The sequence below is a fragment of the Crinia signifera genome, chromosome 6 (assembly GCF_055691185.1).
Source record: "Crinia signifera chromosome 6, ASM5569118v1, whole genome shotgun sequence".
NCBI lineage: Eukaryota > Metazoa > Chordata > Amphibia > Anura > Myobatrachidae > Crinia > Crinia signifera.
The window spans coordinates 46,110,455-46,254,633 of record NC_139222.1 but is presented as its reverse complement, the minus strand read 5'-3'; the positions used below and the strand labels follow the sequence as shown (position 1 = coordinate 46,254,633).

Below are 144,179 nucleotides of genomic sequence, written 5' to 3'. Positions count from 1 at the left end.
GGGGAGCGAATAAACCAGAATATGCCCCTTAATGTGTACCCATCTTTACTCAAATGATCTGATGTTTTATCAGATCGGAGTACTTTAGGTCTTCGGATGCAGTAGATCAGTGGTTCTCAACCTCGGTCCTCAGGACCCACCAACAGTGCACGTTTTCCAGGTCTCCACACAGAATCACAGGTGAAATAATTAGCTTTAAAATGCATCAGTGAATAATGAGTGCCCTGGAAAACGTGCACTGTTGGGGGGTCATCAGGACCGAGGTTGAGAACCACTGCAGTAGATAATCACAAAAGCAAGCAAAACAAATCTGTCAGGAAAAACTGCAGTTTTTTTGCTCCCAATGTTTTATCACAACAAATTGGCTACCCCCCTATAAGTGCTATTCTGAAAACCAATTCATAGGTGCCGATTCTGTGGGTGCTTGAGGGCCCGAGCACCCACGGAAATTGAGGAGCACCCACCCGCTCATGTCCCACTGCACTCCCCTTTATGTATTTTGCACTGTTGCCATAATTGGAATATTGGAGACAACTCTGCTGCGTAATATAAATCAGTATTATTTTGTGGCCATGCCCCTATCCCAGGAAGCCACTCCCCTATATTTTTGGCTTGAGCCCCCACCAGCAAAAACATAAAACGGCACCTATGCACCAATTGATATATTTACCTCTGATGGGGAAGTATGTCAGTTTGTAGGAAGACACTGCAAGAATAATAAATAAACAAATCAAAAATTGATAATCAGAGTAAACATTAACCACTAACAAAATGACAATGGATGCGCATCATACATTAGAATTAGCCTGACACCCTCTACATTCCCCGAACACTAATTCTGTAACGCAGGAGCTGTTAAAACCATTCAAATTACTCCGGTGGATATTTTTGGTTTGCATTAAAGCTCACTGGATACTAGTGACAAATGAAATGAAATGAATAATGCCTGCGAGAAAAGTCCATGCAGACAGAGACGTGGCAATTTAAGATATGGAGAAATACTACATAACCTTAATGAGACTCTAATTAGTAAATATAGAGAAATGATACATGATTATTGGTGTGATATGCAGAGCTGGGGAAAACAGCAAAAGTAACACTTTTACAGTCTCGGTTTTACAGTCTCAGTTTAAATAAATCATTCCAAAAGATAATACAACATCAACAAGACGAATGGAGAGCTGTTAAAACTGTGCAGAGAAAAAACTTGTATTAGGTTTCTGCCGTTAGTTAAGAAGAGAATATAAAATAAAAGAATTGATATGTCAGCTGAGTAAATGGCATACGACAACAGAAGACAAAAGATAATTCTTTGAGTAATCAATCACATGTAGTAAGGAGTCGGACTCTGTTACTTGTAGGTTGAAGAGTTGTTTCTGTGCCTGTGTCAGTGCAGAATGCAGATTGTGTTTCAATTTGTGATATATATGCAAGAACATTTCTGCTGAGTCACAGTGATGCAAGTCAGAAATCTGAGAGTCCAGCAATGGAACTTTGCAGCTGAGACTATGGCCCTTATTCTGGTTCACTCGCAAAGGCAAATTCCTATTCAAATGGACAAAACCATGTGCACTGCAGGTGGGGCAGATGTAACTTGTGCAGAGAGAATTAGATTTGGGTGGGATTTTACTGCAAAGTGAGATCTATATTGCAGTGTAAAAATAAAGCAGTCAGTATTTTCCCTGAACAGAAACAAAATAAGTCACCCAAATCTAAATCTCTCTGCACATTTTACATCTGCCCCCCCTCCCTGCAGTGCACATGGTTTTGTCCGTTTCAGAAGGAATTTGCCTTTGTGAGTGAACCAGAATAAGGGCCAATGGGTGGGTGGACACAATATAAAAAGCAGCAGACAGACAGGGAATCAGGATTTTTGCAGTTTATAGTACTGTAGGTGTTCTGTGCACTTAGGAGCAGATGTAACAAGAGGAGATAACGCAGGGTTGCCGACTTTAAAAAAATCCTCCCCGGGAGAAGCGCAGAGAGGAATCTTGCATTACGAGTTTTGGGGGCGGGGCTTAACTGTGACGTCATTAAGCCCCGTCCCCATTACAGCAAATAGCAGAAATAACTGATATCCATGGAGGAGGCGGGGCTAAAACGTCACGATTGTGCGTTTTCTTGTGCGGATTGCGGCATATAAATGCCGCGATCGGGGGGCTCAGTGGGGGTCCCCCTGATTCCGGGAGGGTTGCCCACCCTTCCGGGGGCCGGGAGGATGGACCCAATTTTCGGGAGACTCCGGCAAATTCCGGGAGGGTCGGCAACCCTCAGATAACGCCCTTTTGTTTTGGTGGTGGTGATTTTAACATTTCTCCAATTGCAACGTAGGACATTCAGGGGGCAATTCAGACCCGTTCGTTCGGATCCGAATTTGGCGCCTTCCCTGACGTTTGGTGTCTGCGGATGTGTATGCATGAATATGCGCATTCACAAACCCCGGGAGCGAATGGCTTTGGCAAATTTCATACTCGCCGAACCGTTTGCTCGAGGAGGGGTGGGTGGGGGTTGGCATCAGGGGCTTCCCCATAAAAATGCTGGACGTTCCACTGAAAACGCAGGTGTGGCAATGCCTGCTCGGGGCAGCGGCTGACGTTAGCGCCGGGAGGCAGGGGTTCGGCTGGCCGGTGTTTACCTGTTTGCTAGGCTGCTATTAGATGCAGCCCAGTGAACAGGTCTGAATCAGGCCCTCAGTGTAGAAAGCAGAGATTAGTACATTGAATTAGCCAGAAAGAAGCCTGAGTGCCAGCCTTTCTATAGGCCCCTATTCTGATTCACTCGCAAATGCAAATTCCTTCTTAAATGGACAAATCCATGTGCACTGCAGGTGGGGCAGAGAGAGTTACATTTGGGTGAGTTATTTTGTTTCGGTCAGGGTTGCCTACCCTCCCGGATTGGCCGGGAGGGTCCCGGAAATCGGGTCCGCCTCCCGGCACCCCGGAAAGGTGGGCAATCCTCCCGGATTCTGGGCTAAATATGCAAATAGCGTCATTTAGCCCCGCCCCTCCGCGAGGCCCCGCAAATCGATGGGATTTACAGTGCTGGGGCGGGGCTGATGACGTCTATATCAGGCCCCTGCCCCCACACGTGATGCTGACTGAGGGCTTCTCCCGGAGAGGAGGATTTTAAAGTAGGCAAGTATGGTTTCTGTGCAGGGAAAATACTGACAGCTTTATTTTTACACTGCAATATACTGTAGATCTCACTTTAGTAAAGTGAAGTAAAACCCCTCCCAAATCTAATTCTCTCTACACAAGTTACATCTGTCCCCCCCCCCCCCCCTGCAGTGCACATGGTTTTGTCCATTTGAGAAGGAATTTGCCTTTGCAGGTGAATCAGAATAACCCCCCATAGAGAGGATCATAGGAAATAAACACGTTGGTTGGTCTCCCATTGCAAAGATCTTCCGTGAGTCAGAGCCACTTTGCTGGTTAACTACCTTTTGCAGACACACCACTTCTGATCTGGATGGAAGACAGAGACCAGCTCCCACAAACTGCTACTCTGCAGATACTGTAAGAGGTTTTATTTTTTATTTTTATCCCATATACAGGTTTTATTGTGTTCATTTAATGTTCTCTTTGCCAGAGAGATTTCACACATGGGGTATTATGGTGTCTATACATTTTTTGAGTTTGAACCGAAACAAACACTTTAAGCTAGCTTATCTAAAGTAAATCACACTAACGCAATAAAGACTCAGACACCAAAGCATTATGCTGTCCATATATATGTGAGATATTGCATGCAATCATTCAATTTCGGCCACATCTGGCCGATAAATCAAATGATTGCATGCATTTTTAAGGTGACATTCTACGCAATGCGCAGGCACAAATATTATGAGCTGCACATAATATTTCTTGAATTGCATGAGCAGTCGCATGTGGTTTTCAACCACATGCGATTGCTCGAATGCAATCAGCAGTGGGTTGGGGAGCGGGGCAGGAATGGGGACCGGAGCGCTGGCGGGGAGCCGGTACCTGGCTGGGGAGGCATGGCGGCTGTGTAGAGGGGACCTGAGCAGTGGAGCTTTCAGGCGGCGGGACTCGGCAGCGGCAGCAGATGACTGATACCCCGGACGGCCCCCTGATTGGCTGAGCCCGCCCCGCTGATTGGCTGAGGCCGCTGAGAGAGAGCTCTCTCAGCCAATCAGAGAGCCGTCCAGTATTTCAAAATCACTGCTGCTGTTAAGTCCCGCTGATGACAAGCTCCGGTCCCGCCTACACAGCCCCACACCACCTCTCTTCTAGCACCCGATGTCCATCGCAGGATGGCATGCGACATCGGGTGCTGCACTGGGCACCACTTGATGCAATCAGATGCGATGCGACATCGCATTGCGATGTCGCATCGCTTCTGATTGCATAAGTGTATGGGCAGCATTAGATTTAAAGGTCATACAGTAGATATTTATTACTTGTATGACCCCTATTCGTAAAGGGCTGGCAGTAAGGCGCCACGTGATGTCCAGCTCTAGTCACATAAAAATGCCGGCAACTTAAACACGCCAACTATTAAATATGGCGACGACTGAGACGTCCCTTCTGATTATGGCACAATATGACGCTGGGAAGTCTCACCACCCCTTATCTGACCTGTGTGGACACTCCTGTGAAGAAGTGCCCAAATTGTCACCCCGCAAAGGCAGGACACACCTGCCATCTTTCCAGGGGCAATGCCTCCCAACACCCACATATGCCACAAGTGACCACTTTGGTGCCGTACCACCTAGATTCTGAAAAATTGTAAATGTACCAAAATTTACTATAAATTAGTATGCCTGACAGGCAAGTGAGGGTGGGTGGGGCTGAAAACTTCTGCAAGAGGAAGTACTTCCTAAAATTACCTGCCTATGAACCCCTCTCCCAAGTTCACCTCCCTTTTCCCTCCCATAGGCTACCAACAAACTCCAACCAAAATTGACTCAAATCCTTCCTGCAAACACAAAATGTAAGCCTCTTAACTACTCTCTGGCTAAGGCAGCCAGGGCTGGTGCTAGGGTATTCAGTGCCCCCCTGCAAACTATAAATTTGCACCCTTATATACTTTACAAAGAGTGCGTGCTAATTGTGCACGCTGAAAACAAAGGGTGTATAATGCCTGTAGAAGTAGTGAGTCTTATACACATGTTCCCAGTCACAGCAGTGTTGTAACTAGACACCCCCCCCACATCCTTCTAAAACAAACAGCAAAGACAGGGATAGTGCATGCCTAATTTAGAGCGTGGCTTCGTGGGGAAGGGATGTGGCCCCATGATAGTACCAATTCACATTACTGCACACAGTAGTGTCTGTTTTTTACATTAAACCACACAGTAGTGCCACTTTTACACATTGCGCCAGCTAGAGCTCTTCAGGCACACTGCGCCAGGATTACTCACATTGTACTGCACACCGAAATGACCATTACGCATTTTGACACACACTGTAATGCTCATTACACATTAAGCCACACACCATAATTCCCATTACACTTTATGACACACACCGCAATGCCTATCACATATTATGCCACATACTGTAAGTGCAGCTTACCTATATGTTGTTGCCAGGAGCTACATGCTCGTTGCCAGGGGGATTCTTGTTCAATTCCAGGTGTTTCGTGCTCCTTGCTACAGGGGGTTTCATGCTCCTTGACACAGGCGGTTACTGTACATGCTGGTTGCCACAACCAGTACATGCTGGTTGGCATGGAGAATTACATGCTTGTTACACAGGGGGAATACATGTTCTTGGCCCTATGCCCCCCACTCGCACCCATACTGCACCTCCTTTATACCCATAAAACACATCCCTCCTGTGCCAGTACCCCACAGGTGTAGGTGGTGTGGGAGTATCTGATCTGACACAGGAAGAAAAAGATGGAGTGTCAGGGCCTCCTGATGCTGAAACTGGCACCTGTCTGCCCTTACAGATGGACAGCAGCTAGCCTGGGGGCCCTGTCAGATATTCTCAGTGCTTTGTTCAGTACTCAGCTAATTCAGTCAGTGTTAGCCTTTATAATCAATCTAAAAGCTTCACGGCAATGTAAGCAGTGTTTTGCTGTGAGGATTTTAGATTGATTATAAAGGCTGCCACAAACTGGATGTGTAGAGACTCAAGAACAGAGGAGTCTGTGCTCAGGGCTGCAGTGGAGGGACCAGGTGTTGCTCGCTCTTCATGCTGCTGGCGCTGCTGCCTGTGTCAAATCAGATAGGCACAGTCTGAGGAGGCTAGCAGCAGCAGTCCACATCAGCAATATAGCAGAGCGGGGAGAGTGCCTATCCAGCTCGGAACCTCCCTTCTTTGCAGGACCTGCTGAGCGGGTAGCGTCGGTCCTGTAGGCAGCCCTCACTTAATCATGTAACAGGATCTGAGTTTGCCAGAGGTTCAGGATACTGGACAAACTACAGTAGTTTTTTTTTTTTTTTTAAAGCGGCAATCATTTACAAGGCAAAACAATGCTTTGTAAATGATTGCCACTTTACAAAAATGACTGGCATCCTGCACTGCCAGCAAACTCAGACTATATTACATATGCCCCATGTTATGTGTCTCTGTCTTGTTCTTTTAATTTACTCAGAGAACTCATGTGGTGTTTCTATTGACAGAAATAACAATTGTCTAATACTAAGGGCCTTATTTTGGTTCATTCTTTCTGACAAAATCCTTCTTAGATGGACAAAACCATGTGCACTGCAGGGGGGGGGGGGCAGATGTAACATGTGCAGAGAGAATTAGATTTGGGTAATTAATTTTGTTTCTGTGCAGGGAAAATACTGACTGCTTTATTTTTACACTGCAATATAGATCTCACTTTGAAGTAAAACCCCACCCAAATCTAATTCTCTCTGCACAAGTAACACCTGCCCCACCTGCAGTGCACATGGTTTTGCCCATCTAAGAAGGATTTTGTCAGAAAGAATGAACCAAAATAAGGCCCTAAGTTAGATGCTGCAGTTTCAATGGGGTTTATTTACTAAGATGGGAGTTTCATTGAAGATTAGATGTTGCCCATAGCAACCAATCAGAGTCTACTTATTTATTTAGCACCTTCTTGAAAATAATAGCGTAGAATCTTATTGGTTGTCTAGACAACAACCCATCTTCAATAGACTTCCCATTTTATGTGTGCATATTTTGCAAGTATTTCTTCTGTGACTACTTTATATACAAAATACTGCTATAAGTCTTTCCCTGGTGTACAGCCGTGCAATGATTGAGACGTGTATCCTCAGCCCCACAAAGTGCCAGATGCACTAAGCTTCAAAAGTGATAAAATGAGTGATAAACAGGACAAAGATGAATTAGCATCCAAGGAGTTAAATGCTTGCGGTCTCTCAGTATAAATGCACCCTTTTAAAAGGGTGCATTTATACTGAGAGACCGCAAGCATTTAACTCCTTGGTTGCTAATTCATCTTATGTGCTGCTGCATCATGAATATTATTAATAATATAATTTGGATCTCCTGGATTTACTTATAAACCAGTCTGTTGGAAGGTTAGCTGGGTGGCACTTGTGATTTGAGAAAGTGATATATTCACCACACCAGCTAATTACCCTCCGGAAAGTTACCATTATATATTACAGGGTTGCCGACTTTAAGATTCTCCTCTCCTCATGCTGGTAAAGCAGGGAATTCACGGATCTCCGTGGAGAGGGCGGGGCTAAAATGACGCGATTGTGCCATTTTAGCTCCGCCCCCTCCTCTGAGACCCGAGGATTGCGGCATTTTAATGCCGCAATCCGGGCGACAGCGGGGGTCCCCCCTGAATCCGGGAGGGTTGCCCACCCTTCCGGGGGGCCGGGAGGGGGTCCCGATTTTCGGGAGACTCACGGAAATTCCGGGAAGGTCGGCAACCCTGATATATTACCATCTAGCACACATGTAATACTGCTTCTAAACCCGGCAGACCTAGAGCTATCAGATTACTATATCTCCCCATTATAATCAACCCTTTACTACTAGTGTTGGAGTACCTAAGATATCAGAGGATTAGAACTCAATATTGTAATCAACAGGTTACTCAGATATAACACGATCACATGGGTAGAGTTTACTGATTTGTTTAGGTCTACAATATACTCCCTACACAGTAAGACGCACTTCTGTGACAATCTAAACAAAAACCACAGGATAATTCGACATTGGGGTCTCACTACGTGAGGAATCTTTTCCTCAAATTTTTAAAAATTCTTTTGTGTCATTTGTCTAATATGTATGTCTTTGGTTTTATATGTCGTTTTTTAAGTGAATAAATTAAAAAAGTTATATTTTATATAAAAAAAACTTCTTTATGGTGCACCACAAGAACGCCAAGCTTAGTCTTTCCTTCTCCTTTTTGTGCATTTAAATTTTCTTGTCAAAAGGTAACAGACCCCGTCAATACCACTAATTGCAGTGTAATTTATACTGGGGGCCTCTTCTGATATTCAATTATTAGTACTGTTAAAACAGAAATAACGCATCAATAATTCTATACTTTTGTTATACTCTGTTTTCTCAAATATTGTTATTTATTGCTGCAGGTGGTGTTAGCTTGTTGCACAAGGTACTAGCCACGGCGTACGAGGCATACCCTTTGCACTAAGCAGCAGGTGTTTGTTAGAAGCAGCAGCCATTTTGTTGAATCATGACTTGCATAATAACATTATAAAATGGCTGATCATTCAGAACAGTGCTGTAAAAGTGATTTCTTATAGAGAATTGTTTTTGGTTTTAGAAGCTTAAGAATGTGATGTTGACAGTATAATGGAGCAAGGACAGAAAGCTAGTCTCCACAAACATCAACTATATGGGAACAAGGCCACACATGCGTAGACCCCCAAGGCCACTGAAGTTGGGTATTGGGTTAATTATGACATCATGATTGAAAGCAGAGCTTTCCAATAAGACTTAATGCTTATGAGTAATTAATTAATTAATGTGATTAAGGTTTAAATATCAGAGTTAGAGAAGGAGGAGAGAGGCAGTTGAGGAAGAACAAGAAAGCACGGGGGGCTGGTGGTAATTATGAAGAAGGTTTAATCATGGCTGATCACTGTCCTTGAAAGGTGTCCATTAGCTAGTCAGTTTTATGTTTCTTGTGTTAGTCTGCATTTGCAAATACCTGTAATGAAGATATTTTTCAAGTAAAGCATTGTCATACATTTTATAACAAGGTTGTGTGGGTGTGCAATCATTTCAGCGTTGCTGGTATATTTAAAGGTAATAAAGTAAATATATACAGGTTTGGGTTATCAATCATATCTAATCGTTATCACACAAATCTCTGCGTTATCAGTACCTAGTGCGACTAGCCCAACTTTGTCTTTCTGTGAGCAGTCTGTGACATGTCAGGTAGGAGCTGATTGGCTGGCTGTTTATCACTCTCCATTTTATCACTTTTGAAGCTTAGTGCATCTGGCCCAAATATCGCTTGGTGCGCTTTTAGACCTACCCCCTCACCATGTATCAATAAATCATGGCAGTATGAACACTTACTCTTCTAGGAGTACATACTGTATATGGGGCAGGGTGTAATGATTACCTATTGAACAGTAGATGTCTACACATATAAAAAAGAGGGTTTGCATCGAATTGAAGACAGGTTCTATCGAAATAATTATTTTTATTTCAATGTAGCTGTAAAAATGTGTGCTGCTACATCAATACATACAATCTGCTGCATATCAAACCTGCCAGTTTCTCTTAGCTCTATACCTCAGGGACCCTACTGTGTACATTAGTAGATGTTTACCAAGCTACAGTGTAGCTGCCAATGTCACCCTGTAAACAGCCAGCTGGCAGACTCTGGAGGCACCTGCAATGGGACTGAGTCATGCACTGTTGTTATTGGCAGCCGCAGATTCCATAGGGCTAAAGCGGGGTTACTGTCTCAACAAGCAGCCCATTGTTTTTATGACAACTGCCACAACCATCATCATCTATTTTTGACTTGCACAGCCCCATGCTACAGTAGGTGCAAGAGATCCTTCCTTTCCCAGTGTGTGTACTATACCTAGTTTTCAAGTATTCTGTGCAATATGTGGTGGCAAGTCTAATGCAGTATTCTTGTGCATACAATGCCTTATCTTCTGCTACATATAGAAATGTACACTCCCCCACAACAGTCTTTTTGTGTTCAGATTTGCACAGGAACCATAGAGCCACCAGACAATTGGACAAATGTTAAAGTACAGATGGTGTAATAGGTAGCATTACTGCCTCACTGAGGTCATGGGATCGATTCCCACCATGGCCCTAACTGTGCAGCGTTTGTATGTTCTCCCTGTACTTGCATGGGTTTCCTCCCACAATCCCAAAAATATACTGGTAGGTTAATTGGCTCCCAACAAAATTAACCCTAGAATGTCTGTGTGCATGTACATGGTGGGGAATATAGATTGTAAGCTCATGGGGGGGGGGGGGGGGGGTCTTAGAATGCACACCCGATTGGGGCAGGGACTGATGTGAATGTTCAAATATTCTCTGTAAAGCGCTGCAGAATATGTATGCGCTATATAAGAAACTGGGTACTTATGTAATATCTGGACTCCCGTTTTTCTTATGAGACCGCGTCCCCTCGCGGGGCTCGCTGCGCTCACCACGCTTCGGGCACGGTGGCTCGCTGCGCTCGCCACACTATATAAAATCAGCTCCATGCGTAGTTGGATAGTAGGGGTATGAAAAAATGGGGTGCATTTAACATGGGAGCCCAGATAATACATAAGTACCGGAAACTGTTAATAAATAAAGTACCTGCCAATCACCACCTGACTGAAGAATGAAAGTTGAAGATGTGCTGCAAATGGTGGAAGGAGCCACCTCTTCCCATACAGTAATGGCAACCACCAACACCCTTGGACTTTCCTTGTGGATTTGTGATACCGTGTCTTTAGAAGGCAGAGTTTGATGACAGCTTAACTCTCTTAAAATTTCTAGTGGATGCTAATGCTAGGCATAATGGCTCTCCTTATCGGCTGGGGGGGGGGGGGGGTGTAAATACATCTGCCTATAACGTGTGCCCGCTTCTCCACTTTATGCTGGAGAAGCAGAACTCGTTATTTAAAAAAATGTTATAGGCAGATTGATACATCTGCCCCTAAATAACAATTTCACACCTCTTACCTCCCAACATGACCCATTCCAGGAGGGACACAATGCTCTGTTTCTGAACTGCACTCTTAAGGTCCATACACACTGGGCAACTATACCCAGCGTGTATGGACAGCGATGATCACATTCATCGCTGTCGGGAAAGCCGCTCAGTGCATACACACTGAGCGGCTTTCCCCCTGCCCGGCGCCGATGGAGGGGGGCGGAGGACGGCGTTGCATAGCGAAGTGCTATGCAAAGCCATCCTGAAAGCCAGCAGATATAACCAGCAGATGAATGGCTTTCAGCGCGCAGCAGTGCTCACCGCTCATCGCTGGGCCATACACACTGGGCGGCTTTGAGCTGAAAGCCGCTCAAACCTGCTGTTTTGAGCGACTTTCAGCTCAAAGTCGCCCAGTGTGTATGGGCCTTTCATGTATACTGTGGAAGTCTAGTTGCACACACGCCATTTTAGGATAGTATGGCCGCCATTTTGGTTCGCAGAGTTGCGCAAATAAAGTTTCCATACCCGAGTATGTGTGACAAAGTGGACCAGAAGAGTAGCCATACTATCACACATAAATTCATAATAACACACTTACACTAAATGAAATATAGTTAAAGGTTTAGAACGCCACACATAGCTTAGTTAGCCCTGCACACATCTGTCTGTATCATGTTTAGTATCGTTCCGTTCCGTTCATTGTGCGAAGTATTCCGGTCATTGCGAATATTTCGCAATATACACGGCTCGATAGTTATGGACATAATCCATATTCCAGGGACAGTTTCTGTTGAAAGAATGTAACAAAGGAATCTAGATGAAACCAGTTCTTATCACTGCTGACGCCGAAACCACCAAACAAAGGACTCTTAAAGTTCACTCCCCTGGACCTAGCCAAACCAGGTGTATCATCTTACCCCCCAATCACAGCTGACCTGACATACGACCTCTGACCAATGAGAACGGCCTTTGACCTCCCCTTTCTGACCCTATAAGATAGGCGACCCAGAGCAGCCAAAGTCTCTTCGGCACATCTACCTTTCCCTGACTGTCTACCGGACTATAGTTCAGCCCTGAACGATAGTGAGCTCTGACCGGACTGCGCTTCGCATATTTGATGAGACGGGTAACGGTTGCATTCACGGTATTTATTCTTATTGTATTGTTGGCTGGTTGTGTCTTGTATCTGTATTCTTTCCCCTTAGCAGAGCCTGTTTAGTATTCATTGTTAGCATATTGTATCACTTGTTAAACCTGTATTTTCTATTCCTGTAACCCCCCTTTTGTCCATTAGGGACTTAAATACAACCTCTTTATGGAGTTCTTATCTCCTTACTTCTATACTGTGGTTTGTGTCTGTTATTCGCATTTAGCGATAAAGGTATATTACGGACACTGTCCATAAAGGTATATTCGCAGATTAGAGACAAAGTACTGCGAAGGAATCTCTGATTAAGGTATTGGTTCTTGGTGTACATAATACAATAAAGGGTACGCTACACTGCGCTACGCTTTGTTCGCACGTAGTTAGGTATAAAGGGTACGTTGGTTGCGGACTTATTACGTAACCTGCGCTTTTCACTTATTGTCTCTCTGGTCATATTATATCGCCATTAATAATTGAGGGCTCGTCCGTCCGCTCCACATTCCAGAACTCAGTACCAGGCGTGCGACCTGACCTATACCAGCAAAAGGGTGGAAGTATTTATTGTTTCCATTGCTGGATAGGCCGGGTCCGCAGCGGTGCGGGGTTCGGGAAGTGCTAGCGCTGAACCCGGAGTACAATAAGTGAAAGCCACGTGTTTTAAAGCATATATTAAGTGTTTAGTAAACTGTACTTCTGCCTGCCACAAGTAGTTTAACGGGGTATAGTGTCTTGAGTTGCTTGTTCATTACAGTATATGTACCACGTGCGATAAGGTTCGCACACGTGGAGTCTGTGTTTATTATAGTACATAGAGGATCCCCTCTGTGCAAAACTATAACTGTTTATTGTTAGTTACTGCAAAAACAGGGACTCCGCCACGTGGCGACAAGTCCTGGGCCTTTTGCAGTAACGTAAAGCTTCTATTGTGTATTACGCAAGGTGCGCGCGCACGTGCCCATATCGGGAAATTTTCGCATCTTTGTACGTGATTTACGGATTAAGTGCGGGATTTATTTCGCATCTTGATACGTAACTTTCGGACGGAGTTAAGGGATTTATTCCACATTTAGGCGCAATTACTGCGTATAGCGAAACCCGAGTGCAACCTTGCAAATACACTATAGAACACGTGGGTGGCCGATTCATCGGCGGCCTGTGAACAACGCATGTACACACGTGGCTGTTCATTGGTACTGCACATGCAGCACACATAGGAACTCAAAGGTGAACAGTATTGAACCACTAGCTTTGTTTAAACAGTATAGCAATATACTGTGGATAAGGTGGTGATTAAATAAAGAGAAAATAAGTTTTTTTTTCTTTTTGTTCATTTTCTCATTAAGCAAGCAACTCAAGCATTATTTTAATAGATTCCTATAGCGTATTATAAGGGATTTATACCTGCATAAGTATCTAGTGAAAAGCTACCAGCCTGGGAAGATTTTCTGTACAGAAATATTTCAAATATATGCATAAGACCAAGGTGTAACCAGCGCCCAGTGTGAAAAATAACTGAGGCGAACGGGTGTGTGACGACACGACTCAAGCGCAGTGTAGCCAGTGTAGGACAGTCCAGTTAGGACCGGGTTCACGTGACGACGTGCCCATAGGAACTGCCCCTTCCGTGGAACTACCTATTTTGATCCACTGGGAGGGTACAAGAGATACATCGGAACCCAGTGATCCGATTAGCTACTTTAGAAATACCAGTTTTTGGGGGTACAGGAAAAACAAGTTGTGCTGTGCCCTGGAAAAACTGCCGCACCTTGCAAGTTGGCTAGCAGTTCGCTACTAGTTGAAAGACTTGGTGATTGAGTACATTACCTCGCATAGTGGGCTTCACGCTTGATTGCGGAATAGTGCCATTTTGTGGAGAAGGAGTGATTTGGGAGTGACTCACTGATAAACGGCCCTCCGGTTTCTGCTAGCTGTGAACGTTTATTCCTGTAATTATGGGTAATAACGGGTCACACAGGGATACCGAGTCAGTTAGGGAGGAATCTAGTCGACCCAAAGGGTCGGCGGCTTTCATTATGTGCAGGAAGCACGGTGAACTCGCAGTTGTTTATCAAAATAAATGGAGAAGAATGACACAAGGCAGCAAGTTAGAATTTCCCAGCGTTGGTAGCTTTGATCCAGAAATCTTATCGGCAGTAAAAGATGAAATATGCCTGCTCTCCAGTCGTAAGGAGAGAGTGAAGCATATAGATATTCTTAAATTGTGGCAGAAGGAAGGACAGGAACAATGGGGAATCAGAGGTCTGACAATACCAGATGCAATCAGCCACAATAAAAATGCAACCGCTGCCACAATAGAATCAGCTCCCCCACCCCCATATGTGCCGAAGGGGTTAATGACTCATAAAAAAAAACATGAGTAATAATGTATCCATTGCTAACTTGTACACTGTTTTTACCCCCTATAAGCAAGATACAGATCCAGAAGGGAGATTCCTGACATCAGCCATCCCTTGCGAAGCTAGCAGAAAGGAGAGAGAGGCTGAGACAGCCCAAGCTGCTGCTGCCTTCTGGTCGAGGAGATGGCTGATGCCAGGAACACGATTGGAGACACAGGTAAGTACACACAACACAGCACAGAGATAGTTGCTCCTGGGATGTTGTCCAATGGTGCAGGGGGGATACAGATCCACCCTCTGCACACAGTGGAACCTCCTTGTGGACGGGGAGGCGGGGATGAGGTAATGCCTGTAAAGGATAGTGACATGCACAATACATGGACACGATTGGAACGTCATTCAATCATCAAAAATTTCCCTGATCCCAGCAAAGATCTGGCAAAGTGTCAGAAATTTGTAAGGGAGCGAGGAAATTCAGATGAGCCCACCAATAAGGATTGGCGATACATGTTGAGAGCTTGCCTCCCTTCACACATAGATGTCCAGAAGTTCATTCGAGACAGTGGTGTGGAGGGCGATAAGATTTTAACTGAACAGGGCAACCAGGAAAATATACGCCTAATAAATATACAATTGGTTGTATATTTCCCAGCGACAGTTGAAAATACCCTAGGGTTCACCATCACACAGAAAGATGGTGAGTCCACCAGCGGATATTTCAACCGTGCTTTACAGGCGTTGCCAAAACACTCTGGTATCCCCAGCCCCAGGGACAACATACATCTTAAGGGAGGGATTGTCTCTGTGCTGATACAAGGTCTTAGGGAAAATCTGAGAACCAACATAGAACCCAACTGCAGACAAATGTCAATACACACTTTAAAGAAATCTGCTGTTGATCTGGACAAACGATTTAGGACAGAAAGACAAAACCAAACGGTATGTTTCAAATGTGGAAACAAAGGACACATAGCCAGACATTGCAGGGTAAGTAACCATAGGAAACATAACACATATGTAAGTAACTGGGAGACACAATGGGAGAAGACAGGTAGGTCTCAACACATAGCCATAGCCCCACCTAGTAGCCAACGCCGCCCTAAGCATGACACATATATGCAAACAGGGAGTAGGACACACACACACCCCACATCCAGGTAACATAAGACAATATCTGAGGGAGGAGCCCCAGATATGGGTAAGTGGAATAGTTTAAATATAAAGTTTTTTTTTGTATCAAACCCGTTAACAACATTCCCTCCTGATCTAGGTTGTGCCAAGCAATTAGTAGCAGCAATTGGGGTAACAGGAAAAATACAGCATTACCCACTGACGAAACCAGCAGATGTTACAAGCGGGCCTCTGCATACCAAACACTCTTTTCTGTTGGCTGCAGCGGCCCCGACTAACCTCCTGGGTAGAGATTTACTATGTAAAATGGGATGTGTCATCTATTGCACCCCTGATGGGGTATTTCTGGACACTCCTAGAAATCTTACACAAGAAGTGCAAGATATGCTGGACAGTCCTCAGAGGCTAATGTTGTATTCCACTGTCATAGAGTCAAATCCATCTAAGGTAGCTAAAAACTACAGCACAAATACCGAGTTCCCTTTGAACTAAAGATGGGAAGGACACAGGATCAATGGCAACCATAGCTTCAATAGAAACCCTGTTAAAAACAGAAAGTATAGCGCCCCAAAGTACAGCTTCACCATTTGAAATCTGAGGTTGAGCTGGAAAAATACCCAGTGAAATAACAAGGTTCCCAAAAGAGAACTTTTAACTAAATACCCCTAGACACAGCCCATAGTCACAACCACACTGGGAAACAGAAAGAAAGGGAGGGCTTACAAATCAGAACAGGAGTTGAAAAGGGTAAGAACCAAATAGTTGAGAGCCAATTCCCCCATAGTGCTAAATCCTGGTGTCATAAAAAAAAAATAATAAAAGAAAAATTTCCAGTTGAAAATAAATGTACACATTACTGTCATAAATATTTTCTACTTTTTTTTTAGTTTTTCTCTCTCTCTTTTTCCAATTTTTTCTCCTTCCCCTACTCTTCTGTTCCAGAAACCTCAGAGAGCCACCAAGCCCTCCCCCGGGTCTTGCAAGATCGCACACTGTCCTTACGGCCCACAAATGGGTAAATACCAATACAATGGGTTAATGATCTATTGTTATGTCCTTTCCTCATCCACAGCAACAGCAGTTGGCGATAGACAACTTCTGGTGTATCCTCCTGAGGCAGGACATAAGGTATCTCAGGACGGATTGCGGTTGCGCCTGAACAAGAAAGAGGGGGAGGGGGGGGGGGGAAATCTGGGACACATTAGTAACCATAAACCCACAAATCATAGAAAAATAGTTTGAAAGATCTGTCGCACTCCCAGCAGAGAAATACCCAATGTATATGCGGTACCCCATAAAGCGAGTAGTCAAAAAATATATATATTTTTCCAGTAAATCTTGAACAAAGTCCCAGTAACTTTGAGCATTGCTCCTAATGTTACCCAGGGCAACCACAGCCACCATCTTGTGAAAAGCAGTCCAAGTAATGCACAAGCATTCCCCTTCTACAAAGAATGAAAAGGGTTGTAAAACGCATTTACATATAAATAGGTGCAATCACAATACCCATGTCTTCACAGACAGATGTGGATAATAAAGAAGGAGAAACAGGCCTGATTACAGCCTTTGACATGGGTATGACTGACACAAGAGATCATGTGATTTAGAATATTAGACCTGCTGAGGGGGCGACAGATATAGTGACGTAAGAAACCTGGTGATGCCAGCCTGACCAATGTCGTACTGCAGTGTGCAATTAAACCCTATTACTTGAGCACTTCATACTTGTCTACACAGTGTAGTTGCCATAGCACTACTGGTAAACAAAACTGAGAATGTGGTGTTGGGGTGTGTTTTAACTGTTTATGCTCCTCATATAGTCTGGACACTCCTAAAATTCTGCCTAAACATGTGAAAAATATTCATCAGCCAAGTTCACTAAATGGGAACTTGCATTGATGTTACCAGTAAAATGGGTAATATTGTAAACCCAGCAACACTCTTACCAGGTGTGCCCGCCAAGGCACAAAGGGTGGATTGGTGCTGAGGTTGCTGGAATGGTAGAGTTTAGTGGGAGCCGAGACGAATATGATTGCATGACATGTTTGAATCAGACCTTTGCAGCATGCCCCCAAAGGGTGGTAACAACCCATTGGAAGAGGTAAGTCATTTTTTTTTCTCTCCCTCGCTTTTTTCCACAACACCGAGAGGGGAAAATTGTACACTGGCTATACCGTAATAGATGGAAAAGGCATAGTAGAGGCTGAACCCATTGGACGTCTCACTCAGCAACAGCAGTCTCATTAGTAGTACTGCGGGCTGAGAGAAAAAAAAAACAGCCAATATTCATGCCGACTCCAAGTACGTTTGTTGGGGTAATGCAGAAGATCTTAGGCCCAATGGCGCCTCAGATGTTTTGTTTCAGTAGCTGGCACTCCAGTGGCGCAAGCGTTGTAAGTTTAAAAGATTCCTGACAGTCACACAGCTGCCGGACAGAGTGGCTGTTATCAAGTGTAAAGCCCACATCTTCAATGAGGATTCAGTGTCACTTGATGATGAACATGCTGGCAAGGCAGCTGGGTGAGCCATGCGCTCTGCGGATAATGTTTGTGTTCCCCCTGTAAATGTCAGTATATTCACATAGAAATACAAGATTTGTGTCCCCTGCAGGAGAAGCAGTCTGGAAGGAGAAGGGATGTGGACAGGAATAGAAAGATGGACAAGGAAAACCAGTGACTCTGAGAACATGCCAAACTGTCAGGACAGAGATAGCCCATGGCCTGACTTGTCTTGACAGGGAAGGTATGTGGAAAAATTAGTCCGAAATTACTAGTGTGCCCACAGACAGGTAAGACGACAGGATCATGCCTTACTTGTCTGGGGGAAAGAAACTGCAACGGCTGTTCCCACAGAGCCATCTCCACATCCCTCCTCCAGCAGGATCCTCTGCAGGTAATACAAAATTGGCTTTGTACAGTCCACTCTAGAAGCATTTAAGTTATTTTTTTTTATATATATATATATATATATATATATATGTTGACGTTTGTGTGTATAGATATGGCAGCCCAGAAGCACCCTTGAGTATGCAAATATATATATGAAAGGTTTAAGTCATGTGTGAACCTTCAGGGACTGATGGTACACCCCATAATCTCTTTTTGTAGTAGTAGAATCACTCTCAGAACTCCACCTCATTTGTCCCCATCGAAACATTGCTTGGCGGGCAGCCACAGGTTATGGTAATCCCACAAGGAGATCCTAGACCACAAATGCAAGTGATGTATCCACACCTGGAAAACTGCAGCAAAAGGACTTTGTTGACACCTGTTGTGAACTGTCATAACCATGAACCAGGAGATGTTGTTGTTTCCCCTGCTTTGCCATATACAGGTTGCTTGATAGACCTTTGGAAAGAACCACCCCAAATCTTGTTGACCAGCACTACCTCAATAACAAAGTCGCAGAGAGAGAGATTCGGGTACGTTCGTCCTACTGCCAAAGGAACAGAAAGCCAGAAGGTCCTGACACTCGAGGGCGAAAGAAAGAAATCGCTAAGAGGCACCATTTCGGGAGGACTGGAGAGCAGCTAAGGTCAAGCAACCTGTACAAGCTACAAAAGGGACTGTGACACACCCCACTGGTAACAGGTTGGAAGGATCACTAACAAAAATCTTTTCCTTTCTCAGTTTTCTCTATTGTTGTGGGTCCTATTCTTGTCTCCCCCCCCCCACTATCCGTTCTTATCTTCAAAATCAAGGATACCGCCGCCGCACTGCTGCCAGGCATTGGACGGACGATACAGAGTTCTGAGAGTGTGTTACCCGTCCCAGTTTAGGTCAAGGTAGAATCTATAAACTTGACACATTACCCAGGACCGGATGTTTGATAGTGATAATACCATCATACTTAAAAGCATACCAAAAAGAGAAACAACAAAGAGTTCAAGGGTCTGTTGTCACAAACAATACCTACCAAAGGATGCCATATCTGAAAAACGTGTATATGTTGTAACCTCCCTTGTTTTTATTTTTATCCCAAAATTGTACATTATCCTTCGTGACCCTGAGTAGATTGTTCGATAAATGCTGCCCATCGTTTATCCGTGATCCTGGATCGGCCAAGAGCAGATGGTTTACTCCCCTTATATGTTTATTTCATGGATCCCAATTTCTTTGTTAGGATTATGAATTTCTGTATTGTCGTGTAAAATGTTTTGTATTGTAACAGTTTTATTTACTGTTAAAGGGTGGACTGTGGAAGTCTAGTTGCACACACGCCATTTTAGGATAGTATGGCCGCCATTTTGGTTCGCAGAGTTGCGCAAATAAAGTTTCCATACCCGAGTATGTGTGTCAAAGTGGACCAGAAGAGTAGCCATACTATCACACATAAATTCATAATAACACACTTACACTAAATGAAATATAGTTAAAGGTTTAGAACGCCACACATAGCTTAGTTAGCCCTGCACACATCTGTCTGTATCATGTTTAGTATCGTTCCGTTCCGTTCATTGTGCGAAGTATTCCGGTCATTGCGAATATTTCGCAATATACACGGCTCGATAGTTATGGACATAATCCATATTCCAGGGACAGTTTCTGTTGAAAGAATGTAACAAAGGAATCTAGATGAAACCAGTTCTTATCACTGCTGACGCCGAAACCACCAAACAAAGGACTCTTAAAGTTCACTCCCCTGGACCTAGCCAAACCAGGTGTATCATCTTACCCCCCAATCACAGCTGACCTGACATATGACCTCTGACCAATGAGAACGGCCTTTGACCTCCCCTTTCTGACCCTATAAGATAGGCGACCCAGAGCAGCCAAAGTCTCTTCGGCACATCTACCTTTCCCTGACTGTCTACCGGACTATAGTTCAGCCCTGAACGATAGTGAGCTCTGACCGGACTGCGCTTCGCATATTTGATGAGACGGGTAACGGTTGCATTCACGGTATTTATTCTTATTGTATTGTTGGCTGGTTGTGTCTTGTATCTGTATTCTTTCCCCTTAGCAGAGCCTGTTTAGTATTCATTGTTAGCATATTGTATCACTTGTTAAACCTGTATTTTCTATTCCTGTAACCCCCCTTTTGTCCATTAGGGACTTAAATACAACCTCTTTATGGAGTTCTTATCTCCTTACTTCTATACTGTGGTTTGTGTCTGTTATTCGCATTTAGCGATAAAGGTATATTACGGACACTGTCCATAAAGGTATATTCGCAGATTAGAGACAAAGTACTGCGAAGGAATCTCTGATTAAGGTATTGGTTCTTGGTGTACATAATACAATAAAAGGTACGCTACGCTGCGCTACGCTTTGTTCGCACGTAGTTAGGTATAAAGGGTACGTTGGTTGCGGACTTATTACGTAACCAACGCTTTTCACTTATTGTCTCTCTGGTCATATTATATCGCCATTAACAATACCTTCCAACATGACCCATGCCAGGAGGGACAAAATACTCTGCTCCTGGACTTTCCTATTAATGTATGATTGCCAGCACCTGTGTTGAACAGGTTGACTAGGTGCTTCACCACAGGTGATGGAAATCATAAATTACTGTAAAGGTGCGTACACACGGGGGCGATTTAGTGCAAAATCGCGGGAAATATGGTCGCTGAGCGACCATATTGCCCGTAATGGGAGTGTGCACCGGCGATATATCGCCGGGTGCGCGCTCCCGTTTTTGCCCCTGTGGGGATCGCTGGTCGCAGGAACATGCTCCTGCGACCAGCTGATTACCACTACCGGGCTCCCCCCGGCAGTTTCTTTTTCATCAGCGACCATCTCTTGTCGCTGATGTAAAGGAAAAACTGAGCAATATATTGCTCAGCCATATATTGCTCAGCCATAAATGGCTGAGCAATATATCTCCCCCGTGTGTACACAGCATAAGAGGAAAGTCCAGGAGCAGAGTAGTTTGTTCCTCCTGGCATGGGTCATGTTGGGAGGAATGCTTAATGTAGGATTGCTGTCTCCTGTTTTAAAAAATCTACTGGATAAGAAAGGTGTTTCCACATAGGTGATGGTAATTATAAATAGAGAGAAAAGTCCAAGAATAGAGCATTCTGTCCCTCCTGGAGAGTGTCATGTTGGGATGTATGTATGCACCTGGAAGAGACACTAACATAAAGGAAAGCATATAGAATAAACAGAACATTAATGCTTCATTTTAATGTAACAGATGACATAAAAAATAATAATAAATCCTCACCCGCCTGACAGACTGCCTGAGACCTAGCTTTTTGTTGTGCTGCAGCAAAAGCACTTTGCCTTAAACCTTCCCCCGTTTGTTAATTGGGCCGTAGAAACATGTGGAGACTGCCGTTGCCCAAGCACACTGTGATCGTCCAGGGTCTCTGCACGTGCCATCTAATTGAGACTAGAGTTTGTTGGAGGTTGCCGCCGCATAGGTAAACCATTGCGAGTGCCCACAGACAGACACTGCATGTTTGTTTCCATTGCTAACGAATTGTGACTGGCCATACTCACTCCCGTCCCCCTTCTATCCTTACAAAGGGTGCTCTCTCAAGAGTGCAAGAGACACAGGACAGAACTCAATGGGGCAGATGTAGTAAGCCTTAACAAGAGATAAATGCAAGGGTGATAAAGAGAGATAAACGTCCAGCCAATCCGCTCCTTACTGACTTTTTTCAAACACAGCCTGTAACATGGCAGTTAGCAGGTGATTGGCTGGACGTTTATCTCTCTTTATCACCCTTGCATTTATCTCTTGTTAAGGCTTAATACATCTGCCCCAATGAGAGCTATTGCTCCAGAGTTCCTAAGTGCAGCCTGTCATATATGAGATCAGAGCCGACCCTAGCCTAAATTATGCCCTAGGCAAGATTTTGACTGTTGCCCCCCTAGCACCACCACTAGTTCCGTCTCTAACCCTGCTCCCCTTTCCCAGCATCATCAACCCTCATCATTGCAGTCATCATTTTGGTGCTCCTACCCGCAATATTTTAAATAGAAACAGCGCACCCATTCGGTGCGGAGCCCAAACAGGGGTGTGTTCTTGCTGGGAAGGGGCATGGCCACACAATAGTACCCCCAATTCAAATTATGCCACACAGTAGTGCAACTTTATTCACATTATATCATGCGATGGTGTCCCTTATTCACGTTACATCACACAGTAGTACCACTTTACCTTATATACATTACTCCTCACATTATTCACATTATACCCTTCGAAAAAAATCCTGAGAAAATATTGTATTTTAAGCACCTCCATGGCCACACTGAAACCCAGCACAAAGCAGTGTGTGCTGGATAGAGAAGAGCTGCAGCTGCTGCTGTCACTTAAGGGGACGGGGCCCGGGGCCCCCACTGGGCCCTTTCATCAGACTTTGGCCTGGGTAATTTGTACCCCCTACCCCATTCTCTAGGCACCCCTGATAATACCACACAGTAATGCCCCTTACACATGACACACATTATTAATGCCCCTTACACATTATGCCAACCTTTATTAATGCCCTTCATACACATGACACAAATAATGGCCCTTACACATATGTCACACATTATTAATGCCCTTATACACATGACACACATTATGCCCCTTACACATATGTCGCACATTATTAATGCATTTATACATGACACACATAATGCCCCTTACACATATGCTGAACACTATTGCACAACCCACCCGCAGACAGGACTCGCACAGCCGCTAACAGCCTCACACACACAAAATAGGCATGCTGCATATCATTTTAATCAGCAGAAGCTGCTGATGCAGCTAGGCATTCCAAATGCCCTAGGCAATTGCCTAGTTGGCCTATGCCTAAGGCCGGCTCTGTATGAGATGTAAAATCGGAGTGTCATTTAAATCTGCTATAAAAGACTGTTCAACATTAGCCACTGTTAACTGATTGTTGAAACATTGGGGGTTATTCTAGTTCACTCGGAAAGGCACAAACACTTTCTAATGGACAACACTATATGCACTACAGGTGGTTCTTATGTAACATGTGCAGAGAGAATTAGATTTGGGTGGGGTTTGTACCTCAAACTGATATTTATATTGCAGTGCGAAAATACAGCAGCCAGTAGTTACCCTGCACAGAAACATTAAAACACCCAAATCTAACTCTCTCTGCACATGTTACATCAGCCCCACCTGCTGTTAGGTTTCGGGTGTGACCCCACCGCCGGGACTGCTGTTTAGGACAGCCACGGCCAAACCCTATACTACCTCTGTTGTACCCCCCAGGCTGGGTGACCGACTCCTGCAGGTGTTACTAGGCTTCGCCTGTAGCCGCCACGTTTGAATGGGTAGGTTAAGCCCAGCCAAGCTCCGGTGCAGCCAGGTGTTATGAGAGGACAAGGAGCCGGGGACCCCCCTAGGGTACGGTCAAGAGGAAAGCTGACTGAGAGGCCTAACTGAAATTAACAAACGGCGACTTGCCGGGCCCTGGCTAACGCAACTAAGCGCCCGCGACCTGGTCGCCACAACCCGCGACAACCGTCGCCCAGGGAACCATACAAAATATAAGACACAATACCAAAGTATACTAAGAGCAGGAGGGACTGGAAAACCCCAGAAAAACTGGGAGACAAGGGGAGAGAATGAGTGGGAAGCAATGGACCTTCCCAACATAAATGACCTGCCAATGCGGCAGACAGAGAACACAGGTAATGAGTAAGGAAATGACAATAAAGAAGGTGTGAATGAAACTACCCCAAAGGGGCAACTCACGACACAGGAGGAACCAATGGAAGAGGAGACCACGAAGGAGCCGCTGGGAACAGCAGGGAAACGGACCGGAGAGCAGCAGACAGATAGGTCCAAACAGGAGCTATCACCGGCGAGGACTGCAGGGCTGGCTTCCTAGATAAGAAGGCTAGGAGCCAATGAGAATGGAGGCCTGAGTCCCGCCTGTCATAACGAGTCCTTTCCGACACCTGCGGCCTGTTGAATTTCGCGGCTTTTCCTCTCTGCCTAGCAGCGTCTGCCGTTGCTAAGCAACGGCGCTGCCGCGTCTCAGGCGCTGAGAGACGTGAGGAGGGAGGACGGGCGTCACGCTCCGACGCTGCGTCCTCCGGCGTCCCTGGTTGCTAGGCAACCGGACGTCAGAGCCGGAAGGACAGGCGGCTAAGCGTACATGCCGCTCTGTCCTTCCAGAAGCGCTCCCACGGCGCCTAACAGTACCCCCCCCTTGAGGAGGGGTTAAAGAACCCCGAAGCCTTGTTTTCTGAGGGAAATCCCGAAAGAAACTTGCTTTGAGGCGTGGGGCGTGCAGATCCCTATCGGGAACCCATGACCTCTCTTCCGGGCCGTATCCTTTCCAATGGACAAGGAAACATAAAGAACCTCGAGAGACCTTGCAATCCAAGATTTTTTCTACAAGAAATTCTGACTGTCCATGGACATTAACAGGTGGTTTACCCAGGTCTGCCTTTCGAGGAAATTTCCTAGACGTGAAAACGGGCTTGAGCAGAGAGGCATGAAAAGTATTGGCTATCTTTAAAGCCCTAGGAATTTGTAACCGAAAGGCTACAGGATTAACTCTCTTAACAATGGCAAATGGACCAATAAATTTTGGACCAAATTTAGAAGTTCCTTGTCGCAATCTGATGTTCCGAGTAGACAACCAGACTTTATCGCCTACTTTAAAGTTGCATGGTCGTCTTGACCGGTCAGAAAAAACTTTTTCCTGAAGAGCAGCCCTCTTAAGAGCGTCGTGTACCTCCTTCCAAATGACCTTTAAACGAGCAGTAGTGGAAGAGCGAACTACTGATCCCTCTGGAGCCAGAGCAGTGGCTTTAGGGTGAAAGCCATAATTGGCTACAAAAGGTGAAGTCCGGGTAGCCGAGTGATAGGAGTTGTTATATGCGAACTCGGCAACGGGGAGGAACTCCGACCAGTCATTCTGAGCTTTGGACACAAAAAGGCGCAGATATTGCTTCAAGGATTGATTAAGGCGTTCCGTCTGCCCATTGGATTGGGGATGATAAGCGGAAGTTAAACTCAACTTGATCTTTAATGCATTGCAAAAAAGTTTCCAAAACCGGGCAATAAACTGCAGACCTCGATCAGAAACTATATCGGTTGGAAGACCATGAAGTTTGAAAACATGAGCTAAAAACAATTTGGCCAACTTATTGGCTGATGGCAACTGGGGCAAAGGAACAAAGTGGGCCATCTTACTGAACCTGTCAATAATCACCCATACTACTCGAAAACCTGATGATAGGGGTAGGTCGACCACAAAATCCATGGCAATATGTGACCATGGTCTGGAGGGAATTGCCAAGGGAATAAGTTGTCCTGTGGGCGACACTCTGGGAATCTTGTGTCTAGCACAATCGGGACAAGACTGGATGTACTCCTTGGTATCTGGAACCATGCTCGGCCACCAGACGCATCGGGAGAGAAGATCAAGTGTCTTCTTGATGCCGAAATGCCCTGCAATCTGGCTGTCATGGAACTCCTCTAAGACCCGTTTTCTCAAGGACTGCGGCACAAATAAATGGCCGAGAGGCATCTGTCTAGGTGCCTGACCCTGGACCTGCAGAAGTAGATCCTTGAGAGTCTGAGTAATGCCAAAATGGATAATTGATGCCGGAAGAATGGGCCGAGGAGATTCCCGCAACCCTTGTTTGGGTTAGAAACTCCGAGACAATGTGTCTGCTCTTACATTTTTTGACCCGGGACGGTAAGAGATAATAAAGTTAAAACGTGTAAAGAATAATGCCCACCGGGCTTGTCGGGCATTCAGACGCTTTGCTGATTCCAGGTATTGTAAATTTTTGTGGTCTGTGATAACCAGAATCTGATGGTTGGCCCCTTCCAACCAATGCCTCCATTCTTCGAATGCCCATTTTATGGCCAACAATTCCCGGTTCCCGACGTCATAGTTCATCTCTGCAGTAGAGAATTTTCGAGACATGTAGGCGCAAGGAAAAAAAAATAAGGACTCAGGATCCTGTTGAGACAGGACTGCCCCTGCCCCTACCTCAGAAGCGTCGACTTCAACGACAAACGGTAGTTGGGGATCGGGATGTCTTAAAATGGGAGCGGACACAAAAGCTTGTTTTAAGGCCCGGAATGCCTCTTCTGCCTGGGGAGGCCACTGGGATGGATCTGCTTCCTTTTTTGTGAGCGCCACGATGGGAGCTACCACATCAGAAAAAGAGCGGATAAACCGCCTATAGTAATTTGCAAACCCTAAAAATCTTTGGACAGCTTTAAGGGTCGTGGGCTTGACCCAATCTAAAACTGCTTGCAGTTTTTTGGGTTCCATATAAAAGCCTTCCGAGGAAATCACGTATCCTAAAAAGGATACCTTAGTAACTTCGAATTCGCACTTCTCAGGCTTAGCAAAGAGACGATGTTCTCTAAGCCTTTGAAGAATTAACCTGACCTGATGGCGATGTTCTTCCAACGAGCTGGAGTAGATCAAAATGTCGTCTAAATAGACCACAGCGAAGACTCCCAAGAAATCTCTAAGGATGTCATTGATGAAATCTTGGAAGACCGCTGGTGCGTTGGACAAGCCGAATGGCATTACGAGATATTCGTAGTGCCCTGTTTGGGTACTAAAGGCAGTCTTCCATTCGTCTCCCGCTTTTATGCGGACAAGGTTGTAGGCACCGCGCAGGTCGATCTTAGAAAAGATCTTAGCGGTGCGAAGCTGGTCAAACAACACAGATATTAATGGTAATGGATACGTGTTTTTTACCGTTATCTTGTTGAGTGCCCTGTAATCTATACAGGGTCTTAAGGAGCCATCCTTTTTGGAAACAAAAAAGAACCCTGCACTTAAGGGAGACTTTGAGGGCCGAATAAAGCCTTTAGCCAAATTTTCTTGAATATAGGTATTCATGGACTGCGTCTCAGGTCCAGACAAGGAATAAAGTCTGGCTTTGGGAAATTGTGCCTTGGGAATTAGCTCAATGGCGCAATCGTATGTGCGATGAGGGGGTAAGACCTCAGCTTCGCCTTTAGAAAAGACATCCTGGAAGTCAGCGTAGGCCGCTGGAATCCCCTCCACGGAAACCATTGCCCCGAGTATAGGCTGCCCTAGGCAATGACTGGAGCAATGACTACTCCAACGAGTTATTTCCCCTGCCTGCCAGTCAATCTGTGGGTTATGAACCCGGAGCCAGGGGTGACCCAGAACGATCGGCACAGTGGCGCATGAGATAAGAAAGAAAGAAATCTTTTCTGTATGAAAAATGCCCACACGTAGGGAAACTGGCGGGGTCTGATGGCGGACCACTCCGTTGACCAACGGGCTGCCGTCCAGGCCTCGCATTATTACAGGTTTTTTCAGAGGGAGCAGGGGGATGGCCAGTCTTTCAGCCAGCTGAATATCTAGAAAATTCCCAGCTGCCCCGCTATCAATAAATGCAGTAACTGACATCTTCACCTCTATACCCTGAATCTCAGTAGGGACTAATAATGCATTGTGAGGGGAAATAAGAAGAGAACCAAAGTGAATCCCCTCTGCATTCACTTGGTTTTGGCGTTTCCCGACTTGTTGGGACAAGCGCGGAGGAAATGCCCTTTGCTCCCGCAATAAATGCATAAACCGGCATTCATCCGGCGAGCTCTCTCATCTGAGGTGATGCGGTAAGCACCAATTTGCATTGGTTCTTCTTCGTCCTCTGAGGGTACAAAGCCGAGGAAAGTAGGCCTCAAACTAGGTCCTCTCTCAGACCTACGTTCCCTAAGACGCCGATCAATTTTAATCGATAACTCCATGAGTTTATCAAGGGATCCCGGGACGGGATACTGGATAAGGCTATCTTTAATGGCTTCAGAAAGCCCTAGCCTGAATTGGCTACGTAATGCCGGGTCATTCCAGCCACAGTCATTCGACCACCGTCGGAATTCTGTGCAATATGCTTCTGCAGGGTTCCGGCCCTGCCTGAGAGAGCGCAGATGACTCTCGGCAGACGCCTCTCTATCAGGGTCATCATATAGAAGTCCTAATGATTTAAAGAAAGCATCCACCGACGCTAAGGCGGGATTATCGGATTTTAACCCAAAAGCCCAAGTCTGGGGATCCCCCTGAAGCAAAGACATAATTAAACCAACTTGCTGTAATTCAGAGCCGGATGACCGGGGTCGCAGCTTGAAATAAAGCTTACAACTTTCTCTAAAATTAAAGAAATCCTTCCGGTTACCCGAAAACCGGTCTGGAAGATTAATTTTGGGTTCTACCAGAACCGGCGGATTTCCTCGTACACCCTCCTCCTGGGTTTTCATCCTAAGGGATAAATTTTGAACCATCTGCGTTAAACCTTGTAATTGACTGGCAAATGCCTGAGCCTGACCCTCAGGAGTGGGATTCATCTTAATAACAGATCCACACCAGAGACAACAAAGATATACACACCCAAAATGCTATCTTTCCAGAAAAACGGGAGAATAAGAAAGGGGAAGGGAGAGAGGGAGAAAAAAAAAAAATCATTTTTTTTTTTTTTTTTTGTATGGCCGGTGATAATGTTAGGTTTCGGGTGTGACCCCACCGCCGGGACTGCTGTTTAGGACAGCCACGGCCAATACTACCTCTGTTGTACCCCCCAGGCTGGGTGACCGACTCCTGCAGGTGTTACTAGGCTTCGCCTGTAGCCGCCACGTTTGAATGGGTAGGTTAAGCCCACCCAAGCTCCGGTGCAGCCAGGTGTTATGAGAGGACAAGGAGCCGGGGACCCCCCTAGGGTACGGTCAAGAGGAAAGCTGACTGAGAGGCCTAACTGAAATTAACAAACGGCGACTTGCCGGGCCCTGGCTAACGCAACTAAGCGCCCGCGACCTGGTCGCCACAACCCGCGACAACCGTCGCCCAGGGAACCATACAAAATATAAGACACAATACCAAAGTATACTAAGAGCAGGAGGGACTGGAAAACCCCAGAAAAACTGGGAGACAAGGGGAGAGAATGAGTGGGAAGCAATGGACCGTCCCAACATAAATGACCTGCCAATGCGGCAGACAGAGAACACAGGTAATGAGTAAGGAAATGACAATAAAGAAGGTGTGAATGAAACTACCCCAAAGGGGCAACTCACGACACAGGAGGAACCAATGGAAGAGGAGACCACGAAGGAGCCGCTGGGAACAGCAGGGAAACGGACCGGAGAGCAGCAGACAGATAGGTCCAAACAGGAGCTATCACCGGCGAGGACTGCAGGGCTGGCTTCCTAGATAAGAAGGCTAGGAGCCAATGAGAATGGAGGCCTGAGTCCCGCCTGTCATAACGAGTCCTTTCCGACACCTGCGGCCTGTTGAATTTCGCGGCTTTTCCTCTCTGCCTAGCAGCGTCTGCCGTTGCTAAGCAACGGCGCTGCCGCGTCTCAGGCGCTGAGAGACGTGAGGAGGGAGGACGGGCGTCACGCCCTGACGCTGCGTCCTCCGGCGTCCCTGGTTGCTAGGCAACCGGACGTCAGAGCCGGAAGGACAGGCGGCTAAGCGTACATGCCGCTCTGTCCTTCCAGAAGCGCTCCCACGGCGCCTAACCCCTGCATTGCATGTGGTTTTGTCCATTAGAGAGTGATTGTGCCTTTGTGAGTGAACTAGAATAACCCCCCTTTAAAGTAAAATCTCAGGAATGCCAATTGAATGGAGAGAATTTTCTTGTTTAAATTAATTTCTACAAAAGAGATTTCAAGCTGCTAAGGAAATCCCACTAATTGGAATACTAATTATCCATGAGCTTGGTACTATCCTCTCTGGGTCATTACTGTACATCTGACTGAGGAAAATTTAATTGAGTCTAATGTCCCACTTTATTATGTGTTATTATCTAATGCCCCCCATACACCGTCCATTTTTTCGGTCCGTTCTGTACTTTTAAAGTACACATTGGATCGCATCCCTAGTGCATGCACTGCGATCCGTTCCGATGTGTACCTAGTACAAAAAGTATGTGCAGCACATACTTTTTGTACCGTACTATGTGATGCGCGGGAGCGCGCATCGCATAGTACAGAACGGAGCCCTACACAACGGACCGTGTATGGGCTCCTTAAGACTGACTTAGGCTTAAGCCTTTTTTTTTCATAAAGTACTGTTTTAATACAGTAAGGTACCAATAAATTGTTATATTTTTAAATGTGGCAATGTTTTTGATTCATTATTATTTGTTGCATTATGCTGCTTGAAGCTATTGGATGATAGTTGATTACATAGTGGATTGTGGCAATAATGAACAGCAACATTACTACTGTGACATTTAAACAATGCTGACTGTTATTGTACCTAAAAAATGGTCCCCACACCCTTGCACCACCATTGGCACAAGGCAGGAGCGATCCATTTTCACCTGTGACCCCACTACTGTATCTGTATATTGCTCAGGGTTGCCTACCTGACCCTCTCCTTCGGGGAGAGAATGCTCTGTTTCTGGACTTTCCTGGTAATGTAGGATTGCCATCACCTGTAGTGAGCTAGGTAATTGATAAGTAAGGTGTTTCACCACAGGTTATGGCAATCATACATTACCAGGGAAGCACAGGAACAGAGCATTTTCTCCCTGAAGGAGAGGGTCAGGTAGGCAACCCTGATATTGCTGCTCAAATTGAGAAATAATCTGCCCAATTTCAGTAAACCAGTTCACTATTGCCTTCATTTCTAGTTTTTAGTAGAACCCATGTTCAGATGCTGTGCATCCACCTCGAGGATAAAAGTTCAGAAGACATCTGGCTGAAGGAGAATCGGAGCAGAAGTGAAGGCTTGATTTAATTGCTGGAAGGCGGACAAGGCTTCAGGAGACCATTTAGCTGGATTCTCCCCCTTGTGAGGTGAGGGCGGTGAATGGACTGACTATGGTTGAAAAGTTCTCGATATATTTCCTATAATAATTTGAGAAGCCTAAGAAACGTTGGATAGATCTCAGAGTGGTAGGTTGAGTTCAGTTGACCATGGCTTGCAATTTCCCTGGTTCCTTTTGTAGACCAGAACCTGAAATAATGTATCCTAATAAAGGGACAGACTTCTTGCCGAATTCACATTTTTAGAGTGTGCAGTAAAGTTGGAAATGACGTAGGCATTGTAGCACTTCCTTTATTTGGGACGAATGTTCAGAAATATGTTGTGAAAAGATTAATATATAATCCAGTATACTAATACTTTTTAAATATCTTGTGATGGAAGATCTCGTTCAAAAACTCTTGGAAGACTGCGGAGACATTACTTAGACTAAAAGGCATCACTAGATATTCGTAGTGGCCATCCTTGGTGTTAAACGCAGTCTTCCATTTGTCTCCGGCTTGGATTATAATTAATTTGTAGGCTCCTCTAAATTCAAGTTTTGTAAAAATAGTAGCTCCCTTGATATGATCAAAAAAGTTCAGTGGTAGAAGGTGTCGGCTTTTTTGTTTAAACGTTTTTATTGATTTTCCATAGTAAAATACAATATACTTTCCATTCACTTTGTCAAGATTTTACATCACATGTTTGAACAAATAAACTGTGTTATAATTAATAAAACACTATTATATAATCAATCTCAGTTTGTGTGTCATTTTACTCTATATAATATTTACCAGCTAATTCTTTTCCAAAAATTCTCTGTCGTAATGACCTATGAATACTGTTTAGAATAACCGTGGTATATTATTATGTCTTCAATTACAACATTATATCTTAACATAAAATTAACATATACTAAACTTCCCTTTAGCCCTTCCCCCCCCTCCCTTTAAGCCAAAACTGAACGAATCCCCCCACCTCCCTCCTTTCCCCCCCCCCTCCCCCCTCCCTTTTAGAGACTCGGTGCATCTTGATTAATAGATAATGATTTAAGCAGGTACCAGGATGTGCCCTCAAATAGTTTCATAACTTTTTTCTGCGCCTCCACCTCTAGTGAATTAATATACGTTCCCCATTTAGCATAAAATTTTTTGACCCCTTCCTCCACCATTGGGAGAGTGGCTCTCCTATCAAAGTAAAGCATTTGTAACAGGGCTATTTTAACGTCTTGTAAAAAGGGAGGCGTGGCTACAGTCCAATTCCTCAAAATAGCTTTTTTTGCCACTGTCACCGTTACAGTCAGGAATGGGATCAGTTCTTTCTTTCGACCACATATATCCCAGTTGGAGAAGTTCGCACAAAGCATTGCTAGTGGGTCTTTTGTAAGCTTTAAACCACATATTGTATTTATATAAGCCGTAACTTTGTCCCAGAATTTTCTAATTTTTCCACACTCCCACACATGGTGGAAGAATGTGGCGTTGGACCCCTTACATTTGAGACAGCTTCCCATCTCTCCAGGGACAAAGTGTTTTCTCTGGGCTTGGGAGATGTATGCCCTGTGTATAGTTTTTATGTGAACCTCTTGCAGCATGGCCGAATGTAATACCTTCAATGTTTTTTCCATGTGTTTACATAATATATCTGCCGAGGTTATCCCCGGGATGTCGGCCTGCCACTTGGGTACCATAGCCTTCCAAACCACCTCTGGAGTGGCTGGAAGTAAATCTCCATAGATGTATCTAATTCTAAAAGGGCCAGTGGCACTCAACACAAAAACCTGTTTCATCACATCTTGTTGTTCCACATTCCACATAGGTCCTCCCTTTGCCTGAATAAAATGTCTGACCTGCAGGAACATAAAGAAGTCCCTGCTGGGCAGCGAGTATTTAGTCGACAGCTCACTGAATGAGAGAAGGTGTCCCCCGGGGTCGAATACATCCTTGACTGCCATTATTCCATTTTTCCGCCACCTATCATAGCCTATTTCTGTCAAGCCCGGTGTGAAGCCTGGGTTTCCCCAGAGTGTGTCATATTTAGTATTCTGGTGGTTTCGGCCTAGTTGTTTGTTAATGTATAACCATGCGGAGTATGTGTCTTTGAATAATATGTTATTTCGGGCCATTTGGGGTATTTTGGCCCGTGGGACATGTAGTAGTCCTGCCAGGGCGAACGGCGCTACCATATTTTCTTCCAACCCTTTGTGGGTATATGAATTTGTCCCCATCATCCAGTCTAAGATATACCTCATAAATATCGCTTGATTAAAGGCTAAGACATTTGGGATCCCCAATCCTCCATCTGTTTTTTTAAGATAAACTTTGTGCCTGGCAATCCTCGCCTTTTTACCTTGCCATAAGAATTCAAAAAAAGCCTTATTTTTTTTTTTTATACTATTTCTAGATAATTTTAGTGGCAGCATCTGCATACAGTAAGATAGCTTTGGGAATGCTATTGCCTGTAATACTGTTGCCCTTCCTAGTAACGAAAGTGGTAAAGGTTTCCATATTTTCAGTAGCCTCTCTACTTCTGCAATGATGGGGGAATAATTTATGTGATATAGATCGCTTGTCTTACTTGGGATGTTGATGCCTAGGTATTTGATGGCTTTAGTGTTCAACTTGAATGGGGATATAGTGTGAGCAGGGGCCTCAGCAACCCGGGGTCCTAGTACTTGTAGGATTTCTGATTTGTGGAAATTAATTCTATATCCCGCAAATGACCCAAATTTAGTAATAATCTCTCTAATAGTTGGCAAAGACTCAGTTAGATTTGTCACAAATAATAACATGTCGTCTGCAAAGAGACTGACCTTTAATTCCACTGATCCCACTCTGATACACGTATATTTCTGACTTGTTCTCAATGCTACCGCCAGTGGCTCCAAAGCCAATGCGAACAGCAATGGGGACAGCGGGCACCCCTGCCTTGTCCCCTTTTGAATAAGGAAGGGTGAAGATATGTAACCGTTGCACGCCACTTGAGTGTAGGGCAGAGTATAAAGGGACTTTATGATGTTAATAAAGGCAAGCGGGAACCCGAATCTCCCTAATGTTTCATAAAGATGATCCCAGGTGACCAGGTCAAACGCCTTTTCAGCGTCCATAGAAATTATGACCTGATCACCTGAGCCGCCTGCCTCTTCTAATTTCTGCACCACCGCCAACAGTTTGCGTACATTCACTACCGAATGTCGGCCATGTATAAAACCGGTCTGGTCCTCAGAGATGACTGTAGGTAAAATATGTTTAATTCTTTCTGATATTATTTTAGTTAATAGCTTATAGTCTGTGTTGAGGAGCGAGATAGGTCTGTAGGAGCCGGGGTCTTCCAGATCTCTTCCCGGTTTCGGGAGAACCTTAACCACCGCAGAATTAAAATATAGTGGTAATTGTTGCCCCTTGAGTATCATGTTAAAGACTGTGACTAGTGTTTCGCTCAGTTTGGGTTTTAGGATTTTATAAAATTCTCCTGAATAGCCATCTGGTCCTGGAGCTTTGAGGGGTTTTAGCTTGGCTATGGCCTGCTCCACCTCTTCCTTTGAAATAGGAGCCAGAATGCGATCGGCTGCCTCGCTGGATATTTGAGGCAGCTCTATATCCCTCCAGAATTTTTCCTTTTCCTCTTGCTTAATCTCTCCCTGTGAGTACAGTTTAGAATAAAACTTTCTCAGTGTCTCTAGGATGTCTGTCCCCTTATGTATCCTGTCCCCGTCTATCGTTTTTAGGGATTTTATAAGTGTTGGGGGTCTAGCTCCTCTCATTAAGTTAGATAGCAAACGCCCATTTTTATTCCCATGTCTATAGAACTGAAAATTAGTATTGTTCACATGTTTTAGCGTTTGAGCTTCTAGTAATGCATCGAACTGAGTCTTCGCCTGAGAATATTCCTTTTTGTGTTCCAAAGTTGGGGAAGAGCTATATGTAGCATATGTATTCGTTAAATGTTCCTGGGCCTTGACTATATCCGCCGATCTCTCTTTGCGGTGTTTATTTACAAAGGATATGATCTCTCCCCTCAACACCGCTTTGGCTGCCTGCCACTTAAGTAATGGGTCAGAATCATGTTCCTCATTATTAAATTGATACTCCATCCACTTGGCCTCCAGGGCATCTCTAAATGTTTTTGAGGACGCCAGGTATGAGGGGAACCTCCACTGGCGATGACTCCCAACATCTAAGGCCGTCTCTATAATTATCCATATCATGGAGTGGTCCGAAACGCATATCGGCTCCATTCCTGCCTCGAGCAGTCTGCCACAAAGGCCAGTGGACAGGAGTATATAGTCGATACGAGACAGAGTCCCATGTGCCGCCGAGAGACATGAATATTCCCTATCTGTGGGGTGTAGCAGTCTCCAGCTGTCTACCAACTGGAGCTGTGCTGAAAGTTCTCCTATACCCAGTGGTGGCTTTGCTGGCTTGCTTTTGGGCTGGGAGGATTTATCTAGTGTTGGTTGGGCCACCATGTTGAAGTCTCCCCCTAGTATTAACCTTGAGTCAGCATAGGGATACAATTTTGAAAGTAAACTGGTAAAAAATTTCCTAGAATAAGTATTGGGCGCGTAGATATTACATATGATATATTGTTCTCCCTGTATCAGCATTTCTGTTATTACAAAACGTCCCTCTGGGTCTTTAACTATTTTAGAGACTATCGCTCCCAATGTTTTCCTTGATAATATGGCCACCCCCCTAGCTTTTGAATTGTATGAGGCATATGCCTCTACCTTAAAACCCATGGTCCCTAGTTTATCGTGTTCACTATCTGTAAGATGGGTCTCCTGAAGTAGTATTATATCTGCCTTCTGCTTTCTGAGATATAACAGGAGTTTTTTCCGCTTTATCGGGGAGTTTATGCCCCCCACATTCCACGAGCACAGCTTAATATTAGACATTTAACATTACTAGTAAGATAATATCAAACCTTAGGTGCATCAAGTCTCCAGTCCCTCCCTTCCCCTTCCCCGCCCCAGTTCCCCCCCTTCCCAACAATGATGTGCGATGCATTCCCTCCCCCTTCCCCCCCCCCCTTTACCAGGAAGAATTCCCTCAAGAGTGCATTCACTCCCATATCACGTAATGTATAAAATGCAACTTCTAGCAGCGAAGGATCAGGCCCCAAACAACTAGCCCTCTCCCTGCTAACACAATTCTATTGGCAGTCTGCCAAACTTCCGTCTACCTCTACGCACCTGGTTTTGCGAGATCCAATCAATCTCCCAGACTGCGTAGTTGGGTCGGCACCCCTAATAGTAACAATTAACTTATAACAATTTGAACCACGTTCCCCTTATCCTTCCATGAGTATCTTTTTAGGATATACAAATCATAACTAGTCATACACAAACGTGTGTATGAGAGGCTAATTTATGTGGATATTCAATTGCGTTAACCGTTTTCGTGTATATTCTCCATCATAAGTATACTTATCAATCATTCTGCATAGCGTCCATGTGGCAATAATCAGTCGCCTCCCAACGGGCCTGGGGGGCCACGTGTCGGGGCTGTATCTGTGTTTTCCATTCTAAGGTATGCTCTTGCATCTGCCGCTGTGGAAAAGTCTCTAAATGAGTCTCCTTCAAACACCCTAAGGCGAGCAGGGTAGAGCAGAGAAAACTTCCTCTTGTCTGAAATCAATCTGGAACAAATACTAGTGAATTCCTTACGCGCTCTGGTAACTTCAGCTGAATAGTCTTAGTGATTTCTGCTTGCGCGACGCTGTCCACATAGTCTCCTTGTGCAAATAATTCAAACATTTGAATATGGTTACTCTTGGTCTGACATTCACCCCTTCTTTTTCTGGTCCCAGTCTGTGGGCTCTCTCAATTACCATATCTGTGCAATCCTGCTCCACCCCTAGTAAGGCCGGTAAGGTATTGCGGATAAAGTGATGTAGTGCTGGTCCCCTGACCGTCTCTGGGAGACCCACCAGATTTGATCTCCTTGACCTGTTTTCAAGGTCATCGACCTTATTGGTTAGTGTGTACACAGACTTCTGTAAAGCATTATTATGAGCTTTCAGCTCCTGGACATCATGGAACGTTGCTCCTATCTGTGCTTCGTTATGTGAGACTCTCTGTGTGAGCTGCGACATGTGTCCCTTTAAGTCAGCAAAACTTTGGTTAAATGCCTCTGCCTGTTCCCTGAACATAGGGGTAATGGTGGCTTTAATTGCCCGCACCATGCTTTGGTATGCCTCATTCCCTGTGTCTTCCTCATCCCCTCTGCTGATGTCTCTTATAAAGCATTCTGGGGTGCCTTTGAGGGATGCTGTGGGGGAATTTGGGGATCCCCTTGTTACCTGCTGCTGCTGGCTGGGCTGAGGCTGTACCTGCTGCGGTGGGGAGCGTCTTGGCTGGTTCTGCGGTGGCTCTGTGTCAGCGTGTGCTGGGGCGGTCGCCATCTTGGGCTGCTGCGGCGTCTGTGCTGACACTGTGGCTCGGCTGCTCTGGCGCTTCGGCATGGGAGAGAGACCCCTCTCTCTGCACCGCGCCTGCCGCTCTGTTATGTCCTCCACTCGGCTGAGCTGCTGGGGACCGTGGTCCGGCAAGTTAGGGGTGCCGCCCGCCTCGCCGTCCACGGAGCTCCTTCTCACGCGGCCGTCTTGCTCGGGGCCGGAAGCGGAAGTCAGGTGTCGGCTTTTAACTGTAATAGCATTCAAGCCCCTATAATCAATACAGGGCCAAAGCCCCCCCATTATTTTATTTTTTTACCCAAAAAAATCCAGCTCATGCTCAAGGTGGAGGGCCAGATAAACCCTTTCTGCAAGTTTTCTTGGATACATTCGGCCATGGCCTTGGTTTCTGGGAGCGAGAGAGCATAGGTTCTTCCATGGGGGAGGGGGTGTTTTCCCTGGCACCAAGATCAACAGTGCAGTCCCAAGGGTGGAGGCAAGGTATTAACGGATTTCTTGCAAAACACTGCATCTGCGAAGGATGCATAGGCAGGGGGAACCTTTTCTGGATTACTGGAGTCTGTAGAATGGATAGGTACTACTTTTTGAAGGCAGGAGGAGAAGCAGGTGGTACCCCAAGATGTAATTTGCATAGTTCTCCAGTCTATTTGAGGACAGTGCTATTGTAACCAAGGACCAGAGATGAAGTCGCCTTCAGAATAACTAAGAAAGAAAGTTCTTCATGATGTAGAGCCCCTACTTGTAGGCTCAAAGAAGTTTGGTGAGTAATAGACCCTTGAGAAATAAAACTTCCATCCACAGCTGAGAGCTGGAGGGCTTGAGACAGGGAAGAAATCTTAATATGATGAATGGAGACAAAATCTGGTGTAACAAACTTTCCAGTGGCTCCTGAATCCTGCAAGGCATATGTACAGTAGTTATAGGTCCAGAGGGAAGATTAATTTGTACTTGTATAATTATATCTGATTGGAATGGAGAATACTGGGCACATCCTAAACTGGCTTCTCCTGGACAATTTAGGACCGAAAGTTTGATGACCTGCGGGCACAGGTGGCAATGAGATGACCGGACTCCCCGCAAGGTAGATCTTGTGTAGCCAGATTTTCCTTAATGGGAGTGGAGAGACTGGCCAAGAAGTTAGAAGTCAGAGCCACCTTATTCCATTGTAGCTCGGACAACAGAATCTGGAAATGTATTACGTATTGAGCCACTGAGCATGACCCGTATCCATAAAATCTCTACTGCGGCAGAGGAGACACAGCAAGGTTCATCAAAAAAATCTTCCAAACAGTGGAACTAAATCTTCATGATTGGAGAGGATAGGGTCAGACCTCTCCCAGAGTGGGGACACCCAGTCCAATGCAGTAACGGACAACAAGGAAACAATTTAGGCCACACAAGTTTTATCGGCAGAGAATATAGCTTGTTGAAGAGAAAAGTGCACCTCGCACTAATTTAACAATGCGGAGGTCCAGCTGAGGAGAGAGTGACCCACAATGAGTCTTGACGATGAGAGATGTCCTGTAGACATTGAGCTACCTGTGGCTGTGTAGCTTCTAATGCTTCTAGTTGGCTGGCTATATTCTGCAGTAACATAGTAACATAGTAATTAAGGCTGAAAAAAGACATTAGTCCATTGAGTTCAACCTATCTAACTTGTAACTACTGACTTGAGTAAGTCATATCTATAGGATTCGCTGCATCAAGTTTTGATTTAAATTCATTAACAGTAGTTGCTGTAATCACACCCACCGGCAATGAGTTTCAGAATTCTACTGCTCTAATGGTCAAGAATCCTCTTCTTAATTCAGTACGGAATTTATTTTCCTCGAGCCTCAGTACATGCCCACGTGTCCTAAGTATAGCCCTGTTAGTGAACAAATAATCTCCCAATTCTGTATTTGAACATACATATCCTGTATTTGAATCATATCCCCTCTCAACCTCTGTTTCTCCAGTGAAAACATGTTCAGGCTGGTTAACCTATCTTTGTTTTCTAATGATTCAAGACCTTTCACTAGCTTAGTCGCCCTTCTCTGTACCTGTTCCAATTCATTTATGTCCTTTTTAAGGTGCAGTGACCAGAACTGAACACAATATTCCAAGTGTGGTCTCACCAATGCCTTGTAAAGAGGCATTATCACATTGGCATCCCTTGAATCCATACCCCTTTTAATGCATGCCAATGTCCAGTTTGCATTTGCTGCTGCACTTGAGCAGTGTTCACTATTACCCAGTTTTTCATCTATGATGACCCCCAAGTCCTTCTCTACAGTAGAATTCCCTATAATACATAGTTACATAGTAGGTGAGTAGTAATAAGGACTTGCGTCCATCTAGTTCAACCTATGTCCCTTGTTGTATATTATGTTCTGATACTTTAAAGACAGATTATGTTACTTATTCGTACCCATGGATGTTTTTAACCAATAAATGTTTATCCAACCTTATTTTAAATGTATTTATAGTGTCTGCCGACACCACTTCACCAGGAAGAGAGTTCCAAAGTTTGACTGCTCTGACTGTAAAGAATTTTTATCTTCTAGATCCGGGGTGGGGAACCTTTTTTGTGCCAAGGGCCATTTGCATGGGGAAAAAATCCTTTGGGGGCCATATGTAAAAATGTCTCTGCTCTGCTGCAGCTATCCCACACTCCGGTGGCTGCCGCTGAATAGGACTGACAGGTTGGTAGTTCTTGCGAGATTCCTCTTAATCAACAGCAGCCAGAGACTCTTTCGAGAATTCCCCTGTACTTGACTCCCGGCAAAGCCGTGGGGCGGGTGGGCGGGCCACTCAGACTGGCTACGGGGGCCGCATACGGCCCCCAGGCCTGAGGTTCCCCACCCCTATTCTAGATGAACAAAATCTATTTTCTTCTAAATCTAAACTCGTGCCCTCGTGTCCTAGATTCCTTTCTAGCAGAAAAAAAGGTGTTTGACAGTTCCTTATATTGGCCCCTAATATATTTATACATGTTGAGCATATCCCCCCTTAAAGGTCTCTTCTCTAGTGTAAATAGTCTCAAATTGCTTAATCTTTCCTCGTAGCTTAAATTCTCCATTTCCCTAATAAGCTTTGTTGCTCTTCTTTGGATTTTTTCTATTTCTATGATGTCCTTTTTATAATGTGGGGCCCAGAATTGTACTCCGTATTCGAGGTGCGGTCTAACCAATGATTTGTACAGAGGCATATTTACTTTTGAATCCCTATTTTCCATGCCCCTTTTAATATATGCTAGAATTTTGTTGCCCTTTTTTGTTGCTATATTACATTGAGCACTACACCCCAGTTTGTTGTCTATTTGGATTCCTAGATCCTTTTCGAGTACTGAATTACCCAATTCATCCCAGCTTAGGTTAGAACTAGCACACTGGTTATGTCTCCCAAGGTGCATGACCTTGCATTTGTCCACATTGAACCTCATCTTCCACTTTTTTGCACACTCACCTAGATTGTCAAGATCATTTTGAAGCGTGATGACATCCTCTGATGATTTGATATTTAATTGCTCAGTTTTGTATCGTCTGCAAAGATGGATTATAATAACTCCATTTAGGCTATAAGTAGCTTGTTCATTTTGTTCCCATAATGAATTACTTTACATTTTTTAAGGTTAAACTGCATTTTCCACCTCTCTGCCCACCTTTCCAGTTTATTTAAGTCACTTTGTAGTGTTTCCACATCCTCTCCTGAGTTAATTTCCTTACTCAATTTGGTTTCCTCTGCAAATATTTCAATTCTACTCACTATGTCAATTTCAATACCATTAATGAATATATTAAACAAGGTGGGTCCCAATATTGAACCTTGTGGTCCACTTTGAACCTTATCCCAGCTGGAATGTATAACATAACCACCACTCTCTGTCCCTGATTGTGCAACCAGTTTTTAATCCAATTACACATTTTATCTTCTAACCCTAAATGACCTAGTTTCATTAATAACCTTTTATGAGGCACATGTCAAAAGTTTTAGCGAAATCAAGCAGTATTACAGTAGGAGCAAGTTTCATCTTTGCTCCTTTGGCCATGGCTAGCCATGGCTAGCCATGGCTATTCTATTGTTCTTAGCTGCAATACGTATTGTATTGCAGCTGAGAACAATAGAATAGCCATGGCTAGCCATGACCAAAGGAGCAAAGATGAAACTTGCTCCTACTGTACATCAACAGATTTCCCTAAGTCCAGCCCCCTACTGACTTCCTCATAGAAGCTAATTAAATTAGACTGACATGATCTATTTTTGACAAACCAATGCTGAGCCTTATCACTTTCTCCTGTTCTAAGAAATTTTGGATACTATATCTTATTATTCCCTCTAAATCGGGTCCTGAAGCTGGATCCATTTGGCCAGAACAAAATTTCACCAGCTGTGTTTTTTTGTGAATCTGGCTCAGTAATTGGGCTTGCTGGCTAGTCCGTGGAAGGAGGTCTGAATGTAGGTTGAATATACTTTCTGCTCGTGCAGCATCATCAAGGCGGTGACCTTGAACTCTGTAGACCGACCTCAACTAGAAAGGTCAACGAGGACGTTAGTAAAGAAAGTTTGTAGCTAAAGTTCAGTCTGATAGTGGGCTGGAACTAAACGGGGATGGGGAGTTGCTGTGTGGGAGCTGAGTTGAATCCAAGAATAGAACTGGAAGTGATGGGATTGCTGCAGGTGACCAGAAAGTCTGGACCAGAACTAGCAGGGTTAATGCAATATGTACTGGAGGAGTAACCAGGAGTCTGGACCGGAACTGGTGGGGTTAATGCAGACTGTACCGGAGAAGTAACCAGGAGTCTGGACCGGAACTGGCAGGGTTAATGCGGAGTGTTTTGGAGGAATTACTCAACAGTCTGGACCGGAACTTGGCAGGATTAATAGACAATACAATATATTGGGAACAAGTTGACGAATAAGGGAAGGTTCAGTAGTAAATATGGATGCTAACCAGGGAGCTCAAGATGCTGATCCTCACAAAAAGATCAGCAGCGTTGTTCTGGCGTCTGTGTGATAATTTTGGCCCATTTTGTAAGTCCCTTGCTGCTCTGAATGGCTGGAGGACTGGGCAGAGAATGAGAGGCTTCAAGAAAATGGTGCCCGTAGTGCAGACCTGTAGCTGCACTGTACTGCACTCTGGTGTGCCTCAGCCAAATCCAGCAGGGAAGTGCTGCGGCCACCAGCAGTGCAACACTCGGGCCACCGGACCGCTAAGAGGAAGAACTGGAGACCTCACTGGACAGTCCAGACCGGTACGATCTGGCTGCTAGCAGTCAGGATTCCGGCATCTCCATCAATGTCTGGATATCGACACTGGTCTTCTGGCCACAAGTCGGGATGTCATTGTTGCTTTTTGACTGCCGTCATACCTTCAGCCAGGATCTTTACCACCTTCCTGTCACCTTAAACCATTTTGCTTATTTTCCCTTTACCTTTCACATTAACATGCCATTTTTACCCACAAGAACAACTCAGTAAAATGTTTTTTTCTTTTTCTTTTTTTTTGTTTGTGCATCTTAAGGCCCCCATACATTATGCGATTTGGGCCCGATTTCACCCGATTCGGATGAATTGGGCAGTGAAATCGTCCCAAATCGCATGTTTTGACACCCTGTCCGACCCGATGCGCGGTCCCGTACGCATCGGATCTGAGTCGGGCAGTCGCACCGGCTGCACATAAGATTTCCTAAATCTTATGTGCAGTCTGGTCCGGGCAGGGTCAGTGGGCAGGGGACGCCGGGGAACTGCATGGTGAGCTGACAAATAGTCAGCAGGCGGTGGACGCCAGTGAGCCGGGCATGGGGAGGGGCTGGGACTCGGAGTGGACACATAGTCAGCGGGCGGGGGGACGCCGGTGAACCGGCGAGGGGAAAAGCTCACATGCTGGGCAGGAGGACAAGGCAGGCAGCGGCAGCTTCATGGAAGAAAACCCCCAGTAAAAACGAATGGGCAGCCAGTGATTGGCTGAGAGCTCTCTCAGCCAATCAGCAATTGGCTGAGAGAGCTCTCAGCCAATCACTGGCTGCCCATTCGTTTGTATTGGGGCTTTCTTCCATGAAGCTGCGGCTGCCTGCCTGGTCCTCCTGCCCAGCACGGACGTGACCTGTTCCCCTCGCCGGTTCACCGGCGTCTCCCCGCCCGCTGACTGTGTCCACTCCCAGCCTCTCCCCATGCCCGGCTCACTGGCGTCCCCCGCCTGCTGACTATTTGTCAGCTCACCCTGCCCGGCACTTCCCTGCAGCTCCCCAGCGTCCTCCACCCGGCTCTCCCCCTGCAGCTCCCCGGTAGTTGCATATGATAAATCGCATGCGATTTATCATATGCATAACTTGGCACATCAAGTGCCTAATCGTGTGTTCCCCTCCCGGGGAGCTGCCGGGGAAATCAAGTCCGACTTGTCCCTAGGACAAGTCGGACTAATGTATGGGGGCCATTACTCTTAAAGCTCTATAGACTCTAATGCAAGAAAATCTTATTAGATTAGCAGTTACTAAATTACATACTGAAACTATCCAATCTGGGGCAACAATCTATAATCAAAGATTTGGACCTTACAGATTTCTTCCTTGTTTTTAATGTTTGGGCTGTGACTGTATGTTCATATTTCCAGACATTTCCATAATTGAGCAGGTATACGTAATAAATTGGCCTCTAAAGACCCCCATACATTAGTCGGATCAGTTTGCACTTGACCGGGAGGCTCGCTTGCGATTTGGCACTCGATGTGCCCACATAGGTCAATTGTATAGGCACCTTAAGTGTGTACTGCAGCATGTGTAATATGTGTACAATATGTATATATACATAGGACGGGACGTACTTAAGAAAAATGCGGTAAAAAACACTTTTCTGGTTGTTACAAAATTTTGGAATGTACTAAAGCCCCTTCCGGCAGGGCTTCGCTGCAGACGGTAACCCCAGCTCTAGCTGGTGCAACCCCATAGAAGGCTATGGATTCCTATACAGAGTACTGCTATGTGGGATATCTCCCAGAATGCTCCGTGGCCTCCAGCATCTATGGGCATGCTTAGAAGGACTTCCAAGTAAGAAATCGGAGGTCGAGGCAGCAGCTGGAGAGCTGCCCTTTGAGTTGCTTATCACATATGTCAGTATATATGCAATGAGTGGTCTGATGTACTGCCAATGCTTGGTACACCCTGCCCATAATCTTAATATTTTTCTATAAAACAAAACTGGAATCCTGCATTTAAAATGCCCCATAAATCCCAAATTTCCCATTTTACTAGGTTGTTTGCAGAAGAATTTTATCAATTTAAAAGGTTATCACCTTTTAACCCACAAGAGAGGACGTACATGCCAATAGGCATAAGTTCAATTTAGTAAATAATCACAACATCATGTAAATCATGTATATTTGCCATGAGCTTCCTTATTCTAGAAATGCACCCTAAGAAACTTTCTACAGACTACAGGTGACCAGGGCTGCCACTAGGAATTTTGTGGCCCAGGACTGATTTCCAGTCCGGCCAACCCCCATCCCCCCCCCCCCGTCCTTTACTGCCCGACTCCTGCTGCAGGTCCCAAAGCACAGGCTTCTTCAATGCAGGCCAATTAAAATGCAGCACCAGCTGGTGAGCTCATGTACCAGCAGCCGTTAGCCAATCAAAAGATTGGCTAACGGAATACAAGCTCTGATTAGCTCAAAAGCCAGTGCAGCATTTTAATTGGCCGCCGGTGTCCTGCATTGAAGAAGCCGACAGCACAGCAGAGGCAGTCAGGGGGGAAGGGGGGTTGCGGTGGGCAAAATGAGCTGCCAGGGCCCTTTCATTGTAAACATTAAAGTGAAAACAATTCATTATAAGATTCAAGAAAGTTTATTCATTTTCTTTGCATAAAGAAAGTAAAAATGTACACGAAAAACAAATTTTACATACAGGAGGAGACCCTGGGGAACTTTCCATTCACTAATGCTTAGTGGTGATAGGACGTCGCTTACGTCCATCAGATTTCAAATATGTGCTGAGTTTAGGGTGACTGATCACACGTTCAAGGTAAGCTGACAAAAGTGGGTACTTAGACAGACATGTTGGGGAAAGGTCTAGATTGCATTGTAGGATGTCCACAAAATTGTAGTCAGCATATGAGATCTGCGGGAAAATGAAGAGTTAAAACTATTCTCCCATGGCAAAACCTTCAAATCTATGGGTATTTTGATTAGAATTATTACCTTATCTCCCACAAGGTACTTGGATCCATTGGAATTCTCAGAGAGGATCTTTTCAAAATATCCCAAAAAGGTATTTAGTGCCTGCAGATAATTGTCCTTGTTTTCCCCCTGCAAGAAATGAATATGGTTAATCCAGCTCGTAGTCTGTACTGACAATTGTACATAAGGACACCACTTACTGGTGCTGGAGTTTTATTCCAGTTTTTTAAGGTCAATCCTAAAATGTTGGTATATTTTTAAAAAGCCATAAGGAAGCCTCAGTAAACAGTCCTATTTTGGAATGGCTACAGTTGGAAGGTATGTATTTACTTTGAGACAGTCCCTCTAAATGGACACTTTCCCGCCGTCTCACCCATGGGTCACATTTTACCACGGGTGGGGGTACATATGGGGAAACTGATGATCACTGGCAGTGCCGGTGCAAGGTGCCGGAGCGCCCCAGGCGAGGGGGGCGCCCCGGCGCTCACCCGCTCCACGGGTGGGGGGGTAGGGAGGAATACGGCCGGCATGCTGATCTGGGGGGGGAGGGGGAGGGATACGGCCGCCGTGCTGTTCCCTCCAGTGCATATATAATTACTCACCCGGGTCTAGCTCATCGGGCGGGAGGGAGGGAGAGCTGGAGGTCTGGCTTAGCGGGCAGGAGGGAGGCCCCGCAGTTCAGTCCCGGCGCAGTGTGACTGACATCTTCCTCCACCCGCACCGTGTACAGCCGCTCAGCCGGGCAGTGCTGAGCACTTGGCTCACCCTCAGACGCTGCCCGGCTGAGCGGCTGTATGCGGTGCAGGTGGAGGAAGATGTCAGTTAACATGCACCGGGACTGAACTACAGCGCAGCGAGTCCTCCCTCCTGCCCGCTAAGCCAGACCTCCAGCTCTCCCTCCTGCCCTGCTCCCAACTACTACCCCCCAGCAGCCGGTGAGCACTGAATACATGTTGGTGATCACTGCCGGGAGCTACCCAGATACTCACGGAGCACTAGACACACCCCCAATGGGTGTCAGAGCGCATGGTCATGCCCCCTCTACCCAAGACCATGCCCACCCCTCCTATTGCCCTGCAGGACTGCTGCATCGATGAAGGCGAAAGTCAAGCGGTATGGTAAATATGTGTACATATAATAACTAAAACTAAAAAGCCATGAGCTATGACATTAAATTATTAATAATAATAATAACAGATGTGCGCCAGACTATTTATTCTGGATTTGGATTTGTCAGACAGCTTTGGATTTGGATTTGGCAAACAACCGTGGCTGGCTTTGTTTTTTTTTTTTAAATTGACAAAAAAGCTAAAATCACATAATTTGGCCTTTGCTATTATTTACCGAAATAACATTAATTTCCCGTCATTTGCAGACAGTTTTTTACCACATTGCAGCTCACAATGTTGTTTTCACCCACTTTTATTAACAGTGGCGGTGCAGACAGAAATTTTTTTTTTTTCAATAATATTAATAACAAATCATGGGTTACAGAGTCAGGGTATGGATCATTAGGCCATCACAATTTTGGTCGACAGTCATTAGGTCTACACCATTAGGTCGACATGCATTTAGGTCGACATGAGTCTAGGTGGACATGGATAGGTTGACAGGTTCATTAGGTTGACAGTCCAAAGGTCAACATGGGTTTTTTCACATTTTTTGTCCCGAATATCGACACTGACACTGAAATGTAGCACCTCATCCCCTCGCATGGCTCACTGGCTATGCTTCGGGCACGGTTCCTCACTCCGCTTGGCACACTATTTTATTCTCCCGCCCAGTGGCGTAGCTACGTTTTGGGCGCCCCCCCGCCGTTAGGGGGGGGGGCGCCCATACCCACCCCCGCCGCCGCCCCGTCAAGCACCCCCCCCGGCCGCCCCGTTGCCCATGCTAACCCCCTCCCCCGCAGTCTTACCTATCGCGCTGCGCTGGTCCCGGCGGCTCCGTTCTTCTGCTGAGGACCACCACAAAATGGCCGCCCCCATACAGCAGACAGTTTCAGAGAACAGTGTGCTATATGGGGGCGGCCATTTTGTGGTGGTCCTCATCAGAAGAACGGAGCCGCCGGGACCAGCGAGATACGTAAGTCTGCGGGGGATTGGGGGGGTAACTATAGCACCACAGCCCCCGGCGCCCCCACATGCACAGCGCCCCCTCCCCCCGCGGTGGCGGGGGCTGCGGTGCTATAGTTACGCCCCTGCTCCCGCCCTAGTCTAAGGTAGGGCATGAAATACCGCCTGTCAGCTCAAAGAAAAGCGAACCCACATGTCGACCTTTTGACTGTCGACAGGGGCGGATTGGGGACTAAAAGTGGCCCTGGAAAATTTCTGGCAGTGGCCTCATGTGGGCGGCTACAAATCAATAATGGCGGCTCTCATACATACATGCACCAGGTCCCTGCCGCTCTCATACATACATACATACACCCTGCCGATCTCATACATACATACACCTGGTCCCTGCCACTCTCATACATACATACATACACCTGGTCCATGCCACTCTCATACATACAACCTGCCGCTCTCATCCATACATACATACATACACCCTGCCGCTCTCATACATACATACATACACCCTGCCGCTCTCATACATACATACACCCTGCCGCTCTCATACATACATACACCCTGCCGCTCTCATACATACACCTTGCTGCTCCCATACATACATACACCCTGCCGCTCTCATACATACAACCTGCCGCACTCATACATACACCCTGCTGCTCTCATACATACATACATACATACACCTGGTACCTGCCGCTCTCATACATACATACATACATACATACACCTGGTACCTGCCGCTCTCATACATACATACATACATACATACATACACCTGGTTCCTGCCGCTCTCATACATACATACACCCTGCCACTCTCATACATACACCCTGCCGCTCTCATACATACATACACCTAGTCCATGCCGCTCTCATACATACATACACCCTGCCGCTCTCATCCATCCATACATACATACATACATACACCCTGCCGCTCTCATACATACACTTAGTCCATGCCGCTCTCATACATACATACACCCTGCCGCTCTCATACATACATACACCCTGCCGCTCTCATACATACATACACCCTGCCGCTCTCATACATACATACCCCCTGCCGCTCTCATACATACATACACCCTGCCGCTCTCATACATACATACACCCTGCCGCTCTCATACATACATACACCCTGCCGCTCTCATACATACACCCTGCCGCTCTCATACATACACCCGGTCCCTGCCGCTCTCATACATACATACACCCTGCCGCTCTCATACATACATACATACATACACCCTGCCGCTCTAATACATACATACATACATACATACATACATACACCCTGCCTAGGGTGACCAACTCATCCCTTTAATCCGGGACACACATTAATTACACAGGTTCTGTGGCTGGCTTTCACTTGTTTTAAAACTGCCACACCTCAAGACTCCAGAAATGGTTTTAAACTGCCACAGAACCTGTGTAATTAATGTGTGTCCCGGATTAAAGGGATGAGTTGGTCACCCTAACCCTGCCGCTCTCATACATACACCCTGCCGCTCTCATACATACATACATACATACATACACCTGGTACCTGCCGCTCTCATACATACATACACCCTGCCGCTCTCATACATACACCCTGCCGCTCTCATACATACATACATACATACATACACCTGGTTCCTGCCGCTCTCATACATACATACACCCTGCTGCTCTCATACATACATACATGGTCCCTGCCACTCTCCTACATACATGCATATATACACCCTGTCCCTGCCACTCTCATACATACATACACCCTGCCACTCTTATACATACACCCGGTCCCTGGCGCTCTCATACATACATACACCCTGCCACTCTTTTACATACACCCGGTCCCTGATGGTTTCATACATACATATATACACCCGGTCCCTGCCACTCTCATACATACATACACCCGGTCCCTGCCGCTCTCATACATACATACACCCGGTCCCTGCCACTCTCATACATACATGGTCCCTGACGCCCTTATACATACACCATGCCGCTCTCATACATACATCCTGCCGCTCTCATACATACATACATGGTCCCTGCTGCTCTCATACATACATACATACATACATACATACACCCTGCCGGTCTCATACATAATGTACATACATACACCCTGCCGCTCTCATACATACATACACCCTGCCGCTCTCATACATACATACACCCTGCCGCTCTCATACATACATACACCCTGCCGCTCTCATACATACATACACCCTGCCGCTCTCATACATACACCCTGCCGCTCTTATACATACATACATACACCCGGTCCCTGCCACTCTCATACATACATGGTCCCTGACGCCCTTATACATACACCATGCCGCTCTCATACATACATCCTGCCGCTCTCATACATACACCCTGCTGCTCTCATACATACATACATACATACATACACTCTGCCGCTCTCATACATACATGGTCCCTGCCGCTCTCATACATACATACATCCTGCCACTCTCATACATACATACACCCTGCCGTCCTCATACATACATACACCCTGCCGCCCTCATACATACACCCTGCTGCTCTCATACATACATACACCTGGTACCTGCCGCTCTCATACATACATACATACATACATACATACACCTGGTTCCTGCCGCTCTCATACATACATACACCCTGCCACTCTCATACATACACCCTGCCACTCTCATACATACATACACCTAGTCCATGCCGCTCTCATACATACATACACCCTGGCGCTCTCATACATACACCCTGCTGCTCTCATACATACATACATACATACATACACCTGGTACCTGCCGCTCTCATACATACATACATACATACATACATACACCTGGTTCCTGCCGCTCTCATACATACATACACCCTGCCACTCTCATACATACACCCTGCCACTCTCATACATACATACACCTAGTCCATGCCGCTCTCATACATACATACACCCTGCCGCTCTCATCCATCCATACATACATACATACACCCTGCCGCTCTCATACATACACTTGGTCCATGCCGCTCTCATACATACATACACCCTGCCGCTCTCATACATACATACACCCTGCCGCTCTCATACATACATACACCCTGCCGCTCTCATACATACATATACCCTGCCGCTCTCATACATACATACACCCTGCCGCTCTCATACATACATACACCCTGCCGCTCTCATACATACATACACCCTGCCGCTCTCATACATACACCCTGCCGCTCTCATACATACACCCGGTCCCTGCCGCTCTCATACATACATACACCCTGCCGCTCTCATACATACATACATACATACACCCTGCCGCTCTCATACATACATACATACATACATACATACATACACCCTGCCTAGGGTGACCAACTCATCCCTTTAATCCGGGACACACATTAATTACACAGGTTCTGTGGCTGGCTTTCACTTGTTTTAAAACTGCCACAGAACCTGTGTAATTAATATGTGTCCTGGATTAAAGGGATGAGTTGGTCACCCTAACCCTGCCGCTCTCATACATACACCCTGCCGCTCTCATACATACATACATACATACATACACCTGGTACCTGCCGCTCTCATACATACATACACCCTGCCGCTCTCATACATACACCCTGCCGCTCTCATACATACATACATACATACATACACCTGGTTCCTGCCGCTCTCATACATACATACACCCTGCTGCTCTCATACATACATACATGGTCCCTGCCACTCTCCTACATACATGCATACATACACCCTGTCCCTGCCACTCTCATACATACATACACCCTGCCACTCTTATACATACACCCGGTCCCTGGTGCTCTCATACATACATACACCCTGCCACTCTTTTACATACACCCGGTCCCTGATGGTTTCATACATACATATATACACCCGGTCCCTGCCACTCTCATACATACATACACCCGGTCCCTGCCGCTCTCATACATACATACACCCGGTCCCTGCCACTCTCATACATACATGGTCCCTGACGCCCTTATACATACACCATGCCGCTCTCATACATACATCCTGCCGCTCTCATACATACATACATGGTCCCTGCTGCTCTCATTCATACATACATACATACACCCTGCCGGTCTCATACATAATGTACATACATACACCCTGCCGCTCTCATACATACATACACCCTGCCGCTCTCATACATACATACACCCTGCCGCTCTCATACATACATACACCCTGCCGCTCTCATACATACATACACCCTGCCGCTCTCATACATACACCCTGCCGCTCTTATACATACATACATACACCCGGTCCCTGCCACTCTCATACATACATGGTCCCTGACGCCCTTATACATACACCATGCCGCTCTCATACATACATCCTGCCGCTCTCATACATACACCCTGCTGCTCTCATACATACATACATACATACACTCTGCCGCTCTCATACATACATACATCCTGCCACTCTCATACATACATACACCCTGCCACTCTCATACATACATACACCCTGCCGTCCTCATACATACATACACCCTGCCGCCCTCATACATACATACACCCTGCCGCTCTCATACATACATACATACATACACCCTGCCGCTCTCATACATACATACATGGTCCCTGCCACTCTCATACATACATACACCCTGCCGCTCTCATACATACACCCGGTCCCTGATGCTCTCATACATACATACACCCGGTCCCTGCCACTCTCATACATACATACACCCTGCCGCTCTCATACATACATACATACACCCTGCCGCTCTCATGCATACATACACCCGGTCTCTGCCGCTCTCATACATACATACGTACACTCTGCCGCTCTCATAGATACATCCTGCCGCTCTCATACATACATACACCCTGCCGTTCTCATACATACATACATACATACATACATACATACATACATCCTGCCGCTCTCATACATACATACATACATACATGGTCCCTGCCACTCTCATACATACATGCATACATACACCCGGTCCCTGACGCTCTCATACATACACCCGGTCCCTGACGATCTCATACATACATATATACACCCGGTCCCTGCCACTCTCATACATACATACACCCGGTCCCTGCCGCTCTCATACATACATACACCCGGTCCCTGCCGCTCTCATACATACATGGTCCCTGACGCCCTTATACATACACCATGCCGCTCTCATACATACATGGTCCCTGCTGCTCTCATACATACATACATATGTGATAAATTCATATATATGTGCATGTAGTGATTTATAGGCATACGATGCCATACTAGTTATTCTTAATATAAGATATATTGTGCTATAAACATATGCTATCCCCACAGTGGACATTGTCTGAGTGATGAACAATTCCCAGCAGTCTCTGCAACTGTTTAAGAGGTCAGGAGTTGGTCACATGACCAGGGGTCAGGAGATGACAGTTGAGAGGGAGCAACTGTTGTGCAGTGCAGTCTGTGAGGGGAAGATGGAGAATCTCTGTGGAGAGGGGCAGTGAGTGGTGAGTGTGAACCTGGCCCCAAAAAGGCAGCCAAATCCAACATCAGGCCAAACCTCTGCTTCATACTCAGAAGGGAGAAGCTAATATAGATTGACAGCCCACATCCATGTCTCGCCTATATAAAAGCTCCGCCACCATCAGCATAGCAGCAACTGACTGACAGCTGGAGGGACATTCGTAGTGATGGCGCTGTGAGGAAGGAACTTCCATATCTGGGCTAAATATTTATACAACTACTACCCAGTCTATATCCCTGTTGCCTAGTATAAAGAGACTAATGATAAACAGCTCACGTTGTCAGAAAGGAGTAGTTACTGCAGACATAGTGCTTAGAAAATTGGATACTGACAGGTTGTAATAGACACAGAGCAGCTAAAACAGTACAGACTGACAGCCTATACCCACTCCCCGGCTGCAGCACCTTAGGAGATGTTAATACAGTACAAGCAGTGAAGGTTAACACAGATTTAATAAAGTAAAAGTGCATATGAAAGGCTTCAGAAACAGTTACTACAGCTCACCTCAGAAGGAAACATGGTGATACAGTTAATCAAAAGTCAGGGCGAGGAACAGATTATACATGAGGAGTTCTTGTCTAAAGCATTAAGGAAGAGACACTACTAGTTACCCTGCACCTCGCTAATGTTAATCCCAGTGCCTGATGACAGTAACCAGTTTTGACTAAACTCACAGTTACCCTAGCTGAATAGAGAGGTTATACAGAAAAGCTAATTACAGTGGAAACCATTCAGTTTTCTTCACTAGAGTTCACCAATAAGAGTCTGTGCACAGTGAACAGATAATAGTCATTGGCAATTGAAACAGCGTAGGAGAATTGCAGTCACCACCAATTGCAGTTGAATACATCTAAGAACATTTATTCTAGCGTACATGTCATCTAGCTAAGTTAACTCAATGAGGATACAAAGGAACTTTTGGTACCTTAGCCTTAAATGCAAAGTCAGCCAGCACAATTCTACTCAACATTTCCACCATTTGGAAAACATTTCTTCTGATAACTAAAGACCATTGAAGTGAATTACCTCCCCAGGATAATAGAGAGCAGGGTAAAAGACAGATATAATTAGAGGAGACTTTGCCATAACTCTTATAGAGCCTTTATTGGGCCTTCTTCAGTATTTATTTACCTTTCAACTTAGTTTGGAGATATTAACTGAACTTCTTCAAGGACTTGTCTAGGCGAGTTCATTCAAGAAAGAAAAAAGCAAAGAGTTAACTCTTAGGGAACTTATAGGCTGCAGCCAAATCATAAACTTAAAGCATTAAGTAACCTTTAGAAAGGTGGTTGTTTAGATAAACATAGAGGGATAACCATTTGTATCGTTGTATTGTGATATTTATTGTGACCTGGAAAAGTGCTGTTTGTTCAGTGAATATTTTTACATCTGATTATAGCTACAAGGAAGCCGTGTTCCAGTCTAATAAAACTTCCTTTATTATACCTTTGTAATTTATTTTTGTGAAAATTATATGTTTATGATACTTAAACCCCTGTAAGGAAAGAAAGAAGATACTCACCTGTGATAGATTTCACATTTGGCGTCTGACGAACAGGATACGTACATCAAAAGCGAGGAAAACCTAACCCAGCGTCACTCAAAATGTCTCAAAACAATAGTCAAGAAGAGATGCTTGGCAACGAGGACCAAGGAAATCCAACGGATAGAATGAGTTCAACGACACATAAACCGGCAGTGATAACTATGCCCTATTACTTGGGGGCGCCATGGCTTCCCACTTATACCGGAGATAGTGGAATGACTGAAACAAATGCGTTCCGCGACTTTAGGGAACAAATTGAAACCATGTTCCAGGTATATAGATTAGATGAAAATCAACAAGTAAAAATACTGTTGGCTCAACTGAGAGGATTTGCGAAAAGGGAAGTGAAATCGTGGCCAGAAAGCCAAAAGAAATCGGCAACAGACATACTGAAAAAATTAGCAGAAGTGTTCGATGCGAAGACTTTATCAGAACTCAAAACACAGTTTTATTCTAGAAAGCAACAACCGCATGAAACGCTACGAGAATATGCCGTAGAATTACATGAGGCATTGCAGGATATAAAGTTGTGTGCCCCAAGAGAACCGATTGAAGAAGATGAAACTTTAACCAATCAATTTCTTGACGGAATCTACGATGCCAATACCAAAGGACAGTTAAAGATGTTACATCGTCAAGAATCACCTATAAGCTTTGCGGCCTTCAAGGAGTTGATGGTAAAGGTTTTAGGCGATAAACCCAAAAAGGGAACCGTGAACGCACCTGTTGAAACCGTTTTTCAGCAAGTTCAATCTGCTGCCTTTAAAGACCCCATTGAAGAAATGAAAGGGCAAATTGCTGAATTGACACAAGGAATGACAGATCTTTGTCGAGAATTGAGAACCTTAAAAGAGACGCAGACATTACAGAGACCCTGGCAGATGGAGAGAGAACCCTGCTACGGAAATGATGGGAGAAACGGTTCATGGAGCTCCCGCCGAATTCCTACAGATAAATTAGATGAACAAGGAAGACCCATCTGCAGGCATTGCCAAAGGAGCGGGCCTATTGAGCAAAATTGCCGCAGTACGGAACATAGAAACAGGACTCCCGAGGTCCGGGACCAACCGTCGGGAGAATCTTCAGTAGAAGGTCCCACATCGCAAGAATGGATACCAAAATTCATTGGGTGTTGCCCTACTCTTGACATCAAAGTGAATGGAGTCAGCATACCAGCATTGTTGGATACCGGGTCACAAGTGACTACGATTCGTTGGGATGAGTTTATTAAGCATTGGAGGAAAGAAAGTATCATAGCCACACCACCGGCCGGGTTGAATTTGTTAGCCAGTAATGGACAACATATCGAGTGTTGCGGATACTTTGAAGCTGAGATCGAGATAGGACAAGCTCATCTCCTCAATCAAGGATGTTTAATTACGGCTGTTAAAGAACAATGGTTACCGCCCATAATTATTGGAATGAATGTCCTAAGAAATTGCCCGGAAGAACTAATCTCGACACTGACACAAAAATCGTACAGCCAACCTCAGACTCTGAACCGAATTATGCAGCACACTATCTATGGCCGGAGAAGCCAGGTAGAGAAGAGAGTGCTGGCTACACAAGTACAAGGAACTGTCAAGTGGTTTAATGTCCGGAAGAGGTATGGCTTCATCAACAGGAATGACACAAGAGATGATGTCTTTGTCCATCAGACGGCCATAAAGAGAAACAACCCCCAGAAATTTCTGCGCAGTGTTGGAGAGGGTGAGACGGTTGAATTTGATGTGGTAGAAGGGGAGAAGGGTGCTGAGGCAGCCAACGTGACGGGCCCTGGTGGTGTACCAGTAAAAGGAAGCCGGTTTGCTCCCAACAGACGTCAATTCCGCAGATGGTCTTACCAGCCAAAAGTAGAGGATGCTGCCGAATCTGGTGGAGAAGGCATAAGTACAGACCAAGCAAGTGAAGGGGAGAGAGTGGAAGAAGTGTTCCCTCCGCAGAGACCCCTCCAGTGCAGAAGTCCACCACCATTCTCCCACAGGCAACCTTTTGGTAGGGGAAACAGCGCAGCGGATCAGGAGCTTGACACCCTCCCCGAGGGGACGGAAGTGATACAGTCCGATGGGGTGAACGAACACGAGCATCGGCATGAACAGGCAGAGAAAGTAGTGGAAGAAAGGATGGAGACAGCCCACCATCCACAAGGGACAAGTTATGGCCAGAATGCGAATGTCGCATCGTTCCAAGTGGGAGACCGAGTTTGGAAGATGGATGACCAACGGAGTAATGACTTAGATCCCTTCTGGGAATTTGAACCCTACGTAATTGTTCACCTTTCAGCTACAGACACTGGGGTGTATGGAATAAGAAGAGATGGAGATGACCACCAAGTTCTTAAGATGGTACACAGAAACCAACTCGAGCCATACCAGGACTGTACAGAAGAAGTTGCAATACCACAAGTCCCCTACCATCCTATGCAAGACCCAGTATATCTTCAGCGCCTTAGGGAAATACTCCTCGCAGAGAAAAGAAGAGAGGCCGAGGAACGTGGCCTATTCCTCCACAAAGATGGTGCAGAGGAGATGTCCAGCAGACTCATTAGAAGTACCCGAGGAGTGAAACCCCTCCGCTTCAGAGACTAATCAAAATTGTTTAAAGTCAAGAATGGTTTATGGTAAAAATGTAAACTTTCTTGACTTAAAAAGCATGTAATGATTTGCAATGTTTGAAATATATATATATATATATGTAGTATATTGATGTTTAAAAATGTATAAAATCCATTGCCTGAGGACATGCAATGTTTTACCGGGGAAAAATGTGATAAATTCATATATATGTGCATGTAGTGATTTATAGGCATACGATGCCATACTAGTTATTCTTAATATAAGATATATTGTGCTATAAACATATGCTATCCCCACAGTGGACATTGTCTGAGTGATGAACAATTCCCAGCAGTCTCTGCAACTGTTTAAGAGGTCAGGAGTTGGTCACATGACCAGGGGTCAGGAGATGACAGTTGAGAGGGAGCAACTGTTGTGCAGTGCAGTCTGTGAGGGGAAGATGGAGAATCTCTGTGGAGAGGGGCAGTGAGTGGTGAGTGTGAACCTGGCCCCAAAAAGGCAGCCAAATCCAACATCAGGCCAAACCTCTGCTTCATACTCAGAAGGGAGAAGCTAATATAGATTGACAGCCCACATCCATGTCTCGCCTATATAAAAGCTCCGCCACCATCAGCATAGCAGCAACTGACTGACAGCTGGAGGGACATTCGTAGTGATGGCGCTGTGAGGAAGGAACTTCCATATCTGGGCTAAATATTTATACAACTACTACCCAGTCTATATCCCTGTTGCCTAGTATAAAGAGACTAATGATAAACAGCTCACGTTGTCAGAAAGGAGTAGTTACTGCAGACATAGTGCTTAGAAAATTGGATACTGACAGGTTGTAATAGACACAGAGCAGCTAAAACAGTACAGACTGACAGCCTATACCCACTCCCCGGCTGCAGCACCTTAGGAGATGTTAATACAGTACAAGCAGTGAAGGTTAACACAGATTTAATAAAGTAAAAGTGCATATGAAAGGCTTCAGAAACAGTTACTACAGCTCACCTCAGAAGGAAACATGGTGATACAGTTAATCAAAAGTCAGGGCGAGGAACAGATTATACATGAGGAGTTCTTGTCTAAAGCATTAAGGAAGAGACACTACTAGTTACCCTGCACCTCGCTAATGTTAATCCCAGTGCCTGATGACAGTAACCAGTTTTGACTAAACTCACAGTTACCCTAGCTGAATAGAGAGGTTATACAGAAAAGCTAATTACAGTGGAAACCATTCAGTTTTCTTCACTAGAGTTCACCAATAAGAGTCTGTGCACAGTGAACAGATAATAGTCATTGGCAATTGAAACAGCGTAGGAGAATTGCAGTCACCACCAATTGCAGTTGAATACATCTAAGAACATTTATTCTAGCGTACATGTCATCTAGCTAAGTTAACTCAATGAGGATACAAAGGAACTTTTGGTACCTTAGCCTTAAATGCAAAGTCAGCCAGCACAATTCTACTCAACATTTCCACCATTTGGAAAACATTTCTTCTGATAACTAAAGACCATTGAAGTGAATTACCTCCCCAGGATAATAGAGAGCAGGGTAAAAGACAGATATAATTAGAGGAGACTTTGCCATAACTCTTATAGAGCCTTTATTGGGCCTTCTTCAGTATTTATTTACCTTTCAACTTAGTTTGGAGATATTAACTGAACTTCTTCAAGGACTTGTCTAGGCGAGTTCATTCAAGAAAGAAAAAAGCAAAGAGTTAACTCTTAGGGAACTTATAGGCTGCAGCCAAATCATAAACTTAAAGCATTAAGTAACCTTTAGAAAGGTGGTTGTTTAGATAAACATAGAGGGATAACCATTTGTATCGTTGTATTGTGATATTTATTGTGACCTGGAAAAGTGCTGTTTGTTCAGTGAATATTTTTACATCTGATTATAGCTACAAGGAAGCCGTGTTCCAGTCTAATAAAACTTCCTTTATTATACCTTTGTAATTTATTTTTGTGAAAATTATATGTTTATGATACTTAAACCCCTGTAAGGAAAGAAAGAAGATACTCACCTGTGATAGATTTCACACATACATACACCCTGCCGGTCTCATACATAATGTACATACATACACCCTGCCGCTCTCATACATACATACACCCTGCCGCTCTCATACATACATACACCCTGCCGCTCTCATACATACATACATACATACACCCTGCCACTCATACCACCACTTTTATACATACATACACTGCTGCTCTCATACATACACTGATGGTCTCATATATACATACATACACCCGGTCCCTGCCGCTCTCATACATACATACACCCGGTCCCTGCCGCTCTCATACATACATGGTCCCTGACGCCCTTATACATACACCATGCCGCTCTCATACATACATCCTGCCGCTCTCATACATACATGGTCCCTGCTGCTCTCATACATACATACATACATACACCCTGCCGGTCTCATACATAATGTACATACATACACCCTGCCGCTCTCATACATAATGTACATACATACACCCTGCCGCTCTCATACATACATACACCCTGCCGCTCTCATACATACATACACCCTGCCGCTCTCATACATACATACATACACCCTGCCACTCATACCACCACTTTTATACATACATACACTGCTGCTCTCATACATACACTGATGGTCTCATATATACATACATGCACCTACCTCCACCCTCATCCATTTATATGCAAATATATACTTCGACCCAGTAAACGCCCCCCCCCCCCTCCCCCATATATTAATCCCCCATCCAACATTCACAGTCACACAGAGACCGCCTTACCAGGGATGGTGACTTCAAACAGCCACTACTCCGGGGCGGGCCTCAGTTTGCCGCTTCTTCCGATGGGGCACTGGCACTGCTCCCAATCCTGCTCCCGGCTCCATAGTCCTGCTGGAGCGTTGGTGGTCTCGCTGCAGGGGGCGGGGCGGCATTGGCACCTGCACACAGGAACCTGCGACCCTGCGTCCAGTCCCGGCCAAGCACACCTTCTCCCGCCCGCTGTTCTCCTCCAAGCCCTGCCTCCTCGAGTCCTCTTGAGTCGCCGTCCCAGTGCCCCCTGCGGCCCCGCCTCCTCCCGCCCGCTGTTCTCCGAGTCCCGCATACAGTAGCAGGGCGCCGATTAATGTGGTTGATGGAACAACCATAGAGGACTCGAGGAGGAGGTGGGGCAGTGGACAGCAGCGCCGCACGGAGAGAGCCTGAGAGAAGAACAGTGGGCGGGAGGAGGCGGGACCACTCTGGGAAGAATCTCCACTCCGACTGCAGCCACCAGTGACAGCCGGAGGAGGCGGGGCCACACGGGGACTGGGCTGAGGCTGAGCCTGCAAGTGAGGCCGCCTACCGCTGAGCAGTCAGCCCAGCCGGAGGTGAGCTGAGCTCGCTGTACATTTGTCTTGTTTATTTGTTTGCGCTGCATGCACATCTTTCGGCCTCACTACCGTCGGCCTCCCGGGAAAGTTCCCGGTAGATTTAATGGCCAATCCGCCCCTGACTGTCGACCTAACCAATGTCAACCTAATGACCATGTCGACATAATGACCCTGTCGACCCAACCCATGTCGACATAGACTCATGTCGACCTTCCTGCATGTTGATCTAGGCTCATGTCGAACATCATGCTGGTGACCCAATGACCTTTTCCCGAGAGTCGCCAGCAGTCCCACTTGGTCCATTGTTAATCTAGCCCTGGTTTTCTTTGTATGTGATTTTTGTTATTCATTTTGTCTTTCTGGTTACATACAGTGTATCTAAATTATAATCAATTTACAATGGTTCGAGCACAACATAACGATATCTAGCTATAGAAAATTTATATTGCTATAAATGCCGAAAACATTACAATGGATAACAGTTTACCAATGCTCACATCTCTCCCTTCAGTAAATAGTCTATAAGCAATCAGTGCGTGGTGCTCCCAGGAAGTTACAGGAAGTTATTATAAATTACCATACATACATTATCCACGAAGAGGAATTTGTAGTACTTTTGCCTTAAATCCTCAACACCATCATTTATCATGTCAATTCTTGTACGTTCTTTCTCATTACTACCATTGAGACCTGCACAAGGAATAGGTGTTATTACATTGTACAACTATAACAAATGAACTATCTATTTTTATCATTATTATTAACAGTTTCTTATATAGTGCACACATATTCCGCGGCGCTTTACAGAGAATATTTGAACATTCACATCAGTCCCTGCCCCAGTGGAGCTTACGATCTATATTCCATTCCACATGTACATGCACACACACAGACATTCTAAGAGTAGAATTAGCCTACCAGTATATTTTTGGATTGTGGGAGGAAACTGGAGTATCCGTAGGAAACCCACGCAAGTACGGGGAGAATATACAAACTCCACACAGTTAGAGACATGGCAGGAATCAAACCCATGACCTCAGTGCGGTGAGGTAGTAATGCTAACCATTACACCATCCGTACATCCATTCTTATCATCATTTATTTAAATATTTGTCCAGTATTTTTGGCTTTCAGACATGGGATTTTGGTGTCTGTCTGAGCAATGACTTCTGTTTTATATTTCCCAAAGTATCAAATAGAAAAATATTTTTCAAAAGATGGCCCTTCTCGATTTCCAGAGCCCTCGGGCAGGCTGCTCTGTGCAGCCATTTTTGCAGGCTCCTGACCTCACCATCAACCGAACCCTGCCCCTCTGGTTAGGGGCAGGGCTTGATTAAGGGGGGTCAGTACCCCTGGTCGGCATGTATATTTAAAAAATATATATTTTTTTTTTTATAAAGGTTTTGTGCATGCGAGTGGGGTAGTGTTGCAGCTTCACCTATCTGCCAATGTGACAATGATTAATGCATCGGGAGCCAAGGTACACCAACTGCAAAAATGATTAATGCATCGGGAGCCAAGCTACACCAACTGCAAAAGTGTGCAGTGCATTGCTGGGAGATGACTAAGTCCCATGAGACTGCACAAGAGGTCCGAGGCTGAGAGGCTTGTACTGAGCTCCGATTGGTGGAGCTCATCACATGCTTCTCAGGCCCATGTAGGACAGCAGCAGCAGCCTTGTTATGGGAGGCAGTTACCCATTGACCAAGTTTATACTGCTTGACAGTCTAATATTATCCCATGCAGTTTGTGGCCAGTAATGACAAGTGGGAGGGGGCCCCCTGTCTAAAGTGACCCAGGCCCCCCAAAGGTTTAATCCAGCCCTGGTTAGGGGTGAGTGAAAGGCCTGGAGCAAGCTGTGATCATGGAAGCCATTTAGGAATTATTTTACTACAGGTGTTGAATATTTTATAGGTAACAGTGTGGCTTTAAAACATTATATCAGAAGCAACTTTTAGTGATCTAGAAATAGGGGTCAGATTTGACAATGTTGACAATATTCTTAATATTGGGCCTAATTCGACATGGATCACTAATTAGAGAAAAAGCAGTTGCCTACGATTAAGAAAAAATAGTCACCACCCAAACACAGAAAAACTCTACTGCAAATAGTGATGCATTGGTAGATCCATTTCCAAAATATGATCCACACTGTAGAACAGATTTTTCCATCAGCACCAGTCTAGGACTTCCACGTATCTGCTACAGAAACAGACTGGAACTGGAAATCGTTTAGAACATGGGTCTTAAAGTGCATCTATGTGGAACGGTATTTTTGTATACAGCAACATATAAAGCAATGTGGGTGATTCAGACCTGGTCAGCCAGGTCCGAATTCGGTCCCCTGGATGATGGGTCTGGGCATGCACATGGGCGAATATACGCACGTGCAGACCACCTGTACGAATGCTTTCGGGGAGAATCACACTCGCTGAGGCATTCACATTGTGATGGGAGGGAAGAGGTTGGCCAGGGGGCAGGGGTAGGGCCAGCCTTGTTATAGGCTTCCCCTGGGAATGAAGGCATGTTAATGCCTGCGTGGAGCAGGCAGATGACGTCACATGATGTCAGCACCTGCCCTGAATTCAGCCATCTCCGTCAGAAATAAAAGTCAGTCTAGATTTACTTTATTTGCGAATGGAAAAAAAATCATTTGATGGTCATGCGGCCACATGCAATGTGTAAATGTACACATCCCTTTGCATGCAAATGTCGGGATTCGTGTGGCGGGGGGCAGGAGTTTGGCCAGCGGCGCTTGAATGTTAGGTTGGGAACATACACAGCCTAGCATTTGAATCAGGCCCAATGTTCTAAACATGAAGAGACAGAAAAGGTACTTCCTCATCTTTGCGTCCACTGCTATGCCAGTTACATTAGCCGCTATGTAAGGATTTTCAGCGAGGAAGTACCCCACCCTCCTGTGTCCACGCCACCATCTATTACCTTTAGTAAAGCAAAGCGAGCCACTGAGCCCTATGTGTGGCGAGTGAAGCAAGCCCGCAAAGGGACAATGGTGCTATGCAGGCATGGTATGGTATACGCCTTTGTAAGCTTTTTACTCTGTATAACTTGCATTATCGAGTTATCCCATCTGGTGAGGGCACTTAATTGCCTTCCTTAGACAGGATAACTTGATATTGCATGGTATACAGGAGTGGCGTCCTGGGGTGCACACCAATTCAGAGGTGTGACCATGCGGAGACCTTTCAGTAGTACTGAATACAAAGACAAGGTTGCAGGTGCACAATTCAAACTCCCAATTTATTAATTATACCCCTTTTACAACAAAAATCCCAGATCTGACCCAGCATTTGGAAGACTGATCCAAGCCAGGTCGAATGTGGTATTTGCACTGTCTACACTGGCTTGCCCCCAGTCCCAGTGCACCCCCCAGCCCCCATCCATGAGGTGAATGGATGGTGCGCACAGGCATCCATTCACTTCCTCCCTGCCTCTGTTGCTGTCTGCACAATACAGCAATGTGTGCGCCCCCCGCCCAAACTCCATGTTGACCGCAGGACATTGCGGTCCAGAGGTTGGGCTTCCCCAATTGATGTAAACGCGAGCCAGGTCGGATACTGTCATCTACCCAGGTCCTAGCCATGTTCAACCCAGGTCAGGACCTGGGTAGAAGTCCTGTGTAAAGGGACACGGGTTGACCCATTTACACCACCGCTAACCCATGTTTTTGCGGCGGTGTAAAAGGGGTATAATAAACAATGCAATAAAATTTTGCATTTTTGGCGAGGTTCTTTGCCATAAGTAACGGCTTGTCCACCGCGTCCAGGTGACCTCATTATTCGGGCAAGTCCCTAACATTTTGGGGGGTGCAAATCTAGGGCACCCCAAAGCAAAGCAACTAAGTGTCCCCAGGACAACACAAGAGTGAAAAAATATATAGTGAAAAAAGTGAGGATAGGTTAGTGAGAGAGGGTTAGTGGTGTTTTCAGATATCACAAATCCCCAGTGCGATGAGTTTCTGAACTAGTAGGTTCTCAGTGATGTGACTGAGATGCTGCTACTGGTGTCACTGCTGTTTTTGCTGTGTAAGGCAATACATGTACCCAGTGGGCTGTCACAGTCATATAGGGCCAGATTCTCTAAGCTTCAAAAGTGATAAAATGGAGAGAGAGATAACCAACCAATCAATCAGCTCCTACCTAACATTTTTCAAACACAGCCTGTGACATGGCAGGTAGGAGCTGATTGGCTGGCTGTTTATCACTCTCCAATGTATCACTTTTGAAGCTTAGAGAATCTGGCCCATAGTCCTTAGTTTGCCTTGTTTCATATGTCCACTTGTCCATGGTTTAGGGGACAGTGGGTACAATGGCATTTTTGAGGACAGTAAGGACACTTTTCTTAGTGTCCTTGTACAGTCTTGGAACGCTTGCCTAGAATTAGTAGTAGTAGTAGTAGTAGTACGTTTATTTATAAGGCGCCGCAAAGTGTCCGCAGCGCCGTACATAGCAAACAAAAAAAATTAATTACAAGGTAACGTACAGGGTGTGTTGAAAGATACAGTATAAATAGGGGTATAGCTGGTAGAACTAAAATCAGCATCAGTTCAGAAGTAGGTGTCAAAATTGTCAAGGAGACTGAAGATGAAGTAGAGGAAGGGAAGAACAGGACAGGAGCACAGGTGAGGTAATGAGGTAGGGTGAGTACGTGAGGAAGGAGGGCCCTGCTCATAAGAGTTAACATACTAAAAATAGGTGGGTGGACGAACGAAATACAATAGGATAAGTAGGAACGGAGGGGAACGAAGGCAGGATAGGAGGATCAAAAGAGGTTAGGAGGAGGGATAGGCTAGTCGAAAAAAGTGGGTTTTGAGGGAGCGCTTGAAGGAGGTAAGGGAATCAGATAGCCTGATGGGTGGCGGGAGGTTGTTCCAGTGCAGGGGGGCAGCGCGAGAGAAATCTTGGACACGGGAGTGGGAGGAGGTGATTAGGTGAGAGGTCAGTCGGCGGTCAGCGATGGAGCGAAGAGGATGGGAGGGAGTGTGGATAGAGATCAGTGAAGAGAGGTAGGGAGCTGTGGAGAAGGAGAGAGCCTTGTAGGTGGTGGTGAGGAGTTTAAAGAGAACTCGGAAAGGAATGGGGAGCCAGTGAAGAGCTAAACAGAGGGGGGAGGCGGAGGTAGAGCGGCGGGAGAGGAAGATGAGCCTAGCAGCAGCGTTAAGAATGGATTGGAGAGGTGCGAGGTGGGTGAGAGGTAGCCCAGAGAGGAGGATGTTGCAGTAGTCAAGGCGGGAGATGACAAGAGAGTGAATGAGAATTTTGGTCGCGTCAGTGGAGAGGAATGGTCTGATGCGTTGAGATGTTGCGTAGGTGAAAGCGGCAAGACTGTGAGAGAGCACGAATGTGGGGGGTGAAAGAGAGGGAGGAGTCAATGATGACACCGAGGCAGCGCGTTTGGTCGGTGGACGTGATCTCGGTTTCACCAATGCTGATGGAGATAGTGGGAGAAGAGGGGATGTTCGGGGGATGGAAGATTAGAAGTTCAGTTTTAGCCATGTTTAGTTTCAGGAAGCGTTGGGTCATCCAGGCTGAGATGGCCGTGAGGCATTCGGAGACCTTGGACAGGAGTGATGGGGATAAGTCGGGGGAGGAGAGATAGATTAGGGTATCATCAGCATAAAGGTGGTAATGAAAACCATAGGAGCTGATGAGGGTTCCCAGAGAGGTGGTGTAAAGGGAGAAGAGGAGAGGGCCAAGGACTGACCCTTGGGGAACACCGACTGGCTGGGGGGTAGTAGGAGAGGAGGAGCTCGGAGTGGAGACGGAGAAGGAGCGATCGGAGAGGTATGAGGTGAACCAAGAGAAGACCGTGCCAGTGATGCCAAAGGAGCGGAGGGTGTTGAGCAGGAGAGGGTGGTCAACAGTGTCAAAGGCAGCCGACAGATCAAGCTGGATGAGGATAGAGAAGAGGCCTTTGGATTTAGCCGATAGTAGATCGTTAGTGACTTTGGTCAGGGCAGTTTCAGTGGAATGTAAAGGGTGGAACCCGGATTGGAGGGGGTCTAGAATGGAGTTAGCAGTAAGGTGGCTTAGGAGACGATTATAGGTCAGACGTTCTAGGAGTTTGGAGGCAAAAGGGAGGAGGGAGATGGGCCTGTAGTTGGATGGAGAGTTGGGGTCCAGATTTGTTTTTTTGAGAATTGGGGAGACAAGAGCGTGTTTGAAGGAGGAAGGGAAGATCCCAGAGGATATGGAAAGAATAAAGAGGTGAGCCAGGTGAGAGCAGACTGATGGACTGAGACGGCGGATAATATTGGAGGGGATAGGATCGAGCGGGCAGGTGGAGGGAGAAGCGGATTGAAGGATAGAGTGGACTTCAGCAGCAGTGGTGGGGTAAAATGAGGACAGGGGTTGGAAGGAGGGGAGTGGAGATGTAGGAGGGGAGGAGGGAGAGGGTGAGGTCATGGCAGCAGTGATGGCAGTCCTGAGAGAGGAGATTTTGGTTGAAAAGTAGGTAGCAAAATCAGCGGCTACGATGGAGGACGGAAGAGCTGGAGGAGGGGGGGAGAGCAAGGAGTTGAAGGTGGCGAAGAGCCTGCGGGGATTGGATGATTGGGAAAGGATGAGGGACTTAAAGTAGGATTCCTTGGCCAGAGCAATTGCAGAGCTGAAGGAGGAAAGAATGAATTTGAAATGGAGATAATCCGCAAGGGAGCGTGATTTCTTCCAGAAGCGCTCAGAAGTGCGAGAGCACTTTTTAAGGAATCGGGTGATAGGTGAGTGCCACGGTTGGGGGTTGGAGCATCGAAGGGGGATAGAGGAGGGAGGGCAGGCAGAGTCCAATGCCGAAGATAGGGTGTCGTTATAGAGGGAGGCAGCGAGGTTCGGGCAGGACATGAGGGTGATTGGGGCGAGAAGAGGACACAGCGTGTTTGAGAAGGCAGCAAGATCAAGTGTGTTGACGTTATGCCGTGAGACAATGCGCTTGGGAGGGGGGGTGGGAGAGGGGGAAGCAGAATCTAGATGTGATTTGGTTCCAGGGACACAGTACATCCATCAGCTGTCTATATCCCACTGCACTAATGGCAGATACTGGATGCACGTCTAACACCAACATAGTTGTTATGGCCTCAGTTATCCGCTTTTCAGCAGGTGACTGCTGTCATACTTCATCTACCTCACAAAGGACTATTGTATAGTCAATTGCTTAGTTAAAGTAGTAGAAGTGATCCTTCGGCAGCAGTAGGTGCATCACCTAAGGTTCCTCAGGGAGAAACCCAGATAGGAGAGGAGTTTGTCATGCCAGGGACATGGCCTGCAGTACTACTTCCGATCCTGATTGAGAAGGATTTTGTATGGGATTCCGACAGTCGGGATCCTGACTGCCCAGACTCAGACAGCATGGTGAGCACAAAAAAGCCCCCTGCGGGCTCGCTGTGCTCACCACGCTGCGGGCACGGTGGCTCTCTACGTGAGCCACCTATTCTATTCTCCCTCTATGGGGGAAAATAGCGGGTGGCCGTCGGGTATGCTCACACTAGATGGATCACACTAGAGATGGTGGGCCTGATTCTGGTTCATTTGTAAAAGCAAATTCTCTCTTTAATTAACAAAACCTGCACAAAAATATGCACTGCAGGTGGGGCAGATGTAACAGGTGCAGAGAGAGTTAGATTTGGGTGGGGTTTGTACTTCAACTGATATCTATATTGCAGTGTAAAAATAAAGCAGCCAGTATTTACTATGCACAGAAACAAAATAACTCACCCAAATTTAATGGTGTGTACACACGGGCCCTTATTCTGGTTGGTGCGGTAATGTCCGCGTGCATTCGTGCCGCCGATGTTTTGTGTCTGCGCATGTGCAGAGGCGTCTCTGCGCATGTGCAAACGGAACGCACGGCCAAATTCCGCATGAAATGTGTACACTACAAACAGGGGGTGGAGAGGGGCGTGAAGGGCTGTTTGGGCTCATTACCATATGTTTACACCCCGCGTTTCATGGGCGTTCCCATGAAAACGCTGGGCGTACATATGGTAATGCGGCCGTGACGCACGTGTAGGGGGCGGACATATGACATTGCCGGATGTCAGCTGCCCGCCCAGATCCCTGCTTTTGCACGGAAAAATGCCCGTGTGGTCTGAGGTTGCGGGAGCTAGCGGACCACTCGGTCCTGCATTCGATGGTCTGCGACCATCGAATGATGGGGGAGGTTCCAAGAGATGGAGGAGGTGTATCCGTGAGAAATCCACTCGTGCTCCGTGCGGTCAGCGGCTTACCGCATTCGGACGAAGTGAGCGATCCGTACGAAAGGCGGGGTTTAGGACGCACGGTCCTGCCCGCATATTCGGCTCCGTCCGCACCGACCAGAATAAGGCCCACGGTGAGATTCCTTTGCTATTCGACTTAAGATTTTATTGCATGTGATTTTGACTATATAGTCAAAATCTAATGTCAAATCTCACTGTGTGTACACAGCATAACAATCTCTGCACGTGTTACATCTGCCGTGTTGCACGTGTTACATCTGCCCCCGACCCCCCCATCAGTGCACAATGGTTTAGTCCATTAGAAAGAGAATTTGCTATTTTGAATCTGGCCCAATAAGTAGTGGAGTAACCAGCTAAGCAAGCAGTTAAAAGCAGGACACAGATAACCGGATCTCTAGTGATGAGATGGGGCCCTGTTCCGATGGTGTGGGGTCTGCACATGTGTATTTGTGACGTTCGCATGCCGCAATGTCGTTAATCCACTCGCTAAGTAAATGACCGCTGCTTAACGAGCATTACTGAATTAGGCCCTACACTATGTAGTACATATTCATGTATTTCGTATTGTAATCTACTGTAGGTCTTTTTTGTTCATACTGTTTCTGTACTTTGTATGGTGCTGCAGAACTCTTGTGGCACCAAATAAATAAATAATATTAATAACTACTTTTGGTAATATTTATATTTAGAACAATCGTCAATTTGTATTTTTGGACACCACAATAGAGAGGAATTATAAAACCAATGAAGATTTTCAAACTCATGAGTCATCCATCATGGGAACAAGTCCAGAACAAATAGCACACTAAAGGCTTGTCACTGTTGGAGAGGAAAGAGAGAAGTCTCACCATGTTTGCGCCCCAAGTATCGCAAGATGGTGTTGCTCTGGTAAATAACGAAGTCTCCATCTTCAAACTTCGGAAACTGGCCAAAGATCTATGAACAACGCCAAGAGAAGAAAAACAAGTCATTAACAGCATGGCTTTACTCCTTCATATAACTATGTGACATGGGCCCTTATTCTGGTTGGTGCGGTAATATCCGCGTGCATTCGGGCCGCCGATGTTTTGTGTCTGCGCATGTGCAGAGGCGTCTCTGCGCATGTGCGAGCGGGGCGTACGGCCAAATCCCGCATGAAATGTGAACACTCCGAACAGGGGGTGGAGAGGGGCGTGAAGGGCTATTTGGGCTCATTACCATATGCATACGCCCCGCGTTTCATGGGCGTTCCCATGCAAACGCTGGGCGTTTGTATGGTAATACGGCCGTGACGCACGTGTAGGGGGCGGACATATGACATCGCCGGATGTCAGCTGCCCGCCCAGATCCCTGCTTTTGCACGGAAAAATGTCCGTGTGGCCTGAGGTTGCGGGAGCTGGTGGACCATTCGGTCCTGCAGTCGATGAACTGCGACCATCGAAAGATGGGGGAGGTTCCCTGAGATGGAGGAGGCGTATTCCGTGAAAAATACACGTGCGGTCCGTTCGGCCAGCTTCTTACCGCATTCGGACGGAGTGAGCGATCCGTACGGAAGGCGGGGTTTCGCACGCACGGTCCTGGCCGCATATTCGGATCCGGCCGCACCGATCAGAATAAGGGCCATGGTTCAGTGACATCCTATAAACTGTAGCTGTCACTGTTGTGTATGTTGTAATCCACGACCAGCCCAATGAGTTCTCCCTAGAGAGACTTATCAACAAGTACACCGGATTTGGTATGAAATCCCGACGGTCAAAATCCCTACAGTGTCAAAATCCCGAATGGGTCATAATACCGACAAGGACAAAATCCCGACGTTTAAAATCCTGACAAGGTCAAAATACCGACATTTAGAATGTACAGGTGAAACAGTCAACATGACTTTGGGCGGGATGTATTAAAATACATCGCCGCCCTTCGTCGCCCCCCTGCCGCGATGCTGCCGCATATGTACTAACATATGCGGCATGCATCGCGGTGCGGTGACGGAGGCCCCCCGCGATCACTGTACACTGGTGTGCGGGGGGTCTCCGTCACCTTCACTAGGGGGAGGCAGGGCTTACCTTCCGGGGTCCAAGAGGACCCTTCAGGAAGGTAAGCCAGAGGGGGGGGTCGGCGAGGTGGCGGGTTTGCGTCGGCGAAAAGAAGCCCATAGGCTTCTATAGGGTATCGCCTTCAGTGCGGTATCATTTTTGATACATTGGAAAATGCGGTAAAACCGGGGTTTTACCGCATTTTCCATTTGATACATCTCGCCCTTAGTGTTGTCAGGTCGCGGGGTGGACATGGGTTTTTTCACTGTTTTTTCATGTTGACTGTTTCACCTGTACATTCTATATGTTGGTATTTTGACCTTGTAGGGATTTTAAATGTCGGGATTTTGTCCTTGTCGGGATTTTATATGTTGGATTTTGTCCTTGTCGATATTATGACCCATTCGGGATTTTGACCCTGTCGGGATTTTGCCCGTCGGGATTTTGACTGCATCCCAGTACACCAGCACAAAGAGGACAACTTTACGAGTGTATTAATTTATCAGTATATAATCTCATTGCAGAATTAACCCCTTCCCGACATTTGACGTACATTTACGTCATGGTCGGGAAGCACTTCCCGACACATGGCGTAAATGTACGTCATGGATTTAAACTGTCACCGCGTCTATAGACGCGGTGACAGTTTCAACATGTCTGCTGTCCCTGACAGCAGACATGTCCGTGCATGCCCAGGGGGGGCTGCGATGCCGCCCCCCCGTCGGCGATCGCTGTGATTGGCTGTTCAGTGTGAACAGCCAATTACAGCGTTTTCCTGTGTCACCGGCGAATAACGTTCGCCGGTGACACGGGATCGGAGGTGATTGGTGCTGTAAAGTACAGCACCAATCACCGCGGGGTGTAAGGGTGACACTGGTGTCACCCCACCTCACCCCGCCCGCCCCCAAAGGCCGTGATTGGTTCGTCGGACCGACGGACCAATCACAGCCAAGGAGGGGGATTTAAACTAACGGTGACTGCACTGCAGACGCCATTCCGGTCTGGAATAGCGTGCAGTGCGGTCACCGTACCCCCCTGCCGCCATACTGACCAGAACCTTGCTCCATACTTGCTCCATACTTACCTGATCGCTGCTTCATCACTGCTTCCTGGATCCTGTTGCTACTTGTGCCTTCCTGTGAAATTGTGCTGCTGCAGTGTACTAGCTAGATAGATAGAGAGATAGAGAGATAGAGAGATAGATAGAGAGATAGAGAGATAGAGAGATAGAGAGAGATAGAGAGAGAGATAGTGTCAGAGAGTGCTGATCGCTGCTTCATCACTGCTTCCTGGATCCTGTTGCTACTTGTGCCTTCCTGTGAAATTGTGCTGCTGCAGTGTACTAGCTAGATAGAGAGATAGATAGAGAGATAGAGAGAGATAGAGAGAGATAGAGAGAGATAGAGAGAGAGATAGTGTCAGAGAGTGCTATATTTTGTGCTGCTGCAGTGTGATATAGTTATAGATAGAGAGAGAGAGATAGAGAGAGAGAGATAGATAGAGAGGCCTAGTGACAGAGTGCTATATTTTGTGCTGCTGCAGTGTGATAGTTATAGAGAGATAGAGAGAGATAGAGAGAGAGAGATAGAGAGAGATAGTGACAAATTGTGCTATATATTTTTTATATAACTGACTGCTGCCCCCTCCTTTTGTGCTGATCAGTATAAATTAACTGATCAGCAACTTTTTGGGGGCGCAGGTTTTTTTTATATATAGATATACCTGTCAGTGCTGCTGCTGCAGTGTCATAGAGTGATAGATAGTGAGAGATAGAGAGATAGAGAGAGATAGTGACAGAGAGTGATAGAGAGTGCTAAATTTTGTGTCTGCTGCCCCCGCCTTTTGTGCTGATCACTATATCTGAGGTGATCAGCAACTTTTTTGGGGGTACAGAGGTTTTTTTTTTTTTATATATACCTGTCAGTTGCACCAAAGGTTGTGCACCTGCTGCACCTCACTGGTAATCAGTGTCGCATCACTGATCACCTTTTTTTTTTGTGTGTGTGCTGTGGGGTCTTTTTTTAATTTTTTTTTTACACACACTGTGATTTTGTGGGTGTCCTGTGGTCGCTGTGCGCTGATCAGTGACGTACATCACTGATCATCTTTTTCGGCACAGGGTTGATCTATTTTTTTTTTTTTTGATCAAATTCCTGTTGCCTTTGAGCGCTGTTCAGTGACAGACGTTACTGACCAACATCTGTGCTCAATTTTTGGCGCAGGACCTTTTTTTTTTTTTTTTTTTAACCCCTTCAATTTTTTATTTTTAACCCCTTCATTTTTTTTTTTTTTTTATTGGTATAAAGTATTTTTTTTTCTGCACCACATACACACTACACACTACATACCCCCCGGATTGAAATAAAGTTTGTACCCCCCCCTACACTATACACGTGTTGAAACATTTCACTACCAGTAACACAAAAATAAAAATGGCATCCCAAATGTCCTCCCAAATGTCCTCCCAAATGTCCTCCCAGTCATCCAGGAGAATGTATTCAGTGGAGGAGGCATATGCCATGCTTGCTTCTGACTCTGACACAGCCAGTGATGCAAGCGGGGAATTTGAAGGATTCGCCTTAAGCTCCTCTTCCTCCTCTGCTGATGAGGGACCCCCTCAAAGACGCCCCCGTAGAGCAGCTGAGACCCCCCCCCCAATAATTGATCTCGTATGGACCCCACCACCAGACAATTTTGAGCCCCAGGTTCCTGAGTTTTTGGCCATGCCAGGAATCCAATTTGATTCCACAGGTCTCAGAGAAATTGACTTTTTCAAATTATTTTTCTCTGATGATTTTATAAATTTAATGGTGGACCAAACTAATTTATATGCCCAGCAGTTTATTGCTCAAAACCCCACGTCATCATTTGCTAGGTGGACCCCTGTAGATGCAGTAGAGATGATGACGTTTTGGGGTCTGGTGTTTCATATGGGCATAGTAAAAAAGCCAGAAATTAGGCAATATTGGAGTACAGATGTTCTGTACAGTACTCCATTTTACCGTATGGCCATGACCCGGACTCGATTTGAGACAATTCTTAAATTTATACATTACACCGATAATGCACAGTGCCCACCCAGAGATGATCCCACCTTTGACCGGCTATTCAAAGTCAGGCCGGTCATTGATCATTTCAGTGCCAAATTTGAAGAGGTGTACATCCCTGAAAAATTTATTTGTATCGACGAGTCCCTTATACATTTTAAAGGAAGGGTTAAATTCCGCCAGTACCTTCCCAGTAAGAGGGCAAGGTATGGCATAAAAATGTATAAACTGTGTGAAAGCACCTCAGGGTACACCCACAGGTTTAGGGTTTATGAAGGGAAGGATTCAAGAATTGAACCGCCAGAATGCCCCCCCTCCCTCGTAGGTGTTAGTGGGAAAATTGTCTGGGATTTAGTGCACCCCTTCCTGGATAAAGGTTATCACCTCTATGTGGATAACTTTTACACCAGCATCCCCCTGTTTAAGGCCCTTGGTTCAAGAGGTACAGCAGCTTGCGGTACTGTGCGCAAGAACCAAAGAGGCCTCCCAAAAACGCACATTGCCCAAGTAATGAGAAGGGGTGAAAGCAGGGGAATATGCAACGAAAATATGTTGTTGGTCAAATATAAGGACAAGAGGGATGTCCTTATACTGACAACAATTCACGGAGACAGTACCACCTCCGTCCCTGTACGAGGTACCAGTACCCACACCTCAAAACCTAATTGTATCCTGGATTACAATAGGTACATGGGCGGAGTGGATCTTTCAGATCAGGTACTGAAGCCGTACAGTGCCCTGCGGAAAACAAAAATCTGGTACAAGAAGGTGGCCGTGTATATCATCCAGATGGCACTGTATAACGCTTACGTGCTATTCCGTTCTACCGGCCAGAGGGGGACATTTATGCACTTTCAAGAGGAAGTCATAAAGGGCCTAATATTTGGGAACCAGCAGGCAGAGGGCCCCAGTACTTCTAGTACTGGCCCCCGTATTGTACCAGGGCAGCATTTTCCTGATGAAATCCCCTCCACTGGAAAAAAGGGCAGGACACAAAAAAGGTGCAAAGTTTGCTATAAAAAGGGAATAAGAAAGCAAACTATTTTCCAGTGTGACACTTGCCCCGACAAACCCGGCCTATGTATAAAGGAGTGTTTTAAATTATACCACACATCTATGGAATATTAGGTTCATAATTTCACCGTGCTTCGGGGGTCTTGCTAATGCCACATAGCACCCACCATTCATTCCACCAGAATCTGAGCCGCAAAATCCAAAAATCACTCCTTCCCTTCTGAGTCCTGCCATGCACCCAACTGGTATTTTTTGGTCACATGTGAGGCATTGCCGTACTCGGGAGAAATTGGGGCACAGATTTTGGGGTGCTTTGTCTCCTTCATTCCTTGTGAAAATGAAAAATTTTGAGCCAGAACTGCATTTTTGTGTAAAAAAATGTAATTTTTCATGTTCACTGCCCACTTGTATCAAAATTGGTGAAACCCCTGGGGGTTTGAAATGTACACTATACCCCTAGATGAATTCCCTGAGGGGTGTAGTTTGCAAAATGGGGTCACTTGTGGGGGGGTTCCACTGTATTGGTGCTTTGGGGGTCTTGCTAATGCGACATAGCACCCACCATCATTCCACCAGAATTTGTGCTGCAAAATCCAAATATCACTCCTTCCCTTCTGAGTCCTGCCACTTTTTGGTCACACATGAGGCATTGCCGTACTCGGGAGAAATTGGGGCACAGATTTTGGGGTGCTTTGTCTCCTTCATTCCTTCTGAAAATGAAAAATTTTGAGCCAGAACTGCATTTTTGTGTAAAAAAATGTAATTTTTCATTTTCACTGCCCACTTGTATCAAAATTGGTGAAACCCCTGGGGGTTTGAAATGTACACTATACCCCTAGATGAATTCCCTGAGGGGTGTACTTTGCAAAATGGGGTGACTTGTGGGGGGGTTCCACTGTATTGGTGCTTGGGGGGTCTTGCTAATGCGACATAGCACCCACCAAAATTCCACCAGAATCTGAGCTGCAAAATCCAAAAATCACTCCTTCCGTTCTGAGTCCTGCCATGCACCCAACTGGTATTTTTTGGTCACATGTGAGGCATTGCCGTACTCGGGAGAAATTGGGGCACAGATTTTGGGGTGCTTTTTCTCCTTCATACCTTCTGAAAATGAAAAATTTCGAGCCAGAACTGCATTTTTGTGTAAAAAATGTAATTTTTCATTTTCACTGCCCACTTGTATCAAAATTGGTGAAACCCCTGGGGGTTTGAAATGTACACTATACCCCTAGATGAATTCCCTGAGGGGTGTAGTTTTCAAAATGGGGTGACTTGTGGGGGGGGTTCCACTGTATTGGTGCTTGGGGGGTCTTGCTAATGCGACATAGCACCCACCAAAATTCCACCAGAATCTGAGCCGCAAAATCCAAAAATCACTCCTTCCGTTCTGAGTCCTGCCATGCACCCAACTGGTATTTTTTGGTCACATGTGAGGCATTTCCGTACTCGGGAGAAATTGGGGCACATATTTTGGGGTGCTTTTTCTCCTTCATACCTTCTGAAAATGAAAAATTTTGAGCCAGAACTGCATTTTTGTGTAAAAAAATGTAATTTTTCATTTTCACTGCCCACTTGTATCAAAATTGGTGAAACCCCTGGGGGTTTGAAATGTACACTATACCCCTAGATGAATTCCCTGAGGGGTGTAGTTTTCAAAATGGGGTGACTTGTGGGGGGGTTCCACTGTATTGGTGCTTGGGGGGTCTTGCTAATGCGACATAGCACCCACCAAAATTCCACCAGAATCTGAGCCGCAAAATCCAAAAATCACTCCTTCCGTTCTGAGTCCTGCCATGCACCCAACTGGTATTTTTTGGTCACATGTGAGGCATTTCCGTACTCGGGAGAAATTGGGGCACATATTTTGGGGTGCTTTTTCTCCTTCATACCTTCTGAAAATGAAAAATTTTGAGCCAGAACTGCATTTTTGTGTAAAAAAATGTAATTTTTCATTTTCACTGCCCACTTGTATCAAAATTGGTGAAACCCCTGGGGGTTTGAAATGTACACTATACCCCTAGATGAATTCCCTGAGGGGTGTACTTTGCAAAATGGGGTGACTTGTGGGGGGGTTCCACTGTATTGGTGCAACATAGCACCCACCATTCATTCCACCAGAATCTGTGCTGCAAAATCCCAAAATCACTCCTTCCCTTCTGAGTCCTGCCATGCACCCAACTGGTATTTTTTGGTCACATGTGAGGCATTGCCGTACTCGGGAGAAATTGGGGCACAGATTTTGGGGTGCTTTTTCTCCTTCATACCTTCTGAAAATGAAAAATTTTGAGCCAGAACTGCATTTTTGTGTAAAAAAATGTAATTTTTCATTTTCACTGCCCACTTGTATCAAAATTGGTGAAACCCCTGGGGGTTTGAAATGTACACTATACCCCTAGATGAATTCCCTGAGGGGTGTAGTTTGCAAAATGGGGTGACTTGTGGGGGGGTTCCACTGTATTGGTGCTTGGGGGGTCTTGCTAATGCGACATAGCACCCACCAAAATTCCACCAGAATCTGAGCTGCAAAATCCAAAAATCACTCCTTCCCTTCTGAGTCCTGCCATGCACCCAACTGGTATTTTTTGGTCACATGTGAGGCATTGCCGTACTCGGGAGAAATTGGGGCACAGATTTTGGGGTGCTTTGTCTCCTTCATACCTTCTGAAAATGACAAATTTGGAGCCAGAACTGCATTTTTGTGTAAAAAAAATATTTTTTCATTTTCACTGCCCAGTTGTACCACAATTGGTGAAACCCCTGGGGGTTTGAAATGTACACTATACCCCTAGATGAATTCCCTGAGGGGTGTAGTTTGCAAAATGGGGTCACTTGTGGGGGGGTTCCTAACTTTTAGCATCTTATGGTGCCTTGAAACCTACATGGTGCCTAAAAAATAATCTCATAAAAAGGAGGCTCCAAAATCAAGTAGGTGCTCCTTCTATTATGAAGCCTGTGGTTTGGTCACCGTGCACACTAGGGCCACATATAGGATATTTATGAAAACAAAAGAATTGGGGGAATCAATTTTTAGTCACATTTCTCTAGTAAAATGTACTGTGTTCCTTATAAAAATGTATTAAAATTGCAAATCTGCAAAAAAAAAGAAATTTTGAAATTTCACCTACACTTTGTTTTAATTCCTGTGAAACACCTAAAGGGTTAACAAACTTCCAAAATGCTGTTTTGAATACTGTGAGGGGTGCAGTTTTTGAAATGGCATCATTTATGGGGGTGTCTCACATACAAGTCCCTCAAAGTCACATCAGAACTGAACTGGTCCCTAAAAAAATCAGTGTTTGAAATTTTCTTGAAAATTTGAGAATTTGCTATTCATATTGTAAGCCTCCTAGTGTCCCAAAAAATTAAAATGAAGTTGAAATAATGATGTCAACATAAAGTAGACATATGGTCTATGTTAGTTATTCACTATTTTGAGTGGTAAGATTATTTGTCTCACAAGCAGAAAATTTAACATTTTGCAAATCGCTAAATTTTCCATTTTTTCACGATATTTTGGTATTTTTCACAAAAAAACACAGACTGTATCGACCCAAATTTACCACTAATTTGAAGTACAATGTGTCACGAAAAAACAATCTCAAAACCACTGGGATAAGTAAAAGCAAAAAAAAGTTATCCCCACTTAAGTGAGACATGTCAGATTTGAAAAAAAAGGGCTCTGTCAGGAACGCAAAAACTGGCTCTGTCAGGAAGGGGTTAAAGATGAAATGTTGCTATAAGTAAATGGAACAACTGTAGTGATTAAACTCACCATCTGGTATCTTTTTTTTTTCCAAAATATGTTTATTCCAAATCTCGACAAGCATATGCATTAAGATTAGTACAAAAGCATTGAGTGAGGAACAACTCACCATTTTCCAAATTTTCATAACAAACATAGATAATGAGAAGGAACATGTCATGGTAACCTTGGCATTACTACAATATTAAGCCTAATGTTGGTTTAGAATTAGTAATGATTTGCATGAGGTTAGATAGTATCACCAATCATTGAAATGGGGTTAGCAACAGTAACAGAAGTAACTATACGAAACTAAAGGAAGGACAAATCCAAGGAAAGAAAAAGAGGATAAAGAAAAATAAAAAATAAAAGTAAAATTGTATATATGTTTAAAGAATAAAACCTTAACAGTCCGCTTCCAACTTCAACCCAAGGACCCATCTATGGACTGATCCAGCCTTTGGCAGAAAAGAGGAGGAGAGGGAAAGGAGAACACAAGGGAAAAAGAGTAGATGAGTGAATGAGGGTGGTAGCTTGGGCCTAATAGTTAGATAACTATGGGGGGTCTATTCTGAAGGAGTTGAAGACTATACCACGAGGTGGACTGGAAGCAGGTCTGGATGGCCTCTTTTGTTCTCTGGAGCAGAGTCTGAATGTATTTGTTCCATACCCTAAACAGGGCCGGGGTCATAGATTCTTTGTGCAGAGATGCCTCCAGCCAGTCCATGGTAAATAGGAAGAGTAGTCTAGAGGTTGCCATCTCTAGGGAGGGCGCCGTGTCCTGTATCCACTGTCGTAGGACAGCCTTTCTGCCTACCGCCGACAATAGACCATCGGGTATCTTTATGCATACACTTTAACAAACTTAACCTTTTATCTACTTAAACCTTTTAATTTTTAACACTAAAATAAGACATGTTCACAAGTGCTGGTATTTCAAAATGAATGTCAAATTTATTGATTGACAACTCAACTATGATCTGACTATAGATGGTGGCAGCACTAAAGAATGGTCAGGGAAACGGTTATCACCACACACAATTCAGACACCAGTGGTGATGAACTCTCCCTTCACAACCCTACCCATGTAGGTGGTGGAAGCCATCTCCAGTCCAGAAGCATAGGCTAATGACATATCAATGTCGGGAGAGCACACCCACTATCTACATACTACTACATAAAAACAAGGACCGTTCTGTACTACCAAAGCCAGACCCTATGCCGCAGCACCGCCACCAACCTACCACGCTCAACACCTCAAACCTAACCAATGAAACAAATCACTGAGAAAAATGGCCACGCCCTTAGGGCTCAGATGCACACCATCGTTCCTATAAAGGGTGTCCCACTGAAACTGAATGCCATCAAGGTGGATGATGCCCCCCCCCCCATTTGCAAACAAATAGAGCTCCACTGCCACATTCACCTTCCTATGGGCGCCATCCAAGCAAGGATCAGACCTTGCATTCCTCCACAACCGACTGGGTATCATCGGGGACCAATCTAATTGACAAACAGGCAATGACTGTGCAATAATGTGCAAGTCCCGAATAATAATGGACCGCAACTCTAAAGCCGTACCCCGGCCCAGGTCATTGCCACCAAGGTGTATTATCAGCACCTCCGGGACTCCATAGTCGACGTCAGTAGTAGCTCCTGCAATGAGTTCAAACACATCCCTCTCACACCAAACCATCTAATCCCAGACTGTGGGAACATATTGGAATCCGAGGCCAACCTCGATCGCAAGGCCCAATAGACAAATGAATGTCCCATCACCCACACAGTCTTGGTATCATGTCGACCTGTAAGATGGTACAGAACTATGTTGACTTCATTACCACACACCACACACATCCATACAAGGCAGGCGGGAAAAAGAAGACCATGGGCGACCAGACCTCTTGAGGCACAAACACAAAACCCCCAGAGTAAACTTACAGGTATGCCATTAAATTGTAATTATAGGCTGAATTGTGCTCCCAGGGAAAAGGGAAACACCACAGTGATCCCAACAATGGAGGCAACAATGAGAAATCAATTGGACGCCTGTTGTCTGATGTCACAGGAAAAGCTTGGCACCAATCCTGAAAAGCTCTAGACACCAGAAATTAGTGAGAAAGGTCCACTCTCCCATATAAGAAAGAAAAGAATGATACCCCAGCCAACAAGTGCCATACAGCCACTACTGAATGTCCACTGGAGTACAAACTCCATACAAAAGCCAACATAACCATACTTGGGGTCTCACCTACCTGCAGAGCGGACAGCCTGAACTGTTCCCACTCACGCCATCCTGCCTGATAACACAGCAAAGTCCTGGGAGCGATGGCCCGCATGGTTCCTCCATGCCAACCTGATCACCTGCCAAACATAAGGGGGACTGGGCTCACCAAATTTGCCACAGGGGCCAAGGTCCAAAACCTTGCCCAATCACCTCTGGATAGGGCATCTGCAGTGGAATTTTCCACTCCAGGCACATGCCTAGCAACAAACATTGGACATTAAGGAGCAGGCAACGCCATACTAAACGGGATAACAGGCAAATGACTGGCAGCGAAGAAGAGCTCTGCCAATTGATGGCCTGCACCACCCAGGTTATCACACCAAAACACAATGGTTGAGTCACACAATTTTTCACCCCACCCCTCCCGCGGCATCAGTAAACAATTGCAACTCGCAATTGCTGCAGGAAGGGGAAGGCTAAATCAAACCCTCATTAAATAAAAAGTAAAAAAACACAGCAAGTCTCACTTTAACTCTGCACACAAATGCACAAAAAAATGCGGCTGAATGATACCTCTCCAGCTTTCTACAGAAAACCTGACCCATAGGTCAAAATGTAACAGACTTATCAGCGGCTGCAGCTGACGCTCCTTAAGCTTGCCAGAAGCCAACATGAGTGTGATTGCCCCATGCAAGTTTGTTAAGGGGCAAGTGGCAGCAGCCGGCCACAGTACCTACAGTATCTTGATGCCCAAGAAGGAAAGGCACATGACTAGCCCCTCCGACTTGTCCACCGCTACTGGAACCCCAAAGAATCTACACAACGCTTGCATAGAATAAAGCAGAGAATCGGTAGGGCCCATGCACAGAAAGTCATCCATATAGTGCTCTACCCCTGATTCACCAAATCCCGCCATGATGCACCAGTGCAAGAAACTGCTAAAGTGCTAAAAATACGCGCAAGAAATCAAGCAGGCCATGGGCGCTCATCTATCCACATAGAAGCCTGTGGGTAAATGGAAGCCCATGAACCTTAACAATTCTGTGTGCAGCGGTAGCAAAAGGAAGGTCAACTGTACGGCAATCTTAGCCAACAAGGCCCCAGCACCAAATCCCCGCACTATCACCAGCGCCTGCTGAAAAGAATGGTACCGCACATGACACAATTCCATAGGAAACGCATCATTAACTGAAGATCCTGGAGGGTGAGACAAATGTTGTATACGCTGAAACTTGCCCGCCTCCTTTTTAGGGACAACCCCCACTGGTGAAAGGACGAGGTCCTGGATGGGAGTTGCCAGGAAGCCCACCATCCTACCCAACTCCACCTCCTTGGACACCTTTTCCAAAACTACCTGGAGCATCTCAACCGCAGACTTGAGGTTTCTAGGCACCGTGGATGTCACCTCCCTGTGTACATGGAGGTGAAAGCCGAACTGAAAACCCTCACCAAGAAACTCAGAATCCCATTTATTCGGGTACCTACCTAGCCAGCTAGCCATGCGGTCAACCCGAACTGGCAGGCTGCCGAGGAGGAGTGCCCCCCCTGCTTGTTCCGTGGGCACTCTCGGGATGGGGTCCCCAGCATCGCATACAGGCATGCCAGAACCGACAATGTGCCCCGGCCGAGAAACATCTCCCAGCGGGTGATCCCATTGCACCCCCCCCCCCTGAAAGGCTGAAGAGGCCCGGCGGGGCGTGCCAGCTGGCGGCTTCAAAACCACCCAAATCTCCACGTCCTTACTCACAAAGTCCATGACAGCAGAACCCAACTGCTTGTGTCAGACTTCCTCATCATATGACTTCCAGGAAGTGCCACCATCGGAAAGGAACATTACATGAATCATGTGCATGGATCTCAGCGTTATGCACCATGTTCATGTGCTCCTGAGGTCTTGTCTCTAGGTAACAAGCTGCAAACATAAACAGCCCTGTTTGCCATCTGTGGTAAGTGCAGTACGCCTCCTCACCAACACCGCTTTGCAGCGTGATAATACTTCTCAGACTGGGCAATCATAGTAAAGAAGGTAACATATTTACCCTCTTTAATCCTTTCCTGCACACTCCACTGCAACCCCCTCAACACAGTCGTGTTCTCGCAATGCACCACCTCCCCTTTAGGGAAAAGCGGGGAGCTGGAGCTACCACTAGTCTAGAATGCCTAAGTCGAAGCCGAGACTTGTGCCCCCCTCCTCCTCAGAGGTCACCGAGTCAGACCCAGAGTAGGACGAGGTGTGAGCCGCTCTACACTTGCGCTACTTAGCTATAGGAAGAGACCCACCTGAAGCATCAGACACTGGAGCCACACCCATCTCACCGGACAGCCCAGCAATGTTCCCAGACACAAAAATCAGAACAGGTTCTGAGGAAATAGGCAGAGGCAAGACAGCGGGCACCACAGACGGTGCAGACAGAGGTGTCGACAGGCCCCCAACAGGCTGCAGGCCCAAAGCTGACAATACCTGGGACATCACTACCCCTAGGGAAGGTTGCACTGCCGGTGATGACATAGAGGGTTTTGGCACCATGGAACCCTCACCAGCCACTGCAGGGGAACCTGACCAAGCAAAGTAGCCAGTATTGCCACCAGTTGCCGAGGTCCCAGCAGGTGCCACCATGGCGGGAGCCATGGAACCCCCAACCCTCTGAGTGCGCTGTGGAAGCAGTCTGGCACAGCTCAACCACCGCCTCCTAGCCCTGCACACAGGGGACATGGCCAGCATATCAGGTTTGCAGGAAGGTGAAACAGGTAATCCCCCCTGCAGCCACTCCAGCAACCGGCAGAGCAGGCGATGGGGCAGCCATCCCAGAGGGGCTGGCCACCATGGCAGTCCCCCCTCCTATGTGAGACCACACCACTATACAGCCTCCCTTGCCCAGCAGGAGCCATGTCACCCAGGGTCTGTGCAGCGTCCACCACTACAGACCCCGGCGGCCATCTTGGGGGTTATGTGCGGGTGTCACCAAGGCACCCTGCCTGGCCCCAGCCAATCCGTGCCTATTCCCAGCAGCACCCTTGGCGGCAGCAGCACCACTGACTCGGCCGTCCCGCATTTCCCCCTAGCACAGTGCGCATCAAGAGACGCCATGTGGCCCGGAGACAGCCCCATCCGTGTGCTCCGAGCTGCCCCCAGACACCGACTGCCCCACCTGCATGTAGCAGAGCCAGGCAGCGGCACATCAGCGGGACCAGAGGCCCCAGATGCCAGGCGCATCTCCCAGGTAGCAGGCGGGAGGGTGGGACAGGCAGCACGGGCGCGGCATGGGTTAGGCTGAGCAGCAACAAGGAAAAGATAAAGAAGGAGAGCAAGGAAAAGAGCGGAGCAGAGGGAGAGATAAACAACTTAAGGAGTAAACAATTTGTGTGTCTTCACAAAGAGGCCGATCACATCACTTCCTGTCCTCTCCTAGCCTGCCTACTCCTCCCCTTTTACCCCCATTGGCTATTCCCTACCTCATCAGATATCATGACTAACAAAATGCTACTTAGCGACAGCATCACAGAACCCTTCAGTGGTTTATGTCACCTCCATGCTTAATTAGCTATCGGTTTTCTTTCATGAAAAAATAACCACACTGATGGTTATTTATTTATTTTATTTACAGTTTCTTATATAGCACAGCATATTCCGTTGAGCTTTACAATTGGTTATTATTTCCAATTCCTACAGAAACCGAATGATGTACCAAGGTGTCATGCAAGCATAAGCTGAGTACAGTAATAGTGTGGGCACAACTTCTGAAGGGTGTTGCCAGTGGCGGCACCAGAGGAGGGGCTGCAGCACAGTCCAAAACACATTAGGGGATCCATACCAACTGCCATTTTGAATTGACTCACTGGCAGTTGATGTGGTTCCCCGATTTGAATTTTGGACTGTGCTGCAGCCCCACCTCTGGAGCTGCCACAGGGTGTTACTATTTTTGAGGATGAAGAGTAATACGGCACTTTCAGAGCTCGTACACCCATGCTGATTGGGTACACAGGGTCTTATAGAACTACAAGTGCCAGCATACCCATGGCTGCAAAAGAATGTACTTCTAAATAAATACAAATAAACATTCCTCTTTGACCAATTTATTATTCACCTGAATAAAAAATAAAAAAAAGAACACCATTGAAAAGCTGGTCACAAACTAGTACAGATTAGCTTTGCTCTGATTTTTCAAGGTGTCAGAAAACTGCGGTTAGACTGGTTCTGGGCGATAGATCTACAGTGTCTTGATAGGCTATCAATAAGTCGGAGCTAATAGGTCGACACAGACAAAATGTCAACATGCAATAAGTTGACACAGACAAAAGATCAAAAATGTATTTGGTCGACAGTGGCAAAATAGATTAACATGGTCAAAAGGTTAACACAAGCAAACTGTCGACATGAATCTTTCTGGGGGGGGGCTTTTTTCCTACGTGGACTACAATTGCGAATGGTAAAGACATTAGTGTAATGTAATTTGGAGTCCATGTCAACAGATGTCGACATTGACACCAATGAATGTAAAAACTCAAACTTTTTCACGTGTTGACTTTTTACATGTCGACATTTTGACCATTGGCGACCCACTGAATGTTGACCTTTTTCATGTGCCAACCTTTTGACTATCAACCAATAGTGGTTGACCTATGGACTGTCTAGACACAGTCTATCTAATAATCCACACCCATGTTAGACTCCCTTCATCAAATGGCAATGAACTGTATTGAACTTCATTCAGCTAATAATTATTAACCCAAAACCCAGCACAAAGCTGCTTTTTCAAGGCAGAAAGAATTTTTCTTTCAAACCCGATTCTCGCAGGGATCTCAGTCCTATACCAAACAAGCTGGTACTGGGTTACATTATAACGGGATCTGATCAGTTTTCCTTTCTGATGGAGTCTGGGCTTCCACTCACTTTATCACCCCACTTGAACAATTAGTCTAGTCCAGGGGTCCTCAAACTATTTTACTCTGGGACCCCATCAGACAATAAAAATAATTACAGGATCCCAGCAAGTTACTGCAGAAGGTCATCACATCACATGTGTAGTCAGCAGACGGCACATGCATGGCAGCATTGTGGAGGCATAGAGTGATGGGAGGAGTCTAAACTAACAGACAATTTAACAGATTTTTCAGACTCATTGAATCACTGAGTATGATTAGAAAGGTTATCAGCCTGATGGTCAGCAACATGGAGTTGCGACCCCATGTTGAGATGGTGGGGACCCGCTTTGGGGTCAGGACCTACAGTTTGAGAACCTAGGGTTACCACCTAGTCCCTTTAATTCCGGACACATATTAATTACACAGGTTCTGTGGCTGGCTGACTTCAAGACTCCACTTCACCTGATTTTAAACTGCCACAGAACCTGTGTAATTAACATGTGTCCGGAATTAAAGGGACTAGGTGGTAACCCTATGAGAACCGCTGGTCTAGTCTAAGAGTGCTAGTAATAGTTCATCTATAACCAGTGCCCATAGTCTAGACCAGTGGTAGCCAACCCTAGCCCTCGAGAGCTACCAACAGTGCACATTTTCCAGACAACCTAGCTGCTGCACAGCTGCAATCAATAATCACTGACACATTTTAAAAGATACACAGATGGAGCTAATTAGCTCACTTGTGATTCTGTGAGGAGACCTGCAAAACATGCACTGTTGGTAGCTCTCGAGGACTAGGGTTGGCTACCCCAGGTCTAGACTAAAGGTGCCCATACACTTATCCAATTTGGGCGGCTGATTTCACATGATTCCCGATGGATCAGGCCAAATCGGAAGAGTTTGAAATCCCATCAAACCCGATGCGCGGTCCCATGCGAACCAGGTCGGTCCCTACAGATTGAACCTGATGCATGTTGAATCTATCAGATCGGATCCATCAGCAGCACATCGCGGGTGCTTTTTAGCACCCAAAATGTGTTGGTCTGATCCGTAGGTGTGCGCTATGTGCAGAGGCAGGCAGAGGCAGGGTCTGGGCTGTGTTGAGCACCTGGGTGGGGTGAGGTAACCGAGCTTTGTGGTGTGTGTGTGTGGGGGGGTGTGGTGGTGTCTGGGAAGCACTGAGCGAACCTGTCCTGCGAGAGACCTCTCAGCCAAACAACGGCCGGCCTGTCTTGAATTTTTTTTTTATTCTGCTACCACTACCTGCAGGACAGGTCCACTCAGCACTCCTATATATCATTAATGAATATATTAAACAAGGTGGGTCCCAATATTGAACCTTGCGGTGCTCCACTTTGGACCTTACCCAGCTGGAATGTATGCCATTTACCACCACTCTCTGTCCCCAATTGTGCAACCAGTTTTTAATCCAATTACAAATTTTATCTCATAACCCTAAATTACCTAGTTTCATTAATAACCTTTTATGAGGCACCGTGTAAAAAGCTTTAGCGAAATCAAGCAGTATTACATCAACAGATTTCCCCAAGTCCAGCCCAATACTGACTTCCTCATAGAAGCTAATTAAATTAATCTGACATGATCTATTTTTGACAAACCCATGCTGAGCCTTACATATCACTTTCTCCTGTTCTAAGAAATTTAGCATTCTATCTCTTATTATTCCTTCCAATATTTTCCCCACAATGGATGTAAGGCTGACCGGTCTATAATTTTCAGGGTTAGTTTTGCTACCTTTCTTCCATATTGGTACTACGTTAGCTATGCACCAGTCCATTGGTACCATTCCCGAGTTTATTGATTCCTCAAATATCAGATATAATGTTAGTGCTATGACTGAACTCAATTATTTTAGAATCCTAGAGTGTATTTCATCTGGGCCAGGAGATTTGTTACTATTTAGGTTCTGTAATCTATTTTTGACAATTTCCTCACTCAAACATACAATTTGGGAGCAATCAAATGGCGAGCATTTAATCTGTGGGTAGATCTTCTGAAGATTCTTCCCTTGTAAATACTGTCTCCTCCAAGGCGGCGGCCATTTTTGAAGAGGCCGTCGCTTTACATTGGAGCCGCTAGGAAGCCTGCTTTTTGCAGCTGGACCCGGAGGCGGCGTCTGCGGCGGTGGGGGTCAGCCAAGCCCAGTACATACCTTGGGCCGGTATTTACTGGGCTTGGCTGACCCCCACCGCCGCAGACGCCGCCTCCGGGTCCAGCTGCAAAAAGCAGGCTTCCTAGCGGCTCCAATGTAAAGCGACGGCCTCTTCAAAAATGGCCGCCGCCTTGGAGGAGACAGACACTAGAGGTACTGCAATACCTCTAGTGTCCATCAGAGGATAACAGCGCGGCCAGGAAGTGCGGATTCGGGTAGCGCTGGCGCGCTAAATGGATCAATTCAGGCATAGAGCATGTACCTCAATAAAAGGCAAAGCAATATGGTGGGGTGTAGCCCTGCAACGATGTGACTGTTGGGTGCAGTGGTTCTCTGATGCCCGGATGACTCAGAGGACCTCCCGTCCTCCTCAAAGATATGTTCTGCAGCGGCAGCCGTAGTGAGTACACCACACACAGGGTTGGGGAGGAGACATCGATGGGAAGAGGCTGGGGATGTTTGAGCAGGGCAGCAGCAGGGGCAAAGTCTATATAACCCCAGCACACAGTGCATGGCCTATTCCTCTCCTCAATATTGTCTCCTTGTCAAAGTGCAGACAAAGTGTGCAGTGGGTCCCGCTTCTCTTTTATGGCCTTCCAGCTCCTGATGCCTGTCTCTATGCCACCTCCACCTATTACCATGCCCTCATCAACCTGTCTCCATGCCCCCCATGCCTGTCCCCATGACAACCCTGCCTCTGTTTCCATGCTCTCTATGTCCCATCTGCCTGTCTCCATGACCCCTCTGTCTCCATGACCCCTCTGCCTTTCTCCATGCCACCCAGGGGTGGATTGGCTTGCTGGGACACCATGCCAAATTACGGTCAGCTGGTACTATTGCCATCTCAGAGGCCTCCCATCACTCAATTGTCAGGCCGTTGCTGTCATCGGTAGTGTTAATCGAGAGCTTCTGCGCGTATCAGTCAAGGAAATATGGCCGCTTTTGGACCAAATGCACATGCGCACATTACGGTGTGGGGCATTATGTGTAATTGGCATTACGGTGTGTGGCATTATGTGTAATGGGCATTACTGTGTGTGGCATTATGTTTAGTTGTCATTGCAGTGTTGGCATTATGTGTAATGGGCATTACGGTGTGTGGCATTATGTGTAATGGGCATTACTGTGTGTGGCATTATGTTTAGTTGTCATTGCAGTGTTGGCATTATGTGTAATGGGCATTACGGTGTGTGGCATTATGTGTAATGGGCATTACAGTGTAAATTTTTGCAACGCGCCTTCGGTGCGCACTGTCCCCATTGCGGATGTATGTGTGTGGGGAAATAATTGTTTAGTCCTTGCTGCATACTGGAGGGGAGAGGGTAGAGGGGCGAAACAATGGCAGTGGTTGTGGGCCACTTGCTTGTGTTGCCCCCCAGGCTGAATGTTGCCAGCCAGCCCCTGGTTGGTGCATTTGTGCGCATGTCCAAACCCAACTGCGAGCGGCTACTGTGATTTACAATGTTGCCAAGGCGTTCACAGAGGGGAGGGATGGGGGTGGACGTGGGTGATGCTGGCGATGGGAGCACACAGCGTTTCATAGGTGTCCCCATGATAATGCTGAGCGTTCACATGACATCTTGTCTTCGTCCAACGCCTGCAAATACACTGACTTATATTTGCAAGTCCAGGGACCGACCATCGAATGATTACTCCTGCTACGGGCCCATGCGAGGGGATGTGTGTTCATAACACATCCCCTTGCATGGTTGCTAGTGTATATAGCGGTGTGTGGGGGAGGGGTGGACTTGGTAAGCTGCAATCATTGCAGCTTACTGAGAAAACCAGGAGCAGGCCCCTTAGGAATTCCATGCATACTGACCCTATCAGTCAGAACTATTCATCTTGTATTTTGTCTAGAGAATGGGACTAGCAGGGAAAGTGGCCTCCGTGAGTGTCTGAGGAAAAAGTGTAATGGATAATATCGCAGGGAAGATTAGTAATTAGCAATAAAGTTTTACTTAGGGAAGATATTAAACCACTTGTATCAAGCTTCAAATAGTGATAAGTGGTGACAAAAGTGACAAGCAGCCAATCAGCTCCTACTTGTCATTTTTCAAACCCAGCCTGTAACATGGCAGTTAGGAGCAGATTGGCTGGTTGTTTATCACTCTCCACCCTATCACATTTTGAAGCTTGATTCATCCGGCCGTAAAATCTATCGTTTTTCTTACCGCGTTTTTCTTCAGGTCTCCTTTGCCTGCAGCCCAATCATCCATTGGCACTTCAACGTCTGTCCATGAGAAACCATTGTCTGCCAGCAGCAGCCTTATTGGTTCACCTCTCCCTGACAAGAAAACAAAACAAAAAAAAACCCCGTAAAACTGTTAGGCCTGTTACCTCAACCAAAGCAAAATAAGAAAAAAAAGAAAAAGCAGTAGCAAACAGCAGTATTATAGAAAGACTATGCGGAATCTGTCCCCTGCTGCCAATTCAGAGATGCATGGTCTCCTAAACATTTGTTCAACTGGACATATACGCAAGACAAATATTGCACATGTGCAGATCTGGTCCTTTGTCATTGGACGCAGTTGGCTGCAGACATCAGATAAGTGGGCATCACTTTACAAAATGTGGGTAAGTGATAGTCTAGAACTGTTTGGGGGTGATAAGTGGGCATCATCTTACAAAATGTGGGTATACTGAGGCAAGGGTCTGCTTATTCCAATGTAGCTTCATTAGCTCCGGCATCATGAAAACCCCAGCCAGCCTGAGTAACCAGAGGTTTAAGCTGGGTACACATTAGATGATATTTTTGACTACGTGCCCAATTCTGACAGATTACAACTTTAAAATTGTTCACATCTCCAATGTGTACACTAATTGCACTATTGCATGCTCCCATGAGTCATCCGTCTCATCTTCAGGTTGTTGTGCATGTAGCTCAATCTGATCTTATTGCCAACGATTTTCAGCACATCATGCAGTGTGTATGGGTTACCTACATATAAACCTAATATACAGCTAACACCAGAAAGATGCACAATAAATCGTTAGGTAATTTGTAAGGTTGCACAGTGTGTACAGATGGAGCGCCTTTCAGCCAGCGCCGGGGCTCGCCAGAATGCCCCCACTGGGACGCCCGTGCGTCCCAGTTTTCGGGCGGTGGTGGATGGGAACTCTGCACATCTCCGCTTCAGGGAGAAGGGCAGGGTTAGGTAGGGTGTAGGGAGGTGGCGGGACCAACGGGGAGCTCCGTTGGAAGGGGACACACGAGCGTCTCATGCATGGGCGTCCCCTTCCGGCAGCAGGTGGGGGCTGTCGGTTGGCGATCCAACTGCCAGACCCCTGCTGAATGACAGTGGCTCCATCGGTATACATACCTCTCAACTGTCCCGATTTTCATGGGCAGTCCCTTTTTTTAAGACTGTTCCACGTCCCACCACCCGGGGCTGGCAAGGTCCCATGCTTGGGGGCAGTTGGGAGTCCTGCTAAGCTGAGCAGTTTGGAATAGATGATCTTCTCCTGGAGAAGAGGTATTGGGGGCATGGCCAGCAGTTCAAAGGCCGCCACCCATTCGCAAGGGCGATTCCCTCGCAGGGCCTGCAAATGGATGTTACACATCCAAATGGGTGCTTTTTAAATATATATGATCCTTTGCAGCAGCCTAACCTAACCCTCCACCCCTGTTGTTTACCATAACACTCCCCGTTAGTGCCTCAACCTAACCCCTGTACCCGCCTCCTTCACCTAACCCACTCCCCCCTGGAGCCTAGTCCTTATTCCCCCCACTAGTACCTAAACTCTTCCTCCCTTCCCCAGCTGCACACTAACGCTCTCCATATACTCAGCAATATCGGCTGTCAGTGTTGTGGTATCGGCATCCAGAAACTTTTTGAAGTTCTAGATGCAGGTATACTGATCACCGGCATCCTGATATATATAGAGGTGTAGGGGGAAATTTACTAAAGGAAATTTGTAAAAAATAGGAGTATTTGTATCCAGAAATACACTTATTTTTGACATTTACTATCCCGAAAATACGGCAATTCGTATTCGTATTGATAGCACATCAATACGAATACGAATTGCCGTATTTTCGGAATAGTAAATGTCAAAAATAAGTGTATTTCTGGATACAAATATACCTACTTTTTTACAAATTTCCTTTAGTAAATTTCCCCCGTAGTGTGGACTCATGGCTCCTGGAGCAAGTTCTAGATCTAGAGATGCCCAAACCAGTTTACAGCCACTACCAGTTTTACTGTTACTGGTCTCTTCTTTTCATGTAAAGGGCCAATGTATTTTATTTTTGTTACCTGTGGGGACCAGTTAGATTGTTCCACTAGGGGGGTGACAGAGTTAGGCTACGGTGGGGGAGGGGGGTTTAGGGTTATGCTACGGGAAGTGAGGGTTAAGTTTAGGCACATAGAAGGGAGTTAGGGATAAGGGAGTTATGCTGTGGGCCTGGGAGGGGATAGGTTTAGGCACTAGGGTTAAGGTCAGGCTGTAGAGGGAGGGGGAGGTAAGACTTCTACAAGGGAGGATTAGGGCTCAGGGGCAGGGGGAGGGTAAGTATACTTACCTGACCCTTGTCGGAATTCCCTCGTTCAGGATGTCTGTGTCATTATTCTGATAGCCAGCATCCGTATCTATTTCATACTATGGGGGTTATGGAGGGGCCCAGGGTGCTGGGCTGAGCCATTTGAATATGGGAACGCCCAGCGGGGGTTATTCTGGTTCTCTCCTTCTGGCAAATTTTTTCTTAAATGGACAAAAACCATGTGCACTGCAGGGGGGCAGATAATTAGATTTAGGTGAGTAATTTTGTTTCTGTGCAGGGAAAATACTGACTGCTTTATTTTTACACTGCAATATAGATCTCACTTTGAAGTAAAACCCCACCGAAATTGAATTCTCTCTGCACAAGTTACATCTGCCCCACCCGCAGTGCACATGGTTTTGTCCAATTGAGAAGGAATTTGCCAGAAGGCTTGAACCAGAATAACCCCCTATATACACATACTGTATATAGTTTCATTCATTATTTAATTTCTAACAAAAAGTAGCTTACTTTTATTGAGCTCCCCTGGCTGCACTCAGCCCTTACTATACTGCACTCAGCCTGCTGGTCAGCTCCTCCAGTCACAGCAGCTCTCTTCTAGTTCTGGGAGACAGACAGTTTGCTGGTGCAGGGAGACTTGCAGTTACACAATTACACCTGCCCCAGCGTTGATCCGTGGTCGGTCGCAGGGCCCATTCATAGAGGAGAGCCCGCGGTTACTTATCCCCTGTGACCCCCCCCACTTCCCCTGCAACCACTCATGGACCCGCCTCTGCCCGCTGCATCTACACAGCAAGGGCTGCAGGCACAGTCTCCCCTTCAATGAATTCCGTCCACCCGACACTTCTTCCAGGTCCTGATCGCTGAGTCCCGGCAGCAAGGGTCCCGGAGGCAGACAGACAGCGTAAGCTCCAATGCAGGGCACAGCTAAAAGAACAGGGGAGGGTAGACTGCTGCGCTGGGCACTTCACATGTACAGATGTTTCAATTACTTTAGGCCAGTGGTTCCCAAACTGTGCGCCTAGGCTCCCTGGGGTGCCTTGGAGCACTTGCAGGGGTGCCTCAAGTTGGTGATCCAGAATCAATGCAAGATATGGTGAATGAAATAGGAAAAATCAGTGCTTTTGGCTTCCAGTTAAGAATATGTGGGGTAAACAGAAGTGAATCATGTTTCTCACCACATAAGTGGACCTAAGGAAAACATTTAAATCACAACTAATTTAATATTTTTCCTGAAATTAGTAACCAATTTTTGGCCATGGGGTGCCGTAAAAAATATTCTGATACTTTAGGGTGCCTCGATTCAAAAAGTTTGGGAACCCCTGCTTTAGGCTGTTTCCTGAACTTGCAGTGATTGGTGTTTCAGTAAGGGACAGCAAAGAATAGACACAGGGGGGGTTTCTGGGTACTTGGAAACCCCTCTGCATGTGCTACTGGAACGCCCATGAAACGCTGTGTGTCCACCACCCTGCGCCTCTCCATGGGGTTTCCCTGCCCACACACTTGGGTGCATGCGCCCAGTGAACACTCTGTACGCCATGTCCGCATGCGTCCTGCATCTGAACATGCGTAGATTCAAAACATTGCTCCATCATGTGAACGCACGGGGGGAGCGAATGGACCAGAATGACCCCCTTAATATGTACCTAGCATTACTCAAATGATCTCATGTATTATCAGATCTGAGTACAGCCGGGTACTTCAGATGCAGTGAGTAGATGATCACAAAAGCAAGCAAAACAAATCCATCAGGAAAAACTACAGTTTTTTGCTCCCGATGTTTCATCACAACAAATTGGATGGGATACGGTCACTAGGTTGACAAGCATTAGGTCGACACCACTAGGTCGACATGACTGAAGGTTGACATGACTGAAGGTTGACATGACTGAAGGTCAATATGCAGGAAGGTTGACAAGGTCATTAGGTCGACACAAGCATTAGGTTGACATGGGGAAAGTCGACGTGGCTTTTTTCACATTTGTTTTGGAACAGACATGTGCCGACAGGCGGTATTTCATGCCTTGCCATCCACTAGGGTGTGGTAGGAGAATAAAATAGTAGCGAGGCACCGAGCCAGAAGCAAGGTGAGCGGACGCGGTGCTATGTTTCAGTGTCCATTGGGTCAAAAAAACTGAAAACCCCATGTCGACCTTTTTGACTGTCGACCTTCCCCATGTCAGCCTAATGCTTGTATTGACCTAACCCATGATGACCTTTAGTCATGTTGACCTAATTGCTGTCTATACAATGATCCATATCCCCCTATAAGTGCTATTCTGAACACCAATTGATATAGTCCAAGACTTGTCTCGCGCTGCCCCCCTGCACTGGAACAACCTCCCGCCACCCATCAGGCTATCTGATTCCCTTACCTCCTCCAAGCGCTCCCTCAAAACCCACTTTTTTTGACTAGCCTATCCCTCCTCCTAACCTCCGTTCCTACTTATCCTGTTGTTTTTCGTTCGTCCACCCACCTATTTTTAGTATGTTAACGCTTATGAGTAGGGTCCTCCTTCCTCACGTACTCACCCTACCTCTTTACCTCACCTGTGCTCCTGTCCTGTTCTTCCCTTCCTCTACTTCATCTTCAGTCTCCTCGACAATTTTGACACCTACTTCTGAACTGATGCTGATTTTAGTTCTACCAGCTATACCCCTATTTATGCTGCATTTTTCAACACACCCTGTACGTTACCTTGTCATTTGTTTTTTTGTTTGCTATGTACGGCGCTGCGGACACTTTGCGGCGCCTTATAAATAAACGTACTACTACTACTACTATTTACCTCTTACGGGGAAGTATGTCAGTTTGTAGGAAGACACTGCAGGAATAATATATAAACAAGTCAAAAATGATAATCAGAGTAAACATTAACCTCTAACAAATGACAATGGATGCGCATCATACATTAGAATTAGCCTGACACCCTCTACATTCCCCGAACACTAATTCTATACCGCAGGAGCTGTTAAAACCATTCAAATTACTCCGGTGGATATTTTTGGTTTGCATTAAAGCTCATTGGATACTAGTGACACAGGAAATGAATAATGCCTGCGAGACCCAGAAACTTGTGTTTTTAAGAAAAGTCCATGTAGACCATGGATGGGGAACCTTCAGCCCTCCAGTTGTTGTTGAACTATACATCCCAGCATGCCCTGCAACAGTTGTAGCATGGCCACATAGCAAAACTGTAACAAGGCATGCTGGAATGTGTAGTTTCACAACAGCTGGAGGGCCGAAGGTTCCCCATCCCTGATGTAGACAGAGACGTGGCAATTTAAGATATGGAGAAACAATACTAGGCAGCCTTAATAAGAATCTAATTCGTAAATATGGAGAAATGTTACATGATTATTGGTGTGATATGCAGAGCTGGGGAAAACAGCAAATGTAACACTTTAATAGGATACAGCAAGGTTGCCGACTTTTACAGTCTCCTCTCCGTGAGAACCCTGCAGAGGAGACGGTCAGCAGCACTTCTGGGGGCGGGGCCTGATGGAGACATCGTCAGGCCCTGCCCCCAGTAATGCAAATCCCACAATATGCAGGTCTCTGATGAGGGGGGGGGGGGCTGAATACACACAATTTGCCTATTTAGCCACGCCCCTTCAGCAGGAAACCGCGAATAGCATCAATTTAATGCTTCTGCCACCAGGGGGATGCTGGTGGGAAGGGGGTTCGCCGGAACCCAGGAGGGTTGCCCACCTTTCCGGAGGGCCGGGAGGGGGACCTGATTTTCGGGAGCCTCCCAGCCATTCGGGGAGGGTTGGCAAGCCTGGGATACAGCCTCTGTTTTAAATAAATCATGCCAAAAGAAAATACATCAACAATAACAATGATAACAAGAAGAAGAATATAGGGGTTTATTCTGGTTCAGGTGGCTGGGGCGTAAGCGTACGTTCCTGTTTTTTTTTTTATCTGCGCATGCGCATACGCAGACGCGACGACTCCACAACGCTCACGGACGGGTCTTTCCGTGTGAAAAAACCTGTCCGCAAGAGTACGGTCATTGTGGGCAGCATAGGGGCGTGTTGAGGGGAGCGGCCGAAATAATGAGGGAAACTGGGCGTAAACATGGGCGTACACGGGGGTGTGTACAATAAATGTACGGTGCTACTACCGCTCCATCGGGTAAAGCACCGTTCATTTCGGACACAAAACAGGCCGCCGCCAACCGCCACCTCAGACCACCCCTACAGATACCGCATGAGAGCGGACGGCTGGGTCTGCTAATTAACTCTGATTACTACTCAAACACATACACCTGAATGTAATAACCAATGCTGCAGCCTATTAAGTCCAAACCATTATTTCACTACCTGCAAGCCACACACAGCACTCAAACACATTGGAAGCTTATCTTTCTACACTTCTCTACATGTAAAGGTTTGTTTAATTTAAGGTAAGAATCATTTTAAGACCTGCTTATATATGCTAAGGTAGGTATTTTTTAAACATTTATACACATTCAATAAGTGTTTTCATATACTTTAAACAGTAGCACACTCAATCTACACAAGTCGACATGTGTCAACGTTTTCACTCTAATACAAACATTTTAATTTTTAAATTTAGCTAAACTTATATAAACCACATCTAAGAGCTACAAGGATGTGCCAGCGATGTTCTAAGGCCATGGCCACTATTTAGCACACAATCTTTGTATAGTACCCAAAATACATAACTGTAACACTTTCTGATCTGCTATGAATTGGATTTTACTACACTCTGGATGTAAAATGCCACCAATCACATTATTGCAATCACATCTCTATAGCAAAGGATTCCTACATCTGCTTATGACACAGAAAAATCATATATATTAACCCCTTCCCGACATTTGACGTACATTTACGTCATGGCCGGGATGTACTTCCCAACACATGACGTAAATGTACGTCATGGCTTTAAACTGTCACCGCGTCTATAGACGCGGTGACAGTTTAAACATGTCTGCTGTCCCTGACAGCAGACATGTCCCTGCATGCCCAGGGGGGGCTGCGATGCCGCCCCCCCGTCGGCGATCGCTGTGATTGGCTGTTCAGTGTGAACAGCCAATTACAGCGTTTTCTGTGTCACCGGCGAATAACGTTCGCCGGTGACACAGGGATCGGTGGTGATTGGTGCTGTAAAGTACAGCACCAATCACCACGGGGTGTAAGGGTGACACTGGTGTCACCCCACCTCACCCCACCCGCCCCCAAAGGCCGTGATTGGTTCGTCGGACCGATGGACCAATCACAGCCATGGAGGGGGATTTAAACTAACGGTGACTGCACTGCAGACGCCATTCCGGTCTGGAATTGCGCGCAGTGCGGTCACCGTGCCAATCTGCCGTTTTACTGACCTGATCCTTGCAAATACTTACCTGATCACAGCTTGTAGCGTTCCTGGAGCTTGTGACTTCCTGTGTTGTGCTGTGCTGTGTTGTGCTGCTGTGCTGCTGCAGTGTGTTCCAGTTATAGATAGAGAGAGATAGAGAGAGAGAGATAGAGAGAGATAGAGAGGGCTAGTGACAGAGAGTGCTATATTTTGTGCTGCTGCAGTGTGATAGAGTTATAGATAGAGAGATAGAGAGAGATAGAGAGAGATAGAGAGATAGTGACAGATTGTGCTATATATTTTTTATATATATACAGCTGTGCTGCGTGTGCAACTGACTGCTGCCCCCCCCTTTTGTGCTGATCAGTATAAATTAACTGATCAGCAACTTTTTGGGGGCACAGGTTTTTTTTATATATATACCTGTCAGTGCTGCTGCTGCAGTGTCATAGAGTGGTAGATAGTGAGAGATAGAGAGATAGAGAGAGATAGTGATAGAAAGTGCTATATTTTGTGTCTGCTGCCCCCCTTTTGTGCACCCCCAACAACTTTTTGGGGGTGCAGGGGTTATTTTTTATATATATAACTGTCAGTGCTGCTGCTGCAGTGTCATAGAGTGATAGATAGTGAGAGATAGAGAGAGATAGAGAGAGATAGAGAGATAGTGACAGAGAGTGATAGAGAGTGCTATATTTTGTGTCTGCTGCCCCCCCCTTTTGTGCTGATCACTATATCTGAGGTGAACTTTTTGGGGGTGCAGAGGTTTTTTTTTTAATATATACCTGCCAGTTGCACTGTCAGTTGCACCAAAGGTTGTGCACCTGCTGCCCCTCACTGGTAATCAGTGTCGCATCACTGATCACCTTTTTTTTTTTTTTTGAGGGTGCTGTGGGGTCTTTTTTTAATTTTTTTTGATCAAATTTTTTTGATCAAATTCCTGTTGCCTTTGAGCGCTGTTCAGTGACGGACGTTACTGACCAACATCTGAGCTCAATTTTTGGCGCAGGACCTTTTTTTTTTTTTTTTTTTTGCACTACATACACACTACACACTACATTGAAATAAAGTTTGTAACCCCCCTACACTATACACGTGTTGAAACATTTCACTACCAGAAACACAAAAATAAAAATGGCATCCCAAATGTCATCCCAAATGTCATCCCAAATGTCATCCCAGTCATCCAGAAGAATGTATTCAGCGGAGGAGGCATATGCCATGCTTGCCTCTGACTCTGACACAGCCAGTGAGGCAAGCGGGGAATTTGAAGGATTCATCTTAAGCTCCTCTTCCTCCTCTAGTGATGAGGGACCCCCTCAAAGACGCCCCCGTAGAGCAGCTGAGACCCCCCCCCAATAATTGATCTCGTATGGACCCCACCACCAGACAATTTTGAGCCCCAGGTTCCTGAGTTTTTGGCCATCCCAGGAATCCAATTTGATTCCACAGGTCTCAGAGAAATTGACTTTTTCAAATTATTTTTCTCTGATGATTTTATAAATTTAATGGTGGACCAAACTAATTTATATGCCCAGCAGTTTATTGCTCAAAACCCCACGTCATCATTTGCTAGGTGGACCCCTGTAGATGCAGTAGAGATGATGACGTTTTGGGGTCTGGTGTTTCATATGGGCATAGTAAAAAAGCCAGAAATTAGGCAATATTGGAGTACAGATGTTCTGTACAGCACCCCACTTTACCGTATGGCCATGACCCGGAATCGTTTTGAGTTAATCCTTAAATTTTTGCATTACAACGATAATGCACAGTGCCCACCCAGAGATGATCCCACCTTTGACCGGCTATTCAAAGTCAGGCCGGTCATTGATCACTTCAGTGCCAAATTTGAAGAGATGTACATCCCAGATAAATTCATTTGCATAGACGAGTCCCTTATACATTTTAAAGGAAGGGTTAAATTCCGCCAGTACCTTCCCAGTAAGAGGGCAAGGTATGGCATAAAAATGTATAAGCTGTGTGAAAGCACCTCAGGGTACACCCACCGGTTTAGGGTATATGAAGGGAAGGATTCAAGAATTGAACCGCCAGAATGCCCCCCCTCCCTCGTAGGTGTTAGTGGAAAAATTGTCTGGGATTTAGTGCACCCCTTCCTGGATAAAGGTTATCACCTCTATGTGGATAACTTTTACACCAGCATCCCCCTGTTTAAGGCCCTTGGTTCAAGAGGTACAGCAGCTTGCGGTACTGTGCGCAAGAACCAAAGTGGCCTCCCAAAAACGCACATTGCCCAAGTAATGAGAAGGGGTGAAAGCAGGGGAATATGCACCGAAAATATGTTGTTGGTCAAATATAAGGACAAGAGGGATGTCCTTATACTGACAACAATTCACGGAGACAGTACCACCTCCGTCCCTGTACGAGGTACCAGTACCCACACCTCCAAACCTAATTGTATCCTGGATTACAATAGGTACATGGGCGGAGTGGATCTTTCAGATCAGGTACTGAAGCCGTACAGTGCCCTGCGGAAAACAAAAATCTGGTACAAGAAGCTGGCCGTGTATATCATCCAGATGGCACTGTATAACGCTTACGTGCTATTCCGTTCTACCAGCCAGAGGGGGACATTTATGCACTTTCAAGAGGAAGTCATAAAGGCCCTTATTCTGATTCGGTCGGTACGGCCCGCGTGCGGCCGTACCGCCGATGTTTTTGTTCTGCACATGCGCAGAGGTCATTCTGCGCATGTGCAGCCCCCTTCGCCGCAGACGGATTTCGTCCGCCGCAAAGGGGGCGTATAGGGGCGTGAGGGGCTTCAGCCCCTCATTTCCCTATGTGTACGCCCCGCGTTTCATGGGCGTTCCCATGCAAACGCGGGGCGTGTGCATGGTAATGAGGGCATGACGCCCTCATTACCATGACATGGGGGCGGAAAGCTGACGTCGCCGGATGTCAGCTTTCAGCCCCCTTTCAAGCTCCCACACGGACGATTGTCCGTGTGGTCTGAGCTTGCGGGAGCTGCCGCGGCGTGCGGGCCTGCCTTCGATGGTCGTCGACCATCGAAGGCAGGGGGCAGCTCCCACCATGGTGGAGGCGTAGCCTCCACCATTTTTGTACGGATCGCCAGCCGTCCGTGTACGGACGGCCGTGGCGATCCGTCGGGTGGGCGGGGACTGGTTTGTGCGGTCAGAGCCCCGTGTGCGGCTCTGACCGCACCAACCAGAATAAGGGCCAAAGGGCCTAATATTTGGGAACCAGCAGGCAGAGGGCCCCAGTACTTCTAGTACTGGCCCCCGTATTGTACCAGGGCAGCATTTTCCTGATGAAATCCCCTCCACTGGAAAAAAGGGCAGGACACAAAAAGGTGCAAAGTTTGCTATAAAAAGGGAATAAGAAAGCAAACTATTTTCAAGTGTGACACTTGCCCCGACAAACCCGGCCTATGTATAAAGGAGTGTTTTAAAATATACCACACATCTATGGATTATTAGGTTCATCATTTCACCGTGCTTCGGGGGTCTTGCTAATGCCACATAGCACCCACCATTCATTCCACCAGAATCTGAGCTGCAAAATCCAAAAATCACTCCTTCCCTTCTGAGTCCTGTCATGCACCCAACTGGTATTTTTTGGTCACATGTGAGGCATTGCCGCACTCGGGAGAAATTGGGGCACAGATTTTGGGGTGCTTTTTCTCCTTCATACCTTCTGAAAATGAAAAATTTTGAGCCAGAACTGCATTTTTGTGTAAAAAAATGTAATTTTTCATTTTCACTGCCCAGTTGTATCAAAATTGGTGAAACCCCTGGGGGTTTGAAATGTACACTATACCCCTAGATGAATTCCCTGAGGGGTGTAGTTTGCAAAATGGGGTCACTTGTGGGGGGGTTCCACTGTATTGGTTCTTCGGGGGTCTTGCTAATGCGACATAGCACCCACCAAAATTCCACCAGAATCTGAGCTGCAAAATCCAAATATCACTCCTTCCCTTCTGAGTCCTGCCATTTTTTGGTCACACATGAAGCATTGCCGTACTCGGGAGAAATTGGGGCACAGATTTTGGGGTGCTTTTTCTCCTTCATACCTTCTGAAAATGAAAAATTTTGAGCCAGAACTGCATTTTTGTGTAAAAAAATGTAATTTTTCATTTTCACTGCCCAGTTGTATCAAAATTGGTGAAACCCCTGGGGGTTTGAAATGTACACTATACCCCTAGATGAATTCCCTGAGGGGTGTAGTTTGCAAAATGGGGTCACTTGTGGGGGGGTTCCACTGTATTGGTGCTTCGGGGGTCTTGCTAATGCGACATAGCACCCACCAAAATTCCACCAGAATCTGAGCTGCAAAATCCAAATATCACTCCTTCCCTTCTGAGTCCTGCCATTTTTTGGTCACACATGAAGCATTGCCGTACTCGGGAGAAATTGGGGCACAGATTTTGGGGTGCTTTTTCTCCTTCATACCTTCTGAAAATGAAAAATTTTGAGCCAGAACTGCATTTTTGTGTAAAAAATTTAATTTTGCATTTTCACTGCCCAGTTGTACCACAATTGGTGAAACCCCTGGGGGTTTGAAATGTACACTATACCCCTAGATGAATTCCCTGAGGGGTGTAGTTTGCAAAATGGGGTCACTTGTGGGGGGGTTCCACTGTATTGGTGCTTCGGGGGTCTTGCTAATGCCACATAGCACCCACCATTCATTCCACCAGAATCTGAGCTGCAAAATCCAAAAATCACTCCTTCCCTTCTGAGTCCTGCCATGCACCCAACTGGTATTTTTTTGTCACATGTGAGGCATTGCCGTACTCGGGAGAAATTGGGGCACAGATTTTGGGGTGCTTTGTCTCCTTCATTCCTTGTGAAAATGACAAATTTGGAGCCAGAACTGCATTTTTGTGTAAAACAATTTAATTTTTCATTTTCACTGCCCAGTTGTATCAAAATTGGTGAAACCCCTGGGGGTTTGAAATGTACACTATACCCCTAGATGAATTCCCTGAGGGGTGTAGTTTGCAAAATGGGGTCACTTGTGGGGGGGTTCCACTGTATTGGTGCTTCGGGGGTCTTGCTACTGCGACATAGCACCCACCAAAATTCCACCAGAATCTGAGCTGCAAAATCCAAATATCACTCCTTCCCTTCTGAGTCCTGCCATTTTTTGGTCACACATGAAGCATTGCCGTACTCGGGAGAAATTGGGGCACAGATTTTGGGGTGCTTTTTCTCCTTCATACCTTCTGAAAATGAAAAATTTTGAGCCAGAACTGCATTTTTGTGTAAAAAAATGTAATTTTTCATTTTCACTGCCCAGTTGTATCAAAATTGGTGAAACCCCTGGGGGTTTGAAATGTACACTATACCCCTAGATGAATTCCCTGAGGGGTGTAGTTTGCAAAATGGGGTCACTTGTGGGGGGGTTCCACTGTATTGGTGCTTCGGGGGTCTTGCTAATGCGACATAGCACCCACCAAAATTCCACCAGAATCTGAGCTGCAAAATCCAAATATCACTCCTTCCCTTCTGAGTCCTGCCATTTTTTGGTCACACATGAAGCATTGCCGTACTCGGGAGAAATTGGGGCACAGATTTTGGGGTGCTTTTTCTCCTTCATACCTTCTGAAAATGAAAAATTTTGAGCCAGAACTGCATTTTTGTGTAAAAAATTTAATTTTTCATTTTCACTGCCCAGTTGTACCACAATTGGTAAAACCCCTGGGGGTTTGAAATGTACACTATACCCCTAGATGAATTCCCTGAGGGGTGTAGTTTGCAAAATGGGGTCACTTGTGGGGGGGTTCCACTGTATTGGTGCTTCGGGGGTCTTGCTAATGCGACATAGCACCCACCAACATTCCACCAGAATCTGAGCTGCAAAATCCAAAAATCACTCCTTCCCTTCTGAGTCCTGCCATGCACCCAACTGGTATTTTTTGGTCACATGTGAGGCATTGCCGTACTCGGGAGAAATTGGGGCACAGATTTTGGGGTGCTTTGTCTCCTTCATTCCTTGTGAAAATGACAAATTTGGAGCCAGAACTGCATTTTTGTGTAAAAAAATGTAATTTTTCATTTTCACTGCCCAGTTGTATCAAAATTGGTGAAACCCCTGGGGGTTTGAAATGTACACTATACCCCTAGATGAATTCCCTGAGGGGTGTAGTTTGCAAAATGGGGTCACTTGTGGGGGGGTTCCACTGTATTGGTGCTTCGGGGGTCTTGCTAATGCCACATAGCACCCACCATTCATTCCACCAGAATCTGAGCTGCAAAATCCAAAAATCACTCCTTCCCTTCTGAGTCCTGCCATGCACCCAACTGGTATTTTTTGGTCACATGTGAGGCATTGCCGTACTCGGGAGAAATTGGGGCACAGATTTTGGGGTGCTTTTTCTCCTTCATACCTTCTGAAAATGAAAAATTTTGAGCCAGAACTGCATTTTTGTGTAAAAAAATGTAATTTTTCATTTTCACTGCCCAGTTGTATCAAAATTGGTGAAACCCCTGGGGGTTTGAAATGTACACTATACCCCTAGATGAATTCCCTGAGGGGTGTAGTTTGCAAAATGGGGTCACTTGTGGGGGGGTTCCACTGTATTGGTTCTTCGGGGGTCTTGCTAATGCGACATAGCACCCACCAAAATTCGACCAGAATCTGAGCTGCAAAATCCAAATATCACTCCTTCCCTTCTGAGTCCTGCCATTTTTTGGTCACACATGAAGCATTGCCGTACTTGGGAGAAATTGGGGCACAGATTTTGGGGTGCTTTTTCTCCTTCATACCTTCTGAAAATGACAAATTTTGAGCCAGAACTGCATTTTTGTGTAAAAAAATGTAATTTTTCATTTTCACTGCCCAGTTGTATCAAAATTGGTGAAACCCCTGGGGGTTTGAAATGTACACTATACCCTTAGATGAATTCCCTGAGGGGTGTAGTTTGCAAAATGGGGTCACTTGTGGGGGGGTTCCACTGTATTGGTGCTTCGGGGGTCTTGCTAATGCCACATAGCACCCACCATTCATTCCACCAGAATCTGAGCTGCAAAATCCAAAAATCACTCCTTCCCTTCTGAGTCCTGCCATGCACCCAACTGGTATTTTTTGGTCACATGTGAGGCATTGCCGTACTCGGGAGAAATTGGGGCACAGATTTTGGGGTGCTTTGTCTCCTTCATTCCTTGTGAAAATGACAAATTTGGAGCCAGAACTGCATTTTTGTGTAAAAAAATTTAATTTTTCATTTTCACTGCCCAGTTGTATCAAAATTGGTGAAACCCCTGGGGGTTTTAAATGTACACTATACCCCTAGATGAATTCCCTGAGGGGTGTAGTTTGCAAAATGGGGTCACTTGTGGGGGGGTTCCACTGTATTGGTGCTTCGGGGGTCTTGCTAATGCGACATAGCACCCACCAAAATTCCACCAGAATCTGAGCTGCAAAATCCAAATATCACTCCTTCCCTTCTGAGTCCTGCCATTTTTTGGTCACACATGAAGCATTGCCGTACTCGGGAGAAATTGGGGCACAGATTTTGGGGTGCTTTTTCTCCTTCATACCTTCTGAAAATGAAAAATTTTGAGCCAGAACTGCATTTTTGTGTAAAAAAATGTAATTTTTCATTTTCACTGCCCAGTTGTATCAAAATTGGTGAAACCCCTGGGGGTTTGAAATGTACACTATGCCCCTAGATGAATTCCCTGAGGGGTGTAGTTTGCAAAATGGGGTCACTTGTGGGGGGGTTCCACTGTATTGGTGCTTCGGGGGTCTTGCTAATGCGACATAGCACCCACCAAAATTCCACCAGAATCTGAGCTGCAAAATCCAAATATCCCTCCTTCCCTTCTGAGTCCTGCCATTTTTTGGTCACACATGAAGCATTGCCGTACTCGGGAGAAATTGGGGCACAGATTTTGGGGTGCTTTTTCTCCTTCATACCTTCTGAAAATGAAAAATTTTGAGCCAGAACTGCATTTTTGTGTAAAAAATTTAATTTTTCATTTTCACTGCCCAGTTGTACCACAATTGGTAAAACCCCTGGGGGTTTGAAATGTACACCATACCCCTAGATGAATTCCCTGAGGGGTGTAGTTTGCAAAATGGGGTCACTTGTGGGGGGTTCCACTGTATTGGTGCTTCGGGGGTCTTGCTAATGCGACATAGCACCCACCAACATTCCACCAGAATCTGAGCTGCAAAATCCAAAAATCACTCCTTCCCTTCAGAGTCCTGCCATGCACCCAACTGGTATTTTTTGGTCACAAGTGAGGCATTGCCGTACTCGGGAGAAATTGGGGCACAGATTTTGGGGTGCTTTGTCTCCTTCATTCCTTGTGAAAATGACAAATTTGGAGCCAGAACTGCATTTTTGTGTAAAAAAATGTAATTTTTCATTTTCACTGCCCAGTTGTATCAAAATTGGTGAAACCCCTGGGGGTTTGAAATGTACACTATACCCCTAGATGAATTCCCTGAGGGGTGTAGTTTGCAAAATGGGGTCACTTGTGGGGGGGTTCCACTGTATTGGTGCTTTGGGGGTCTTGCTAATGCGACATAGCACCCACCAAAATTCCACCAGAATCTGTGCTGCAAAATCCAAATATCACTCCTTCCCTTCTGAGTCCTGCCATGCACCCAACTGGTATTTTTTGGTCACATGTGAGGCATTGCCATACTCGGGAGAAATTGGGGCAAAGATTTTGGGGTGCTTTGTCTCCTTCATTCCTTGTGAAAATGAAAAATTTTGAGCCAGAACTGCATTTTTGTGTAAAAAAATGTAATTTTTCATTTTCACTGCCCAGTTGTATCAAAATTGGTGAAACCCCTGGGGGTTTGAAATGTACACTATACCCCTAGATGAATTCCCTGAGGGGTGTAGTTTGCAAAATGGGGTCACTTGTGGGGGGGTTCCACTGTATTGGTGCTTCGGGGGTCTTGCTAATGCGACATAGCACCCACCAACATTCCACCAGAATCTGAGCTGCAAAATCCAAAAATCACTCCTTCCCTTCTGAGTCCTGCCATACACCCAACTGGTATTTTTTGGTCACATATGAGGCATTGCCGTACTCGGGAGAAATTGGGGCACAGATTTTGGGGTGCTTTGTCTCCTTCATTCCTTGTGAAAATGACAAATTTGGAGCCAGAACTGCATTTTTGTGTAAAAAAATGTAATTTTTCATTTTCACTGCCCAGTTGTATCAAAATTGGTGAAACCCCTGGGGGTTTGAAATGTACACTATACCACTAGATGAATTCCCTGAGGGGTGTAGTTTGCAAAATGGGGTCACTTGTGGGGGGGTTCCACTGTATTGGTGCTTTGGGGGTCTTGCTAATGCGACATAGCACCCACCAAAATTCCACCAGAATCTGTGCTGCAAAATCCAAATATCACTCCTTCCCTTCTGAGTCCTGCCATGCACCCAACTGGTATTTTTTGGTCACATGTGAGGCATTGCCATACTCGGGAGCAATTGGGGCACAGATTTTGGGGTGCTTTGTCTCCTTCATTCCTTGTGAAAATGAAAAATTTTGAGCCAGAACTGCATTTTTGTGTAAAAAATGTAATTTTTCATTTGCACAGCCCAGTTGTATCAAAATTGGTGAAACCCCTGGGGGTTTGAAATGTACACTATACCCCTAGATGAATTCCCTGAGGGGTGTAGTTTGCAAAATGGGGTCACTTGTGGGGGGGTTCCACTGTATTGGTGCTTCGGGGGTCTTGCTAATGCGACATAGCACCCACCAAAATTCCACCAGAATCTGAGCTGCAAAATCTAAATATCACTCCTTCCCTTCTGAGTCCTGCCATTTTTTGGTCACACATGAAGCATTGCCGTACTCAGGAGAAATTGGGGCACAGATTTTGGGGTGCTTTTTCTCCTTCATACCTTCTGAAAATGAAAAATTTTGAGCCAGAACTGCATTTTTGTGTAAAAAAATGTAATTTTTCATTTTCACTGCCCAGTTGTATCAAAATTGGTGAAACCCCTGGGGGTTTGAAATGTACACTATACCCCTAGATGAATTCCCTGAGGGGTGTAGTTTGCAAAATGGGGTCACTTGTGGGGGGGTTCCACTGTATTGGTGCTTCGGGGGTCTTGCTAATGCGACATAGCACCCACCAAAATTCCACCAGAATCTGAGCTGCAAAATCCAAATATCACTCCTTCCCTTCTGAGTCCTGCCATTTTTTGGTCACACATGAAGCATTGCCGTACTCGGGAGAAATTGGGGCACAGATTTTGGGGTGCTTTTTCTCCTTCATACCTTCTGAAAATGAAAAATTTTGAGCCAGAACTGCATTTTTGTGTAAAAAATTTAATTTTTCATTTTCACTGCCCAGTTGTACCACAATTGGTGAAACCCCTGGGGGTTTGAAATGTACACTATACCCCTAGATGAATTCCCTGAGGGGTGTAGTTTGCAAAATGGGGTCACTTGTGGGGGGGTTCCACTGTATTGGTGCTTCGGGGGTCTTGCTAATGCCACATAGCACCCACCATTCATTCCACCAGAATCTGAGCTGCAAAATCCAAAAATCACTCCTTCCCTTCTGAGTCCTGCCATGCACACAACTGGTATTTTTTGGTCACATGTGAGGCATTGCCATACTCGGGTGAAATTGGGGCACAGATTTTGGGGTGCTTTGTCTCCTTCATTCCTTGTGAAAATGACAAATTTGGAGCCAGAACTGCATTTTTGTGTAAAAAAATGTAATTTTTCATTTTCACTGCCCAGTTGTATCAAAATTGGTGAAACCCCTGGGGGTTTGAAATGTACACTATACCCCTAGATGAATTCCCTGAGGGGTGTAGTTTGCAAAATGGGGTCACTTGTGGGGGGGTTCCACTGTATTGGTGCTTCGGGGGTCTTGCTAATGCGACATAGCACCCACCAAAATTCCACCAGAATCTGAGCTGCAAAATCCAAATATCACTCCTTCCCTTCTGAGTCCTGCCATTTTTTGGTCACACATGAAGCATTGCCGTACTCGGGAGAAATTGGGGCACAGATTTTTGGGGTGCTTTTTCTCCTTCATACCTTCTGAAAATGAAAAATTTTGAGCCAGAACTGCATTTTTGTGTAAAAAAATGTAATTTTTCATTTTCACTGCCCAGTTGTATCAAAATTGGTGAAACCCCTGGGGGTTTTAAATGTACACTATACCCCTAGATGAATTCCCTGAGGGGTGTAGTTTGCAAAATGGGGTCACTTGTGGGGGGGTTCCACTGTATTGGTGCTTCGGGGGTCTTGCGAATGCGACATAGCACCCACCAAAATTCCACCAGAATCTGAGCTGCAAAATCCAAATATCACTCCTTCCCTTTTGTGTCCTGCCATTTTTTGGTCACACATGAAGCATTGCCGTACTCGGGAGAAATTGGGGCACAGATTTTGGGGTGCTTTTTCTCCTTCATACCTTCTGAAAATGAAAAATTTTGAGCCAGAACTGCATTTTTGTGTAAAAAATTTAATTTTTCATTTTCACTGCCCAGTTGTACCACAATTGGTGAAACCCCTGGGGGTTTGAAATGTACACTATACCCCTAGATGAATTCCCTGAGGGGTGTAGTTTGCAAAATGGGGTCACTTGTGGGGGGGTTCCACTGTATTGGTGCTTCGGGGGTCTTGCTAATGCCACATAGCACCCACCATTCATTCCACCAGAATCTGAGCTGCAAAATCCAAAAATCACTCCTTCCCTTCTGAGTCCTGCCATGCACACAACTGGTATTTTTTGGTCACATGTGAGGCATTGCCGTACTCGGGTGAAATTGGGGCACAGATTTTGGGGTGCTTTGTCTCCTTCATTCCTTGTGAAAATGACAAATTTGGAGCCAGAACTGCATTTTTGTGTAAAAAAATGTAATTTTTCATTTTCACTGCCCAGTTGTATCAAAATTGGTGAAACCCCTGGGGGTTTGAAATGTACACTATACCCCTAGATGAATTCCCTGAGGGGTGTAGTTTGCAAAATGGGGTCACTTGTGGGGGGGTTCCACTGTATTGGTGCTTCGGGGGTCTTGCTAATGCGACATAGCACCCACCAAAATTCCACCAGAATCTGAGCTGCAAAATCCAAATATCACTCCTTCCCTTCTGAGTCCTGCCATTTTTTGGTCACACATGAAGCATTGCCGTACTCGGGAGAAATTGGGGCACAGATTTTGGGGTGCTTTTTCTCCTTCATACCTTCTGAAAATGAAAAATTTTGAGCCAGAACTGCATTTTTGTGTAAAAAAATTTAATTTTTCATTTTCACTGCCCAGTTGTATCAAAATTGGTGAAACCCCTGGGGGTTTTAAATGTACACTATACCCCTAGATGAATTCCCTGAGGGGTGTAGTTTGCAAAATGGGGTCACTTGTGGGGGGGTTCCACTGTATTGGTGCTTCGGGGGTCTTGCGAATGCGACATAGCACCCACCAAAATTCCACCAGAATCTGAGCTGCAAAATCCAAATATCACTCCTTCCCTTTTGTGTCCTGCCATTTTTTGGTCACACATGAAGCATTGCCGTACTCGGGAGAAATTGGGGCACAGATTTTCGGGTGCTTTGTCTCCTTCATTCCTTGTGAAAATGACAAATTTGGAGCCAGAACTGCATTTTTGTGTAAAAAAATGTAATTTTTCATTTTCACTGCCCAGTTGTATCAAAATTGGTGAAACCCCTGGGGGTTTGAAATGTACACTATACCCCTAGATGAATTCCCTGAGGGGTGTAGTTTGCAAAATGGGGTCACTTGTGGGGGGGTTCCACTGTATTGGTGCTTCGGGGGTCTTGCTAATGCGACATAGCACCCACCAAAATTCCACCAGAATCTGAGCTGCAAAATCCAAATATCACTCCTTCCCTTCTGAGTCCTGCCATTTTTTGGTCACACATGAAGCATTGCCGTACTCGGGAGAAATTGGGGCACAGATTTTGGGGTGCTTTTTCTCCTTCATACCTTCTGAAAATGAAAAATTTTGAGCCAGAACTGCATTTTTGTGTAAAAAAATGTAATTTTTCATTTTCACTGCCCAGTTGTATCAAAATTGGTGAAACCCCTGGGGGTTTTAAATGTACACTATACCCCTAGATGAATTCCCTGAGGGGTGTAGTTTGCAAAATGGGGTCACTTGTGGGGGGGTTCCACTGTATTGGTGCTTCGGGGGTCTTGCGAATGCGACATAGCACCCACCAAAATTCCACCAGAATCTGAGCTGCAAAATCCAAATATCACTCCTTCCCTTTTGTGTCCTGCCATTTTTTGGTCACACATGAAGCATTGCCGTACTCGGGAGAAATTGGGGCACAGATTTTCGGGTGCTTTGTCTCCTTCATTCCTTGTGAAAATGACAAATTTGGAGCCAGAACTGCATTTTTGTGTAAAAAAATGTAATTTTTCATTTTCACTGCCCAGTTGTATCAAAATTGGTGAAACCCCTGGGGGTTTGAAATGTACACTATACCCCTAGATGAATTCCCTGAGGGGTGTAGTTTGCAAAATGGGGTCACTTGTGGGGGGGTTCCACTGTATTGGTGCTTTGGGGGTCTTGCTAATGCGACATAGCACCCACCAAAATTCCACCAGAATCTGTGCTGCAAAATCCAAATATCACTCCTTCCCTTCTGAGTCCTGCCATGCACCCAACTGGTATTTTTTGGTCACATGTGAGGCATTGCCATACTCGGGAGAAATTGGGGCACAGATTTTGGGGTGCTTTGTCTCCTTCATTCCTTGTGAAAATGAAAAATTTTGAGCCAGAACTGCATTTTTGTGTAAAAAATGTATTTTTTCATTTGCACAGCCCAGTTGTATCAAAATTGGTGAAACCCCTGGGGGTTTGAAATGTACACTATACCCCTAGATGAATTCCCTGAGGGGTGTAGTTTGCAAAATGGGGTCACTTGTGGGGGGGTTCCACTGTATTGGTGCTTCGGGGGTCTTGCTAATGCGACATAGCACCCACCAACATTCCACCAGAATCTGAGCTGCAAAATCCAAAAATCACTCCTTCCCTTCTGAGTCCTGCCATGCACCCAACTGGTATTTTTTGGTCACATATGAGGCATTGCCGTACTCGGGAGAAATTGGGGCACAGATTTTGGGGTGCTTTGTCTCCTTCATTCCTTGTGAAAATGACAAATTTGGAGCCAGAACTGCATTTTTGTGTAAAAAAATGTAATTTTTCATTTTCACTGCCCAGTTGTATCAAAATTGGTGAAACCCCTGGGGGTTTGAAATGTACACTATACCCCTAGATGAATTCCCTGAGGGGTGTAGTTTGCAAAATGGGGTCACTTGTTGGGGGGGTTCCTAACTTTTAGCATCTTATGGTGCCTAGAAACCTACATGGTGCCTAAAATATAATCTCATAAAAAGGAGGCTCCAAAATCAAGTAGGTGCTCCTTCTATTATGAAGCCTGTGGTTTGGTCAACGTGCACACTAGGGCCACATACAGGATATTTATGAAAACAAAAGAATTGGGGGAATCAATTTTTAGTCACATTTCTCTAGTAAAATGTACTGTGTTCCTTAGAAAAATGTATTACTATTGAAAATCTGCAAAAAAAATGAAATTTTGAAATTTCACCTACACTTTGTTTTAATTCCTGTTAAACACCTAAAGGGTTAACAAACTTCCAAAATGCTGTTTTGAATACTGTGAGGGGTGCAGTTTTTGAAATGGCATCATTTATGGGGGTGTCTCACATACAAGTCCCTCAAAGTCACATCAGAACTGAACTGGTCCCTAAAAAAATCAGTGTTTGAAATTTTCTTGAAAATTTGAAAATTTGCTATTCATATTGTAAGCCTCCTAGTGTCCAAAAAAATTAAAAGGAAGTTGAAATAATGATGGAAACATAAAGTAGACATATGGTCTATGTTAGTTATTAACTATTTTGAGTGGTATGATTATTTGTCTCACAAGCAGAAAATTTAACATTTTGCAAATTGCTAAATTTTCCATTTTTTTCCGACATTTTGGTATTTTTCACAAAAAAACACAGACTGTATCGACGAAAATTTACCACTAACTTGAAGTACAATGTGTCACGAAAAAACAATCTCAAAATCACTGGGATAAGTAAAAGCAAAAAAAAGTTATCCCCACTTAAGTGATACATGTCAGATTTGAAAAAAAGGGCTCTGTCAGGAAGGCAAAAACATGCTGTGTCAGGAAGGGGTTAAAATATTTAAACATGTTTGTTCACAAGCAATTTTATCATGTTTGGTCGACTCACACATCTGTAACATACCTGTACCAAGACATGACTTGTTTTTTAGGAAGGACACATATGCATTCCTACACAAATGCCCCTTTTGACCCTTGTTTGTCTACCTCACCCACTCCATGAGGAAATCATTGTTCTGGACCTGCTTTTACCTACTAATGTAGGAGTTACCTCACCTGCACACAAACTGCTTTCTCACCTATTAAGTTGCTCATGCACAAACTAATTAGCTGGGAAAAGTTGGATATGAACATGTGAATGGCCATGGAGAGGGTTACACATAAATGCACATAAATACATAAATACCCTGGTCAGTAACTACACATAAATGTATTATTTGTTTGACACAAGAAATTACACATACAACAATTGTGTGTTAATTGTGAAAATAAATTTATTTGCTGTTCAGCATCACAGCTTAGTAGACAATTTAATATCATAAATTACAAAAAAATATAAAATATTGACAAAAATAACAAACAGCAATAACAAGAGGTTGCATATCTCCAAACATGTGTTACCCTGCAAATGCAATGGTGAAAGAAATGTGGACACCAGAATACGACCTGCAACAACCAGGGAGAATACTAAAGGAGCCCATACATGGTCCGTTGTGTATGGCTCCGTTTTGTACTATGCGATGCGCGCTCCCACGCATCACATAGTACGGTACAAAAAGTATGTGCTGCACATACTTTTTGTACTAGCTATACATCGGATCGGATTGCAGTGCATGCACAAGGGATGCGATCCGATCCGATGTGTGCTGTTTAAGCACAAAACGGATCCGGTTTAGCATGATACACACCACCAAAAATAAAACCTGCATTTCTAGAAGTCAAAATAAGCACTTTAGTTCCCTTTGCACGAAAATGGATATGGCCAACTCAGGAAGTGGATGTCCAGTGCAATTTAAAAATTTGGGGTCCAAACACAAAGGAAGTGACCCTGGTGACATTATTTTGGCCTTTTTTTTCCCTTTTTGGATGGGGGCTTGGGGACATGGGGACAGGGGCCTTTGGCACTGAAGGCTTGTGCCATCTTGGCCCAGTGGACAGAGGAGGGTCAGCAGAGGTGGTAGCTTGTGGAGCAGCTTGGGGTGGGGCAGCAGATGGGGGATTGTCCCTTAGGGACCTGGCGGTGGTGAGCAGCTCCGCCAGAATGTCATTCTGGCGGCTGAGTTGTTGGGCAATGCTTTGCATGCCAGCCGCCAGAATGTCATTCTGGCGTTGCAAGGCCTCAAACTGCTGGGTGTTGCTCTCCTTCCGAATCCCCATGAAATAAAAAAAACTGATTCTGACGTTCTCTAGCCTCCATCCCATGCTGCTCTATCTTCTCCAGCATCTCCAACAACCTCACATCATGTGAGGCCAGTGAATGGGTTGGCCGTATTGGTGGAGGCTGGACCACTTGCTCCACCTGTGGCTCTGAAGAGGAAGATGCTGCCGGTTCATCCTGTGCTTCTGCTTCTTCTAGGATTATAATTGAAAACAATGTCACCATCACATACACAAAAAATCTCTCTTACCAAATACAATGCATTACTGTGACTTACCATCAAAAGCACCAGCAAATACCTCCACCAGGAGCTCACTATCCATATTGGATATCCCCCTGACCTCGGCCACATCAATGACATCCAAGGCCTCCTGCTCCAGGGGGGTATATTCCAAGCTCTCTGGCATAGGCCCCCTCCCGGTGGACATGCTGTGGTTGTACCGGTCAGTCATCTTCCTCTTCAGTACAGTTTTGAAGTCTGACCACCTACAAAATCAAAAATTCAAATATCAACATGAGATATGTGTACCACTGTGCTAGTGAACATCATGACTACGTTACATTTCCTAGTGTGGGTGATCTTATGTTTTTGATGCATATGTTTCCCACACACACATTAATGTCTCCATTATGAGGCATTTCAGTGTCTCATCTCATTCATTAGGCCACTAAATGCACATACATATATCACTATGCAGAAATGACATCATCCATGGCCAAATTATGCACCTCCACCTGCTGTGAAACTATACATCCCACCATAGCTTGACAGTGTTGATAATATGGAGTTAGTTAACTATGGGAAGGCATGCTGGGATGTGTAGTTTCACACCAGCTACATGTGCACAGTTTTTACATCCTTGTTTCAGTAGCATCATCTGGAACTTGTTACTACAACTCTTTTTCAATTACACACTTTCTGTTGTCCCATCACATACTTCACATGAGCAGAACTGTGCACATAACCTCACATCACACCAATGGTGCATGTTGCAGATATAAATGTGGGTTATTAGACATGGTTATGTTCACATGTGTCATTGAAGTGTAGCACTATCTACAAACACACCTTTCTATTATTCTCCAAACATACATGTAACATATGTACACACATATGACATTATCAGGGGGAGAAACACACTTGCCTTTTCTTCACTGATGTCAAATCTCTGACCACTGTTGATACCTGGTTCACTTCCTCTGTGATCTTCTCCCAAAGGTTTCTCCTTGCACTGGCACCCGGCTTCCTGGTAGGTAATTCTATCCATTCTCGTGCCCTGGGAACTAAAATACGCAATTCTGCCTCTAGAAATGCAGGGTATCTTTTTGGTGGTGGTATCCTGCTCAGTACTCGGCCTAGATGGTGCAGGTCGATTTCATGTTTGGAAAGATGCAACCTCTTGTTCTGGCTGGTTGCTTGGCCCTTGTGGAGCTGCTGGCTTTGTTAGTGAGGGGCCCCCTTGCTCTTGGGCCCTCCTTCTCCGCTCCTTCTCCCTCTGCCTCAAACTTTCAAGCAGGGATTCTGCTTGTGCTCTTTGTAGGGCGTCCTCAGCTGCGGAATCATCGGAGCTAGACATGTTTGCAGCAATTATGGTCAGCATCTGACTGGATATTTATATGGTAATCTCCCGCCTTGAACAAGGGGGCGTATATTTTTTACCGCAATGTAGTAGCTAATTTTCGCCGATATTTCCCGCCGATAATTTCCGCCGTTAATTACCGCGGAAATTACGCAGGTCTCAACGCACCTGAGCATTCACCTGTACATGCACATATACAGGTTGTTGACCATTGTGTGCTACATGGTGAAATGTGTGCACATGTTATTCCAATAATGAGTGTTTTTAGGTGGTCTCTGTTGGCAGTACATGTATGCTTACCAACATTACAATGCTTTCCTTACATTTGTTATGAGGCTAAATTTGTCATACACCAACATGTTGTATGTGCCTTGTTATCAGCGTATGTATTAGTAGATGGTTGCGTGTATAATTTTTCGCACACTGTATATACTGTACAGTACGTCTCCCTCTACATTGAAAGTATACTGTATGTTATGGTGTGTATATCGGAACGGTCCGCGAAAGTTTATATTCGCATACATATTGGTAATGTAAGATGGATTAATAAAGTTAATAATAAAAAAACTAGATTTTAGACCAATCAGCAACAACCAAAAGTTATATATGTACCTGCAATTAATAACTGCGCCATTGCCAATATGTCTTCAACAAGGGATAACCCCTTTTCAAATGAAGAGCTGGTGGCCTTGGTAGAAATCATGGACCGGCGCCTGGGGCCCAGGGGCCCATATGTAACAAATAGGGAGAAGTGGCGGGCGTATAATGCTGCCCGCCGCTTAATCTACGCCCTGACCGGCGTCCGCAGAAGCCTGGGGCAGGTGGAGCGGCGCTGGTCTGACCTGCGGTAGAGGCACCCACACCTGCTATGCTCCATACGGCGCCATTTTGCCCAATGTAGGTATATAATTTACAAATATTTATGCGTTTTGTAGCAATGAGTTCTGTAGTTTTAAAACATGTGCATGAGTATGTGGGTGTATATGGGGTGTATATGGGGGGTATATGGGGGTATATGGGGGTTATATGTATACCCTCTGATTTTGTGTGTAGCATATCAATTTGTTAGCATGATAAATGTATTAAATATAACTGAAATGATCAATTGTAATGTTATGAGCATGACTACTGTGACTTTTTCTTTCCCCCATTTTCATGAAACCTAACCTTCGATTTCTATACCATCAACATGAACATTTCAGTACGCGCCAGGGCACGCATGGAAGTCCGGGAGGAGGCAGCCCGGGAGGAGGCAGCCCGGGAGGAGGAAGAGGAGGAGGAGGCCGCCCAGGAGGAGGAAGAGGAGGCTGCCCAGGAGAAGAAAGAGGAGGAGGAGGCCGCCCAGGAGGAGCTAGAGGAGGAGGAGGCAGCCCAGGAGGAGGAAGAGGAGGAGGCGGCAGCCCAGGAGGAGGAAGAGGAGGAGGAGGCCGCACAGGAGGAGGAAGAGGAGGAGGAGGAGACATTGGGGCCTGCTGGTGCCCACCCCATATCAACGTCCCCTTCCACCAACCACTCCCCTACCCCCACCCACACCCCTACCCCCACCCACACCCCACCCCATTTCCAACCCCCCCTACAACTCCCCACCACCCACCCCCAACCCTTTACAATCCCCAATCCAACCCACTACCTCTATCCCAACTCCAATCCCATCCCCCTTGCTCCTGACCCCCCCAACCACCAACACAGGACACCCAACCAGCGGCGAGCAGGATGTCTCCACTAGCCGTAAGTAAATAATGTGACTAATGTTTACCTACACATTTCTACACATAAACAATCACAACAACCACATATGTGTATCCAACATCATCATTAGTTGCAACATATCACTGCAGGTCGACCCTGAGGTGTGGCCTGTCCTTCTCCAGGAACAAGGGTCCCCTTGGTGGATTTTTTGAGTGTGGCCATGCCTCACCCCTTGAATAATTGACATAACAGTACATCCAATGACATATCCTACATTAGTGGTGTTAAAGTTATGTGGGTCCAGGTGTTGTGTAACTACACTTCCCAGCATGATGTGCAACATTAATTTATAGATTGGTTTGATAATAGTATGTGAGGCCATGCGGATGCATGCTTTACAAACATAGCTGTAGGCCTATAATTTGTACAACAATGTCCTACATTTTAAATAGTAAGGAGTGCTTAAGCCGCAACAATGTCATTACCCTTAAATAGCACAGCCTAATTGTGAGGTTAGAGGTGAGTCCCCCAAACCTACCAATTGGGATACAGCATACATTCATCCAAGAAGGAGGAATTTATTTAATGTTATGTAATATGTACAGTATGTGTGTGTACACATATTAGTTTTTAGTACTGTGTTTACAGCAGACCCATCTTCAATGTAGTTTAAAAATGTATGTGGCCTTCACACTTAACTCACAACTTGGTATTATGTAAAAATACAACAAACATTTGTGTATATTTTATATATATATATATATATATATATATATATATATATATATATATATTTTTTTTTTTTCCCTTCACTACAGACACTGAACAGCACCAGGAGGAGGTGGCACGGATCATGAGGGAGATATTCCTGACCCTCCTGTATTTAAATATACTTTATGCCCAACTTGAGGCCCTCATTTAATTTTTTTTGTTAAAGTTTTAACGTTTGTAAAAAAAAAAAAAATTCGGTACAGTTAGAAGTTGCCTGTGTTGTTAATATGTCCAAAATATGTTTGAGGCTTTGTAAGGGCAGGTACATACAGATGTGTAATGTCAGTTATATTTGTATTTTGAGGTGAGGGGTAAGGATTGATGTGTGAATGTGTGTGTTTTTGAGTAAAAAAACACATAGTGAAAATGCATGAATGTTTAATGTTGTTCGATGAAATCATCACACATAACATCAGGGTAGGTATACATGTAAAAAAATCAGAACAAACTAATTATGGACATAATTCAGTACATACACACAAACAACACCATGATTTTATTTAAAAGTATAAGCAATGTGGGGACAGATAGATAGTGACTAAAATGCAACATTAGAACATAATAAATATACATGTAAGGAGGGGTAAAATGTATTTTTATTAGGGTGTTCATTAAGGTAGACAATTGAGGTAATATAAAACAATAATTGAATAACAATTAGAATAATTCATTTAATTGTCTTAATCTTAGTTGAAAGGCTAGATTAGCAGGTCCATATATGTGAAGGGTATGCCAGCGTGCACGGACGTACGCTCACTCTCACGATCGGTGACAGACGCTGAGTTTTCCATTGTAAACAATAGAGAGCCGTCCGTGCACGGTGGTGTACGCTCAGATAGCCGCAAGATGTTGGTGCTAAAACGGACGAGAGACGTCCGTAAACGGTGGCGTACGCTCTGTTGTACGCCAGTTGTCGGAGTCTAAGCGGTGATCCGTCCGTGTACGGCGGCATACGCTCAACTGTACGCCACTCCCCTTTGTCGGTGTTTGTGAGCGTCCGTATGTTTTGTGGGTGGACTTTCGCTCACCGGCTGCGAATGGGAAATGTGCGCTGATACGGAACGTACGTACGTTTGGCCGCCGCAACCAGAATAAGGTCTATAGAGAGCTGCTAAAAGCTGGGCAGAGAAAAAACTTGTAATAGGTTTCTGCCGTTATTTAAGAAGAGAATAAAAAATATCACAATTAAAAGATATGAGTCAGCTGAATAAATGCCATAAGACAACAGAAGACAAGATAATTCGTTGAGTAATCAATCACATGTAGTAAGGAGTCGGACTCTTACTTGTAGGTTGAAGAGTTGTTTCTGTGCCTGTGTCAGTGCAGAATGCAGACTGTGTGTTTCAATTTGTGTTATATATGCAAGAACATTTCTACTGAGTCATAGTGCCAGTACTATTTTTTTAAAACAGAGGGGTTTGTATGTCTCAAGCGCACCAGTGATTTCAGCCTAGGTTGACACAAGAATAAACCCTCACCAGGTGGATTCGTAGAATACAGATAACAAAACAATAAAATTGTGCAACCCTGGCGAAAAACACAATAAACTTAAACAATAAAGGTTCTGTAAACAATTCACACTGTCAAGTCGCCCTAGAATCTTAGAAACAGAGAACAGACCATAGTGCAAATATTGCCATTCACAAGAACCAATTTGTTGGTATTAAGTTACACTCACATGGAGCTCTATTTTTGATAGCATGTAATAGGGGTCTTTTTTTTTTTTTGTGGTATCCAAGCCAGTTTCAGAAGACTCCTGAAAGGACTTTAAAATAAACAAGATCTAGTGCAACATTGTATAAAAAAGTAAACATACAATTTATTGGTAAAACTCACAAAGGATGTAGTTAAAATCGCATATAGCCCATGCAAGGGCAAACAGGACTCCTCAAGGGACCATCAAATATGGCAGAAGGAGCGTGAATTCCCCGTTCTAGTTCCCAGGAGTCCGGTCGGCATCAGTGGTTAGGCTTTAGCGCGCTTTCGGGCTCAGGTGGCCCTTCATCAGAAGCATACTCACTGAGGTCGAGCGGGCTTCTTTTAAGCCCAGCACATCAAACAAAATCACAAGCAGCTGTGAGTTCCGGGACTCAGTGACCCGGAAGTGTGTCGAGATCATATCCGGGAGCTTCAAGTGTCCGTCTCAGATGTTCCACCATGAGGATGTGAAGCGTGCTACCGTTATATAGTTCCCGCACAGAAAGGTTCCCGGTTTTTTAGGTTCCATGATGTCAATATACCATTCGGTATGTATGGAACGCAAACTTCCGCTCCTTATGGAACGCACGTCCATTTTGTGGCCGTATCGCAGCCGCAATGTCCATATAAAATGAATTAAAAAAATATACAATGAATTAGGCACTAGAAATCTATACATAAAATATATATACATATAAAACATATACATATTTAAAAATAAATAGAAGAGACAAATATGAAAGAAAGGAGAAATATGGAGGGTCACAGGTCAAATTACAAGAACCATTTAAGCTCAAATTCGCCATTCATGCCATGGGGAACTAAAGTTTTAAGTTTATGTATCCAAGTCATTTCTGCCTTGGCCAGGCGAACATCAACATTATTGCACTTCCAGTTGGGGTTAATTTGTTGGATTCCCCAAAATGCCCTTATATGGCATGGATTGGAATTATGTACTTTAGTGAAATGTGTCGACACTGTGTGTCCCTCCAAATTTTTCCTTATATTGTATATATGTTCTGCGGTCCTGGTCTTAAGGCATCTGGTTGTCTTGCCTATATAGACCAGGCAGCAGTCACACTCAAGTGCATAAATAATATTTTTAGAGTTACAGGTTATGAACTCTTTTATGGGATATTTGATTCCTTTTAATTCAAATTCTTTTATTTTGCTGGGTCCTTTTGTTGTTCTGCACATGAGGCAGAGGCCACAGCGATGGAATCCCTGACTTCTTATACTGTTTCTTTTAGGAGCCTCAAGGGCACTTTTCACTCAGGAATCTTTGATTGTTCGAGATCTTCTATAAATGAATTTAGGTCTTGAGGGAAGGTGTGTTCCCAAAACTGGGTCACTTTTCAATATTCTCCAATTCTTCCTAAAAATATTTTCTATTTCTCTATGCTGATGGTTAAATTGGCTAATAAATGACCATTGGTGGTCATTGTTTTCATTTTTCTCCTTCCTGTTGTTCTTTAACAATTCTGTTCTATCTATAGACAGGACTCTTGATTTGGCATTGTTTAATTGGTCCTCAGTGTAACCTTTTTCCAAGAAACGGTTGGTCATGTCATCCATGGCTTGTGGCTTGGTAGATATAGTGGGAGGGGTCCTGGATTTAAAAATTTTAAAAATTGAAAGACATTTTGTGAGAGACATTGGGCCAGATTCTCTAAGCTTCAAAAGTGATAAAATGGAGAGTGATAAACAGCCAGCCAATCAGCTCCTGTCTGACATTTTTCAAACACAGCCTGTGACATGGCAGGTGGGAGATGATTGGCTGGCTGTTTATCACTCTACAGTTTATCACTTTTGAAGTTTAGAGAATCTAGCCCATTGTGAGGAATGCATATAGCACACCTATATTCTTCTATAGGTTTATACATAATACAGGATATATATATATATATATATATATATGCAAAAACGAGTATCCTTAAAGCGCTGATTGTCTGTAGATCACAAATATCATCCAGGAGATATTTATTACAGGCTTGTGCTGCGCTCCTTACACAGGGCTCTTCCAACTAGCCCAAGCTGTATGCATAGAAAAGTAGAAAGAAAGGAGGCGCACCATAGTGTAGTATTTTAGATTTTAAAACAACAATCCTTTACTGATGGGTAAAAAACACTCACAAGAGTAGATGTGCTATATCGCTATAACACAATTTTCGCATAAAACATAGTATGACAGGGTATATCACCGCATTGGCAGAAAACACGTTTTTCCTCTCTCCAGCCTGGCTCCTGGACCTCGCTGCGTCACAGCGTCACCGCGTCACAGCAAGCGTCCTCTCAGCTCCGCCCAAACGCGTTTCGTCCTATAGGGACTTCGTCGGTGGGTGTTTTCTGAGAGGAAAAACGTGCTTTCTGCCAATGCGGTGATATACCCTGTAATACTATGTTTTATGCGAAAATTGTGTTATAGCGATATAGCACATCTACTCTTGTGAGTGTTTTTTTACCCATCAGTAAAGGATTGTTGTTTTAAAATCTAAAATACTACACTATGGTGCGCCTCCTTTCTTTCTACTTTTCTATATATATATATATATATATATATATATATATATATATATATATATATACCCTCCAAATTCAGAGGCACTCGGATATCAGCAAAAAAAGAGGCTTAAAGGCGGATAGTTAGAACATGGCTGTATTGTATAGCCAAGCGCTTTCCAGGTAACACCTCGTCATCAGGGCACAGCAAACAACAAATATACATACAACTTACCCCACCTAAATACCCCAGACAGTGTGGTCCGCTCCATTCCCCGCCGGGCACCGGCCGCTGTCCCACCGGATGTCGTCATCTCCCGGCTTCCGGGTGCCGCATCATTCCTGCATCAGGGAGCTTCCTGTGTTCCACTGACACCATAGCTTTCGATTCACCTGTTGCCTTCGAGACCGATTCCTAACGGGCTAGCGCACCGGCACCCTAGTGGAAGTGAACAAAGACACTTCACTGTAAAAAACACATAAATACACTACTAAAAACATAGCACACTTACACTATAATTAAACATACAAAAACATATACAAATGCTGATTTTTCACAGGCTGAAAGTTGTGCATAACAAACACTAACTAGAGAGATATCAAAAATGCAAAGGATTAACTACATCAGGCTATTCCAGTTGATTTTTTCGTTTAGGCCACCCGGATTGGTGGTACCCAAACGAATAATCCACTGGGATTCTTTGATCAACAATCTTTTGGCCCTGTCACCTCCACGTATTGATGGAGGGACATGGTCGATCATGAAATATCTAAGTGATTCAAGGGGGTGATTCATACATTTAAAATATGTGTAGGTGTATGAGCAGCATACTGGGAGAAATGGAGACAAAAACCTGCATAGCTTCAATTTAACAATATATATGTATATATAATCTCAATCCACAGCATTTAGCCAACCTAGATATGGGGGTGTACCTGTCCGGTGCCTCTCTTGAGGAATAAGCCTCTGTATATCCACACCAAGGTGTTAAGATGGCACCCTAGAGACTTTACAGTGATGAAAATGAAAACGGTGTTTATTCACATAGTCTATGTTTTGGGGAACGTCCAGAGTTTGTTCTATCCCGAGGAAGGATAGTCTGTCCCCGAAACGTAGACTACATGTGAATAAACACAGTTTTCATTTTCATTGAAATTCTCTAGGGTGCCATCTTAACACCTTGGTTTGGATAGATTTGATATATATGTATAGTTTATATATGCAGCAGGCACTGCAAGCGCAGTTTTTGCTTTTCTCATTTCTCGCTTTCACCAGTATGGCGGTGGTGCCCTTTACTGTATACCGCTCTCCCGCAGGCAGTGTCCATATGCCCCACTCCTTTCTGCTGCAATGTCTTCCGCCGCTCTCCCACTGCTCAACGACTATTTCTCCTCCAAGCTCTTGCCCCCCTACCATCTGGTGACAGTGCAACAGTGTCTCGTATCACACTTCCTCAGAAGCCGCCGATTATTCAGCAAGGCGGGGAAACGCGTCATCCAGCTACGTAATCACGCACAAGCACTTCCGGCCGGAAACCCAGAGACCGGAGCAGAGGACTCCCAGAGAAGGCTGTATTATTGGGGAAGCGCCAGCAGCCGGGGACCCGCTCCAGGTAGCGCAAAGGGACTGTGCCATTTGGCTGTACAAATCGAGCAAAGAGCAAGTATACTTCAAATTGTTTTCGCTCTACTACACCTACCCCCCGCATAGGGGAACTGTTAACCTATGCATAAGGGAACTACTAATCTACTAACAGCTGCTTTTGCCTAATACGGCTGCCCAATTGCTGCACCTACAACTACAAAAATCCTATCACTAGGAACTATATAGGCTCTGAGGAGCTGCAAGCTGCTGTTCATGCTGAGCTTTAACAAAGTTACTCACTAACCCAGCTTAATTACGTAACGGAGCTGTGAAATGTGGCTTTTAATCCAGTGTGTGTATCCTTGTGCAAATTTACCTTGATCCCTGAAAATCTATTAATCATTGTGTGTCAAAAATCTTTTATGTGCGCTGAACACCGGCCGGTGATATTTTGTCGTAAAAAAAAAAAAAAAAATATTTTTTATATTGTGATTGTTATTAATTAATAAATATTTTATATGTTTTCAGTATAGTCCTATAGCGCTGTCTATATATTTTTTTCTATTTGGTTTTTCCACTCACCAAGGGTTGAGTATCCCTTGGAGATAGCAGCTTGGACTATATTTAAGGTTGTTGCGCTCAGTGCAATTCTATTTGTTCTCGTCTCCAAGTCCTCAGTGTGCACAGTATTCTTCAGTGTTGTCTTCAAGTCCTCAGTATGCACAGTATTCTTCAGTGTCGTCTCCAAGTCCTCAGTATGCACAGTATTCTTCAGTGTCATCTTCAAGTACTCTGTGTGCACATTATTCTTCAGTGTCGTGTCCAAGTACTCTGTGTGCACATTATTCTTCAGTGTCGTGTCCAAGTACTCAGTGTGCACAGTATTCTTCATTGTCCTCTCCAAGTCTTCAGTGTGCACATTATTCTTCAGTGTCGTCTCCAAGTCCTCAGTGTGCACAGTATTCTTCAGTGTCATCTCCAAGTCTTCAGTGTACACAATATTCTTCAGTGTCATCTTCAAGTCCTCAGTATGCACAGTATTCTTCAGTGTCATCTTCAAGTACTCTGTGTGCACATTATTCTTCAGTGTCGTGTCCAAGTACTCTGTGTGCACATTATTCTTCAGTGTCGTCTCCAAGTCCTCAGTGTGCACAGTATTCTTCAGTGTCCTCTCCAAGTCTTCAGTGTGCACATTATTCTTCAGTGTCGTCTCCAAGTCTTCAGTGTGCACAGTATTCTTCAGTGTCATCTCCAAGTCTTCAGTGTGCACAATATTCTTCAGTGTCATCTTCAAGTCCTCAGTGTGCACAGAATTCTTCAGTGTCATCTCCAAGTCTTCAGTGTGCACAATATTCTTCAGTGTCATCTTCAAGTACTCTGTGTGCACATTATTCTTCAGTGTCGTCTCCAAGTACTCAGTGTGCACAATATTCTTCAGTGTCGTCTTCAAGTCCTCTGTGTGCACATTATTCTTCAGTGTCCTCTTCAAGTCTTTAGTGTGCACATTATTCTTCAGTGTCGTCTCCAAGTCCTCAGTGTGCACAATATTCTTCAGTGTCATCTCCAAGTCTTCAGTGTGCACAATATTCTTCAGTGTCATCTCCAAGTCTTCAGTGTGCACAATATTCTTCAGTGTTGTCTCCAAGTACTCTGTGTGCACATTATTCTTCAGTGTCGTGTCCAAGTACTCAGTGTGCACAATATTCTTCAGTGTCGTGTCCAAGTACTCAGTGTGCACAGTATTCTTCATTGTCCTCTCCAAGTCTTCAGTGTGCACATTATTCTTCAGTGTCGTCTCCAAGTCCTCAGTGTGCACAGTATTCTTCAGTGTCATCTCCAAGTCTTCAGTGTACACAATATTCTTCAGTGTCATCTTCAAGTCCTCAGTATGCACAGTATTCTTCAGTGTCATCTTCAAGTACTCTGTGTGCACATTATTCTTCAGTGTCGTGTCCAAGTACTCTGTGTGCACATTATTCTTCAGTGTCGTCTCCAAGTCCTCAGTGTGCACAGTATTCTTCAGTGTCGTCTCCAAGTCTTCAGTGTGCACAGTATTCTTCAGTGTCATCTCCAAGTCTTCAGTGTGCACAATATTCTTCAGTGTCATCTTCAAGTCCTCAGTGTGCACAGTATTCTTCAGTGTCATCTCCAAGTCTTCAGTGTGCACAATATTCTTCAGTGTCATCTTCAAGTACTCTGTGTGCACATTATTCTTCAGTGTCGTCTCCAAGTACTCAGTGTGCACAATATTCTTCAGTGTCGTCTTCAAGTCCTCTGTGTGCACATTATTCTTCAGTGTCCTCTTCAAGTCTTTAGTGTGCACATTATTCTTCAGTGTCGTCTCCAAGTCCTCAGTGTGCACAATATTCTTCAGTGTCATCTCCAAGTCTTCAGTGTGCACAATATTCTTCAGTGTCATCTCCAAGTCTTCAGTGTGCACAATATTCTTCAGTGTTGTCTCCAAGTACTCTGTGTGCACATTATTCTTCAGTGTCGTGTCCAAGTACTCAGTGTGCACAGTATTCTTCAGTGTTGTCTCCAAGTCTTCAGTGTGCACAATATTCTTCAGTGTCCTCTCCAAGTACTCAGTGTGCACAATATTCTTCAGTGTCCTCTCCAAGTACTCAGTGTGCACAATATTCTTCAGTGTCATCTCCAAGTACTCAGTGTGCACAATATTCTTCAGTGTCGTCTTCAAGTCCTCAGTTTGCACAGTATTCTTCAGTGTCGTCTTCAAGTACTCAGTGTGCACAATATTCTTCAGTGTCATCTTCAAGTACTCTGTGTGCACATTATTCTTCAGTGTCATCTCCAAGTACTCAGTGTGCACAATATTCTTCAGTGTCGTCTTCAAGTACTCAGTGTGCACAATATTCTTCAGTGTCGTCTTCAAGTCTTCAGTGTGCACAGTATTCTTCAGTGTTGTCTCCAAGTCCTCAGTGTGCACAGTATTCTTCAGTGTCCTCTCCAAGTCTTCAGTGTGCACAATATTCTTCAGTGTCATCTTCAAGTCCTCAGTGTGCACAGTATTCTTCAGTGTCATCTCCAAGTCCTCAGTGTGCACAATATTCTTCAGTGTCGTCTCTAGGTCCTCAGTGGATGCACTGTGTTCTTCAACATCATCCATCAATCATATCCAGACTCTGCAGTGTTCTTTAATCCCAGTCTCTAATAATATCATCCTGCAAATCATCATCGCAAGTCTTTACAGTATTTCTTCAGCTTTATCTTCTAAGTCCCAACCATCCGGTATTCTTATCATTGTATTCCTACCACAGTCTTCAAGTCTTCAAGTTATTCTATACAGGACTTTATCCTCAATCTTACTGTACATTAATCCAGCTCCAGTTCATCTCCAGTACCCTCCACCATTATCTGGTATTTGTATATGCATGCCTGTTTATCACATCATTGCCAACGTGATTATTGAACTGTACTGCAAGAGTCTTTCATTAAACCTTCTAAACATTATCCAACGCTCCTCCGTTTCATGCAGTATTCTTGTACATCAGAATACAAAAGAAAAAGGAAGTGGCGCTGATATTGATGAAATAATCAAAAAATATTTAATGTTATTTAAAACAACATAGCATGTAGCAATTGTATACAAAATTATCATAAAACATGTGCAATGAAAAAATACATATAACAATAAAATAATATAAAACAATCTAACTGGACCAGAAGCTGAATACGTGTAGACCCAATAAGTACAGTTCGGAAAGGAATTTTGATTAATTGGAGGTTCAAATAACCCTGTGGGCTGATAGTTACCACTGGTGGCCATTGTCATCAATTTCAAGAATTTTGTAATGGTCCTCAAATTGGTGCGACTGTGGGACCTCTGCGGGTCCAAAACCCCTTGGGTGTGGTGGGGTGGGTAGCTGATGGATGGCTGTAGATGTCTCCCACATCGCTAGAGGCTCCAAATGGAATGGAATGACCATAGGCAGGTGTCCTCAGGGTTGGTGGCTTAAGACCGGCTGGTCAATGATCTCAATGGTGTAAAGCCAACCTTGATTTCTGCTGGAAATTCTGGTTTGCGTTGTGCCAGAAATGGTGCCCTGCTGCTGCGATGTGCAAGAGTGGAAGGGCTCTTGGAGTAGAGATGAGCGGCCCAGGGTATAAAGAGTCTGAGTGAAGGGTCACAAATAGGGATCAGCTTGTCCTGGTCCAGGTGAAACCTGACGCATTTCGCTGCTTGTAGAGGTGCAGCTTTTTCTGTACATCAGAAAGCACTACATACAGCCACCAAGCTTCCATCACAAACCCACCATCACTTCCTCAGCTCATCCTCTCCTGCCAACCCCACAAAACCCCCTAAATGTGACACATAGCTGATTAATTCCAAAGTGCAAGTGTAGTTACAGGCAGTAGCATACAGGTAATCCCAGCATACAGATGTAGCCCCTGTCATCTTGGCAGGGGCTGGTGATTCTGTCAGCCGGCCGCTCCTGCCAGGGGGCGCGCTTGCCCTGTGGCAACAGAATTCCCTGCCGACGTCCTCTGCCTCCCCCGCCAAGAGTTCCCCTCGCTGCCCCCCGATCCCCCCTAACCCTGCCCGTCTCCCTGAAGTGGAGATGGGCAGGGTGCCACTGCTCAGCCGCCGAGAGACTGGGACGTGCGTATGTGTGAGACACATGCGCATCCCAGTTTAATGGAGTCCCTGTCTGCCGGTGTTCACCACAGGGGACGTTCTGGCGGGCGCCGGGAAAGGACAAGACCGGCTCCATCTGTATACAGACTCTTGAAAAGGTTCCAATGGTCCCTACCATATGCTTATCGCTTGGCAAGCTAATCCACCTTCAGGATCAAGAGCACTCTGCCCTGGAAACACTTACAGTATATCATGAGATCACAGGTGCTGCTGATTACACACCTGGCTTCTGCTACTGCTCCAAAACCTGGTCTGGAACCTCCAGTTTACTCTCATGTGGAGAGATGCTGTCTCTGCCACAGCCGTTCATGAAATTGCAGCACTTCTGGATATTCTACAGTTAACTGTAAGTGATATTATTAGAAAGAGAAAGCACTAGGCACAACAGCAAGTCAGTCACAAAGTGAAGAAGTGAAGAAAATGTAAAATTACAGGGCTGGGTCAACAACTGCTAAGGCGCATGATGTGTAAAAGTCGTCAATGCTCCGCTGATTCCATACCTGAAGAGTTCTGAAATTCCACTGGCATTCAATTAAGCACACAACCTGTGTGTGTGTGTGGTGGGGGTGGGGGGGGGCTTCGGTGGAATAGGTTTCCATAGCAGAGCAGCTGCATACAATCCTCACATCACCAAGTGGTGGATGAAGTGGTGTAAAGCCCACTGACACTGGACTGTGGAGCAATGGAAACATATTCTGGGGAGTGATGAACTACGCTTCTGTGTTTGGAAACCAGATAGGCGGGTCTGGGTTTAACAGGTTCCAGGAGAACGTTACCAGTCTGACTGCATTATGCCAACTGTTTTGTGGAGGGGATAATGGTATGGGGCTGTTTATCAGGGTTTGGACTGGGCCCCTTTTCTCCAATGCAGGGTTATCTTAATACGCTGCAGCCCCTCCTAAATGGCCGAGAAATGACCTTGGCTTTGCAATGCTGTGCAGTGCTACTCTGATTAGCCCCATAACACGTGTGTGTGTGTATATATATATATATATATATATATATATATATACAGTGCTCGAAGTGGAAATTTTAAAGTGGGGGTATGGAAAAACCAAAGGATTTTTTTATGCACGTGCGCGCTCCAGAAAAGGGGGCGTGGTCACTGGAAAAGGGGCATGGTCGCCTATAAAGGGGCGTGGTTACATTGTCAGATACACATGCCCCCACAGTGCCGGTTATGCCCCCACAGTGCCAATAAGTATGCCCCTACAGTGCCAACAATGCCCCCACAGTGCTAACAAGTATGCCCCCCACAGTGCCAACAATGCCCCTACAGTACCGATAAGTATGCCCCCACAGTGCCAGCAAGAAAGCCCCCACAGTGCCAATAAGTATGCCTCCACAGTGCCAATAAGTATGCCCCCACAGTGCCAACAATGCCCCCACAGTGCCAACAATGCCCCCACAGTGCCAGCAAGTATGCCCCCACAGTGCCAGCAAGTATGCCCCCACAGTGCCAATAAGTATGCCCCACAGTGCCAATAAGAATGCCCCCACAGTGCCAACAATGCCCCCACAGTGCCAATAATGCCCCCACAGTGCCTATAAGTATGCCCCAACAGTGCCAATAAGTATGCCCCACAATGCCAATAAGTATGCCCCACAGTGCCAATAAGTATGCCCCCACAGTGCCAACAATGCCCCCACAGTGCCAACAATGCCCCCACAGTGCCAGCAAGTATGCCCCCACAGTGCCAATGCCCCCACAGTGCCAACAATACAAGTGCCGACTTAACCCTCAGAGGTGGGGGCTGGGGATCTCTGGGTGTGCTGGGAAGAGCACATGTAGGTGCGTTTGCTGTCTGCCTGGGGTGGTGCGCAGAGCAAGTACCTGTAGTCTGGAACTAGTTGCAGGCTCCTGCTTGTCACTATTCGGTCCCCTGATGTCTGCACTGCTGGCTGTCAGGTTCCCTCTTCTGCCGGGGGTGCACTCAGTCACCCCTGCAGTCTGCTGCACACCACACTGGACTCCTCCCGCTGGAACGCCCTGTCCCACTCTCTTGGCTCCCGACGCTGGCTGCTGCTGTACAGCTGCTCCTCTTCTCTGCCCCCTTGGCCGGCTGCTGCTCTCTCTCATCCCCGGTGCACGCCGTCCCTCCTCACGCCTCCGGGTCACCCGCTCTCCTCCTTCCTCAGACCTCCCCTCTTCCTCCTTCCTCGTGCGCGCTCTCCCCATCCAACAGGAAAACGGGGTCAGATGTCAGGCGCTGCTGTACGTCGCGGCGCCAATCCTGCGCCTCCTGCATGCGGGGTCCTCCTATTAGGCTCCCCGCTGGGTGCCTTGTAAGGAACGGGGCACTCCAGGCTGGGGTGTCACATAGATAGCCCTGGCCTGAAAACTGTTTAGTGTAAAAAAAAAGGCATTTCCGGGTCAAGGGAGGAAAGGTGACGGTATGACATACCGTCCCATACCGCCCCACTTCGACCACTGTATATATATATATACACACACCAGGTGCAACCCTTTTACTAACTCCATTTTCATTGCTTTTATCATTTTAACAGCTTATACCCCTTTTCCACGAGCAGAAATAACCCGGTAATCTCCATCTCTGCTAGTGGAAATGCTCCCTGTCAAATAACCCGGTTTGGATTCCCCGGCAATCCTACCCAGGTAATGATAAGGGTAGCACTCGGTTTGTAGGATAAGGGTTCAGGGTTAGTAGAAACTCTCCAAACCCGGTATATTTGAAAAACAGAGATGACTGCAACTTCTGGGATATGTTTATGTGCATTTTGTACATGTCTAGGTGCACCAATGGCTTAGGCATACCGCAAACAACAGTTTTCACAATAGTTTTACGTGTCGTGTGAGAAGACATTTTTTGAAAAGGTTTCATATTGAATATTTGGGACTAAAATAAAGGCAAATCTTTTTCAAATAAATATTTCTGGCCTATTCTTTAATCAGATAAAGGAGGCCAAAAGCTTGCTTTGAATCTTGTGCCAAATGCAATAAAACAAAGTTAATATTTTACCTCATAATACAAATGAAGGAACTATGCTAATAAATATATACAAACTGATCTAGAAATGAATACGAATGTATTATTTAATACAAAATAAATGCACATAATGAATTACAATATCTATTTAATAAATATCATAATAGCTATATATAGATTGCACTAATGTAGCAAAATTATATTTGTCATTGTGAAACAGATCAATGTCCACAGCATGGCTTTAACCTCTGTCGTGTTTTGCCCTCAATCACACTATGAAAGAGAGGGTGGGGCCTGTGCATTGCTACAGACATAAAAGCAAACAACTGTCTCAAACTTGAGGTTCCACAAATAGTGGCAATACCTGCATGTGTTTTGAACGGGATGCAGTTAAAATCCCAGCGGTCGGGATCCCGGCGTTCAGAATCCCGACGCCGGAATCCCGACCGCCGAAATGCCGACACATTCTCCCTCCTGGGGTGTCCACGACACCCCTGGAGGGAGAATAAATTAGTGTGCCGAGCGTAGCGAGGCACCGGGCCCGCTGCGTGGCGAGCGCAGCGAGCCCGCAAGGGGGGGCGATCCACGTCCCCCCCTTGTCGGCATTGCGGCTGTCGGGATTCCGGCGTCGGGATTCTGAACGCCGGGATCCCGACCGCCGGGATTCAATACTGAATCCGTTTTGAACCTGTGAACATCTATTTTCCAATTATTTTTTTTCAGATTTTTATTATGTGGTCACTGTATGAACTAAATATTGAATTCTTATTTACCAATTCTTGATGAATCCTTTCTGCAAGATTTTTATATGAGCACAGTTTATTGGTTTTTATTATTAGAATTCTTGTAAGTTTTTTAAGTACTTATCTCTAATGCAGTTATTTATTCAGCACTATTTTTTTTACAATACTGTATTGTACTGTATTTGATAGGTTTTTTTTTTACATTCTGTATATTACCTCCTGATTATTTTTCGCATGAATAGTTCACCTCATGGCAAATAAACCTACCGTACACAAATAAAATGTAAGTGTTTCTTAAGAATATGTATTATATGGATGAATGCCCACAATAATGTAAATCAGTGCTTGGGCCCTTATTCATATCTGATCGCAGTAAAAATTTGTTCACAAAATGGGAAAAACCATGTGCACTGCAGGTGGGGCAGATGTAACATGTGCAGAGAGAGTTAAGCTGGGTACACATCTATACAATCCCTATTTCTTGCAACCGTTTGGCCGACCGTACTCCCGTCGGACCGTCCACAAACAACAGCCGACACGCGCGTACACACCTGTACAATTTTACTTGCGACGTCTGATGTACTCCCGTCCAAACAGTCGCAAGAAAAAAGATTGTACCAGTGTCTCGATTTGGGCTATTGTGACCAAAATTATCATAATGGGCTGGGTTAGGGCATAATTATAGCTGTCACCCTTTTACCTATTAAAAAAAAAAACGGCGTGGGGTCCCCCCACGGCCATAACCAGCACCAGGCTGAAAGAGCCGGGGCTGGTATTAAAAAATCAGGAAACCCGACAAATAGGGCTTCGCTGATTTTTTTAAACCAGCCCCAGGCTCCAGGTCCGGGGCTGGTTCCCAAAATACGGGGGACAAATGACCAGGGGTCCCCCGTATTTTACGAACCAGCCCCAGGCCAAACCAGCCAGCAGGGTAATGCCACAGCCGGGGGACACTTATTATATAAGGCCCCGCGGCCAAAGCATTCAGCCCTCTGACCGGTCAGCCTGGCCAGGGGTCCTGGGGAAGTGGGGAACCCCCCCAATAAAGGGGTCCCCCCCTCCAGGACTTACCTGACCAGGCTGAAGCCTGGTGCTGTCCCCGGTGGCCCTGTGTGGTGGCAACCGGGCTGATTCAGTGTAAAAAAATAGAATAAAAACTAATGTCTTTTCCTGTGGAACTATGATTCCCAGCAAGCCTCCCCCGCATGCTGGGACTTGGAGAACCACAAGTCCCAGCATGTGGGGCATTAAAGGGCCCGCTGGCACTTGTAGTTCCACAGAAAATAAATTGTTAAAAAAATACACACTGACACATTAGAAAAATAAAAGTTGAATACATACATTACACACACATACTGATACTTACCTATCTTGACCAGGGTCCGGTCCGGTGGCTTGGTTCCGGGGCAAAATGATTTCTGGCCAATCAGGAGCCGACTTTCTCGGCTCCTGATTGGCCAGAAATCATTCTGAGTAGAGACGCCGAGGAAGAAGGATCTCTGCGTCTCTAGTGTACAGCGGAGCTGGTACCACTGCAGCCGGGAGCAGCGCGACTTCAACAGAAGATGCCGGGGTGGTCGCCACAGGAGCAGGTGAGTAGGATTTCCTTCCCCAGGTAACCCTTTGGATTACTATGGATCCAGGACCCCAGGCTCTTCAGCCCTGGAGCTCCAGACCCAGACCAGCCCCGGAATCAAGCCACCGGACCGGACCCTGGGACCTACCTACGGGATCAAGATAGGTAAGTATCAGTGTGTTTGTGTAATGTATGTATTAAACTTTTATTTTTCTAATGTGTCAGTGTGTATTTATTTAACTATTTTTTTTACTGTGGAACTACAAGACCCAGCGGGCCCTTTAATGCCCCGCAGGCTGGGACTTGTGGTTCTCCAAGTCCCAGCTTGCGGGGGAGGCTTGCTGGGACTCATAGTTCAACCGTTTAAAACAATAGTTTTTTCATCTATTTTTTTACACCGCCCTGGTCAGGTAAGTCCTGGAGGGGGGGACCCCTTAATTGGGGGGTCCCCACGCCCCCAGGACCCCTGGCCAGGCTGACCGGTCAGAGGGCTGAATGCTTTGGCCGGGGGGACTTGTATAAAAAGTCCCCCCCCCCCCCAGCTGTGGCATTACCCTGCTGGCTGGTTTGGCCTGGGGCTGGTTCTTAAAATACGGGGGACTCCTAGTCATTTTGTCCCCCGTATTTTGGGAACCAGCCTCGGACCTGGAGCCTGGGGCTGGTTTCAAAAAAATCAGCGAAGACCTATCTGGTTGGTTTCCTGATTTTTTTAATACCAGCCCCGGCTCTTCAGCCTGGTGCTGGTTACAGCCGTGGGGGGGGGGACCCCACGTCGTTTTTTTTTAATGAGTAAAAGGGTGACTAAAATGTAGACGCTGTAACCCATCTATATAGAAGTTTAGTCACCCTGCCGGCTGACTAAAGTTTTATATAGACAGGTTAGCGTCAAAATTTTAGTCAGCCGGCAGGGTGCCTAAAATTTAGACGCAAACCCGTCTATATAGAACTTTAGGCACCCTGCCGGCTGACTAAAATTTTGATGCTAACCCGTCTATATAGAACTTTAGTCAGCCGGCAGGGTGACTAAACTTCTATATAGACGGGTTACTGCGTCTACATTTTAGTCACCCATTTACTCATTAAAAAAAAACGACGTGGGGTCCCCCCCGACTTTCTCGACTCCTGATTGGCCAGAAATCATTCTGAGTAGAGACGCCGAGGAAGAAGGATCTCTGCGTCTCTAGTGTACAGCGGAGGCGGAGCGGGTACCACTGCAGCCGGGAGCAGCGCGACTTCAACAGAAGATGCCGAGGTGGTCGCCACAGGAGCAGGTGAATAAGATTTCCATCCCCAGGTACCCCTTTGGATTACTATGGATCCAGGACTCTTCAGCCCTGGAGCCCCGGACCAGCCCTGGAACCAAGCCACCGGACCGGACCCTGGGACCTACCGACGGGCTCAAGATAGGTAAGTATCAGTATGTGTGTGTAATGTATGTATTAAACTTTTATTTGTCTAATGTGTCAGTGTGTATTTATTTAACTATTTTTTTCTGTGGAACTACAAGTGCCAGCGGGCCCTTTAATGCCCCACATGCTGGGACTTGTGGTTCTCCAAGTCCCAGCATGCGGGGGAGGCTTGCTGGGACTCATAGTTCCACAGGAAAAGACAATAGTTTTTATTCTATTTTTTTTTACACTGAATCAGCCCGGTGGCCACCGCACAGTGCCACCGGGGACAGCACCAGGCTTCAGCCTGGTCAGGTAAGTCCTGGAGGGGGGGACGCCTTTATTGGGGGGGTCCCCACTCCCCCAGGGCCCCTGGCCAGGCTGACCAGTCAGAGGGCTGAATGCTTTGGCCGCGGGACCTTATATAATAAGTGTCCCCCGGCTGTGGCATTACCCTGCTGGCTGGTTTGGCCTGGGGCTGGTTCGTAAAATACGACCCCTAGTCATTTTGTCCCCCGTATTTTGGGAACCAGCCCTGGACCTGGAGCCTGGGGCTGGTTTAAAAAATCAGCGAAGCCCTATTTGTCGGGTTTCCTGATTTTTTAATACCAGCCCCGGCTCTGTCAGCCTGGTGCTGGTTAGGCAGTGGGGGGGACCCCACGCCGTTTTTTTTTTTAGTCACCCTGCCATAGAGGATGCAGCTATGGAACGCCCACATGGGCGTTCCAGCTTTGGCAGTATAGTCGCAAGGACGGCAGCATATGGGTCGAACGTGCCTACACACTGCACTTTTGTACCGATATAGGGCCGTCCTGTCGGATGAAAATTAAACAGCAAAGAACCGTCGACCAACCGAGAATGGACAGTCAAGACAGTTTTTTGCCGTTTATCGCTCGTACGGGACAGCGTACACACATATACAATTGAACGGCTGTCCGACCCAGAACGGAAGAACGGCCCGACAATTGTATATATGTGTACCCAGCTTTACATTTTGGTGGGGTGTGTTGAAACTGAAATCTAAATTGCAGTGTGAAAATAATGCAGCCAATATTTACCCTGCACAGAAACAAAATAACTCACACAAATCTAACTTTCTCTATACATGTTACATCTACCCCACCTGCAGTGCACATGATTTTGCCCATTTTGAGAACAAATTTGTACTGCAATCAGATCTGAATTAGGGCCTTGAAATACGGCAGTATACAGCACGGCATACTGCCACTTTATTCCTGCACTGCATTTACACAAATGACCTAGTAGCCGGCATGATGTGTTGTGAAAACACATGAGACTGATTCTCAGGTACAAGCTAAAGGATCTGCAACTGGAATTTAGACCAAGGAGGGTAGAGGTGCATCTGACATACTGTATTAACATAGTAGTTGAAAGCGGTTGAAAAAAGGCGTACGTCTATCAAGCTCAACCTTTTTTTTTTTTTTACAGGACCTATTAGACTAGTGTATGGTCTAAATGTGATATCCCCATCTGAATTCAATTTATTTACTTTGTTTCAACTTTGGGCTATATAGCGGTTATGGGTTGTACTCCTGAATTTTTTTTTCCAATAAATGTTTGTCCTCTTCTTGAAGGGAGTTCCATACCTGTCCTGACCGTAAAAAAGCCTTTCCTTCTAAGGTTACAGAAACGTATCTCCTCCAGTCTATGTGCATGTCTATGTCCTAGCCTCAATGCAAAGTGGGTGTCTCATACAGTTCATTATATTTCTCCTCTCAAACGCCTCTTTTCTAGCATAAACATTCCTAATTTGTCTAATCTTTCCTCGTAGCTAAAGGACTCTATCCTTTTTATTAGCTTGTTTGCCCTTCTCTGGACGTTCTGCAGCTCTATCATGTCCTGTCTGTAACGTGGGGCCCAGAATTGCATTCCAAATTCTAGATGAGTTCTAACCAGTGCCTTGCTTTCCAGTGCCTTGTATAATTATGTTGTCATCCCTAATTTCCACACCCCTTTTTATATAAGTTAGTATCCTGTTGGCGTTAACGGCTACACCATGATACTGAGCACTGCACCCAGGTTTGTTGTCAATTTGGACTCCTTTTTCAATTTTAAAATGGCCCAATTCTACCCTGTTTAGATTATAAATCACACAGTGGTTATGTCTCCCAAGATGTATAATCTTACATTTATCAACAGTGAAACTTATTTTCCAGTTATATGCCCACTAATCTAATCACCCTAAACAGATTTGTATCATCCACAAAGATGGACACATCCCAGTGTCCTCTGGGTATGTCTACATTACACTCAAATGGGTTGGAACCTCAGAGTAACAGCTGAGAGCAAGAAGAACAGAAAGATGTCCATATGTGGCGCACTGGATAGAAATTAATATAAAATATAACTTTTAATAGATTTCAATAAAATGCTTTTCTATACTTCAGTGAAATATATTAAAAGTAAAAAATTGTGCAAGAAGAATAAAGCGTGATTCAATAAAAATTGGGCTGTGTGTAGTTCTCTTGTTGTGTGTGCTTTTTTACTTCTATTTTGTTCAATGAATTTACCTTTTGGTTTTGGTCCTGAATAGAACACGATTGTCAACAGTACATCAGGGGCATCCATCCAAGCATTCACGCATATGGAAATGACTTGCACATCTTTTGATGGTCGGCAACCATCGAAAGATGTGGGTGTTGCCCGGAGCGTGCAAATGGGTGTTTATGCTAAACATCCTTTTGCAGCCTGTGTGGGTGAACCCGCACTGCGAGGGGGGTGAATGGGCCACCAGACATTTGCCAGGTGGGGTTTGGTGGACTCGCTGTTGGTCGTCAAGGACCCGGTCTATAATAGATTAAATTGGTTATAAATCCTTTAAATATAGTGGTTTGATAATTAAAGATTATCCTTGCAGCAGGGCTCTCCTACCTTCAAGTCTGTCTGTTGGTACCATTTTTGTTTTATCACTGTCTAAAATTGTAAAGCTCAACAGAATCTGCTGCGCTATATAGGAAACTGTAAATAAAGAAATTATTAAAGGGTGAATCCTAGTGCTTTGTGCAATAGACCTATATTGGTCCCTTCCTATGTCAAGTTGGTTTGCCTACAATTTTATATATGAGTTTTATTGTCCCACAAAGTTCAGATACATATATTTATTGTATCCCTTTCAGTAGATGAGGGTAATACATTGTAACTTTCTATTTCGAATTCTGTATTAACTGTTGTCTCTGTGCCCAGAGTCAGTTCAGTGTACAGATATTCTAAAACTGGCAATAAGCTGTGCCTATATTAATATGTTAGAGCTTTGTGTCTCAATAATTATAGTGGGCAGATAGGTAGAATTCTGTATTGATGGTATTAGCCCCCTGTGTGTGATATGTCTGCTTAATGTTCAAATTAACAACAGAGCATTCTAAGTAGCTCTAACAAACTGTAGAGCAGCACCAACACAGGTTAAAAGATGTATCAATGCGTTACATATACAAACTTGAGTAGGATAACTTACTACCTCTATATATGTGAAATTATGAATCTTCCTATATATGCTAAATAGGATAAACCTGCACTAATTCCTTCCATCTTTGGAAGCAAATAACCCCAATATAAGGAACCATATATCATAAGTGGATGTAATTTAATGCATTGTTAATTATAGGAGTTAAAGAGGGAGGGCCAGATGTATCAAGCTTCAAAAGTGATAAAATGAAGAGTGATAAGTAAATAAGTATATAGCACACTTTCTCCAACAGGACTCAAGGCGCTTTACAGACATTAAAAATAACAGTGCACATACTGTAATGCAAAGGGTTATCAGTACAAGCAACAATGGCAGTACAGATGGGGCAGAACCGGGAGAAAATGACAGGGGGGGGGGGGCACCATGATAGGAGAGGGTTTGGGAGGGGGAGGGTGTTAGGGGTGCCAGTGTTCATGCTAAGGGAGAATTGAGAGAGAGGAGAGCAGAGAGAGGGTGGTACTGATCTCCATCCACACTCCCTCCCGTCCTCTTCGCTCCACCGCCGACAGCCGCCTGACCTCTCGCCTAATCACCTCCTCCCCTACTCCTATGTCCAAGACTTCTCTTGTGCTGCCCCTCTGCACTGGAACAACCTCCCGCCACCCATCAGGCTTTCTGATTCCCTTCCCTCCTTCAAGTGCTCCCTCAAAACCCACTTCGTCCGACTAGCCTATCCCTCCTCCTCCTAACCTCTTTCGCTCCTCCTACCCTACCCCTACATCCGTTCCTACTTATCCTATTGTTTTTCATTCGTCCACCCACCTCCTTTTAGTCTGTTAACTCTTATGAGTAGGGCCCTTCTTCCTCATGTACTCACCCTACCTCATTACCTCACCAGCGCTCCTGCCCTGTTCTTCCCTTCCTCTACTTCATCTTCAGTCTCCTCGACAATTTCGACACCTACTTCAGAACTGACGCTGATTTTAGTTCTACCAGCTATACCCCTATTTATGCTGTATTTTATCAACACACCCTGTACGTTACCTTGTCATTTGTTTTTTGTTTGCTACAGATGGAGCCGGACTTATTGTTGCTGGCGAACCGCCAGCAGCATGTTGCTGGCGATCCGCCAGCAACACGGCGCTCCATCTGACTGAGACGAGCGTGCATCCCCCACGCACGCGCGTCTCAGTATCTGGGCGGCGAGGCGGACGCAATACTGTCCACCTCCCGCTCGAGGGGGCTGGGGGGGACTCGAGGACACTGCGGGGGTGCGGTCGCCCGGTGTGGGCACCGGGCGACCGAGGGCAGCACCGTCGGAAGGGGACGCGCGCGCACCTCATGCGCGCGCGTCCCCTTCCGGCATACAGATGACGCGGGGCAGGGGATGGCTGTTGGCGTCGCCATCGCCATCCCCTGCAGAGATGAATCCCGCTACATCTGTATGTACGGCACTGCTGACACTTTGTGGCGCCTTATAAATAAACAAACTACTACTACTAAAAATAGCCCCTGGTGTTTAAAGTACCCAGGCCCACCTTGGCGACAAATGTGAAGGATGTAGTTGTGCGCACGCCGTAGGCGCGCTCCGGAAAAGGGGGTGTGGTCACTCAAAAGGGAGCGTGTCCTTGAGTGTAGTGTACCACACCATATACAACTTCTACACATTATGCAACAAAATACTAGACCCCATTATACTTGCCCCTTACACATGATGCCAAATGGAATGATCCAAAATTCACATAATGCCACATGGATTGTGCCAAAATTCACATAATGCCACATGGATTGTGCCAAAATTCACAATATGCTTCATAAACAGGGGACACTGCGCGCCAAAGGCACGCATTAAAAATGTACACCACAGGGTTTCACGCTCATTGCCATGTGGGATTACATGCTCATTGCCAAGGGGGAATACATGCTCGCGGATCACTGGGGACAGCGGCCGCCAGGCAAAAGTGACAGCCATTGACAGCCGGGCAGAGAGCGGAAGGCTGCCCGGCTGTATTCAGAGCATTGCAGGGACTTACCTGGGAATATTGTCCCAGAATCATGCAGGGACATTCACGGGTTGGCCCCATTTACACCAGCCTAGTACCTGCATTTTCTGGTGTGAGGGGGAGAGAAAACCACCCGCTCCCCTCCATTTAACCAGCTATATCTTCGGAACCAACTGACCCATTTACATGAGACCAGTATTGCATTGAAGAACTTTTGAGTGGACTTCGAATGATTTTGGTCCTGTGAAACTGTGGTGCTTGGTTCCAGAGTAATCTGCCCTCAAAGAATATGAACAGCCATGAAATTACATTTCAGAAATAAAAAAACAATTGATTCCTCTGGAACTGGATAGGGGTCGGAATAATCGGGTCCCATGTTATCCTATGGGGAAAACGTTCTACTGGCAGTCGTGGCATTTTGCCAGAAAACAAAATGGCTGCGGGAGGGCTCCTGCTCCGCGGGCAGCTCCTCCCACAGCTCATGGCTCTGTCCGTCATCCTCCCTGGTCCCTGGCAGGGAGCAAACATTTTTGGCAGGGGGAGCCAAATTTGTAATTACGCCACATGGGGAACATATAATGACTGAGCTGTGCAGCACCCAGGTAGCCATTCAGCGGCACCACATGGTGATAAAAGGGAAGTGAATGAGAATAGATGCAGGTATAGATTGTAGGTGAGTAATGGGCCCCACATACAGTGTGATATTCAGGCATTTTCTGAGCGATTTTAAAAAATCACTCAGAAAATGTCTAAAAACGCTTGTAAATCAATGTGTGTATAGCCCACACAGCGATTTACATGCGCGCCACCGCCATTCTGAATCTGCCCAAGATTCAGAACGGACCCGCCGTGCAATTGAGAGCAGTCACTCAGAAAGCTTCTGCTCATCTCCCGCATGTGTGGCTGATACCTGTGGTTCTCCAGCATGTGGGGCAGGCTTGCTGGGACCTGTAGTCCCACTGTAAAGGACAATATTATTGTTGAAACAAGCTATCAGCCCAGGCCTGGGGTGCTCTGGAGAGGGGGGACCCCTTTATTTGGGCGGGTCCCCACCTCCCCAAAAACTCACGGCCTGGGCTGGCTAGTTAGGATGGGTAATGCTTTGGCCATGGGACCCCATCAAGCTTGTCCCCTGGCTATGGTATTACACCCCCTGCTAGTGAAGCCTGGTGCTGGTCCCCAAAATACGGGGGACCCCTATTCATTTTTCCCCCCGTATTTTGGAAACCAGGGCCAGCTCAAGAACCTGGTGCGGGTCCCCAAAATACAGGGGACCCCCACTCGCCTTGTCCTCCGCATTTTGGGAGCCAGGACCACTCAAAGAGCCCGGGGGCTGGTCATGCTGCAGAGGTACAACTCATGCTGTATCAGGCCCTGTGATCAATGGTAACTACTTTCTACCATAGATGGGTAGAACCATATGTTTACTGCCATCAATGCTAAAGATCTAACAGTTTCTTTTTTTCTTCTAAGGTATTTTGACACAGAGCATATCTCCGCCCCACCCCTATCCCCAACACCCACCAAACCAGACCCCCAAAACAGAGGTGTGCATCAGCTGGTGAAACCAGAGTCATAGCATAGAGCCATGGCACCCAGAGCAAGCTCATGTCGCAGAACCCCCTCCCTTCCCATACACAGACACAGTGGCGGCACCACAGGGGCGCAGGAGCATGGTGAAGGTTACTATGCCCTCCTCCCAGGCACCGGAGTGGAAATGTGCACCTTGCGCAGCGCTCTCTCCCCTCCTTCCCCATATACCGGAAATGTGCGCCCTGCGCCCCCTCCCCAGACACTGAAATGTGCGCTCTGCACTGTGCCCTCCATTTGCTGGAGATGTGCGCCCTGGGCTGCCCCCTCCCCCCTAGTCACTGAGATGTGTGCATTGCACCACGCCCAAACCCCCCTCCCCCCCAGAAATGTGCGCCCTGGGCTGCCCGCTTTTCACCGCGCCCCCCCCCCAGATGCCGGACGCCCTCTCCACCACATAACAGTCCCGGCGCCTCCCTCCTGCAGTAGCTGCACAATGAGGGAAAAGAAGCAGCGCTGGGCCTGTCTCCCACACAGCGATGACACAGCTGCAGTGCTGCTATGTCCACCCGGTCTCCCCTTAATCCTGTGGCTGGATCCACAGGCCAGGAACTCACCCCCGCTGATTGGTAAGTGGCCATGGAGCCCTGTACCCAGTGTGTGACACCTTGTGTGTGTGTGTGTATGTGAAACCTTTTGGCCAACCTACCCTCTTCCTCTGTGTGTGACCCCCCCCCCCCTTGACCACCCCATCATCCCTGGTATATTCCCTTCTGCACCCCTATTCCCTATTTGACACCTTGTTCCCTCTTTTTTACCCTTATCCCTGATGTGTGACACCTTCCTCACACTCTACATCCTTTCTCTGTGTGTTACCCCCCTGTACCACACATCCCCCCGCCCTTATCCCTGTGTGTGACTCCCCCCCTTATCCCTGTGTGTGCCCCCCTTTATCCCTGTTTGTGACCCCCATGTACAACACACCCCCTGTGTATGAAACCTTCCCCACCCTTCTCCATGGTAAAAGAGAAAAAGAAGCAGCGCTGGTACTACAATGAAGGAATACACAACCTTATTTTGGTCAGGTCCTCACTATAACGCGGAATCCGGATCTTTCTGCCACTGGAGGAGTCTGTGGATGGAGATTGGTGGATGTCTGAAGATCCTCTCTAGTTGAGACGGGGCTTCCAAGCGCCGCTTGAGGACGTAGGCAAACTGTATTGTGTCCAAACAAGGATTTTTTTCTGGTGTAATTGGGAAGAAAGTTTCACTTTCTTAAAGGTCCTTTGAAAAAGCCACAGTAAGTGGCGAAACACGTTAGCTGTGACCTCCAGGATTGGACCCCCAACTTCCCTGTTTGATTGATCCCTGTTTTTACTGCCATCCAATTTTGGGAAACCTCCACCAAACTTGTTTGGACCTTCTGTGGAAAAACCTCCAGGTGAGCCTCTCAATATCTAGCCA

The 144,179-nt window shown here is 45.7% G+C and overlaps 2 protein-coding genes across 2 annotated transcripts in view; both read right to left on the bottom strand.

The window, feature by feature from the left end:
• The window catches only part of LOC146007618 (glutathione S-transferase P 1-like), a 17,533-nt gene extending 16,073 nt beyond the window's left edge, over positions 1–1,460 (bottom strand). Inside the window, exons 1-2 of the mRNA XM_083146103.1 lie at positions 1,356–1,460; positions 671–706 (exon numbers count right to left, since the gene is read on the bottom strand). Of these exons, the coding sequence (XP_083002229.1) occupies positions 671–706; position 1,356 (37 nt within the window). The 5' untranslated portion in view covers positions 1,357–1,460. The remainder of the gene's footprint in view (positions 1–670; positions 707–1,355) is intronic.
• Positions 1,461–45,587: 44,127 nt separating this feature from the next.
• Positions 45,588–120,066, bottom strand: LOC146007617 (glutathione S-transferase P 1-like). The gene is made up of 7 exons (XM_083146102.1): positions 119,950–120,066; positions 95,622–95,657; positions 90,503–90,615; positions 70,102–70,189; positions 61,610–61,713; positions 45,960–46,067; positions 45,588–45,879 (listed from the first exon to the last, which is right to left on the bottom strand). Coding segments are annotated over exons 1-7 (633 nt in total). The 5' UTR covers positions 119,951–120,066; the 3' UTR covers positions 45,588–45,696.
• Positions 120,067–144,179: the final 24,113 nt, after the last annotated feature.

Excerpts from the sequence above, each read along its gene's own strand:
- LOC146007617 (XM_083146102.1), bottom strand. Across the intron at positions 70,190-90,502 it reads GAGACCTGAAGAAAAACGCG|ATCTTTGGCCAGTTTCCGAA; the intron begins GTAAGAAAAACG and ends CGTTGTTCATAG. Across the intron at positions 46,068-61,609 it reads AATTCCTCTTCGTGGATAAT|GGGGAAAACAAGGACAATTA; the intron begins GTATGTATGGTA and ends CATTTCTTGCAG.